Here is a 144,179-nt window from a genome sequence, read left to right as displayed (position 1 = left end):
CATTTGTTAAAGAGGCTGTCTTTTTTCCATTGGATGTTCTTTCCTGCTTTGTCAAAGATGAGTTGGCCATACGTTTGTGGGTCTAGTTCTGGGGTTTCTATTCTATTCCATTGGTCTATGTGTCTGTTTTGGTGCCAATACCATGCTGTCTTGATGATGACAGCTTTGTAGTAGAGGCTAAAGTCTGGGATTGTGATGCCTCCTGCTTTGGTCTTCTTCTTCAAAATTCCTTTGGCTATTCGGGGCCTTTTGTGGTTCCATATGAATTTTAGGATTGCTTGCTCTAGTTTCGAGAAGAATGCTGGTGCAATTTTGATTGGGATTGCATTGAATGTGTAGATAGCTTTGGGTAGTATTGACATTTTGACAATATTTATTTTTCCAATCCATGAGCAGGGAATGTCTTTCCATTTCTTTAAATCTTCTTCAATTTCCTTCATAAACTTTCTATAGTTTTCAGCATACAGATCCTTTACATCTTTGGTTAGATTTATTCCTAGGTATTTTATGCTTCTTGGTGCAATTGTGAATGGGATCAGTTTCTTTATTTGTCTTTCTGTTGCTTCATTGTTAGTGTATAAGAATGCAACTGATTTCTGTACATTGATTTTGTATCCTGCAACTTTGCTGAATTCATGTATCAGTTCTAGCAGACTTTTGGTGGAGTCTATCGGATTTTCCATGTATAATATCTTGTCGTCTGCAAAAAGCAAAAGCTTGACTTCATCTTTGCCAATTTTGATGCCTTTGATTTCCTTTTGTTGTCTGATTGCTGATGCTAGAACTTCCAGCACTATGTTAAACAGCAGCGGTGAGAGTGGGCATCCCTGTCGTGTTCCTGATCTCAGGGAAAAAGCTCTCAGTTTTTCCCCGTTGAGGATGATGTTAGCTGTGGGCTTTTCATAAATGGCTTTTATGATCTTTAAGTATGTTCCTTCTATCCCGACTTTCTCAAGGGTTTTTATTAAGAAAGGGTGCTGGATTTTGTCGAAGGCCTTTTCTGCATCGATTGACAGGATCATTTGGTTCTTCTCTTTTTTTCTGTTAATGTGATGTATCACGTTGATTGATTTGCGAATGTTGAACCAGCCCTGCATCCCAGGAATGAATCCCACTTGATCGTGGTGAATAATTCTTTTTATATGCCGTTGAATTCGATTTGCTAGTATCTTATTGAGAATTTTTGCATCCATATTCATCAGGGATATTGGCCTGTAGTTCTCTTTTTTTACTGGGTCTCTGTCTGGTTTAGGAATCAAAGTAATACTGGCTTCATAGAATGAGTCTGGGAGTTTTCCTTCCCTTTCTATTTCTTGGAATAGCTTGAGAAGGATAGGTATTATCTCTGCTTTAAACGTCTGGTAGAACTCCCCTGGGAAGCCATCTGGTCCTGGACTCTTATTTGTTGGGAGATTTTTGATAACCGATTCAATTTCTTCGCTGGTTATGGGTCTGTTCAAGCTTTCTATTTCCTCCTGATTGAGTTTTGGAAGAGTGTGGGTGTTCAGGAATTTGTCCTCAAGCTAATTTTTAAATGTTGTTCCTTAATATGATTTTTCTACTAGATGAAAAGAACAATTAACACAACAGCAGCTAATACTAATCTGATCCCCTCTTCTTCCTCTGCTTCAAAAGTTTATTATAATCTGACCGTTTGATTATAAAACCAGAAAACTAGAAAAAAAAATCTTGAAAGGGGAGTGGAGTATATAACATGGTAATATTTAGAAAGAGGATCATATTTATTTTTTGTAAAATAAAAAATCTTTTTATGGGGTCTCTTGTTAACAACACTGACTTCCATTTAAGCACACAGCTATATTGCTATGTACCATTCCAAATTTAGACTTCGTGATCTGTTTAAAACAAAACAAAAAATCAAACTAAATAGCACAAAGGCTTGTTGTCATAACCAATTAGCCTAATGAGGTCTAGAATATATCTAGTAAATGAAAGATGCTAGCTAGCATATCAAAAATAATCTATACATTCCTTTACCAGGTTCAAATATTCAGACTAATGCAAACAACAAACTAACTCATGAAATAAAGATATACTTAAAAAAACAGGAAGTAGGGGTACCTGGGTGGCTCAGTCAGCTGAGCATCTGACTCTTAATTTTGGCTCAGGTCATGATCTCATGCTTCATGAGATCAAGCCCTGCGTTGGGCTCTGCACTGGCAGTGTGGAGCCTGCTTGGGATTCTCTCTCTCTCTCCCTCTCTCTCAAGATAAATAAACATTGAAAGAAAGAAAGAAAGAAAGAAAGAAAGAAAGAAAGAAAGAAAGAGAAAGAAAGGGAAAGGAAGAAAGAAAACAGATAGTAAAAAGTTCCTCATCATTATTATGCAGAGTTTAAATATATCTTGACATTTACAAAATGGACAAGAATATTACCAACTGACAATGTTCACTTTTATTCTAAATTATTTTACATTTATTAATGGCTCAAGAGTGTCTGAGGTATTTGATATACACACTTTTATTCTAAATTATTTTACATTTATTTTACATTTATTATGGCTCAAGAGTATCTGAGGTATTTGATATACACTCAATTAAAGAGTACTGCTAATCGTAATATTAATTATAATCATATCAAACTCAGGGATCAACAACTAAACAAATACATATTTAAATTCATGTCAATGGTTTCCTATCTTGAGTCAAGGACCACCTAAAGTAAAACTGACACCTCCTTAAGTTATTTTCAAGGTTTAAAAATTGCCTAATAGTCTCATATACTACCTGAAATACAGCTCTCTATGCTAACTGAAAAAAAAAAATTTCTATTTGTAATGCTGGAATTAAAACTCAATGTGGTAACACCAATTATCTCATAATGATCAGAAGCCCTGCTTATAGTCTTCAGTAATAAAAATAGAAAACCCAATGAATTATTTTGTAATACATGCATTTCACTTTGTGGGAAAACTTTTTTGGACTCTAACATCTGAAAACTAATGGAAATAAGGGTATTTTAAGGTTTGTTTGATTTTTTTTTTCTGTTCTAGAAAAGCAAAATGCAAACTAAAAATACATATCAGACTCTAAATATTGACAAACATTTATCAGCAAAAGGCTTATGTGTTCTTGGAGAGGACAGAAAGACACCCATGAATTACAAGAAAATATCTTCTTCTTTAAATCCTAATAGCTCAATTGATATTTCATGAAATAACAAGTAATGACATGGATAAAGATGACTGATCAGATCCCAAATTATGAAGGAAATTTAACAGAAGGGAGAGAAAAGTTTATGTCTGTGTTCTCTACTCCACTTTTCCCTTTTACAGTGTTTAATTTCACGATTACCTCAGCTGTTACAACGCAAGATCTTAGCCATATTTCTCAAATATACACATCCAATATCAGAATGTATATATTAAATAAAACAAATATTATAAGCCTAATTTTCACCTGGGAATGCACTCTCGTTTTTTACATAGTACAAAAGAAATACTAAAGTGCAACGTGAAACTAGGACCCAAGAAGTAGAATAATTGTAAAACCATGACCCCCAAGCATGACCTGAAGACCACCCAAGACTACTCATTGAACTGGGTAAACCAGATGACCTGCAAGGCATCTAGCGCCTGCACAATTAAGAGGACACTCTATATTTGAATCTATACAGACTCCAGGTACAAGTCCTGGGCTCTACCACTTATTATTTGCCTGACCTTGGGAATGTTACTCAACTCTCTGAGGCCTCAGCTTTCTCATCTATAAAATGGAAATAAGAATGCTAATTCAGGGGGCGTCTGGGTGGCTCAGTCGGTTAAGCGTCCGACTTCAGCTCAGGTCATGATCTCACAGTCCGTGAGTTCAAGCCCTGCGTCGGGCTCTGTGTTGACAGTTCAGACCCTGGGGCCTGCTTCGGATTCTGTGTCTCCCTCTCTCTCTCTCTGCCCCTCCCCTGCTCATGCTCTGTCTCTCTCTGTCTCAAAAATAAATAAAAACATTAAAAAATAATAATAAAAAAATTAAAAAAAAAAAAGAGGGGCGCCTGGGTGGCGCAGTCGGTTAAGCGTCCGACTTCAGCCAGGTCACGATCTCGCGGTCGGTGAGTTCGAGCCCCGCGTCAGGCTCTGGGCTGATGGCGCAGAGCCTGGAGCCTGTTTCCGATTCTGTGTCTCCCTCTCTCTCTGCCCCTCCCCCGTTCATGCTCTGTCTCTCTCTGTCCCAAAAATAAATAAACGCTGAAAAAAAAAAAAAAAAAGAATGCTCATTCAGGAGAAACTCTTTCAATAGGCCTTTACCTTATCATAATTTACAGAAATAAAGCCCTCCAAGCCCTCTATAAACCACTCCCTGATGTCCACCACAGGCTGACCACCTGCACCTGGTAGAGTCTTCCAAGTAGACCACTTTCTTGGCATGTCCCCACCCTTCTGCTCTCAAATGAGCTGGACGCTTAACAAGAGCCAGCTGTTTCTGACAGATTATGAGTGCAAAAGGGGTGGTTTTCTCTGAAAATTATGTTGAAAAGTTCAAAAAGATTCAAAGGCTAATTGTTTTCTTAAAAGTTATTATGGAATTAGGTGTATATAAAACAGCTTTAAAAGAATAGGGAAAAAAGCATAAAACCACAGAAAGTGCCTTAAATTCTCTCTTCTATAGGAAATGGATACTGTTATGATATCTAATAGATTATGCCTCCTAGGTGTGGATTATGTTAAAAAGACAATCTAGAATTCCTTTTTTTTTTTTTTAATGTTTATTTTTGAGAGAGAGAGACAGACAGACAGAATGCAAGCAGGGGAGGGGCAGGGAGAGACAGAGCGAGACACAGAATCCGAAGTAGGCTCCAGGCTCTGAGCTGTCAGTGCAGAGACTGACATGGGGCTTAACCTCAAGAACTGCGATATCATGATCTGAGCAAAAGTCGGACACTTACTGACTGAGCCACCCAGGTGCCCTGACAATCCAGAATTTTAATCAAAGGATCTACCCATAAAGAAAAACACTGACACTGTTAAAATTATAAACAGTGTATCAGTTTGCTAACCAACTTTTTCAATTACCTATTCCATATCACATATGTGATCTTCCTATCTAGATACCCCCAAAATTTATGGGAAAATTGTGAAGACTAAATAAACTACTTGCACAGTGCATAGCACTTAGTAACATTCAACTAAAAACTTTTGTTTTAAGGGTTTTATTACTATCCTGATGGTCTACTATTCTAAGAATACTGCTATCTTCCAAAACATACAGAAAAGTAAAAGGTGTACAATTTCCTTGTATTCTGTTACTTTTGTGTTCATGTACCTTATATACACTCCATACATTATTAGCCATATAACTTCTGTGGTGGCCACCAGAGTGTCCCAGGATTATACTTAGCCATAAGGATAACATCACAGTAATGCATTAACATAGCAGCATGACCTTGCACTTGAAGCTGACAAGAACATGGGAGAAATGAATGAAGTGCTGGTGTGGTACCAGTGGAGGGAGCAGCCACTCTCTGATGAGGAACAGGGGAAAAGGTCAAGAATCCAGACTGAGGATAGTAACTAAGAGAGAACGGTAGAGACCAGAGAGAAGCAATGCAGAAACTGGCATCGCAGGTAACACCTGCAAACTAAGGAGGTACAGGTAATGTAAAGAAGAAGGATCTGGTGATTCAACCTCCTGCTCAGAACTGCTGAACACTAACAGAGATGTTAACATGCTTTTCTAAATTACTTAAAAGCAAAATCACATTTTTAAAAGTTCATGTCATTCTGACATTACAATCAATTTTCCTCTTCAAAGAAAAAAAATGTTACATAAAGAAATGCACTCTAAAATTAGAACAGTGAAGTACCTTTTTCACCTTAAGTCGGGGGGGGGGGGGGGGGGGTGTAACACTAATATCCAATCTAACAAGGATACAGTGAAACAGTACTAGTAATACTATGTAATACTATCCTCTTGGGGAACAATTTGACCAAATGTTTCAAGACTAATAAACCTTCATATCCTTTGTCTTAATATCACACATTTGGGATCTGCCCTAAGGAAATAACTAAAAATATGATGAAATCTATATGCTCAAAGGTGTTTTCTGCAATATTTCCTATAATAGTAAAAATTAAGTATGATGGTAACAGAAAATATTTAATGTAATATTAAGTTAAAAAAAGCAAAGTTGAGCATTTGCTAAAAATATGATATAAAACATCATATGAAAAAGGCTGTAAAAAACTCCAAAATGATAACTATGAGAGGGTGGTTTCAAATTATGTTTTTTCCACTGTCTAACCTTTCTGAAATGTTATTTTACTTCTGGAATTAAAACAAATTATAGTTTTAAAATATACATCTCAAAAGGCTACATACTATATTATTTCATTCACACAATATTCTCAAAATGGTAAAACTAGTGTTGGGTGGGGTTGTGAATATATACAGGTAACACGGGAGTTCTGTGGTGATGGAACAGTTCTGAATTTTGATCATGGTAGTGGTTACACAAAACTATACATAGGATAAAACTGTATAGAGGGGCGCCTGGGTGGCGCAGTCGGTTAAGCGTCCGACTTCAGCCAGGTCACGATCTCGCGGTCCGGGAGTTCGAGCCCCGCGTCAGGCTCTGGGCTGATGGCACGGAGCCTGGAGCCTGTTTCCGATTCCGTGTCTCCCTCTCTCTCTGCCCCTCCCCCGTTCATGCTCTGTCTCTCTCTGTCCCAAAAATAAATAAACGTTGAAAAAAAAAATTTAAAAAAAAAATTAAAAAAAAAAAAACTGTATAGAACTACACACATACACACACAGAGATGCAAGGTTTAAAAAATGATGAAATCTGTACATGGTCTGTAGTGTAGGTAACAGTAATGTACCAATATCAACTTCCCGATTTTCATATGTATGACAGCTATATAAAACGTCACCATTGGGGAAACTGAGGTAAGAGTATATAGGACACGACTATTTTTGCAACTTCCTATGAGTCTCTACCTCATAATAAAAGTTGTTGGTTTTTTTTTAATGCCTATGCCTACTTACATATATATTAGGCACTTTTTTTTTGAGGGGGTGGGAGATAAAGTAATGTAAAATGAGCCATGAAATATATATCTTTCAAGACACTACTGCCTACTAACTACTCACAAAACCACATGAGGCAAATAGCAGACTTTAGATTGAACCATAACTTACTTAAGTCAGGCTTTAATAAAAGGCTTCAATTTAAATGAAAGTATCAGTCAATTTTCAGAATATGCTTAAGTGAATAGTTCTGAATCTCAAACCCTATACTTACATATTCCATTAAGCAATAGTCCTCAGAATTCTCTCCCTTGCCAGAAAAGTTTCAACAGATATAAATAAGATTTTCTTACATATATTCAATTTAAATATATTAAGTGACTAACACAGACAATGGATATAATAGTTCATGACCTCTAAATTGTGCTACATGATAGCAATCACATCCACCTTGATTCTCCATTTTAACCTCAATGCCAAGCATGGTCTTGATACCTACTAGTCTCCCAATAACTATTTACTGACTCAGTCATTCATTGAATGAATTCATGTTTTAGCCAAGATTCAATAATTCCTAAGTCCTTCCAGCTTTAACTGAGATAGAAGGTAGGAAGTAAGCGAAAAAAGGACCCAGATTCTACCAATTCACCAGGTCAAAAGATTACCTTAACCAACATGACATCTTAGTTTATCAATGCAAAAAGTGACCTTAGGAAAACCTTGAGTCATTTCCTCTGATGACCAAATCTTAAAGAATTGTTTAACAACTAGAAAAAGAACTGAACTAGTATAAGAAATCTGCCTCACCAACCTTCACCACCTAATGTTTTTTCCTAATATTTTATTTATTTATTTATTTTGAGAGAGAGCGAGCGAGTGCGCGCAGCGGAGGGGCAGAGAGAGAGAGGGAGAGAGTCTCAAACAGGCTCTGTGCTGTGGGCTTGAACTCACCAACTGTGAGATCATGACCTGAGCCGACATCTACAGTTGGACACTTAACTGACTGAGCCACCCACACACCCCTTCAACATCTAGTATTTTCAAGTAAACCAAATCTTTGCTATATGCAAATCCATCAACTTTTTGATCTGAAAATCTTAGCTGGAGTTATGCAAAGCATCAAAAACCTCTCCCACACAAGCTCTAAGCTCTCAACAATCACATGTATATAATTATATGGTAATTATACATTATATCTATCTATATGCATATATAAACATAAACTACATAAGAACATGATTATAACAATACTACCTTATAAGACCCTCGTCAGAGAGCAACTCATGTCTACGTTATTTATTCATTCAAAAGTTCAAGGTACTGACAGTGTAACAGTGTACAAGACACACACAGACCATGCCCTAAGTTTACAGTCTATCTAATAACTTAAAAAGCAAGTGTAGCTAGTAAAAAGAATATTAAGTAAACCAGGGTTTAAATTCCAATGCTACCTCTTATTAGCTATGTCTGTCTTAGTTTCCAGAATTATAAAATAAAATCATAAAATATAAAAATCCTTGGCAAACTAGAAAGCACTATACAAAGATAAGTTATATTACTGTACTTAGTTTTTCATTAAGAAAAAATAAAACACTAGGATACCTCCCTGCAGGTTGCTTATTAGTTGCAAAGGAAAAAAAGTAACTACACCATAAATAAACCAAACAACATTTTGACCAAAATTTAAGAAAACAAGATACTAACCACCAGGGGTTTACTTATAAGCTCTAAACTACACAATTTTATTTATTTTATCTTACTTTTTAATGTTTATTTATTTTTGAGAGACAGAGAGAGACAGAGTGGGGGAGGGACAGAGAGAGCCAAAAACACAGAATCCAAAGCAGGTTCCAGGCTCCGAGCTGTCAGCACAAAGCCCATCGAGGGGCACGAACCCACAAACCACGAGATCACGACATGAGCTGGAGTCGGACATAACCAACTGAGCCACCCAGGCGCCCCTAACCTACGATTTTAAAGTAGTATTAAAAATCACTCTGTAAAATTAATACACCAAAACAAACAGCAGAATCATATGCAAAGATTTCAGATATAGAAATTATCAGACAAATATAAAAGAAATATATTTAATAGGTTTTTTTAAAAATAAATTTTGAGGGGCGCCTGGGTGGCGCAGTCGGTTGGGCGTCCGACTTCAGCCAGGTCACGATCTCGCGGTCCGTGAGTTCGAGCCCCGCGTCAGGCTCTGGGCTGATGGCTCGGAGCCTGGAGCCTGTTTCCCATTCTGTGTCTCCCTCTCTCTCTGCCCCTCCCCCGTTCATGCTCTGTCTCTCTCTGTCCCAAAAATAAATAAACGTTGAAAAAAAAAAAGTTTTAAAAAAAAATAAATAAATAAATTTTGAGAACATGGCCAAGAAAAAGCAGACTACCAAAAAATAATAAGGATAAAGCAGTCTTAAAAAGGAACTTAATGAAAAAATGGAGTAGGTAAAAATTTTTAAAACTCAATGAACATACTACACAACATGGATGAACCTTGAAGACATTATGTTAAGTGAATAAGCCAGACACAAATGGACAAATATTATATGATCCATTTATATGAGGTACTAGAATAGCCAAATTCATAGAAACAGTAAGTATAACAGTTCCTGCCAGGGGCTAGTAAAGGGAGGGAAATGGGAAATTATTGTTTAATGGGCACAGGTTTCAGTTTGTGATGATAAAAAAAGGTCTGGAGATGGACAGTGGTGTTAGTGAATGTACTTAACATCACGGAACTAACACTTTAAAATAGTTTAGGAGCACCTGGGTGGCTTAGTCGGTTAAACATCTGATGCTTGTTTTCAGCTCAGGTCATGATCTCACAGTTTCATGAGTTCAAGCCCTGGCTCAGGCTCCACAACGTCAATGTGGAGCCTGCTTGGGATTCTGTCTCTCCCTCACTGTCTGCCCCTCTGCAACTTGTGCTGTCTCTCTCAAAATAAATAAAAGTACTTTAAGAAAATAAAATAAAAGTTTAAAGTGGTAAGTATATTTTACTATAAAAATATCATAGTTAAAACAAAGTGAAAAAAAATTTTTTTAATTCAATAAACTGGTTAAACACAGCTGAAGCAAGAATTAGCCAAATGGAAGAAAGGATCTAACTGTCTAGAACACAACACAGAAAGATACAGAAATGGAAAATATGAAATATAAAAAATGAAATATGACAGGTTAAGAGGCATAGAGGGTAGAGTAAGAAGACTGAGTATACTTCCATACAAGTTCCAGATAAAAAAAAATACAGAAGATAAAATTTGAGGAGAAAATGGCCAAAAGTTCTCCAAAATTTTTGCAAGAGACCACTCCTCAGATTCTATGGCCTGGTGAATTCCAAGCATGATAAATAAAAAGAAATCAACTTCTAGACATACCCAAATACGGTGTGCAAAACAGATTCTAAATATTCTAAATATAGCTATAATAAAACAACAGGTATCTGTAAAAGAATGGCAATTAGATGGATTACAGATTTTTCAAAGCAACAGAAGCCAGAAGAGAATGGAATAAGAGCTATATGAACAAAGAATGCTAACTGCTAACACAGAATGCATACTCAGAAAAACCCATCTTCGGGAATGAGACTTAGATATATTTTCAAACAAATGAAACATTTTCCAACAACAGACCCTCACTAAAGAAAATTGTAAAGGATATGTTTCAGGCAGAGACAAAATGGTCTTAGATCCCAGACAAGAGGTCTGAGATGCAAATGGGAATGATGAGCAAAGACATTTGTAAATACGGAGGCAAATTAAAGCAAGTGTTTAAAACAATATCTAATTTGTTGGGATTAAGGAAAAACTAAAATAAAGGAAAACTACATAAAATTTAACCTCCAAACTGGAATAAAGGGAAATGAATTTTTTTAATTCATTAAAATAAAAAGGAAAAGGGAACGATTAACACAAAATTTAGATGGTGGTGACTTAGAACACATGTCAGAGAACACAAATGGTGAGGAGTATAAAGGGACTCCAAAGATACTAGCAACGTTCTACTTTTCCAGCTAGTTAGTGGTAGTTCATTGTTTATCTATCTATCTATCTATCTATCTATCTATCTATTTATTTATTTTTAATGTTTATATATTTTTAAGAGAGAGAGTGAGACAGAGTGTGAGCAGGGGAGGGCCAGAGAGGGAGACACAGAATCAGAAGCAGGCTCCAAGCTCTGAGCTGTCAGCACAGGGCCCAACGTGGGGCTTGAACTCACGGGGGCTCAAACTCACAGACTGCCAGATCATGACCTGAGCTGAAGTCGGATGCCCAACCAACTGAGCCACCCAGGTGCCCCAACTGTATAATTATTTAAATTGTACATTCAGTACACTGTATACTCTTGTAATAAAAGTAAAATTTAAAAATTAACACAGAAGAAAATAATCAAGACTAGTGATCACTCTCTAAAAATAATAGATTATTTCACAAACTTTGGTCTTAAAAATTGAAACAACGGGGGCCCATCGATGGCTCGGTCAGTTGAGCCTCAGACTCCTGATTCTGGCTCAGGTCACAATACCAAGGTTGTAGGACCGAGCCCGCTTATGATTCTCTTTCCCTCTCCCTTTGCCCTTCTCCCCAACTCACTCGCACCCTCTCTCTCTCTCTCTCTCTCTCTCTCAAATTAAAAAAAAAAAAAATTGAAACAATAAAAATTTTATTTCATTTAAGAAACACTTACCAAGTGCCTAATCTTGGCTTATAACTGAGCTGAGGAGTGGCAGAAAGATTTCTAACCTCCCTTCTCCTGGGCTTCCTAACCCTTGAGAGCGGCACTAACACAGTAGTCACTAGCCACAAGTGAGGCTATTCGCAATTAAACTAATTAAAATTAAATAAAATTTAAAAGTTCTTCTATAAAACTAGACACACTTTAAGTGCTTGGTAGGAATATGAGGGTCACTATATTGAATAGCAGACTTAGAACATTTCCACCATTACAGAAAGTTCAATTAGACACTGCTGCGATATTTTTTATAACACTAGAAATATGTTGATAATTGAATAATCTTAAAATATAAAAGAACATCTTAAAATTGATTAAATCTCCTTTTAAAGTCATTTTATTTCTATGAAACTACAGCTTCTTAGTAGTATTCAAAACCGTCTGATGTTTGTTAAAAACCTATAAAGTGTCAATAATTGCCCACAATCCCATGTCCCACCAAAAAGCATTCAACACAGCATTTTCTTTTATGAGCCAAAAATAAATGGTTAAGCACAGTTGCTACTAAACAAACCATGTCATAGGGATATGAAACTCCCCAGGATGAACACATCGCTCCTTTTGGGGGGCACCAATTTTAGCCGACAGTGCTTTAAAATACTGTTTACATCTACATAAAATAGCAAAATGTGAAATTCATGTGAATTTTTATAGGAATCATGAAGTTTTCTACCTCGAGCAGGACTCTTTGGGCTACCTCTCCAGACTTCTGAGCATACCATTCATTTCTGCCATCAGGAGTATTTCCGAGGAAAAATGTAAACATTTTTAAAATAAATGAATTCTATACGAGTCTTTTACTTACCAGAAACAATGATATACAACAAAACTCTATAAAACAATAACATCCTTAATATCTAAAGCAACAAACCTCCAGTTTCCTTTAACATTAAAAGACAGAGGGCCTAAGCTATTTCAACTTAACCTGAACATTTTCCTTTAGGTATTCTAACACATATTCAGTATTTCTATAGCACTCGCAATTCTTAAAATTACCTATCCAAAAACACTAAAAGGAAACCAATGTTAAGCCTTAATTTAACAGTCATTTAGGCTTCTGCACCTTAAGTTTTCGGCCCCCCAGTGCTAAGTGAACGAGGGAGTAAAAACACTTCCCATCTAGACAACTGAATGTAATTTCAATAGTGCTTATGCTAATAATTGGTTTGTGTCCCCAGGAGGACTTCTGTGGCTCCACTTACATAACCCATTATGCAAAGTGCTGAACTATTCTTTCTCTAGAAAGCATTTTGAATACTGATATTTGTACAAGGTTTACTTGCTATATTAAAAAAGCTTTTCGCACTCTAGCTTCAAAGATCTTCCCTGCAGAAGAGGTGAAAAGGAAAGCCAATTTCCACTACTTCACTATGTCAAAGGCTAGTTATTTATCTTGTTGGCTAATCAACAGAGTAATGTCTTAGAGCAGCACCCCCAGACAGCCCCCATAGTTTACCAGTTTCCTCTCGAGACTCTGGTTAGGAAATACAGCTTTAAATAATTTGAAGCAACCTGTCTGAATTGAAAATAATCTGAACTGCTCCTTGAAGGTCTTCATATAAAACTTCACAACATTAAATTCAGCGGTGGTGAGAATCAAAATACAGCCCCTATTGGGTAATGGAAGGGTAGAATGTACCCCAAACCTAACGTGACTATGTATAATATATTGGATAAGTAATCTCCCCCAATTCCCTGGTTCTGTTTAAGCCAAGATTTTCAAATCTCACAGAACCATAATCTTAAAAACAATAACATCTGGGGGGACACGCATAATCTTAAAAACAATAAAACTGGGGGACATGCATAGAGTTGCCAACTATTATTTTGACAAGAACATTTAAAAAGAAAATAACTGTCAATTACCACCGGCATTATTTCATAAAAGAACTAATATGCTTACATCAGAAATGGTAAAAGATACTTTTAGAAAAAAAATACTGTCTTTTAAATTCAACAGATCTAGTTTTATGAAAAGCTAACTCATTCTCATTTCAGACAAGTGAGAACTCTCACGGACTACACTTCATAGTCCAGCACTAGGGAACCACAGGTCTAAGCAGCTAACTCTCACTTGGAAAAAGAAAACAACGGTAGGACATGCCCAAACCAAATATTAACCTATTCAATAATGAGGAAATAGAGGCTTGGAGAGGTTTAGGGACTCTCCCAACGTCACAGACCAAGAATTTTGACACAGATCTGTCTAATTCCAGAGTCAGAGTTACTAACCATTATGCTAAGTTTCCGCTAATATCCTTTCAGTGGTATAAAGATCCATCCTAATCCAGTCACCTTTGTGACCAATGACAACTGAGGAATTTCCAAGACAGCTGGCTAGAGGTGTACTTTCCTGGCCATCACTCAGACTAAAGCTAAATGGAACTCCTGACCTTTGCCTCAATAACACCAGGCTCACTGCAACTAAGCCAACCAGCCCAGACAAAGCACACACAGACCCCCCTGCCTCCAACAACACTGACGCAGGACTCTTAGGACATTCCCAAGTGCCTGATATAGTAAAAAAACATATTCCTCAAAAACAAAAGGGATATATTAATCCTCAAGAAGGAAATAAGCACTTCCATGGTTACTCAGTCTAAAAATAATAAACTTGCCCTCATAAAGTTACAACTCTAAGCCTCATTCCTTAAACTATTACAATTTTCTACACATTAATACACAGGTTCCCCATATTTAAGGATCTAAACAGAAAACTACAGGAAATTCTAAAAATCTATAGTACTTAAATAGTTCCCAAATAAAATTACATAGTTTTTATATATGTATCATTATGTGATGGATAAAAGTATCTTACAATTCTATCCCTCTAGAATAATCAGAACATTAAAGACAAAACTGCTTATGTTAATCAAAAGTACTTATAAAAGAGAGCTGGAAAAAAAATACATAATTAGGGGTGCCTGGGTGGCTCAGTCAGTTGAGCCTCCAACTTCGGCTCAGGTCACGATCTCACGTTCATGGATTCAAGCCCTGTGTCGGGCTCTGTGCTGACGGCTCAGAGCCTGGAGCCTGCTTCAGATTCTGTGTCTCCCTCTCTCTCTCTGCCCCTCCCCTGCTCACGCTCTGTCTCTCCCTCTCAAAAAATAAAACGTCAAAAATTAAAAAAAAAAAAAGTATGTAATTAAATACCATTTTCTATAAAAGGCACTATTAGCAGCCAGTAGGAAAGGAAGGCACAAAAATATATTTGAATATTCAGAGACTCTTGATATCGAAATCAAAATTAAAAGTCACACACATAAATAAACAGAATACTTATCAGAAATTTGCTTCCAAATCCTCACATATCACTTGCCAGCAAATGCCCAAAAGAAAAGACCAAACAGCTCTTAAGTAATCAAAGCCTAACACTCTGGAACAAATGACTCTGAAATAACCCATCCTCTATGAAATGGGGTAACAGTAGCATAATATTCTTGCTAGCAATGGCAAAAAAATTGTATTTCCCGACTGGATTTTCAATGATCAGATTCTTTGTACTCCTGAATCTGCAATGAGAGGGACCAGAATACAATACAGACTATATTTATTTTCCTCCTGTTTTAAACAGATGCCATCTCAAATAAAGGTTCACTTTTTTTTTCTTCCCTCATAAACTCTCCCCTGGCTCTTTCATCTCCTTATACAGATTCAACAAGTGCATCTATTTGTATTGTCCTCTACACCCATATTTAATATATGCCTAGCACTGACCTCTCTCATGAACTACAAACCCACATTTCCAAAAGCCTCTGGGCATTTCCAGTGTTTTGCAAGTACATAAAAAACTCAACATATTCAAAACTGATCACACTATGCACCTCCTTGCCTACATTTCTAATAACAGTACCACCATCACCATCACCCATACTTAAAATGAGTATAATTTTCAACTTCCAGTTCCCCCCAACCTTCCCCCAACAATTGCTCCTCCCCCCGCCCCATCTCAATGCCACTGCCCTTGCCCAATATGTATATTGAAAGTTGGCTTTCTACAACCATTTTACATATGACACTATTAGACCTCGTTGTTTCTCATTAACTCCTAAATACAGCATTTAAATATGTTCCTCAATCCAGCCCCAGTTAAAATTTCAAACCGCATCTCTCATTTCCAAAAATCAACCCTATATTCTAAGTAATCTGTCCACTAACTTTTCTCTGTGTATACGATGGCCTTTCCCACCTCCACACTTGTGCTTACCTCATTCCCTTTATTTGAAAAGCCTTCTTCATCCACCTACTACCAACCCCTAAATTTTTGTCTTAGCAAAGTCTTACCCTCTGCAATGGTAAAATCAGGTTACCAGTTTATTGAGAGGCAGCATGATATAGTGGAAATGCACGGGCTTTGGTGCCAGGCAGACCTGGATTCAAACGGAGACTCAGCAACTTAAGATATTTGAGTATTGCCCTCATGATTAAGAAAGATGCTTATATGTTGTTGTGAAACTTAGAAAATGTACGTGAGTCCAAGAGCATAAAGCATAGTGCTAAGCGTTCAACAGCTTCAGAGCTACCTTCATAAATATTATGAACCTCCACTTTTTAGCTGATTACTCCAGTTAAAAATGAACCAATTTTCCTTTCATAGAATTCCAAACTTTGGGTCAAACCACTCACACAGTAAGCATTTACATATTTTTATACAGATATCTTACATCCCCGTCTAGACTTCAAATTCATAAAGACCAAAAACTTAATCTTTGTATACTATAATGCCTAACAGTGCTTTTCATGAAACACACAACACCCACCTCCCATTAGAAAAAATGTAATATGCCTAACAATTCAATTCACCTCTTCATGCTTTCTGACACATCCTAGGAAATTACTGCCAAAACATGAATTTTAATGCTTTTGGCCATATCTTTATTTGTTCCTACATGGTTGCCTGACATAGCTTGATGCCTAACAGCAAAAGTTCAGTATCCAATGAATTGACTTGAATAATACAATAAAATTTACAATGTAAATGTTTAATATCTATTGAATGAACTTGAACATAATAAAATTTACAGTGCCTAAGGGCACCTGAAATTCCCCAATTACCTTCTTCTGCTCTTACAATTCTTTTTTTTTTTTTTTTTTTTTTTTCAACGTTTATTTATGTTTGGGACAGAGAGAGAGCATGAACGGGGGAGGGGCAGAGAGAGAGGGAGACACAGAATCGGAAACAGGCTCCAGGCTCTGAGCCATCAGCCCAGAGCCCGACGCGGGGCTCGAACTCACGGACCGCGAGATCGTGACCTGGCTGAAGTCGGACGCTTAACCGACTGCGCCACCCAGGCGCCCCTGCTCTTACAATTCTTTACATACTTCCCTTCTAAACACATTAGCTAGGGGCGCCTGGGTGGCTCAGTCGGTTAAGCGTCTGACTTCGGCTCAGGTCATGATTTCTCAGTCTGTGAGTTCGAGCCTTGCGTTGGGCTCTGTGCTGACCGCTCAGAGCCTGGAGCCTGTTTCAGATTCTGTGTCTCCCTCTCTCTGACCCTCCCCCGTTCATGCTCTGTCTCTCTCTGTCTCAAAAATAAATAAAGGTTAAAAAAAAAATTAAAAAAAAAAATAAATAAACACACTAGCTATCATACTCTCAGTATGGATTCAGAATCATGTCTAACTTGACTCCTTTTGCAGATTTTCTTTATTCCAATATTCCAACCAGAAGCTCTAAACAATTAAGTACTTCAAATGACTAAGAATCTAGAGTTCCTATCTAAAACACGGGCAACTAATCTTCCCTCCACAATTTTTTCCAGGGACTTTAAAAACCATCCACCCTTTGACCAATCAATAAAGGAATAAAAGAAACCATTTTAAAAAAAATCATCCACCCTATGCCTGTTGAAAATCAACAACACTAAAATAAATGTTCTTGTCCCCAGGAGAGCTCACTGAAACTTATCACTTCAGTCTACTTTCCCTAATTCATGATATTACCTTCCCTTCCAGTAGTGGGAGGAGAATGAGGTAAGTCCCAAAAAAACTACAGTGTATGTCCTAATATAAGCACAAGATGAGAAATGCAGCAAAGTGTCACTGGTTTCACAAAGCTGGTTTTGTGTATACTTGCATTGCAAAATCATTGGTCATCTGCAGACAGCCACAACCTGCAGTAACCACATTTTCTTGTGATAATTTAAAAATCACTATTAAGTGTGGAAAACCCTTATCTCCTACAAACCTTCCAGCGGTTTATTATATAAAATCTGTTCACTAAAAAAAACAAAAACAAAAACAAAAAAAAACCTACCTACATCACTTTCTCCTCCTCTAGGAAACTCTCAATTTGTCGGAGGTAAACACTTCAAAATATAGGTTAAAAACACACACCCAGGAAACCCCTCTGCCCACCTGTGTGCACCCTCTGCAATGCAGCACAATTGCAACAGTATACGGAACCCCGATGGAGTTACTGAGAAAAAAATTTTTTTCTTTAAAGGTTAAGGAAAATGACAGTTCCAAATATGAAGGCATACAAACTTCGGGAAAGAGGGGATACAAGACTTCGCCAACCCTCTGCAATTAATTCATGCAATAACCGCAGACTGAACTCATCGTTCAACTGTGACTTCAGATGGCCACAAGAATTAGGAGTGCATATTAGAGAACAGCATCCTTAAGCCTGCAAGAAAAAAGGGAACTCATCTCAACTACTGACTTTGCTCGAGCAAGTTGTTTTTCTAAGTGACTTCAACACAGCTTGAGCAAGCTTTCCAGTGAGTAAAGATCGTGGGAGACACGCTGGTGCCACACTGACCTACGTATCCAGAACGGGTCCCGAGAGCAGTCCAATTCGATCCCGGGAAACCCCTAGGCGGGTCTGAACGAAAAGCTTTGCAAAGGATCCCCCGCATCTACACAGGCATCGCCCAGCTCTGGGACCGAGGAGACGACACCCCTGGGACCCAGGCTAATTACTGACCCGAGGACAGAGCCAAAGGATGCAAAAGTCGGGAACTGTAACCATGACAGAGTCTGGTGTCCAGGTTCCCAGCCCCATGTCGACACAGAAAACCAAATCTGAAATGCAGCGCGAAGATTTGGGGGAGCAGAAATGAGGAGGTCGGATGGACGGGGAGGCCCAGCCCATCCCCACTCTGAAGTCCCAACGGCTACAACAGCTCCAGGAACCCCCTCCTCGGCTCCGCCCCGCCTACCCCAAGGCCCGGCCGCCCGCTTCTTCCCGCCCGGCGGACTGTGCGAGAACGTCGGCGGTCGTCAAGCCCCTTCCCCGAACCCCGACAGCCGAGCCCGCAACGTAGAGCGGGCAGCGGGGGCCCGAGAGCACAAGCCCTGACGCGGCCGGCGGCAGTCCGGGTGTGCTCCCCCGGCCACTCACCGTCGGCCTGGACGTTGGGAGGGAGCAGGCGCGGGTCGGCGGCCGCGGACCTCCGGGCTCCGACCAGGGCAGGAGCCCTTACGCGGAGCCGATCGAGCCACAGCAGCTGTGCCTACCAGGCCTCTCTCCGGCCCGAACCTTGGAAAAGCACTTCCGGGGGAGCGGGGGAGGGAAGGGTTTTGGCACCGGAACTGCTAGCGGGCCGGAGCTGCCAGGGCCTCCCGGGCGGGGTGGGGCGGGGTGGGGCGTGGCCTCTCCCGCCTAGCGCCGTAAAACCGCCCCCAGACTCGTCACTAACCCTTTCTGCCCCGAGGCCCTTTGGATCTTCAGGCTATGGTTGCGTCCCTTACTGCTCTTCCAGTTATTCCACTCCAGCCACCTAATTTTCCAGACCATGAAACCGAGGATCAGGGAATTTGGGTGCAGGGGTCTAGCGTACACAACCGGCCTTCCGACTCCAGTATTTTCTCCACTCCAGTCCGCCTCCTTTAAAAATAATGGTAGTTAACATTTTTTTGAACGCTAACTCCACACAGGCACTGTATGTACTACGCGCTTCGGATGCTTAACTCAGTTAATCATCCCCAAGCCCCTTGAGGTTGCTGTTATTATCTACATGTTGCAGGGGAGGAAGCCGGTCAAACCCAATACCATAAACAGTGGCTCTTGATTTTAATTTGTGTTGTGTGTATAAATCTCGTCTACCCCTAACAAGATTTTTAAGTTCTTTAAGGACAGGAGGCAAATTATATTCCTATATTTCAGCATTACTTGGTATTTGAACAGAAGCCAAGAGCTGGGAGACTCAAATCTTGGCTGGATCCTGTTATTTACTCTTACTCTTTTACCTTGAGCAAGTTGCTTGACCTCTCTAAGCCTCAGGTTCTTCATTTGCCGTGTGTGTGTGTGTGTGTGTGTGTGTGTGTGTGTGTGTGTGTGTGCGCGCGCGCACACACGTATATGTGTAATCACCTCCGAATTGTTGTAGGAATTCAAAATGAAAATGCATGATAAACGCTTCAGTGTACCTAGTAACAAGACTGGGTAAACGTTAACAATTTTCATACTCCATCATCAATAGGAACAATTTCTCCCCGGATCAGGATCACTCTAGCAGGGGGTAATTTGGAAACTGGGGGTTAGCAGTAAGCGATAGAAAAGGTTAGTTAAGGAAATAAAGAGTAGAGGATTTTGCAATCGTAAAAATGAAGGTAGGTAAGCCAAAGAATGTCCTGGGGCCAGCCTGGATTCTTGTGACACTGTGAGCTGGGACAGTATGAGGACCTACAGAGCCAGATGCCAAGCAAAGAAAGAAGGGAAAGAAAAAGAAAAAAAAAATTCCTGAGTCACAAAATTCAGGAAGGCACTGAACATTTGAGGCAGATTCTGTATCTGAGGCCAGACATGGGAGGGAGGGTGCGGGAAACTCTTAGCATGCATACTATCTGCAAAACAAATTTACAAGCATCTCTTAAAACTGTGGGGGAGGAAGATTTCTTAAATTTTCTACTAAGAAAGGCAGGGAAATGGACATGGTTCAGAACCCGTTATTATGAATTTAAGTTGTAAACAATGCCTTTGCCACTGGCTTTATTTACACGGCCGTCTTGTTTATTTTATTTTTGTGATTGCAGAGTGTTTGTAAATACTTCCCTAATACCCAAAGTTAAGCAACTTTTGTGCCTCGAAGTGTGAAGAAGTGAAAAACAGAGCCCAGGTTGGCAGGAGTCACTAACTTCTCTTTCCACCAAGGAGCTTATAGGGACAGTGAGAGGAAACCTGAATCGCAGACTTTGTTTGTCAGGCTCTCACAGGACGCTAGAGGTCTGTCGCCCAACCTAGTTTATCTAACTAGTAAGTGGTGCAGTCAGGATTTGAATGTGGGTCTGTCTCCTCAGATACTTTTCACTACTTTGCCACTGGTTCTCAAACTGATAAGTGCATCAAAATTACCCAGAGATCTTGATAAAGCACAGATTGCTGGGCCCCACCCCTAGAATTTCACTTAACCACACACAGCTAGTACTTCTCCAGAGATGTAGCCCCTGGACTAGCTACATCAACATCAACATTGTCTGTAAACTTGTTACAAATGCAAATTATTAGGCCCCACTCCAGACCTTGTGAATCAGAAACTCTGGGGTGGGTTCCAGCAATTTGTGTTACAACAGGCCTTGCAGGTTACTCTGATACATTCTCAAGTTATAGAAACACTGCACTCCACTCTCGTCTTCCACATTCTCTCTCTCTCTCTCTCTCTCTCTCTCTCTCTCTCTCTCTCTCTCTCTTTTTCTAATTATCCACAACAGGAATAACTCTAGTGAAGCAAAAGTTCTCCCATTGGATTAAATGATGTGTTGAAACACTTTTATTTATGTATGCTCTCAAAGGGAGATGAGGCTAGAAAAAAATTAGTATTCATGGAGGATTCTTTTTTGATTACTTTAAATCTGTGCTGAAATTTAACCAGATAATACTGGGTTAGGGGAGGAACTAATCTTATTTGGGAACTACTCTGTGGCAGGGCTTTACACGCATTTTCTAAATCAGTCTTCACTCTACTAATACGAGGTTTTATGGTCTTCAATTTTACAGAAGAGAAAAACTGAAACCTAGGTGAAATGATTGACTTAAGGCCACATTGTTATTAAGGGGCAGAAATCTGGATTGTTCCAACAAAGATTTCTCTAATTGCAAAACTCCTGCTCTCTCCACTCCGTGGCAGGAGCTTGGAGAACCAAATTCCAGTGTGGGCTCCGCCACCCAAACTATGCAACATTGAGTAAGCGATTTAATCTCTATTTCAATTTCTCCATCTATAAATAATGTTATCATAAATCTTCCCCTCCCACACTGGAATGTTAGAACAAATGAGGAAATAAAAGTATAAGCACTTTGAGCTTTTTGAAGAAAAAGAGTAAAAAGGCAAGTTGTTATAGTATTGTATATTTAGCCAAGTGTTGCTATGTGAGCCTGAGCATTGAAACTTTCCTGGTTATCTGCTGATTCACACATAAGAGGTTCAAAGGCTATATTTGATGCCAAAGAAAAAGTTGTTTGACTTCATTTGTCAATGTCTCCTAGAAGGTAAAGAAGATGACAGGATTTTGTGTGTCCCTTTCAAACATTACAGGGAATCTCTCACCAGGTGTAGGTTCCAGGTTGTTGCCAAATTGCTGGCCCACCCTCATTTTAGAGATCTTTCTTCCAAACCCCTTTCTTCTCCCCATCATAGGAATCCCTCCACCCTCCTGCCTCCACCCACCAGGCAAAGATTTAAAATTCCTTTGTATTATGTAGAAGGATTTAGCTCTCAGTCCTCCTCTCGGGCCAGACTCCAGGCCTATCTTTGTTGACAGAATCACCAGGTTGCACAAACCGGGGGGTACCATTCATAAAGAATACAACCTGAATGGTGCTCAAGGGGGTGCCAGCTGCCCAAGCCACAGTAGGAATGGTCCCCCTGGAACCGTGCAAGGCTTGGCTCTGGCTTTGTATAGCTCCCACCCCCAAAATGCATTAAGGTGTTTTGTGAAACAATAGAGCCATCTACTTGGGTGTCCACTGGTTGCCAAGCCTTCAAATAATGGGGTTCTTTGTTTTTTGTTTATTTTAATGTAGACCTGATCAAGTACTTAACTCACCCGGCTTCAGTCCTGGGTTCCACACTCCGCTACGCATTTGTCACTCTCTTCTGTGAGGTTTGTAAAGACTGTCACATTTTGTCTTCCTCGCCTTTTATTCATGCCTTAGCACAAGTGCTTGGAAAGCATTTGCTGATTTGAATAAAAGCACAATGTACTTGTATATATGTGCTAGTATAATTGGCAGATATTTGACAGAGGGCCCTTAAAGGTGTTGTTTGACCCACAGACTTTTGTACTAAGAAATAAATTGGGTCAAATTTTTTAAAATAAGAACTACCATGTAAAATAAAAATCCCAATTGCTGGTGTCTCTTGACAATGTAGATACTCTGGCAGACCGGATGTGCATCCCACAAAGTGTCAGTGTCTTTAGCTCAGACACAGCTCCTTATTCAGGTGGTACATGAGTTGGCCTCACACACGTGAAATCGTCATGGAAGGCACTGAGCTTGAGCCACTGGTGTGTGGGGTCATATGGATGTTTTGGAAAAACATGTATGGAGTTTTGCCTTGTAGATTTTACATGCGCTCATAACTATTTATTGCAATGTATTTGGGGGCAATTTTAAATTGTTTTTCTGGGATAGAAAATTGTGGGGTACCATGTTGTACCATTTCGAAACAAGCCAGGCAAATGGAGACATCAAATTGTAGATATCATTACCACCAACATTTTAATGGCGTTGTGGCTAATGTTACTTGTCATAAGCTTTGGAAATTGAAAACAAAAATAATATCAAATACTTAAATAAGCTTCACGATAACTAACTTAATGGAGTGTGATCATCTTCCCCCCCCCAACCCCCACCCAGCTGGAGAGACACAAGAATAGCTAGTTCTAGCAAGTAATGGCGCCAGGATTAGAACCCAGGCAGTCTAACTTCACAGACATGGTCTTAACCACTAAATTAATATTTATTGAGCCTTTCCCGTGTGCTACAGCCATGACTGCCTCCCAACTGAAAGAGACTACCAGATTTATGGAAGAGCGCCTGGTATCTTCCTGGTTTTTAATAGGCACTATAATAAATGTACACAGAACCTTCTCATCTCTCTCTGCCTTCCATCCCAAGTCATGTTGATATGTTTATTATCTTCAGTTTGAAGTGTATAAACTGTCAGAAATCTAAAACTTCTTTTAATTCCAATATAATTCTTGCACAAACCCTTTGTTTTTATTGCAAGTTATCACGAACAAAAGATATCTTTTAAAAACAATGGAAGCAATTTGAAGCAATATAATATGGACACTGGAAACCCGTATCTGTAGTTAAATTGTGCTCGTATGGAGAAATGGGAGACAGCAAGGTTGAATTTGAGCAAAAATGTCACATTGACACAAATGCAGTCAAAGTCCAAAAATGAAAAAGAAAATATTCAAAAATCGAGGGCCTAAAAGGGAATGGTCATCAAATTTTAGCATATTTTACATTTAATTTTTGTTGTCGTTACATTGAATTTTTAATTAAACATCAAAAACAAATATTGGAACCGACACCTCCCTTTAAACGGTTTCAAGCATTAAGCTTCTGTTGTTGTCCAAATCGGGCCATTCAGTGAGTCTGTGGAATTTAAGAGGTTGCATTCTACCTTCACTCTTTCTCATGCAGATGTGGCCCGGTTGACTCTACCTCAATTTCTCTTTCTGCAAAATATGCACAGTAAGTGCATCTTGTACCATAGAGATGTGGTGAGACATAGCTAATAAATGATTATAAAGCACAGTTCTTTGAAGTATAAAGCACTGCATAATTACTAAATACTATAATAATGATCCTCATAATAATAGTAATTTTCAACCAACACATCAACCAGACCCAGATGCTTTTAGTCACCTCCCAATTAGGCAAAAGTGTATGTGCCACCTATGAAATAAAGTAAAAATTGTACACTACAGACTAGCTCCACCCCCTTCTTCTTTCCTATGCAGAATGTGAAGTCAGGCTGCCAGAGACCTGTCTCAGTGGCAGTGCCTGCTAGCTGTATGACCCAGCTTGCACAAGACAGTGAAATCTCTCCAGTCTCTACTCCTTCAACTGTAAAATGACAGTGACAACAGTGCCCACCTCACAAGATCATTGTGAGAGTTCAAGCAGTGAATACACGGACAGCTGTGCACCAGTGCCCGGCAACTGAAAAAGTGCAATGAATGGCCGTGGTGGTAGTGGCTGAGAAGGACTAATAGTGGGTAGCTGTCCAACCACGTTGCCAAATGGAAGAAAGAAAAGTCAACAGGGGCGCCTGGGTGGCTCAGTGGGTTAAGTGTCTGACTTTGGCTCAGGTCATGATCTCGAGGTTGGTGAGCTCAAGCCCCGCCTTGGGCTCCTCACTCTCTCTCTCCCTGCCTCTCTCTCTCTCTCTCTCTCTCTCTCTCTCTCTCTCTCTCGGCCCCTCATGGGATTCTCTCTCCCTCTCTCTCCCTCCCTTGTTCACTCGCACTCTCTCTCTCAAAAATAAATAAATAAATACATCCATACATACAATATAATACAATTCAATACACTCAGTTTGGAAGATGATTTGAGGTTCCCTCCAGATTTCCAGATTATGAGAACACATATGAAATATAAGCACTTAAAAAAATTTTTTTAATGCTTTATTTATTTTTGAGACAAAAAGAGAGAGTGTGTGTATGAGCAGGAGAGGGGCAGAGAGAAAGACTCAGAATCCAAAGCAGGCTTCAGGCTCTGAGCTGTCAGCACAGAGCCGCACGGGGGGCTTGAACCCACGAACTGTAAGATCGTGACCTAAGCCGAAGTCAGACTGAGTGAACCGACTGAGCCACCCAGGCGCCCCTGAAATATAAGCATTTCAATATTAAAATTTGGTAGCAAAATAAAAGTTGAGAGGAAGATGTGGTAGAATATATATATATATATGTACTATAATATATATCATACATATATAATGGGATATTACACAGACATAAAAACGCATAAAAGAATGAGATTGTGCCAATTATAACAACATGGATGGAACCAGAAGGTATTAAGCTAAGTGAAATAAGTCAGACTGAGAAAGACAAATACCATACGATTTCACTTGTATGTGGCATCTAAACAAAACAAATGTATAAACAAACCAAAAAAAGCAGAACCAGACCTGTAAATATAGAGAACCAATTGATGGTTGGCAGGTTGGCAAAGGGGAGGGGCTTGGGGAGACGGGCAAAATGGGTGAAGGGGAAAGGGAGATACAGGCTCCCAGTTATGGAATGAAGAAGTCATGGGAATAAAAGGCAAAACAGAAGAAATGTAGTCAATGATATTATAATAGCACTGTATGGTGACACAAGGTAGCTGCATTTTTTGTGAGTATAGCAGTGTAACGTATAGATTTATCAAATCACTATTTTGTATGCCTCAAACCAATATAACATTGTGAGTCAGCTACACTCAAATTTTAAAAATTTAAAAAGTAAGAGGTGAGGCGTTTTGCTTTTCCAATGTGTTTATTTTAATAATTGTACATGAAATAAATGACTACATTTTGTGTATAAATGATGAGAGGAAAAAAGAGTAAAATGGAAAAAGCACAATGCTCTGCGTTCCCCAGCCCACTCCTCTCCACAGGTGGAACCACTGTTAATGATTTGGTATTCTTTCCAGACCTTTCTCTGTGCCTTTACATTCATGCAAACAAAACAGAATTGCCCGATAGGCAGATGAAGCACATAACAAACCAGGACCAAAAAAAAAAAAAAAAAGGTGAAAAGACTTTGACATTTTTACAAATGCATCGATTTTAAAAATCAGAATTTGTTGGGACTTCCTTACACTTAATTAATTTTTAGCATGGTTTTAATCTTAAGGTAAATAATAGGGATGTTATTTCATATGTACCAGAAGCTTCTTTAGTGCTCAGGACCTTTCTTAAGATCTTAATCCAAGCTTGCTTTATAAGTATATACACACCTACATTTTATAGAACATAAATATAATCGTATTGTTTTGCAACTTGTTTTAGTTGTGTGTGTGATTTTAAACACTGTGACATTTACTTACTGGCAACCCAAATAAGAAGGAACTTTTTCCACATCTGTCATTTTACTCCCCCAAGAACTATCCCTGTATAAGGGCTTTATGGAACAATTCGAGTTTCAAAAGCTTTCCTACTTGGTAAAGCAAATTTTATTTTCCATCACATTTTCAAGCCAATGTAATACAATCCTTTTTTAATCTCCTCAGAGTGTATGATGGAGAGAAATCCTGCCGACCAGGAGTTTTCTAAATGGTGACTGTGGAGAGATGCCAAGGAAATCAAAGGGTGCCAAGGGCAGAATCCTCAAGTTGCTCTCTAAACCAACAGAAATTCGTTTAGAAGCTGGATTTTACTGAGGTAGGAAGCATTTCACCTACAAAGATAGAGCACATGTGGAGACTGTATTTGGGACCTGAGAATAAAGAAGAAAAATAAAGCTACATTGTACTTCAGGAGACCTTAAGAGGAGAACATTCCTGAAGAGAAGACTAATGACCTTTTGTGAAGGAAGAAAGAATGCTGAAGCAACAGTTTATAACTACATGTATTTAAAATGTTTCCCTTATAGTAAATTAACTGCTGAAATTTTATTCCTTCAATAAGCTCAAAGCACTTAGAAGTTACAAACTTCTCTGTAAAGAGAGAGATTAGATATAGATATAGATATAGATACAGATATAGATATATAGGTATACTTGAAATAACCCTGGCTCTAAACAAACATTTATTACACACTTACTGTGAACAAGAAAGACATAGGGGGTCTGGCAAGACTAAGAACTCTAGTCACAGAACCTGTCCTCTAAGAATCAAAATGCCAGTTGGAGACATGTTATAGACTCATACAGGAGGAACGACAACGGTGCAAAACATCCTGTGGTAAGTGCTAAATGAATAATAGAACCACGAATCTTTGAAGACCTCTTTCTTCATTTGTGGTCTTAGGACCAAGTAAGAGGTGGAGCTTAAATAGTATCTTAAAGCATTTGTAGAAATTATAGGAAAAAGAGGGAAATGAAAAGGATCCCGAGCTTTCAAGAAGAAGTAGAAAAGCACAGAGCACATTCAGAAGACTGTGAACAGCTCCTTCTACAGTTAAAAACAAAAACTTTGGGTAAGCAGGTTGGGCCTGTAGTCTGAAGGGTGCTGACTACTAAATTAAGATATGTTGGGGCGCCTGGGTGGCTCAGTCGGTTAAGCGTCCGACTTCGGCTCAGGCCATGATCTCACGGTTTGTGAGTTCGAACCCCGTGTCAGGCTCTGTGCTGGCAGCTTGGAGCCTGGAGCCTGCTTAGATTCTGTGTCTCCTTCTCTCTCTGCCCCTCCCCAACTTGTGCTCTGTCTATGTCTCTCAAAAAATAAATAAATGTAAAAAACAAAAAGATATGTGGACATTACCTTTTTTAGTCAAAGAACTTAGGTAAAGAAGATTCTCTCAGGTAAGAATCAAAGCTGGTTTCTCCACTGTAAAGTGGTATAATTAAAGTACACTTAAAAAATAAATTAAAAAATAAAAATAAAATAAAATAAAATAAAATAAAATAGAGGCGCCTAGGTGGCTTAGTCAACTGAGCAAACGACTCTTGATTTTGGCTCAGGTCATGACCCCAGGGTCGTGGGATCAAGCATCATGTCAAACTCCATGCTGAGCATGGAGCCTAGTTGGGATTCTTTCTCTCTCTCCCTCTGCCCCTCCCTGCTCCTGTTCTCTCTCTCTCTCTCTCTCTCTCTCTCTCTCAAAAATTTTTTTTGATTAATTAAATCAAATTAAATTAAATTAACAGCACAGGAAACAACAAACGTTGGCTAGGATGCAGAGATAGGGGAACCCTCTTACACTGTTAATGGGAATGCAAACTGGTACAGCCACTCTAGAAAACAGTATGGAGGTTCCTCAAAAAGTTAAAAGTAGGACTACCCTACCACCCAGCAATTGCACTACTAGATATTTACCCAAAGTATACAAAAATACTGATTTGACGGGGTACATCTACCTCAATGTTTATAGCAGCATTATCAACAGCAGCCAAACTATGGAAAGAGCCCAAATGTCCACTGACTGAGGAATGAATAAATAAAATGTCACACACACACACACACACACACACACACACACACACGAATATTACTCAGCCATCAAAAAGAATGAAATCTTGCCATTTGCAACAAAGTGGATAGAGCTAGAATGTGTTATGCTAAGCGAAATAAGTCAATCAAAGAAAGAAAAATACCATATGATTTCACTCATAAGTGAAATTTAAGAAACAAAACAGATGAATATTTGAGAAGAGAAAAAAAGAGAGAGAGAGAGAGAGAAAAGAGGGAAACCCACCACAACAGACTCTTAATGATAGAGAATAAACTGTGGGTTGATGGAGGGAAGTAGGTAGGGATGGGCCAGATGGGTGATGGGAATTAAGGAGGGCACTTGATGTGATGAACACTCGGGTTATCTGTAAGTGATGAATCACTGAATTGTGCTCCTAAAACCAATACTGCTCTGTATTTAACTAAAACTTAAATTAAAAAAAATTTTTTTTAAGTGAGAGATATTTGCAAAGCAGAGAAAAGCGTAAAAAATAAAATAAAAGTCACCTGGAAACCCACCATCCAGAAATATGTTACACTTTTATGTTACATTATAGCTTTTTTTTCTGGTCACATATTTGTGTGTATACGTATGCACGTTTGTGTGTAAATTGGGGTTATTCTTTATTAACTCAACATGATTTCGTAAGTATTTTCTTATTAAAAATCATAGCTGCACTGTATGTCATCATATAAATGGAATATATTCTACCTACCCAATTTTCCACGTTTCATCTGGGCACAAAAATCTAAAACTCATCCAAGGCTGATTGGAGTAAGGATAAACTGAGAGCGGGAAGAACAGCTACCTCTGCCCAGTAGAGGGCAACTTATATAAATTAAGGCATAGTCACACTCTAAAAGAGTTTCTTATATTACTATTATTTCAAAACTACTGTATAACTATTATTTTCAAAGAATGATGCCACTCCTTGTGTCCTATCCTAGAGTGGTCTCTCGGATATATTTTCTCTTCTCCCCAAGCCCCTTAATTTGGAGTGTCCCAGAACTCAGTTCTCTCTTCTCCCCCATCTACATTTATTTCCTCCCTTGGCGATCTCATCCTGACCCGAAGGATTTAAATGTTGTCTATGTGCTAACCACCTGTGGAAAGGAAGGGTATTCTATGTTCAGGGGTGGATACAAGTTTTCTGAAAAAGAATTCGAAATTGTAAATAAAATATGCCTGCTCCACTCCAATGTTATCCAATAGGAGACATTACAAATATAAAATGTGGTGCCCTGCTCTGGGAGGGGTCCCAGAGATGAGGGACCTTGAAGCTGGGCGTATGCTGTAGCCTGAGCAAGGGCCTGGAGTCAGGAGCGGAATGATATGAGGAAGGAATCGGTAAGGGGAGAATACTATCTCAAAGTCAGGGGATGGGGTAGGTGGGAAAAAAGTCACCCATCAATTTGGGCAATTTGTTCTCTGACCTCTATTCATTCGGATGTCTACAGAACAATAATCTGAAATACTCATTCGATTCGGCTTCCTGAAAAATGGTACGTTACTCATTGTAAAAGGGGGAAGGGAAAGAGAGAGTTTCTGTGGGCTAATTAACAAAATAAAGGCTCCTGAGATAGCAAGCAAATGTCTGTGATTCTTTATTTCCAATATCATCTCTACATCAAATTTTCTCTCGCTGTTTCTCCTGCAAGCTCTGCTTTTCGGCACAGAACACGCTCTGCTAAAATTTGCAAAGAATTCTTTCTTTCCACATTGAAAAGGCCTGGCTACTTTGATATGACTGTAGTTTGCCCCCCGTTATACACGAGTACAAACATGTAAAAATATTTCTGCCTCTCTCCAATCTATAGAAAACCATTTTGGGGTCTTGAAAACAGTCTCTTTACAGATGGGAGAGAATGTGAGAGAAATGCCCTCAGTGTGCTGGCTAAAAACTGCAGTGTCTGCCCAGCACTGTGCTGCCTCTCATAACAGGGGATGCTCTGCTGAATGAGCCCTTGTATGTCCAAATTCAAAAAGGTCTTGTTTGCTCCAGTTGAACAAAGCTCTCACAGACAGTGGGATCTGCAGGGTAGCCACCAAGTGTGTTAAACCAATGTTCCCTCCACCACACTGCCGAATAGTTTATCGTAATGGCAGTTCTCACCTTCATGTATAGAGCCCGGTGTTCGCGTTGCCGTCCTGCACAGAGCTCCCACTGACTTCAAAGGAAATGACATAGAACAGAACCTCATGGTGTAAGGAGAAACAGGCAGCATCTGATCAGAATCAGGCCATATTTTTTTTTTTCATTCTCTCTGTATAAATGGCTAAATTTATATACAGAATATTTAAAGGCCACCTTTCACTTCAGCAGTTTATGAATTGTCAGACGTACATACACTTATTAGGGAGCTCAACACTGAACTGCTTATGTGGGAGGGATAGGGAGGGGGTGTTATAGAGAAATCCATCCCAATCCCACATTCTTCTTGGTCTACAAGACAGTCCCACCCCCTCAGAGACCAAAGTGATTGGGTCTAGCTTAGTGGCTTGTTTAACTTAAAGCTGGCCTTAAGGCAAACCTTAATGAAAAAGAAGGCTTAAGAGGCAGAAGAGAAAAAGAAGAGAGGGAGATGGAGGAGGAAGGAGAAAAAGAGGTGAGACAAAAAAGGATGTTTACTGAATCCCTGGATAGGGGAGTCTTTTTCTAAACTTAAAACTAAGGGGAGGACGGGGCACCTGGGTGGCTCAGTCGGTTAAGCATCTGACTTCGGCTCAGGTCATGATCTCATGAGTTCAAGCCCTGCATTGGGCTCTGTTCAGACAGTTCAGAGCCTGGAGCCTGCTTCGGATTCTGTGTCTCCCTCTCTCTCTGCCCCTCTCCCACTCGCACTCTGTCTGTTTCTCTCTTCCTCAAAAATAAATAAACAAAAAAAAATTTTTTTAAACTAAGGGGAGGAGGAGTCACTAAAGAATAATAAATTTAACTATAAAAATAGAAAATTTCCACATGTCAAATATCAAAATAAGATAGATTTAAATGGCAAATAAAAAACTAGGTAAAATATTGGTGACAACTTAAATAGGTAAAGGATTAATATTCTCCTGAATTTATAAAGAACTCAGGAAAGCTGATTCAAAAAAAGAAAAGCACTCCCACAGCTAATAACACATTTAATGGGAAAAACCTGAAAGCTTTTTCTCTAAGATCAGGAACAAGAGAAAGACGTCCACTCTTACCACTTTTATTCAACACAGTACTGGAAGTCCTAGCCAGAGCAATCAGACAAGAAAAATAAATAAAAGGCTTCCAAATTGGTAGAGAAGAAGTAAAACTGTCACAATTTGCAGATGACATGATACTATATAGAAAACCCCAAACATTCCACCAAAAAACTAGTAGAACTAATAAATGAATTAAGTAAAGTTGCAGGAGGGGCGCCTGGGTGGCGCAGTCGGTTAAGCGTCCGACTTCAGCCAGGTCACGATCTCGCGGTCCGTGAGTTCGAGCCCCGCGTCAGGCTCTGGGCTGATGGCCAGATTCTGTGTCTCCCTCTCTCTGCCCCCTCCCCCGTTCATGCTCTGTCTCTCTCTGTCCCAAAAATAAATAAACGTTGAAAAAAAAAAAAAAAAAGTAAAGTTGCAGGATACAACTAATATACAGAAATCTGTTGTGTGTCTATACACTAATAATGAAGTAACAGAAAAAGAAATTAAGAAAACAATTCATTTACAATTGCATCAAAAAGAATAAAATATTTGGGACAAATTTAACCAAAACAACAACAACAACAACAACAACAACAACAACACTAAAATTCACATCGAATAAACAAAAGGTTCATACAGTTCACAGAAACATAAATTAAAATGACTAATAAACATTTGAAAAATGTTCAGGGTTACTAATAATCAATAAAAGCAATGAAATAAAAAATACTTTCCCTTCAAATTGGTAAATATGAAAAATGAAACTATATACTGCAGTCTTCTCAGATTTAAACAATAATCAGAAAACGTGGCTCTTCAAAAATGCCTTTTCAAAACAGCAACAACAAATAAAATACCAAAGACTATACATATTAAGATGTGCAGAACCTAAATTAAAAAACTCAACTCCCTTCCTGGGCAGAAGAGCCTCATGAGAGACAGGGCCTGCTCAAGGAGGGTATCCTAGCCTAAAAAATGTCAGGAAATTAGCTACCCACCAGGAGATCAAGCAAATCAGTAGAATACTGAGGATAATAATAGGCAAGTTTCTCACTGTGAGAGAAGAGTAGTATAAATAGAGATGGGAGAAGGCTAGAATGAGCCCAGTGGTACTGGACTGGGAGTGGACCATGTCAATGCAAACACATGGTTTTCAATATAGGTAGATAGATACAGAAATAAATAGCGATGTAAATGTGTGTGTTTATATATGTATACAAGAGTATGTATGTAAATACATATTTCTGTGCATAGGTATATGCATACATGTATTTCCTAGCTCAGTGCAATGAGAAGGGCGGGGAGAAGGGGCACTCTGGTAACTGATTAACTGATCTAGTGCCTAGATCCTGGTTTCTAAATTGTACCATCTCTTCTCCACATAGGCTTTGTTCTTTGGAGAGCGCATCCATTTCCTAAGGCTTCATTGTGAAGCCTATACTTATATGTCAAGATGAGACCTTTCACCTAATATCCAGATATTCAATATTTTCAACATATTCCAACTGCTAACGTGACTTCTCTACTTTGTTGTCTCATAAACATTTCAAACAACGTAGTCAAAATAGAATGTTTAATTTCCCTGTGTCCTCCCTAAGGGATTCCTCCCCGTTGTCCCAATCTCTGTAAATAATAACACTATTCACTCAGTCACTGAAGTTGGAGGCCTGGGAGTCATCCTAATCTCCTCCCTTTCCCTCACCCTTCACAGTCTACCCATCAGCAAGTTCAAATTTTCTACTTCCAAATTATACCTTGAATTAATTCCTTTGTCCTCATCTCTACTTATCACTCTGCTAGTTTAAGCTACCATTCTCCCCCTCCTAGATTTCTGCAATAGCTTTCTAACTAGTCCCTCTACATCCATGGGAACCTTCTTACATTCCACTATCAACATAGCCAGAATGAACTCTTGAAATATCATTGAAGCATGCCTTTCTTCTCCTCAAAACCCTTAAAAGCCTTCTATGATTTTCCAGCCCATTAGAACAAATCCAAGTGCCTAGCTATGGCCAAAAAGACCCTGCATGATCTGGGTACCTTCATACCATTTACCTTATCTCATCAATTACAACTCTGCAGTCAAAGTTCCTAGAACACACCAAGTTCTTTTCTGTTTTGGGAGTTTTGCATTCGCTCTTCCTTCTGCTTGCCATGTTCTTCTTACAGCTTTTCACATGATTGGTTCTTTCTCAATCTTTTTTTTTAATGTTTATTTATTTATTTTAAGAGAGAGCATGAGAGGGAGAGGGGCAGAGAAAGAGGGAGAGAGAATCCAAAGCAGGTTCCAAGCTGTCAGTGGAGAGCCCAACACAGGGCTTGATCCCATAACTGTGAGACCATGACCTGAGCTAAGATTAAGAGTTGGACGCCTAACCAACTAGGCTACCCAGGCATCTTGGCTCCTTATGATTCTTTAGTTCTTAGCTTAAATATGAGTTACTCAATGCAGAATTTCTTGGCCATCCTATCTAAGTAGGACCCTCTATTATTCCTTATCACAGCCAACTATTTCTATTCTTCCTAACACAGGCTGCAATTGTTTTATTTATTTATGTATTTATTTAGTTATTTAGTTAGTTAGTTTTATTGCCTATCACTAGAGTATAAGCTGTGTGAAGGGAGTGATCTTGTCATTCCTGTTTTCTCTTTTATTCCCATTTCCCAGCATGGTGTCTGCTATATATCACATAATTGAAAATATTCTATCAAACTGAAAAAGAACTGTAAAAATTTACTACATGTTAGATGAAAAAGAATTCAGAATTAGAACACAAAATTCCCTCAACTGGCTTATAGCCTAGAAGGGAAGTAAATAAGCATTTGCAATTCTACCTGATTAGTACTATCATAGGGAAAGTTTCATATAGCAGAGGTCCCTAATCTGAGCTCAAGGCCGATCACAAAAGGCTTGCTGGAGGTTGTGACATTGTAGTGAAACCTGCTGGATAGATGAGTTAGTCATCAAAGATGTAGTGAGGTTGGACAGAGGCAAAGAATAGCATGTGCCTGGAAATAAGCCAGACCTTGGCATATTCAGGAAGCTAAATGCCTTAGGGCTGGAGAGCAGAGATGAGAGTGAAGAGAACGAGTGGCAAGAGACGAAGCTACAGAAATAAACCTCATTAAACAGTTTTTACTTCATCTTGAGGGAGTGGGATGGTTACTGGAAGGTTCTATGCAGGGAGTGACGTGACAGATTTTGTGTAAAACGAAGGCCATTTTGACCACAGAATACATAATGGAATTCAAGACCAGCAAGAGCTAGGGGGCTATGGCAGCAACCTAGGTGAAAGTTGCAGGATGATAGTGACCGAAACTAGGGCAGTAGTCATGGGAAAATAAAAAATAAGACCAAAAAAAAAAAAAAAAGACAGACTTGGAGGCTATTTAAAAGATGGCAGTGGAAGAAATTGGTAATTCAATAAGTAATTTGATAAATGATGTGGGGACAAATGGTTAGATAGTTGGAGGAAGACTTAGAGCTCTACTTCAAAACTGCATCAAAATACACTCCAGATCGATGAAATATTTACATGGTTTTTAAAAATGAAATTATGAAACTGTCAGATTTCTGGTCAAAATGACACTTTGATACACCCCATCTCTTCCAAACTCACCCACCAATTCCATGATCAACCATTATGTACCTTCCCTTATATACATCTTAAACTACCTTGTCCCTTTTTTTAAGTTTATTTATTTATTTTGATAGAGAGAAAGAGAAACAGAGAGAGAAGCAGAGGGAGAGGAAGAGAGAGAATCCCAAGCAGGCTCTGGGCTGTCAGCATGGAGCCTGATGCGGGGCTCGATCCCACAAACCGTGAGATCATGACCTGAGCCAAAACCAAGAATCAAACGCTTAACCGACTGAGCCACCCTTGTCCTTTCTTTAACATGATAAATTCTAGTTAAATCTAACCTTCTGCCTGTTTGTCATCTGGATAAATCCAATTCTCCACTTAACTCACATCTCTGCTGCTGACTGCGGGTGGAGAAAACACACACACACACACACACACACACACACACACACACAACTATCACCAACTATCACCAATCTCAAGTAGGCCCTTGATGTTACTTACCAACAATCATTATTGTTCCCGAGTGCATTCAGTCTCCCATTCTTCTAGACACTCATACTTTCTTCTAATTTTCAAACTCTGATAACTTCTTTCTATCCTCACTCTCAACTGATGATTTGCATCTCATTTAGCTGAAAAACAGAAGAAGCAATCAGAAAAGAATTACCATATGTTCCTCCCATAATATCTACTCACCTATCTGCACTTGTGTCCATATGCTCTGCCTTGTCAGGTGTTGATATGAACAGACTGTCTGTGGTCCAAATGAAAACCAGTTCTCTATTGTCCACTAGACCTCACCTCCTCCAGCCTATTTAGGGACCTCAGTACAGCAATTGTCTACTTTCTCTCTGGTATTAGTTTTTTCCTCTCTACTGGATCTTTCTTACCATTATGAAACTATGGCTTTATTTACCCCATCTTAATTTTTTTTAATATTTATTTATTTATTTGAAGGAAAGAGAGACAGAGTGTGAGTGGGGGAGGGGCGGAGAGAGAGGGAGAGACAGAATCCGAAGCAGGCTCCAGGCTCTGAGCTGTCAGCACAAAGCCCGACGTGGGGCTGGAGCTCATGAGCTGTGAGATCATGACCTGAGCTGAAGTCGGAGGCTTAAATGACTGAACCACCCAGGCACCCTTATTTATCCCATCTTAAAAAAAAAAAAATTACTACTAACCTTATTTTTCCTTCCAGTTATCCTTCATTTCCTTTCTTCTCCTTTCAGCAAAAGTCCTTGAAAGAGTAGCCTGCCTGTACTGGCTATTTCTAACTTCTCTCCTCCCACTCTCTCTTGAATCCACATTGATCAAGTTTTTGCCCCTCACCATGTCACCAGTTCTCTTGTCAAGATTACCAAAGATTTCCACGTGGCTAAATCGAATGGTCAATATCAGCCCTCGCCTTGCTTGACCTATTAGCAATGTATGACCCAGCTGCTCCCTCCCTCTTTCTTCAGACCCTTTCTTTACTTGACTTCCAACCTGGTTTTCTCCCCGCCTTAGTATTTGCTTCTGCTCAGTCTCTTGTGTTGTTTTTTACTTATCTCCCTGACCTCTGAACATTGAAATATCTCAGTCTTTAGATTTCTTCTCTTCAATGTCTACACTCACTTTGTGGTAGATTGAATTATGGTTTACAACAATTTGCTCCCTCCCTTCTATGAAGATTGTACATTCACACTGTTGGATTTTCCTTGAAATTCCTCTTCAGTACACAGTATACATCTTTGTCTCATCGTAGGACAGGGCTATGAGTGGAATGGAATGGAAGCATATGGTCTATGCCACATACAAAGTGAAGCTTTAAATTTAATTGCATTGTTTAGTTTGGCCCCTCTTGCTTCTGCCCTTTGCCACAAGTATGGCATGTGCCAGATAGTGGCTGTTTCTTCAGCTTAGGGCTCAAATTAGATTACTCTTGAATCAGACATAGCTGGCTTGCAGCCTAGAGTGGAGCTGTAATCAATCTGTCACCCATATTTAACAAGAGCAAGAAGTAAGTGTTACTGTAATCCACTGAGATTTAGAGGTTGTTTGTTACAACAACGATGTTGACGAATAAAACTCCCTTTAAATTCTGCTGAATGCCTGGCTCATATGTTCAGTGGCCAACTGGGCATCTCCATTTGAATGTCTGTCTTATAGGGCAACTCAAACTCAACAGGTCCAAAAATGAGCTTCTGATTTTTTCTACCAAATCTGGTCTTCTTGAACTTTTTTCATTATTAACTATTAAAAACTCAAACCTTCTAGGATAAAAAACCCCCTAAATTCATCCTTGATTTTTCACTTTTGCCCAATTTATCTACAAATCCTGTTAATGCTACTTTCAAAATAAATCCAGATTTAGGGCACCTGGATGGCTCAGTGATTCAGCTCAGGTCATGATCTCACGGTTTGTGAGTTCCAGTCTCACACTGGGTTCTGTGCTGACAGTGCAGAGCCTGCTTGGGATTCTTTCTCTCTCCCTCTCTCTCTGCCCCTCCCCTGTTCACTTTCTATATGTCTCTCTCAAAATAAATAAATAAACATTAGAAAAAAATCTAGATTCTGAAACCTTCTCACCACCTTTACCATTATCACCTTAGCCTGCGCTATTATAATTTTTGCTTGTTTAATGCTATCGCCATACCAATCCCACCAGTGGGTTGCCACCCTTGCTTTCTCCATCCACAGTCTCAGGTCCTAAGTATCTCTAGAGAAAGTTCTTCTAGAGTAGAAAAACAAAAATTAATCAGTAACTACCCGACAAATACTACCCAACCTCAGCTGGGTCACAATTACTCATAAGATGTCTTTTAATTTTTCTTATTACTTTTTACCGCCTCAGTATCACCTCGGTGCAAGCCACCATGATTTTTCACCTAGATTACTTTGGAAGCCACTCAGTTTATTCCTGCTCTTGTCCTCCATAGTGGGCCTCTTAAAACAGGGCACCTGGCTGGCTCAGTTGGTAGAGCATGCAACTCTTGATCTCAGGGTTGTGGGTTCGAGTCCCACATTGGGTGTACAGATTACTTAAAAGAAATAAAATCTATAGATAAATAAGTAATAAAATAAATAAAACTGTAATTATGTCAAATTGTGCCCCTTCTTTGCTCAAATCTTTCCTTTCTTCAAATGGATTACCATCTTACCGAGATTAAAAGTCAAGTGCTTGTAATGGTCTACAATACCTTTTTTTAAAATTAATTACTTAATTTTTGAAGGGGAGAGAGAGAGAGAGAGCACAAGTGAGCGACGAGAAGAGAAAAAAGAGAGAGAGAGAAACGGGGCCCACCCGAAGTGGGGCTTGTGCTCACTCAAAGCAGGGCTCCTGCTCACCAGATGTGGGACTCGAACTCACGAACCACGAGATCATGACCTGAGCTGAAGTCAGATGATTAACCGACCGAGCCACCCAGGTGCCCGGTCTACAACATCTTTTACATTCTGCACACACACCTTCCTTACCTTACTGCTCAAATATCCTCTTTTATGACTCATTTTTCTCGTTCATCTTTGGCCACACTGGCCTCCTTGCTTTTCCCTGCATAAACCATTTATGCTCAAACTGCAGGGCCCTTGCATTTGTTGTTCTCTTGATCTAAGATGCTCTTCCACCAAATATCTCTATGGTCTGTTTCCTCACCTTTTTCAGGTTTTACTCAAATGTCAGTCTCTCAGTGAAGTCTTCCTTGACCATCCTATTTTAAGTTGTAGCCTTCCCCAGAATCCCCTAGACCCCTTCGCTGCTTTATTTCTGCCTGTAACATTTATCAAGGGGTATGTAAAAATCTAATAAATACACCATAAACTTTGCTTATTTATTATTTTTTTAATTAAAAAAATTTTTAACGTTTATTTTTGAGAGACAGTGACAGAGCATGAACAGGGGAGGGGCACAGAGAGAGGGAGACACAGAATCTGAGCTGTCAGCACAGAGCCAGGTATGGGGCTCAAATTCACAAACCGCAAGATCATGACCTGAGCTGAAGTCGGACGCTTATCCGACTGAGCCACCCGGGCACCCCAAACTTTGCTTATATATTGTGTTTATTGTTTGTCTCCCTATTCTAGAATGGATGCCTGATGAACTAAGAGTTTTTTTGGTCTGCCTTGTTGAGAGCTATATCCTCTGAGCACACTAAGTGCTCAGTAAATATTTGTTGAGAGAATCAGTGTAACTAACAAGTGTAATACCCAGATTATATAAAGTGCTCTTACATGTCAAAGAAAACACAAAACAACCAACTGAAACATTAACCAAGGGTACGAATAATGACCTCACAGAAGAAACACATTAATCCACAAACATAAGAAAAGGGACTCAATCTCAAGTGATCAGTGAATTAAGCAGGATGAGATATCTTTTCATAGCCACCAGGTTGTCAAAAACTTTAAAAGCCTCACAATGCTAAGCACTGGCAAGGATGGGAGCATCAGTCACTCTCACACACCTGCTGGTACAACTTTGGAGATTTGAAGTATCCAGTAAAGACTGGAAATATATATACCCTTTACCCAGCAATTCCAGTCCTAGATATAAACTCAAGAAGTGCTAACAAGTCTTTTTATGAGCGACATGTAAGAGACTGTGTATGTCAGCAATGTTAATAATGGCCCTAAACTAGAAACTCAAAAGTCCATTAAGAGAAGAATAAAAACATAAATTTGACACATGAAAACAATGGAGCATTTTATAGCAATAAAAACGAGTGAACTATAGCCAAATATGAACATGAAGACTAGATTCCTGACCTACAGAAACTGTGAGATAATAATCGTTTGTGAGATAATGTTTATCGTGACCAGCCATGAAGTTTGAGAGTAATGTGATATACAGAAATAAATAAGTAATACAAAAATGGTGGTATTGGAAGGGTTTATTAGAATTATGTAGGAGAGTTTGTAAAATTATTGATACCTGCACTCGTATGCTGGTATGTCTCACAAATCATCCACGGGACATGGGAGAATATCCTATCACTCAGATGTGTCTATGGAACAGTTTGAAAATCATCTAGGAGATCTGAAAAGGTTGCTGTTTCTTTGTCCTCCCAAAACGCTAATAAAAATGAGAATTAAAAAATTGCAACCATTAGGGGGTCTGGGTGGCTCGGTTGGTTGAGCATCCGACTCTTGATCTCGGCTCAGGTCATGATCTTATTGGGTTCAAGCCCCTCATCGAGCTCTGTGATGACAGCGCGGAGCCTCACTGAATTTCTCTCTCTCTGTCCCTCCCCGACTCCCATGTGCACGCACTCTCTCTCTCTCTCTCAAAAATAAATAAACATTTAAAAAATTATAACCATTAAGTACAACAGAATGTAAAATGAGGCAATAGTAGATGAGAGATAGCAACAACATCTTCAGATGAAAGGCATGTGGAGAAGTAGTAACTGTTGGGTTTTACCTTCTCCATCCTGCAATGTGCCTGCAGAGTGGGGAGCCCAGGAGAAACATTCTGATTCCTGTCACAGAACCTTAGAGGTCTCAGGTGTGTTTCCCTTTACTGCCCTTGCCATAGTGTGGTAGAATCCATGGATTGTCTTGATCAACAACTATTCTAATGCTTCTTGTGTGCAGAGGCTGGCCGGAAAGTTAAAAAAAAAAATGCAAACTCCTTTACATCTAGTTTTCAAGATATGAATTAAGGTCCAAAAATGAAATGCACTTGCATTAGATCTGGAAAGTAGAAATTAGGTGGAGGCCATCTTCTTGTTCCTTTGACTGTTGCTTCTGGCCAGCATGGATACGGAGTCAATGAGTTTTTCTGCCCAATTCTTGGTCCTAGATTTGAGAATATGGAGAGACAACTTCAATGGTGGCTTCATAAGCCTTGGAACACAGATACCAAATTTAGTCTGTTTCATAACTCAGCCCCCTGAAGGCCTAGCCTAGCTTTCTCCCCAAGCTCTTCCAATGAATTTGGAAGCTCCTTATTAGTTGAATTAAATCTCTCTCTGATGAAAAAAAATTTCGATTGGCTTCTGTTTCCTTTAATGAACCATGACTGACATATTCATTCTGATAGAATAAAGGATGTTTACAATCTGGAGAGGTGCCAAAAATGGTACTAAAATATCTCTCCATGGATTATTTGCTGATTGCAAGTGAAAAAAAAAAGTAATTTAACAGCGGGGAGATCTGGCTGTTGCCTCCTTAACCCAGTAATAAATGTTAGTGTCACTAAAAGTGGGACAATCAAAAGTATGTGCCTAAAATGTGATGCAATATAAAATACATAGCACTAGTTAAGAATATTCCCGACAAAAATGTTTAACTTGAATTGAAAGCAGCCTTTATATCTCATCTCCAGTTCACAGGAAATATAGGGTAGATGAACATGTTAAATGACACTAAAAAAGAAACAATCAGGCAAGTCCAAACAGTGAGACAAAGCTTAGGACAATGGACTCAATTCCGCAATTCAATGACATAAAAAAGAGGGTGGGGACAACATGGGGCTCGAACTTAAAACCCCAAGATCAAGAGTTTCGTGCTCTACCGACTGAGCCAGCCAGGTGCCCCCTCTACTTTTCATTATATTAGAAAATTATTGGAAAACTAAAAATAAATTTAGTGGTAGAAGAAAAGACAGTGATGAGCAGTAGCTTGAGGCAGTAACTGAGTCAAGGTTGCTTTTATGATGGACATGTTTGTAAGCTGAGGGTGAAGGAGAAAATACAGACAGAGAGGGAGGAACTGATGGAGCAAAGTCAAGAAGTGGGACAGAATGGATTATAAGGACATGTGAAGAGTTTAGACCCAGAAAGGATGATCACACCCATTTCTCTCAGGACGAAAAATAATGAGTGAGAGATGAGAGTGTTCTAGAGTGGAGACAGCCAAACAAAAATAGCCTTCCACTGGAGGAAGGCTAAGGATAGACCAAGGATAATGATGGTGGGTTTGGGGACTTCAGGAGAACAAGAAAGTTCTGGAAATGATGCTGGGTAAATTCTGTAGGGATGCATTTCTGAAGAGAGGTGTTACTCAGATGAAGTTAGAGAGCATCCATTTATAGTGAAACAAATCAGCATGATTTTATGATTTCCCTCAGGCATGCTCATCAACCTGGGAATGGAAGAAAAAGCAGAGAAGACTAGATTTGCCCTAAAGTGGAGGAAGTGAAAGTGTGACAGTCCCCAAAATCAAATAGGTGAATGTGGGTGTCTCTAGGTTTTTAGTAAGGCCATATATAACTAGCTGCTTACAGGAAACTCCCTGTATGGAACTTTGAGAAACACTAGAAGAGTATTAACACACTAGGACAAGAAAGGCTGAAAGGGACAGGAAGTCATGTTTGCTGTGAAGGAAGGTGCAATCGGAGTGAAGACGTGGGACAAGTAGAGGGAATGAAAAGTTGTAGTCAAGACAGGAAGCACAGAGGGTGAAAGTTTGGAGAATATAAAGTTCCAAGTGGTGTTGAGGTCCCAGATAAGGCCACAGAGATGTGTAACTGCAGTAGAAACTAGTCGGCGAAGTTATTAGATGAAAATGAACATGGATGGGTGGGTGCTTGGGTGGCTCAGTCAGTTGAGCATCTGACTCTCGGTTTTGGCTCAGGTCATGATCTCGCAAGTCATGGGATCGAGCTCTGAGTCAGGCTTGGAGCCTGCTTGGGACTCTCTCGCTGTCTCTCTGCTTCTCCTCCACTTGCACGTGCACGCATATGTGCACACACACGTGCTCTCTCTCTATCTCTTTCTCGTTCAAAATAAATAGGTGAACTTTAAAAAAAAAAAAGAAGGAAAATGAACATGGATGTGGTACACAACTTCTAAGAGCCCCTGAATATCCCCACTTCTGTTACTCACACCCTTGTAGAATTCTCTCCCTTTGACTGGACCTATTGACTTACTTTTAACAAATAAAATAAGGCAAAAATAATGGGCTGCCACTTCTCAGATTAGGTTACAAACGACTCTGGCTTCCATCTTACCTGCCCTCTCTTGCTTTTTCACTCATTTGTTCCATATGAAGCCAGCTGCCATCTTGTAAGCTGTGCAGTGGAGAGACCAACCAGGCAAGGAACTCAGGAAGGCCTCTTTCCAACAGCCCATGAAGACATGAGTCCCAACAACAACCACATGAGTGAGTCTCGAGTGACTCCTCCCCAGCCAAGCTTTAGATGACTGAAGCCCAGCTTCACTGCAGCCTATGAGAGACCCTGAGCAGAGGATCCAGATAAGTCTTGCCCAGATTCCTGACGCACAGAAACCATAAGATAATAAGTGAGGTTTTAGGCCAGTAAGTTGGGGTGGTTTTATACGCAGCCATAGATAACTAATACAATGGATGTGGATGTCTTGAGAATGACAGGAGAGAAGATGGAAAGGAAAAGCACGCAGCCAGGGGCAGTCATCATAAAGATTTAAAGTAGCATCTGGCCAGTTAGCTCAGTCGGTTAGAGCATGGTGCTAACAAAGTAGAGCTTCTCCAACATTAATGAGCATACATATCACTTGTGGGTCATGTTAGAATCCAGACTCTGCTTTGGTATTTCTGTAGCCTGATGTGGGTGAAAGGGGGAGTTAGGAGAATCCAAATCAATATGCTTGTGGAAGGGGTCAAACTGTTTACTAAAATAAGCATGCAGGTTGAGGCACACATAAGCCAGGGCCTAAGGTGAGGCCAGGGAATAATGTAAGAAGGATCAGATAAACAGATCAGTCTGGGTGAAAACATAAAGCACTGAGTATTGCCTAAGACTGGCTTTTACGGGTTCCCTGCGGTATAATGTTTGGACAGGTCTCTCATGGTTAGGGAATAGGATTCTCTTCTCTCTCTCTGTCTCTCTCTGTCTCTCTTTCTCCCCCCTCCTTTCTGTCGCTTAATATCTATCTACATCTATTTAGATGTAGACAGGCCATTAGGGTAAATGGAAAAATAATTCATGTATTCATTTCATTTAGCAACCCTGAACTGAGCACTTATTATGTGCTAGGCTTTGAGGAAACAAAGTAGATGAGAGAGTCCCTGTCCCAGTGATGAAAACAGAAGGGGAGACAGACACATCAAGGATTACCAGAATATGAGGTAATTGGTGCTATAATAAAGGTATGAAAGTTATGGTAGACTGACATGGTAAGTGATTCATTTTTCCCAAGAACCCAGAGGTAGAAGAAGCTTCAAAGAATAGGTGAGGGGTGGGCGAGCGGGGCAATTAGAGGAGTACACACTGAAGGGAAATCAGAGAATTCTAAGTAGATCATTTTGTAGATAAGTCTCTCTCAGAACCCTTCCTTGTACCAGTAGCTTATGCTCACACAGCAACAGACTTCTAATCTTTGCTTGGTTTCATTTGTGGGAAGAGAGCTTGCAAAGCGGCCAACATAAATATTGCCCCGCTTGGCTGCTAGATTTCTCATTGTAAATGATTAAATTGATTTTCAGATACAAACTAGACTGCCATCAGTTTGGGATGCAAGAACCTGTTTTTCTTAGGGCCTGAGCAAGTCAGGATAAGCCAAGATTGAGTGATCCAGATGTACAAGGACAGAAAACCCCGAGAATCTTGGAGGGCACTATCTTTTCTGACCTACCAGTCACTCCTCTTCTGTGCACAGTGAATGATAAACCTAAAGAGGACTCAAGTGATGCTACCATTGTTTACTTAAAGTTACAAAAGGCAAATACCGTAAGATTTAGGGTTGGGGTAAGAGCCTTGAAAGAGAGCCAGCGAGAGATGTGATGAACACATTTGAACGGAGACTAAATTTGGGGTACTGCAGCCATCTGTGTGCATCAACAGCAAGCCTCCAGCGCCATGCTTTTATGCATTCAGCCCCAGCAAATACCATTAAAGAGAAGAGAGCTCGGTGAACTGTTTCTGGAGCCTCTTTGAAACCGTACATAAGGTCAGTTTGACATCACATGCTAATGTTCTGCTTGATCAAGTCGGACCAGTTTTTCTCTCAGTTAATAGGGCAGTTCTGTCCCTGCTCTGTGATTTCCCACTGGCCTTGAACTGCTTCAGCAGCAGCGAATGACGTAACCACAAGCCAAGTGTGCATATGCGTGTATGAGCACACTCAGTCACGCCACTGGAGGTGGCCATGCCCCGCCCCCGTTCTGGCTGGAACTGACTCAAACACTGACATCCCAACATAAAACTGTCACCGTGTCCTTAGTCCACCCTCTTGCGTTGAAGTCTTAAGGTTTTAAGTTCCATGTCTCGTTTACTCTTCACAATACACAATTCTATGTGAGAGTCCTCGGAAGAAAATTCCAAAGGCATTATTTTCCCCATTGCGGTTTTTTATGCCACACTTAAATAGGAGATCTGATTCACATACGGTGTCAAACATTTTGTTGCTTTTTTGTTACTGCCTAGTCCTTGTCAGTACACACATGCATGTTTTTTCAGAGTTGAAATCAGGGTGTTCATTATCCTGTTTATTCAGTGGATTTCCCATCTGCCACCTTTAGACACAGACACTTAGATACACACTCTGTGCCTCAGGGTAGACCAGATTCTTATCATTTGAAGTAGGTACAGAGAATTCCAGTGTATTGAGAGGGCAGGATTGGCTTAGCCCTGCCCTTTATTATTGGGTTTTGTTTTGTTACCAGTTTTTAATGTTGTGAATAAAGCTGTTACATACATCCTTGTACAAATTACCCATTTTTTCTTTAGGTTGTTCACTTGGAATGTATTCCCCCAAGGAAGGAGCCAATGGGTAAACAGTGAAGAATCACTGAAGGATTATAAGCAGAAGGAGGGCGTGTCATATTTTCATCTTTTTTTTTTTAATGTTTATTTGTTTTTGAGAGAGAGGGAGAGAAGACAAGAGTGGTAGGGGCAGAGAGAGAGGGAAACAGAGCATCCATGGCAGGCTCTGTGCTGACAGCAGAGAGCCCGATGTGGGGCTCGAACTCACCAACCCTGAGATCGTGACCTGAGCCAAAGTTGGACACTTAACCCACTGAGTCACCCAGGCGCCCCAGATTTTCATTTTTAAAATATCTGTCCAGTGAGGGTAACACCTACTACAGGGTTACGTGAACACCGAATGAGGTCACGAAGGTGAAAGAAGAGTGAAGAAATTATGCAGACAGATAATGAGGCTCAGAGTTTTCTCAGGAAGTATACCTACCCAAGCCTGAAGATCATCAGTGAATTTAATCACACAATCACACACTCAAAGTGTTTTTCTTGGGTTCTTATTATACCTTTGTAGGCTGAGGACAATGCAGTGCCACTGCAGAAGCAGTGGACCCCCACAAATAACCACTAAAAACAGATCCGCTCTTTGTCTCATGGGTAAGTCCCTGTTTCAGGAACCCAAACTGACCTGAGAGGCAGGAAAGTGGCCTCCTCTGAAACATGACAGCTTCTGTGACCTGATAAAGAAATAGGAGACATCATCTAGTGTAGACATTGGTTTAGGGGACAGCTCCTCACATTTGTCTTCTCTCTTTTCATTTCATCCATTGGCATGCTCTTATATTGAAGTCCTGGGTTTGCTTCTCTTTCTGCTCTGAAGCGCTCAGAATGCCCTGGCTTCAACCATCTCTGGGCTCTGTTTTCTATCTTGATGGTCTCTTCCGGCCCTTGTGGCTCTGAGGTCAGGGGTTCTGTGGTTCTGTCTACTCTCTGGATGGCAAGGCCTGGTCTGGCTCCAACCTAAGTGTCTTGTTGCCTCAGTAATTCTCACACCACGAATCCCCGGCTCTCTAGGGAAATCTGTCAAAAGGTGGCATCAGAATCACCTGAAAGTGTGCTAAAATGCAGGTTCCTGGCTACAGGCCTGCAGAATCAGAATCTCAGAGGTGAAGCCCAAAGAAGCTGGGTTGTCATCATTGGTGTAATAAAAGGCAAACATGTTTCCAATATATATGGTCACTGCCTTAGAGGAGCACCTCTCCCTGCAAATGCCTTCACTCTTTACCTTTCCAGTCATTACCTCTTATTCGTCAAGGTTGTGCTTTCTAGAACAGGTCAAACTGGTCACATCAGAGTCACATCAAAGACAACAGGTTCAAATGATAGGATTGGCATCGGAGAGATGCGCAAGAAAGACTTTTTCAGCCCCACTGATTCTCAAGTTGCCTGATCTGCAGTTGCCTAATCTATGCCATGAAGGCTGACGCAAAATGTGACATTAAAAGACCGTCATAGGTTGAACTGCGCCTCTCCTCCCCAACCCCAAGTTCACATGCTGAAGTCCTAACAGCCAGTATCTCAGAATGTGACCTTATTTAGAAATAGGGTGCTTACAGAGGTGACTGGGTAAGATGAGGTAACACTGGAGTCAGGTGAGCCTCTAATCCAATAGGACTGGTGTCTATAAAAAGGGGAAATTTAGACACAAACAGATAAAGCACACAGGGAGAACACCATGTGAACATGAAGGTAAAGACTGAGGTGATGCCTCCATGAGGTAAGAATGCCCAAGGCTGCCAAAAAATTGCCAGAAACCAGAAGTGAAGCATGGGACAGAAGCTCTCTCCCAGCCTTGGGAGGAACCCACACTGCCAACATCTTGATTTCTCTCTTGTAGCTTCCAGAACTGTAAGACAATAAACTTGTGCAGTTAAGCCACTCGGTTTGTGGGACTTTATCATGGGAGCCCTTCGCAAACGAACAGAGACCTTGGTTCCATTCCTGGCGTGGCCATGGCGACCTCACCACTCTAGCTCCTCTGAGCTGTGCCACGTCATCAGAAAGACAGAAACCACGTTGTGTTCAGCAATGAGATCTGCGTGACAGCTCCTGTGAAGTACTGACTGTCCATGAGATTAGTATTCACCGAACGGCCCATGGGGAAACGCTGTGGGAAGACCATAAAAGAATTCCTTGACTACCAAGAATTATCTTTACTACGTAAAGAGAGCACCAGATATGTAGATGCCTTCAGTTATTCAAAATGTGCAGTTGTTCTCCTCCAAAATGTGCTCCTGTCCAGAGCCCATCCCTCCGCTTGTATACCGGATCTCATCCCTTCTCACCTGGTCAATAACATCACTCAAGCCTTCTCCCCTTTCCTAATTACTCTTTCTTTACCTCCTTACTGAATCCTCTTTTTCTCCCAACTCATTAATGTTGGCATGCTTGAAGGCTCAGTCCCTGGACTCTGCTCTATCCACACTCAGTTCCTTAGTGATCTCATTCAGCCTTTGGCTTTAAATACCATCTGTATGTCAACAACTCCCACAGTTCAAACTCCAGCCCAGACTTTTCCCCTGACCTCCAGATCTGTATATCCAACAACTTGCTCCACCTGCAGCCTTCTCCATCATAATGGTCATAGGTATCTAACTCATCTTTTTTTTTTTTCTTTCTTACACATCATATCCAACCCATAGCAACTCCAACAGGCTCTAGACTCAAGTGTTACCCCAAATCGGACTTCTCACCACCTCCACTATTACAACCTAGTCTATGCCACCATTGTCTCTCTTCTTGATGAGTGAAATTGTGTCCTAATTTCTCCCTTTTCACTCTTGTTCTTATACAGTCAGCTTACAACACAACAGTCAAAGCGATCTGGTTATAAGAGATAACATGTCCTTCTTTTGCTCTAAATCCTCTAATAGACTCCCATCTCATTCAGAATAAAAATCCTGTAATGTAGAAGTAGCAGTCCCAGGGCACCCGGGTGGCTCAGTCGGCTTAGCGTTTGATTTCAGCTCAGGTCGTGATCTCACAGTTCATGGGTTCGAGCCCTGTGTTGGGCTCTGTGCTGATAGCTCAGAGCTGGGAGCCTGCTTCAGATTCTGTGTCTCCCTCTCTCTCTGCCCCTCCCCTGATCGCACTCTGACTCTCTCTCTCAAAAGTGAATAAACGTTAAAAATTTTAAAAATAAATAAATAAATAAATAAATAAATAAATAAATAAATAAAAGTAGCAGTCCCTACAGTGGCCTACAGGCTTGCACATGATCAGGTCCTTGTTACTCTCCCCATCTTCCGTGGTCTGCCCCACCCTCCACTTCTCCAGCCACCGTGGCTTCCTGACATTCTCCAAACATACCAAGCACACTCCTGTGCTGCCATTTCCTTCGTCTGGTGTGATCTTTCCCCACATGCTCACTTGGCCAATCCTTTCAACTCCTTCAAGTCTTTGCTCAAATGTTACCTTCTCAATAAGGCCTACCCTGACTATTTAAAATCACAACCAGCCCCCAATAGTTTCAGTTCCTCTTATTTTGCTCTTCTTTCTTTTTCCATGACACCAATAGCCTCCTAGCATACATTAGATAACTTATTTATTCATTATGTCTATTTCCAACTATCTATCTTTCTGCACCAGAATGCAAGTTCCCAGGAGGGCACGAATCTGTGTTTTGCTCATTGATTTATTTCAATCTCCAAGAACAGTGCCTATCATAGAGTAGGCACTCAATAAATATTTGTTGAATGAATGAGTGAAAGATTAAGAAAATAGGAATTTATATTTCTCTTTAACAAGGGCTCGTCTTATTTTTTGGTGCAAATTCTCACCCTGAATTGAAAGCTAAAGGACTCATCTGTCAAGTTCCCAGTGAGCGGTTTGGCAATTATATCAACTACAGGCAGGTCCTCTTAGGTCGATAGACACCTGAGGCTATTTATTTTATTGGTAAAAGCTTGGTGTGAGAGCATTTTGGTCCAGTTCACGAAAACAGCAGTGTTCTAACCAGCAGCTCCAATAAATCTTACACATTCTTGAGCCCATAAGTCCTGGCCTCTTGCCTCTCTACACATCTTTTCATCCAACTAAGAAGAACCTCTTGTTGGAGCACACAGGAGCACTTGATTAGGAAGCGCGATGGGAAGGAACATGATCTTCTTCCTTTTCTACCCCAGGGACAAAACTTTGGAGCAACCAGGTCTTTGCTCAGTATATACAGACTGTGATGAGAAATATTTTGCATCTCTTTCCACACATACTGGATGACTTGCCCAATGTCCAGAGATAGATAAGGTTAATACCTGGAGCCATACACTGATACAGTCTTATTCCAAGGCAAGTTGTGTTTACCTCTGGGATTGTCAGTTACTGCATGACCATCAGAGTCCACAGATATAGTAGACTGAGAGATGATTCATCCGAAAGAGTGTGTTTTCCATAATTTTCCAATTCCAGTCTTCCTATATATACCTCTTGCTTGTCCTTTGCTCCAATCACTACACTAGCAGCTTCTCATAACTGGAACTACGGCTTATGAATTCATGAACTCTGAAGCCAGATTGTATGGGTTGAGTCCCAGGATTAGCACATACCAGCTGTATGAGCTTGGACAAGTTATTTAACCTCTCTGTACCTTGATTTTCTAGACTGTTAAATAAGCATAATAATACTACCTGCCTCATCAGATTGTTGTAAGGTTGAAATGAATTTATATCAATATATATCAATATATATCAATCACTTAGCTATATATATATCACTTAGCTATATATATATATATATATATATATATATATATATATATATATCACTTAGCCCAACATCTGGCACATAGAAAGTTATGAATATATATAATATCTATATATTCATGTGTGTGTGTATGTATATGTGTATGTATGTCCTCCTTTATGTGTGTTATGTATATTTGTGTGTATGTCCTCCTTTATGTAATTAGAAGCACTTTGCATCTTGGTGAGGGGACAGAAATTATCCAAGATTATCTTTCAGTGCAATCCCTGCATTATAATGATGAATGAGCCAGCTGTTTGCTGAAAAGATTCTAACAATATGTTAGGGAGAAGGATTGAAGACTAATCCCCAGTGTGATTATATTTGGAGATAGGGCTTTTAGGAGTTAGTAAGATAAAATGAGGTCATCAGGTTGGGGTCCTGTATGAAGAGCAAGAGAGGGGAGCCTGGGTGGCTCAGTTGGTTGAGCATCCAACTCTTGATTTCAGCTCAGGTAGTGATCTCAGGATCATGAGATCAAGCTGTGCATCTGGCTCTGTGCTGGCAGCATGGAACCTGCTTGGGACTCTCTCTCTTTCTCTCTGTCCCTCTCCCCTGCTCACACTCTTTTTCTCTCTAAAATAAAAATTAAAAAAAAAAGAGAGAGAGAGAGAGAAATTTCTGTGTGTGTGTGTGTCTGTGTGTGTGTCTGTGTGTGTGTGCGCGCGCACCCACTGAGGAAAGACCATATGAGGACACAGCAAGAAGGCAGCCATCTGCAAGCAAGGAAGAGAGCTCTCATCAAGAATTGAATTGGCCAGCACCTTGATCTTAGATTTTACAACCTACAGAAGTGAAAGAAATAAATTTTTGCTGTTTAAGCTATTCAGTCTATAGTATTTTATCATGGTATCCTGAGCAGACTAAAACAAGGACGCATGCCCAGATGATCCCTGATAAAGGGGGTTTGTTGCTGGGATTTGTGGGGCACCATGGGATGTCCTCTGTTTCATGGCAGCCATTCTTGGTCACAGAGTTTCCCAGACAGGTTTATCTATAGGCTCATGGAGAAATGAAGCAAGGGCTCAGCATGGATTGGGATATTGCCTACTCTTTGTTTAGTTAGTAGTTGTATTTCCTGGTTGAGGTGATTTGTCATCATCCAATACAGACTGAGCCCTATTGGGCAGTTTGACACATGAAGCTCTTCTTGGCTTCCTTCTAACTCTCTCATTTCCATGAAACTTGGTTCCAACTGAGTGTGGCTGGAATAGTAGCAGCAGTGGTTTCATATGGTAAGAAATATAAAAACCGTATACAGAACAAACCACTAGAGACCTATTTCCCAGAAAGCGGCTGTGGGACGAGAAGGTACTTGAAAGCTTCAAGGGTCTCCCCTTGTGTAGAGTCTAGCTCTTTCCATGACAACAAAGCTTGAGAACAGCAATTTTGAGGTAAATTGTCCTATACTACTCCTTGTATTAGTTTTCTAGGGCTGCTGTAATGAAGTACCACAAACTGGGTGGCTTAAAACAACATAATTTATTCTCTCAGCTCCCTGGAAGCCGGATGCCCAAAATGAAGGTGTCATTAGAGCCATGCTCTCTTTGAAGGATCTAAGGAAGAATTCTTCCTTGGCTTTCCAAACTTCTGGTGGCCCCCAGCGTTCCTTGGCCTGTGTCAGCATAACTCCAATTTCTTCCTACCTTCATCTTCTTACGGCCTTCTCTGTGTGCACTTCTTGTATCCCCTTCTATTCTTTTTTTTTAATGTTTATTGATTTTTAAGAGAGAAAGAGACACAGTGAGAGCAGAGGAGGGACAGAGAGAGAGGGAGACACAATCAGAAGCAGGCTTCAAGCTCCAAGCTGTCAGCACAGAACCCTATGTGGGGCTCGAACTCATGAACCGTGAGATAATGACCTGAGCCAAAGTCAGACGCTTAACCAACTGAGCCACCCAAGGCACCTCTATCCCCTCTATCCCCTCTATTCTTATAAGAACACCAGTCACTGGATTCAAATCCATTTGAATCTCGTATAGCCTCATCTTACCCACATTCTGCAAAAATCCTATTTCCAAATAAGGTTACACTCTAAAGTTCTGAGTAGACATGAATTTTGGGTGGTGGTGGTGGGGACACTATTGAACTCACTATATTGCTTTAGTTAAGATTCTTTAGTTGAAAATTACAGAGAAACACATGAGCCACATTATGCAAGAAAGAAAGAAAGAAAGAAAGAAAGAGAGAGAGAGAGAGAAAGAAAGAAAGAAAGAAAGAGAGAGAGAGAGAGAAAGAAAGAAAGAAAGAAAGAAAGAAAGAAAGAAAGAAAGAAAGGAGGATTTTATTTATAGGACACAGGGGTATCTTACAGAATCCCAGGCCAATAAAGCAGTCAGGACTCAAGAGGAAGAGTCCAGAACTGTGCAGTTATCCAAAGTATTAGTCCTCTCTCTTTCTTACTCTTATCTCAGTTTCCCCTTGCCTCTCAGCTTTGTTCTCTTTCTAGACTGGCTTTTCTGCACCTTCATGCCCTCAGCAGACAGCAGACGACCAACTCATTACTTCAGAATTTACATTTCTGTTCAAATAATCAGTGCAAATTGGATACACTTGGTCCCAATTCTAAATTCTCAGGAGAGTCTGATTGGCCCATCTAGGATTAGTTGTACAATCCTGGTCCAATCAATTGTGGGTAGATGGGTGGAGTGATGTAGTAAATCCAACTGGGGAATGGGAAGGCAACTCTCAGAGAAAGATGAATCACTGTGAGCTGGGTGGGTAACCCAGAAAAGATCTACATGTGTCTTGTGTTTTATAGCACCAAACAGAGAACAAAATGTTTTTGTGTATAATCTCATTTGATTTGTGCAAATTCATCCAGAGTAGGCATAAGTGGCCTTTTTGCCTATTTTACAGATGTAGAAACAGACTCAGAGAGATGAGATAACTAACCCATAAAGATGGTCACTGTTTGCGACCAGACCCAACATTATGTCTTCTGACTCCTGACCTGACCCTTTCATCTCAATCCGAAACACAGAAATGTAACAGCTTTGTAGTTTGTGTTGCAACAGAATGTTACTTATGCATAGTTTTATTACCCAAGTTTACAAATGTACTTTCAAAAATAAAACTAGCGACCTGAAGATGATAGCCATTCTACCCCGTCCAACTCTTCCAGTGCTTCCCGCCTCTCATTTCCCTTCTTTCCCTTTCCACCACCCTCAACACTATTCTCCCAGGAAGTCTTCACCAGGATTTAATACACAAAAAGAAAAAGAGAAATCATTTTCCTTTTCACGTTTTAACCCAAACCCTCCTTCTTTGCATTTTATTATTTCCCTCTTACTAAATCTGATGTCCAGTCTATCCACAGTGTTTGGGGAAATGGGAGTTGTTTTGTGTTTCACGGTCCTTTTATTCGTTTCTTACATTTTCTCCAATTCAGTCTCCTTCTCATTTTTTTCACTCGCTGGATTCCCCCAGTCCTGGGGCCTCATAGTAAATGATTTTGCCTTCTGTTTACTGAAACTCCATTAATTACCCGGGCCTTGTTCAATTCCCTTGAACTTTCTGTCTCTATATTCAGCTTCTTTCCATTATCTCGGGGAAAAATCAATCCCCTTTCTTTAGAGATAAAAGTTTTCTCTCCTAAAGCTGCCTAGAACCATTAACCTCATATAAATCCTTCTTTCTAACACTTCTCTTTAGCTTTCATTTTTAGCTTATCACTTTTTTCCCTAGGGAACAACAACAATCCAAACCTTTGATAGGCCTTGCTGCCCCTTTCTGTCTTTGCAGCCATACTTCTTGAATAAACAGTCTCCGGCCACTCCCTTCAGGTTGTGTTCCTTATTCCTTCCCTTTTTTCAGTCTGGGGTCCCTGTTCCTCTCCATCACCCTGTTGAAACTGCACTTTTAAAAAACGTCTTCCATTTCTCCCCTCACTTTGTTCATGCTTTCATTTAAATAGTCAAACACAGTTTTAACAGTTGCTTTAACATTCTTGTCTGCTAATTCCATCCATCTTTATCATTTCATGGTCCTTTTGGGGTGATTATTCTTCTGGTTATAGGTTACATGTTCCTGCTTCTTGGCACACTTAGTAAATTTTTGTTGGATGCTGAACATTGTGAGTTTTACATTGTTGAGTATCTGGATTTTGTTGTCTTCCTTTAAAGACTGTTGTGTTTTGTTATGGTAGGAATAAAGGTACTTGATCCTTTGGGGGCTTGTTTTTAAGCCTATTTAGGGTGGACATAAAGTAAACTTTATTTATTTTTTTAATGTTTATTTATTTTTGAGAGAGAGAGAGAGCGCGAGAAGCTGACAGGAAGAGAGAGGAGACACAGAATCTGAGGCAGGCTCCAGGCTCCAGCTGTCAGCATACAGCCCAACACAGGGCTTGAACCCACGAACTGTGAGATCATAACCTGAGCAAAGTGGGATGCTTAACTGACTGAGCCACCCAGGCACCCCTGTAGCCTTTATTCTAGGAATAGTTTAGTAACATTACTAAAGCAGGGCCTTTCTAGGGTTACTGTAGAACACTCCTAGTGAGTGATCAGTGAGGCCACTCTTCTCTGCCTAGTCAGAACTTGAGCAGTCCCACTCCTGTGTATGCTCAGGAACAGTTCAGCCCACAGCTCTCCAACCTCTCTTTACCCAAACTGTTGAGTTTCACTGTATTCAGCAGACTCAAAATAAGCCCATACAGACTTCCAGAGCTCTTTTTCTAAGTAGCTTCCTCCTCTCTGCAACCCTGCCCTACAAACTTCCAGCAGCCTCACCTCTCCTGAACTCTGATCTTTGTCTCCTCAACTCAAATAAAATTATTGTGTTTTACATGGAACCCACTTTCCTAATCCATGGCCAGGTAGGTGCCCCAAGGCAGAAAGCCATGGACATCTGAGGGCTACCTTCTCCAAGGGATCACATTCCCACACTACCTATTGTCCAAAGTCTGAAAACAGTTGTTTCCTATATTTTGTCCAGTGTCCTAGTTGTTTAAGGTTAATCCCATTTCCAATTATTCAATCATGGCCAGAAGTCGGAGTGTCTGACACTGCTCTTTTGAAGAACACCAGTGATTGCTTCTAAGTAATTCCAAAGGCACTTCCTTATTCTTTTTGTTCTAGTGGCAACATTTGGGTCACTGCCTTCTTAAAATTCTACTCCCTTAGATCATCCTACCTCCCTTAACATTCCTTCCCTATTTGCTATTATCTTCTCTTCTTCAGAGGGCCTGGTGATTAGGTAAGCACAATTATAAAGCAGGTCACAGTTGATGCTAGCAATTTCCAGTTTGATCAGGGAACATAGTTGCAAGTATCTAGGCACTGGTCTCTAGACTAAATCACCACAGTTAGCATATAACAAACATTTGCTGATTGATTTGGGGACCTCTTTACCCTCATTCATTAGTGGGACAGTTAAGAATAAAGCAGGAAAGAATATCCAATGGAATAAAGACAGTCTCTTCAGCAAGTGGTGCTGGGAAAACTGGACAGCAACATGCAGAAAAGTGAACCTGGACCACCTTCTTACACCATACACAAAAATAAACTCAAAATGGATGAAAGACCTAAACGTAAGACAGGAAGCCATCAAAATCCTAGAGGAGAAAACAGGCAAAAAGCTCTTTGACCTCAGCCACAGCAACTTCTTACTCAACACGTCCCTGGAGGCAAGGGAAACCAAAGCAAAAATGAACTACTGGGACCTCATCAAGATAAAAAGCTTCTGCACAGGGAAGGAAACAATCAGAAAAACTAAAAGGTGACCAAGGGAATGGGAGAAGATATGTGCAAACGGCATATCAGATAAAGGGTTAGTATCCAAAATCTACAAAGAACTTATCAAACTCAACCCCCAAAAAACAAATAATCCAGTGAAGAAATGGACAAAAGATATGAACAGACACTTCTCCAAAGAAGACTGACACATGAAAAAATGCTCAACATCGCTCATCATCAGGGAAATACAAATCAAAACCACAATGAGATACCACCTCACACCTGTCAGAATGGCTAACATTAACAACTCGGAGAACAACAGATGTTGGTGAAGATGCTCAGAAAGCAGGTCTCTTTTTGCACTGCTGGTGGAAATGTAAACTGGTGCAGCCACTCTGGAAAACAGTATGGAGGTTCCTCAAAAAATTAAAAATAGAACTATCCTACAACCCAGCAATTGCACTACTAGGTATTTACCCAAGGGATACAGGTAGGCTGTTTCAAAGGGACACATGCACCCCAATGCTTATAGGAGCACTATCAACAATAGCCAAAGAATGGAAAGAGCCCAATGTCCATCGATGGATGAATGAATAAAGAAGATGTGGTGTGTATATATATATATATATATATATATATATATACACACACACACACACACACACACACACACACACACACACACAATGGAGTATTACTCGGCAATCAAAAAGAATGAAATCTTGCCATTTGCAACTACATGGATGGGACTAGAGGGCATTTTGCTAAGTGAAATTAGTCAGTTAGAGAAAGACAAATATCATATAACTTCACTCATATGAAGACTTTAAGATACAAAACAGATGAACATAAGGGAAGGGAAGCAAAAAGAATATAAAACCAGGGAGGGGGACAAAACATAAGAGACTCTTAAATATAGAGAACAAAAAGAGGGTTGTTGGAGGGATTGTGGGAGGGGGGGATGGGCTAAATGGGTAAGGGGCTTAAGGAATCTACTCCTGAAATCATTGTTGCACTATATGCTAACTAACTTGGATGTAAATTATAAAAAATAAATAAAGTATAGGGAAAAAAAAGTGACTGTGTTAAATATGTACATATTTCGGTATTAATGCTATTACTTTCCAATCGCAATTGGGAAACATATGCTTGAATAATTTGAGATTCAAATTATCAAGAGGGTAATCTTTGCTAGATTTATTGTTTGTTTTGTTTTTGATATGTCCCTTTCAACTTGTACAATTCCTCTTTTGGTTCTTCCCCAACCAGACCCCAAACTTTTTCTTTTTTCCTTTGTATATGTGTTTTTGTCTTGGGTAGCTTAGCAGTATGCTAAAATTTTCAGATTTTGTTTCTTATTTCAGATAAAATTATGTAGGTTAATATCTTTATTGTAAATTGTGGTTTTCATTAACCTTGGCTAATGATTCCAGACCCCTACAGTTAGAGTCATGCATAAATTCAACATGATTATGTTGCCACAGAGACTGAAGCCTCATTTTTCTCCTGAGGACATTTTCATTAATTATATATGACTCCTACATGTATTCGGTATAAAACAAATTAAACTGCATCAAAAAGATGTCTGTGATAAACAGAATAATGATTAAAAAATAATATAGTATTCCACATCTGTCAAAAGAAATTAACTCAGATACTCTGATCACTTGCTGTAGCTTTTACTAATATTAGATGACATTACGATAACCAAACATTAAGCAAAAGTTAATTATGTATCTTTCAATTATTCTTCCAACTGTCTTTCAAGAAACTTGTCAACACAAGCTTGATGCCTTGGGAAATAATGTGACTTTAAAGGAGTCATTATCAAGCTCAGTCTGACAAGTCTGTGTTTAAAATCAAGGACAATTAAATATTTGCTTATCACGGGCATTTAATTTGCTGCCCTTTAGACCTCATTGCACCTTGTTTAAGAATGTTTCAAAAATAGACTGATTTTTAAGAACTACTCCTCATGGATAATGGTTTACTTAAAAAGAGTTTTTACAAATACTGTGCTGTTTGGCATCCCTGGCTACCTATGTTTGAAAGAATTTAAACTGAGGTGGCATCCGTGAATGCACAATAGATTTCAAAAACGCAACAAGAAAACCAATACTGAATAATAGAATCTTTGTCTTAGCCTAAAAAACAATGGTTGAGGCAAGGTATATGCTAATATAACTGGAAAGAAGATACAATCCCAGAGCATCAAGGGTGAGTAAAAAGGATGTCAATCAGGGATGGAGAAATAGTAAATACAAAGTAGCTCATTAGGGCATTGGCTATGGCTTCATGAGAAAACCCGGCGAGTTACTTGGTCAGGCCATATGGAATAATGGTGCCCAGAGTGGTCCATCAAGGAGGAAGGGAGCTAGTTAATGTGCAAGCTCCTCTTCACCTCCTGTCTTTCTTTGGTCAACGTAGACCTCCCAGGGTGATAAGTCCCTTGCACTCCTGGGCTGTGTAACACAAGACCCCTCCAGGCAGTCACCGGGAAAGCCACAGCCTGAGTGAGGCACGGTGCTGCCTCTGAGTCTGGAAGCGGTGGGAGGAGCCAGAGGCTCCATGAGTCAGGTTGAGCTGGCTTGAGACTCCTGGTTCCACTGCAGCTCTTATTGTGTGGGTGTGATGGGGGCCATGCCTGAGATGTTCCTCACACCAGGGGAGGTAAACACCATCAGGACTCTCTATTAGTGAGCAGCTTGAAGGTCAGTGAGGCAAATCTGGAGAAACATACAAAATAGGTCCAATATTTTCTTTATTATTATTCAGGCCCTCTATCTCAAAATTCCACTTAAAACACTTTTTTTTTGAGCATCTGCTATTTGCCAGCCTTTGTGCCAGGGGCACACAGATAAAGAAAACAAGACCCTTGGCCTCATAATTAACTATGGTTTATTTTATTTTTAATTTTTTTAATGTTTGTTTATTTTTGAGAGACAGAGACAGAGTGTGAGCGGGGGAGGGCAGAGAGAGTGAGAGAAAGAGAGAGAGAGAGAGAGAGAGAGAGAGAGAGAGACAGAATCCAAAGCAGGCTCCAGGCTTTGAGCTGTTGGCACAGAGCCCAATGTAGGGTTCAAACCGGGGGACTGTGAGATTATCATCTGAGCCAAAGTCAGATGCTTAACTGACTGAGCCACCTAGGCACCCCTAATTGTAGTTTAAATACCAAGACATTGGGACTTCATTTATTTAAGTTTATTTATTTGTTAAGTAATCTCTGCACCCAATGTGGGGCTCAAACTCACCACCCCGAGATCAAGAGTTGCACGCTCTTTTGACTGAGCCAGCCATGTACCCTAAGACACTGGGACTTTTTTTTTTTAATTTTTTTTTTTAATTTTTAAAAATTCTTTTAATGTTTATTTTTGAGAGAGAGAGACAGAGAGACAGAGAGACAGAGCATGAGCAGGGGAGGAGCAGAGAGAGAGGGAGACACAGAATCCAAACAGGCTTCAGGCTCTGAGCTGTCAGCACAGAGCCCGACACGGGGCTCGAACTCACAAACCATGAGATCATGACCTGAGCTGAAGCTGGATGCTCAACTGACTGAGCCACCCAGGCGCCCCAAGACACTGGGACTTTAAATGAAAGAAATGAATTCTGTTTAGGAGGGACCAAGTAAAGCTACAATGATGAAAACATGGATGAATGAGGCAGCCTTGTCTAAGTCGGTTGTGACATGTGGAAAGGAAGGGTAAAGACTGGTAAGAGATATACAATACTAACCAACAGTATGCAACATACCTCTTGAACCCAGAAGTAGAACTATACATGAGTGAAGACCTCTAGCAGTTTAGGATCTCTTGCTTCTTAAACTTTCTACTGTGATGGCCACATATAAGGCAATGTGGCAATTAACAAAAAACCCAACTAATCATGACTTAAACCACGAGTGTACCAATTACTGGCTTGTTAAGTTCAAGGCAGGTCATCCCAGAGTGGTTTTGGAAACAAAACGGTGTCACCATAGTTGGTTTGCAACCCCGGGAGTTCCCTAGCTGAAATCTGAAACTGGCCCCTGTACACGGGGGCAAGGAGAGACCAAAGAAAGAGGAGGGCCACTCCAGATTGGTAGGTGGCAATTTTATTTTATTTTATTTTATTTTATTTTATTTTATTTTATTTTATTTTATTTTATTTTATTTTATTTTATTTTATTTTATTTTACTTTATTTTATTTTATTACAGAGAGAGAGAGAGAGAGAGAGAGAGAGAGAGAAAGTGCGAGCAGGGGAGAGGGGCAGAGGGAGAGAGAGAGAATCCCAAGTAGGCTCCATGCTCAGCATGAAGCCCAATTCGGGGCTCAATCTCATGATGCTGGGATCACGACCTGAGCTGAAATGAATACTCGGACACTCAACCAACTGAGCCACCCAGGCGCTCCGGTAGGTGGAAACTTTAGTAAGTGAGGGGGCTTACATATGAGGTTTGTCTTGGACAGTCACAAGATGAATGTATCTCCATGTCCACCTACCAGAATCTTAAAGGTTTGTATACAGAGGCCTATAGAGGTTCAGGCACATACATAGTTCAGATGGTCTCAACAACACATTACTTTCTCAAGGTTCTGTCCTTGAAACGGCTCCAGCTATGGGAACAGTGGACAGAAATCTACACTCCAAGGACAGGGAAGAAGATGGGGAACCTCTGATTGCCCAAGTCCAGTTTGTGGGTCAACCAGTGGTCGCATCCTCTTAATGGCCTCCTCTAACACCAAGAACCCAAGGTCTGTCTTCTGCTCTGCCATCTTCAATTTGTTGCTTTCATCCTTACCTCATACCATTACCTCATAACCTCAAAATAATTGCTGCAGCTCCAAACGTTACATCTTCATAGAACAACATCCAGAAAGAGAGGAACAAAGGGGAAAACTGAAGCTTTCTTCTCAAGCATTTCTTACTTATCAAATAACTCTTTCCCAGAGGCTCCTTGTAGACATCCTTTTATGCCCTATTAACCTAAAGTGGGTTGCTTGTTCCAGCCCTAGATCAGAGGAGAAAGAGATTAAGCCTGCCATCATTAACTTAAATCCATGGAGATATATCCTCTGTGGCTGAGTACATAACTGCAGATCAAAATTGACCTCCTTCCTGATCTTCATTCTAGTCAGTGTGTTCTTTCTAACAGGCTGATAATGTCACTGTCGTAGAAATCTTTCTGTGGGTTTTCCTTGTCTATAGGGCAGGTCCAAGTTCCATGACCATTCATGTTTCTTTTCAATAACTCTTCAGTTTCATCCTCTTCCACTCTGCCACCGGCAGTCTGTTTCAGACACATGGAAGTAGCTGAAATTCCCAGAATGCGCCATGCCTGCTATTACCGCTAGTGTTTTGTATATATTGTCTCTTCTGACTTTCACCATTGCCTTCATAGCAACTACAATTTCTTTTTCTTTTCTTTTTTATTATTTTAATTCCAATGTAGTTAACATACACTGTTACACTAGTTTCAGGTGTGCAACATAGTGATTCAACGCTTCCATACATCACCCAGTGCTCATCACAATTGCACTCCTTAACCCCCATCACCTATTTCACTCAACCTCCCCACTCCTCCCCTCTCGTGACCATCAGTTTATTCTCTATTACAACTTATTTTTCAAACATAGACTTAAATCCCCTCTCCTCAGAAAGCCTTCCAGGATGTGTCTCCTCTTTTCGCAAAAGCACCCTGTTTGTACCCCTCTGTGACATTGATAGCCTGTGGCAATTATTTATTTCTTCATCTAATTCCTCAACTTGACTGGAAATCCCCAGGGCTTAGCCTAGTGCCCAGAATGCAGAGCCATTTAAAAAGTGCTGGTTAAATGGAAAATCCCTCTAGATGTATGCTATCAACCTCCACTGGGTCTTTATTTGTTTGACTTGTCACCATTGAACCCTAACCCTGTGACTACTGCAAACATTTCCCACCCTCCGATGGCCCAAGAGCAGTCCTTGCCTCCCTTTTCCTCCACAGGTAATCTCAAGGTCTACTTCTTAGAGTTCACTGATGACATTAAATTCAAGGTCCTTAATCTTCCCTTATTTACCTTAAATCTCATTCTCAATATTTAACACTTCTCTCTTACTCTCTTCATCCCTCTCATCTGAAAAGAAAAGGTATTTCTTCTTCTTATTGATCTCATGACTTCCACCTACGCTTTGGACCTCTCTTTCCAGAAAATTCCATCTTCTCTTTGATACCTGCTAGCACTCCAGTCTCTAAAACACCCAGCAGACTGGTTATATCTCAGAAGATTCCTGTCCTCTCATCAATGCCTTCAAACCTAGCAAAGGCTGCTAGTACAGGAGGCTCAAATACGAGCTCAAATACACCCATACAGTGTATAGAAGTGTTTCATTAGACTCACAATATTTTTTAAATTGGAAAATTTCACTTAAAAATAAGAATTTCAGGGGCACCTGGGCGGCGCAGTCGGTTGGGCGTCCGACTTCGGCCAGGTCACGATCTCGCGGTCCATGAGTTCGAGCCCGGCGTCGGGCTCTGGGCAGATGGCTCAGAGCCTGGAGCCTGTTTCCGAATCTGTGTCTCCCTCTCTCTCTGCCCCTCGCCCGTTCATGCTCTGTCTCTCTGTCCCAAAAATAAATAAACGTTGAAAAAAAAAAAGTTTAAAAAAAAATAAAAAATAAAATAAGAATTTCAGTCTTCTCAAGGAGCCTGTGTGGCTCAGTCAGTTGAGTGTCTGACTTCACTTCAGGTCATGATCTCATGATTCATGAGTTCAGGCCCCACATCGGGCTCTCGGCTGGCAGCACGGAGCCCACATCAGATCCTCTGTCCCCCTCTCTCTCAGCCCCTCTCCTGCTCACTCTCTTTCTCTCAAAACTAAACATTAAAAAAAAAATTCAGTCTTCTCTGTGAAGGTCAGATAGCTGGCTGTCTTGGGTCATGCTTTCCATGAGGCAACAATGGCCTGGGCATGGGTGTGTGGTGGGGCCTATGATCACCATATCATCATGGTCTCTTTGCTCACTTCTGTTACCTCTCTAGTCCTTATAAGCATTTGACTTTGCAATCCCCCGCTAGACTTTTGGTTTTGTTCCTCTCTTTCAATTGGAGGTGCCTTCTTGAAAGTTGCCAGTGATTTTCCAGTTATGAGATATACGGGTGTTTCCTCCATTCTCATTATCCTTGAACTTTCTGCATCGATCACCTTTCTAGAAACCACACCCAGTCTGGCTTCCTTAGCCCCTCATTTTCCTATTCTCTTAGGTCCCTAATGCTGAAGGATTTTTCTGGCTGTTTTCCTTCTGCCCCCTAAATGAAAGCTTTTCCTAAGATGTCTTCCTGTAATTTTCTATCTAAGACACCACTCACCTCCATGGACTCAGTGAATCATGTGGCTTTTGCCACCCATCCCTTTATGTGAAGAGCTTCCAAATTTCTTTCCCTCTAGTGTCTCTTCCTCATGTTCTTTTCACATATTCCCAAAGGTCTGCTGGAAATATCCTTCTGAATGTGCTTCCAGCACCTTAGACTTAATACAACTGAAATGTAATTCATCATCTTGCCTCTCGCCCCCTCCCCCTTGACCAAAACAGGTCCCTCCTGACTAGTTAACTATTGATGGAGTTCTCACAGTGACCCAGGCTGCAAATCACTTTAGTCCTTTCCTTTGACCTCCATCCAAGGTATTTTTCCAGGCCCTAAAAACTCCTTTGCCCTGATGGGGTTCTCATTTGAATAGGCGAGGACAACACATAAACACGTGACTATCAAGTATGATGAGCAGTAGAGGAATGTGCAAAGTAAGGGAGGATTTAATTCATGGAGGGGAGACTGAGAATAGAAAAGTGGGCCTCAGAGGGTGTGACATTTGAATAGGGCACTAAAGGAAGAAGGGTCGGAGAGGAGGGCAGGAGAAATGACTGATGTGGAACTTAAGTCAACTATACTTACAACTTACTGGCGATTCTGATGGTGGTCAAGCAGCCAGGTAGAAGGATTCTCCCACATGTATTTAGATTTGTGTAGGTTTTAGTTTGGTATGAAACAAATAAACGAGAGTTAATTACCACACAAGGATGGATTCTGCCAAGGGAAATAAGTGGGGGGAAACCAACTGAAGTCACTTCAATTCTTGCTTGTTGACTCTCTCCAAAACATACATCACTTTGTTGACAGGTGAATGTTTTAGACTAGCAGTTATTTACTATTGACAGTTAACAAAGAGAGAGAGAGAGAGAGAGTTGGCAATTAAGACTTGGTGAAGATCAGAAAACTAGTAAAAAGTGCCCTACCCAAGTTGCAAGCGCAATGTCTGCGGTCCAAATCAGACTTAGATTTTGGAACCCTACCGTCCTCTGACCATGACTTGAACAGCATTACCACCTGCCAAGGCTGAAGTCACTGCTAAAAAGGCTTCCCTAATGCAAGACCTCACCAGAATCTTTGTCCTTTGACCTTTGACCTTCAGTTTCTTCACTAGAACACACAGCTTTATTTGACCGAGATAAACAAAAAAGCCAGCAACTTTAAATATAACTGATTTTATTTGATCACCTTAACTGAAGTCTCTACATGAGAAAAGTTTCCCCATCAGCAGTTTTGTAAAGAGACATCTGGCTTCAAAAGCTTTTATTGCCTTTTTTTTTCTATTGTAAAAATATTAACTCAAGCATTTCTGGGGAGGCATGTAACAAAAATGCCCACATCAGGCTAAGTCCTGCTGGTTTCCACTGAGACTGTTTCCACAACACGTGGCTGCTGTTGTTTTTACAGAAACACCAATAAATAGGCAGTCCTAGAAACACAGCACATGGGTAGTGATCAATAAAATTAAATACTTCTTCATTTTATTTTTTATTTTTTTTAATGTTTATTTTTATTTTTGAGACAGAGAGAGACAGAGCATGAACAGGGGAGGGGCAGAGAAAGAGGGAGACACAGAATCGGAAGCAGGCTCCAGGCTCCGAGCCATCAGCCCAGAGCCTGACGCGGGGCTCGAACCCACGGACCGTGAGATCGTGACCTGAGCTGAAGTCGGACGCTTAACCGACTGAGCCACCCAGGCACCCCTAAATACTTCTTCATTTTAAAGCGAGTCCTAAAACATCACAGAGTGACTAGTGGAGAACACCGATAAACAGACTTGAAAAGGATTTACAATCACAGGAGTGTGAGCCTCCTGCCCACTCAGCCTTTATGCATCGGTAAGTAGTTGATCATCCTTTCTCATCTGCTCAGAAGCTTCGAAGGCATTCAGTTGAGATCTTGAAAACTGAAGCCCCGACCCAGTTGGGTACTGATCATCCATCTACCAAATGCATTCTTGAAATCAGAATTAAGCGTTGGAGGTTGGTCATCACACAGCGACCTGAGAGGAAAGTAGACTGTCACAGACGCCTTGTGATTTCAAACCCAGACCCTGGTGAAGCCAGCCTGGGTCACCCAGGGGTGGTGGGAGGATTGCACGGAGGTGGGCAGGGAATGTGATTCACTGAGTGTCTTGGGCTGCCCTTTGAACCAAATCAATGGAAGTCTTTCCTTACTTGTGATAAGTGCCTTCGTACACTGATAAGCACCATTTGGAAATCTTCACCATTCTGATAAACATCACTAGGCCAACAGGACTGTTACAGAATTCTGGGTCTTTCCCTGGGGCCAGACACTCACTTTGCAATATGCCTCCTGGGCAAACTCCAGTTCCCTAGCGAGAGGACTGTAAATATTATAAAACTCCGGAGAATTTCTTTTTCTCTTTATTGCTTGCTAGATAACAAATTAAACACATCAGAGGATTGAAAAGCCTCTAAGTTGTTTCTTGCTGTGTTGTTTTGCAGGCAAGAGAACAACTGATTAACCAGGCCGAATTCTTTGTACCTGTTTGCTCTTTGAAGCACAGAGTACAGGTGAGAGTGGGGGCGGCAGAAGCCGAGATGGGACGCAATGGTGTTTTCTACTCTTTTGCCACTTGAGGAGGTGGGACCGTGGGCCCGGGAGATGCCAGGCCTGGAGGATCCAGCTGCCTCTGGCTTCCAAGGCTGGTGTAATGGCTCTGTTCTCACAGAAGTGCTGACAGAACATGACAAATAGGAAACAGATGTGCACTGACCTCCCAAAAAAGTATTTCAAGGCTTCTTAATCTTCATAGGAATCCTTCAGAGTGAGAGATGCCACCTTCAGGCAGTGACGCACATGACAGTTAAAGAAGGGCTGCTGACCCCTCCTACGTTCTCTGTCCCCCACCATTCCCCCCCTCGGCCGAGGCCCTCAGCTGCCCCCATCCCCCTCAGACCCCATCCCCCTCAGAGTCCACTTCACATGCGGTCACCTCCCTGCCCACATGCTTTTCCCCACCTGTCTCCACACACAGACAGTCTAGGCGTTTATAGATGTACCACCTCTGACCAAGCATTAAGGGCATTTCTCTCCCATTTCTGGATCCGTACTTACTTTGAAATGGTCCCTGTCACTGGGTCCATTACCAGCTCCAAATACTTCTGTGAGACTAAATACTGATTTGGAACCACTGAGTACACCGACTTTTGCCCATTTAACAACTTAAGTTAGAAATACTAGAATAGAGGGGTACAAAGGCCAACTGGGGAAACAAGTTTCAGGGTACCTGGCTTTGAGGACAAAGTACTGATCCTTCTGCATGTGGGCTCACGCCTTGCACGATACTATGGCTTTTGAGCTGCGCTGCTTATGTTCTTTGCAGATGTCTAGCTGCATCCCGCAAGAATGCGGGTGGACTTCCCTGAGTTTTGCCCTCCCAATGGCTAGAATATTTTGTGGAAGACTTTCTTCCTTGCCAAGTTGTTGCTGTCTCACAAAACAATTTATGGCAACATTTCTCCCGAGAAGGAAAGCCAAGTAAGCGCAAGGCAGTGCAAGCTCATTTCCATTGTTGCCGATGAGCAATCAACTACGTCCCTCCAGTTAATCCCAAATTAGTCTGGTTTCGATGTCTGGGCACTTCTCAGTGGGCCAGACCAGCTCTTACTCTCGAAGTCCAGGGGATCCTCTGCTTGAAAAGTCAATGCATTCCCTTACTTCTAGACATCATAAGCCAAGAATTTCCCATCTTATTTGGAAGTAAATAGAAACTTCTGGACTAAAGTGGATGGAGTTTGTGGAGCTTAAACATTTATTCTTGTATCATATAAGACTAAACCATTTATCCAATTTTGGGAATAATCAAAATGCACTTTTTATTGGAATGTGGAATTGTTATTTAGATACGTGAGTTTTGTAAATGAATAGAAAATGTCAAATATGCAGTTTGTATGCATTAGCTCAGTTAGAGTGATAATAATCCTGAGATGGGTAACATTATGTTAATTTTATAGAATGGATAAATTAAGTTTATAGATGTGAAATAATTCGTGTTAAAGCTAAGAAATGGCAGAGCAGGATTCAGTTAAGTTTGTCTGTAACAGAGGCTCCAAAAGGATTAGATGGAAATGGGGCAGAGGACTTTTCTTGAAGCTGTGTTTGCATAGCTAGCTCATGGCTTTACTTAGTATACTTATTTGGGTTGGATGGAGGGGGTGGTGGAGATCTGGGGTCTTTAGCCTTTCTACAGCAAGCTGCTCCTTGGGCTGTCATTGTTTCTCTGACTCCAAGATCCACTGTCTTTCAATTGATATATTTGCAGCAGGAGATCCCAGGAAGGAAATATTAAAGACAAATGTGCAATTAGTAGACTATTGATCCACAGATGTATTAATCCAAAGTTGTATTCGCTGCCTGTTTTTCTGGTTCATCCTCTATCACTCCCCCCTATACACTTGGAGATCCAACAACACGGTGGGAGTTTTTTCAGTCTTTCCAAGGTCCTGCTTTCTCACTTCTAGGTCTGTCTTTGTACATGATCTTCCCTGTACCTGGGACATTCCCCTCCTCACTCCTGCTTTCTCCTCTCCCTACACCCACCCGTCTCCTGGCAAACAGTTAAATCTCAGCTTCGATGTCATCCCCTCCTTCCCATGTCATACTATTATAACCCCCATCACGGCTGCCATTTTTAAGGGAGGCATTCTGGAACACAACCCTATGTGCTTGAATTCTGACTTTGGCCTGATTGTGCAAGTTTGGGCTACTCACTAACCCTCTCGGGATTTGACTTCCCTCACCTTGAATGGGGACAAACAACAGTGGCACCTGAGTTTTAGAAGCTGATTTGGGTTCACTGAGAAAATACCTTTCAACCTTTTAAAGACAACCTGACTTGTAGCAAGCCGTCTATCCATGTTAACTATTACCATTGTTTACAGTAATTAGGGAAGGACTGCCACTAGGCTGGTCACCACAGCATCCCAGCGCACATCACAGTGCCTATGAATATTTGCAGGACAAATGAATCTCCAGTTGCACAAACATAGCATGTCCACTGTTCCCAACCTCAACCACCGTCATCTCTTATCTGGATTCTGAAATAGGCTCCTAACCCATGTTCTGCTTCTATCTTTGTTCCCCTCCAATCCATCCAGGGGGATCTTTTCCAAACTTAAGTCCACTTACACTGTTCTTCTGGTTTCCCATCTCACTTGGAGTAACAACTGAAGCCCTTGCAAAAAGTCCTCACCTCTGCCGCTCTTCCCTTGCTCACTCAGTTCCAGCCATGGTGGCCTCTTGGGTGCTCCTTGGAATTGCTTTTGCTTTAGAGAGCATACTCTGGCTGTTCCTTCTGCCTGGATCACTTTTCCACAGATAATTGCGAGCTAACTCCATCCTCTCCTTTCTGTCTTGTTCTAATGACACCTTCTCAACAAGGTGAAAATAAATCACCCCATTTGAGACTGCAACTTTATGACATAAAAGAATAATAAATAGAGGGCAGGAGGAAACTTTTGGAAGTGATGGCTCTGTTGAAAGCATACAGTGGTGATAGTTTCACTGATACATATGTCTCTTCAAACTTAGCAAGTTAACACATTAAATATGTACAGCTTTATGTCAATCACACACCAGTAAAGTGGTTTTAAAAAAAAATAAAGTTGCAACCTTGTCCCTGCCCAACCCCAGGCACTCCCAACCCCTTTGCCTTGCTTTAATTTTCTAACTTAACACCTTTTGACTTCACACTTTAGTTAACTTCTTTATTATTACTATGTTTAGTGTTTATGTGCTGACTTTCTCTCTAGAATGCCAGCACCACAAGCACAGGGACCTTTGTTTATTCACTGATATATTCCCAAGTGCTTAGAAAGGTACCTGGCACACAGAAGGCACTTAATAAATATTCTTGAATAAATGTTTACATGTGTATGCATATGCATACCGATCCAGAGTTTCAGTTTATGGTTACTAAGGGTTGGTAAACTCAACAGAGGCGCTGACTCTTCCAGGTGAGAAAAGCAAAGACTTCTCCATTTGCAGTTTTGACATAATGCCCCAGATAGATTTCATCTAAATGGGTCTTTTCAACAAAAGGGGCATTGCACAAAGCCCAGTCTTTGTGCAGCCTCCACACTGTCTTTGGCAGCGTAGATGCTCCGCCCTCTAGGCGTGGCCCCGAACATGTGGCCTTGATGGAATGTCCCGATTAGTTACCAGATGTGCCTGAGCAGCTCTGGGGAGCAACTTGTCCGTTCAGATCTCAGCGCAGAAGCGGTTTTCTTGAGCAGTTCAGCTGCTACCTTCTAGGGCTGTCTCTACCCTGCTGCACCTCTACAGAAACTCTCCCTCAAAGTCTTCAGTGTTTTTTCCCTAGTGACTGCGAAGAACAAGCAATAATTTCTTTTTTTTTTAATTTTAAACTTTTATTTATTTTTGAGAGACACAGACAACGTGAGAATGGAGGAAGGGCAGAGAGAGAAAGGGAGAAACAGAATCTGAGGCAGGCTCCAGGCTCTGAGATGTCAGCAGCACAGAGCCCTAGGCGGGCTCAAACCCACCAGCAGCGAGATTATCATCTGAGCCCAAGTCGGATGCTTAACTGAGCCACCCAGGCGCCCCAGCAATAATTTCTTATTTATAATTACAATGGTCATTTTGACTGAATATTTCAGTCCCAATATGACTATTCTGCAGTACATATAATATTTTTTGTCTTATTTATGTGGATTCAATATAAGACATTGTAACAAATAGAAAATCAGGATATAGAATGTGCTGACTCTTGACATGTAAAATTTCCTGATCATTGGAGATGATTTATATGAAATGTCCAGAAAAGGCAAATCTATGCACACAGAAAATGAGTGGCCGTCTGGGGCTGAAGGTGGGAATTGGGGAGTGAATGCAAATGGAGGCAAGGTTTCTTTTGGGAGTGAAGAAAATATTCTAGTATTAGATTGAATGACTCTGTTAATTTACTAAAAATCATTGAATTATACACAAAAGTAGGTGAATCTTATGGTGTGTGTATTGGTTTGCTAGGGGTGCTGTAACAAATACCACAGATTGGGTGGCTTTAAACAACACAAATTTATTTTCTCTTCGTTCTGAGGCCTGGAGTCCCAGATCAAAGTGTGGGCAGGGTCAGGTCCTTCTGAGGGCTATGAGGGAGGGATCTATTCCAGGCCTCTCTCTTTTTTTTTTTTTCAACGTTTATTTATTTTTGGGACAGAGAGAGACAGAGCATGAACGGGGGAGGGGCAGAGAGAGAGGGAGACACAGAATCGGAAACAGGCTCCAGGCTCTGAGCCATCAGCCCAGAGCCTGACGCGGGGCTCGAACTCACGGACCGCGAGATCGTGACCTGGCTGAAGTCGACGCTTAACCGACTGTGCCACCCAGGTACCCCCAGGCCTCTCTCTTTAGCCTGCAGATGGTCTTCTCATTTTATCTTCATATCATCTTCCCTCTATACATGTCTGTGTCCAAATGTCCTCTTCTTTTAAGGACACCAGCCATATTGGATTAGAGTCCACCCTAATGATCTCCTTTTAATTTAATTACATCTTGAGAGATCTAATCTTGAAATACAGTTCTATTTGGAGATACTGGGGGTTGGAGCTTTGACAGAGGAATTTGGGAGGGTACACAATTCAGCCCATGACAATACAGGTGTACCTTGCAGACACTGCACATTTGGTTCCAGACCACCAAAACATAGCAAGTCAAATGAATTTTTTGGTTTCCCAGTGCATATCAAAGTTATGTTTACGCTATGCTATAGGCTATTCAGTGTGCACTAGCATTATGTCCCAAAAAAGCCAAGGCACATACCTTATTTTAAAAATATTGCTTAAAAAATGCTAACCATCATCTAAGCTTCCAATGAGTTGTAATCTTTTTGCTTGCGCAGGGTCTTACCTCGATGTTCACGGCTGCTGACTGATGAGGTTGGGGTGGCTGCGGCCATTTCTTAAAGTAAGACCACAAAGGGGGCACCTGGCTGGCTTGGTGGAACGTACGACTCTTGATCTCAGGGCTGTGAGTTTGAGCTCCATGTTGGTTGTAGCAATTACTTAAAAATAATAAAGAAATCTTTAAAAAAAAAAAAAAAGACCACAATGAAGTCTGCCGCATCAATCAACTCTTCTTTCACAAATGATTTCTCTGTAGCACGTGATGCTGTTTGACAGCATCAACTAAGTTTATATAATATTCCAAATCCTTTGCTGTCATTTCAACAATCTTCACAGCATCTTCACCAGGAGTAGATTCCACCACTTTCAGGGTGCCTGGGTGGTTCAGTCGGTTAGGCGTCCGACTTTGGCTCAGGTCAAAATCTCGCAGTTTGTAGGTTCGAGCCCTGTGTTGGGCTCTGTGCTGACAGCTCAGAGCCTGGAGCCTGCTTCGGATTCTGTGTTTTCCTCTCTCTCTGCTCCTCCCCAGCTTATGCTCTGTCTCTCTCTCTCTTTCTCAAAAATAAATAAACATTAAAAAAAAAAAACTAAAAAAAAAAAAAAAGAGCACTTTCTTTGCTCATCTGTAAGAAGCAACTCCTCATGTGTTCAAGTTTTATCATAAGATTGCAACAACTCAGTCCCATCTTCAGGCTCCACTTCTCACTCTAGTTCTCTTAACTGTTTCTACCACATCTGCACTTTCTTCCTCCACTGAAGTCTTAAACTTTCAATTTATAACAAACACAGTATCTGTGAAGTACAATAAACTAAAGCACAATAAAATGAAATATGTCTGTATGTACATTATACTTCAATAAAGCTGTTTAAAAAATAACATTGAGTACTTAGTAGGTCTAGGTACTATCTAAGTACTTCACATGTATCATCTCATTTGATCTTCTCAATGACAGTATGAGGTAAGTATGTTTCTGCCCACTTTAAATTGAGGAAGGAAGGCACAGAGGTTGAAAATTTGCCTGAGGTCACAAAGCCAGTCAGCAATGGAGCCAAGATTCAAACCATGTAGCCCAACTCCAGAGCCCACATTTTTACTCCCTATGCAAATACCTACATGTTGTGCCAGGCACTCAGGCCTTTTAACACCATCCTCTGATCAGTTTCATGATGTCAACTGTATGCAAAAGAAAACTGAAGTTTGGAGAAGTTAAGCACCCTGCCCAAGTTCCACAAGTCTGTGATGGGCTTTCTCCAACACCCAAGCATTTTCTCAATACTATGATATTTTTAGTTATGTGTAACTGTGGCTCACCCTTTTTGATGGGAGACCTCCAGGTCAAGAAAAAAGCCTCCCAGCACAATAGATGTTCAATAAATTGTTGTGGGATGAATGAGAACATATTGAAAAGGACTGGTCTGTAGTTTTAACTTCACAGTGATGGATAAAGGAATCTGCTCATGCTGGAGCCTCAAACCTGCAATTCTGGAGACTGACCACTTGGGCTGCAGATCATTTTGCATGGGCAGTTCATGACACAAACTCCAGAAATTACCTCTTGGCTGAATACTTTTGTATGGGGAAATGGGCACACTCACAGTCTGCTTGGTGGGAATGCAAACTGGGATGGGCTTTCCATCGGGCAATTGGCAATTGGCAAAAGCCTTAAACACACACACACACACACACACACACACACACACACACACCCTTATGTCCTCATAACTCCTTATCCAAGAACTTATAAATGTTATGAAAAAAATTGGGGACAATCTAAATATCTAATAATAAAAGAATAATTATGGTATAATCAGAATGAAATAATATGCAGTCTTTATTGATGGTGTCGGTTTTATTATTGTTTCAGATAAAGTTCATGCTATATAATATTTAGTAAAACAGCAAAAAATAAAACCTGTTACATGGCAGTTCACAGAAAAAGAAATACAAAGAGCCAGTAAGCGTATGAAAAGATACTTATTTTCATTCAGAATGCAGAGAAAAGCAAATCGAAACAATGGAATATTTTTTACCTGTGAGATTGACAAAAAGTTGGCCAGGAGTGTAAACAGGCACTCTAATGTACAACTGTCAATAGTATAAATTGGTGCAAACTTTTGGGAGAAATTTGGGAATAATATTAAAATTAAAAAATGCATATCCCCCTTTTTGACCTAGAAATATTACTTCTAGCAATTTTACTTTGCCCTATAAAAATACATATATATGCAAAGATGTTCATTACAGAACTAACTGTAGTAGCAAAAAACTTGGAAACAAGTTTTCATCAATCGCCAAATGATGAAGTAAATGGTGGAGATTTGTACAGTGAAACATAAATAGCTCTTAAAGTAAATGCTGTCAACATTCTGTGCTTATTTGCGAAGATATTTACATTAGTCAGGGTCCAGACAGGGATGCAAAATTCATGTTAGGTAATTCAAAAGAGAAAATTTAATATAGTAATTAAGTACAAGAGGTTAGAAGCAAGCTATTTTATACCAGAGGGTGGTGACTCAAGGACAGAGGCAGCCCTACAGGCAAGGCACAGGCAAGTGGGAAGTTGGGATGGCAGGGCCAAGATAATTCTATCTGAGGCCATTTCTTCTTCTCTTCTTTTCTTTGTGCATCAATTTCAATCTCTCTCTATAGACCAATTCTCTATTCTCCAGGCATACAGCTGCATCATCTGTAGTTCAAGTACCAATAATGGCTGAGAATAATCCCAGGAGATAATCTGATTCATCCAGATTGGGTTAAGCATCCACCCAAATATAATCATGTCTGGCCAGGGGGAAGGGCCACAGAATTCACCTCTGTGAATGGTGATTGTAGTTCTCAACCAGAGGAGCCTAGGTTGGGGAGATCCTATCTACTACTGACAATATGGCAAGATGGATCGGTACTGATGCCATTTACCAAGGTAGGGAATTTGTGATGGTGAGAAGATCAGAATAGAGGACAATAACTTAAGTTTTGGACATGTTCAACTGAGATGCTCATAGAACATCTAAACCTATTGTCAAGGAGATAGATGAATGTACAGTCCAGAGTTTAGCATGGGAATTTGGGCTGGATATCCTGGCTTGGGACAATTAACATACAAACAGTATTTGCAGCCAGGGGTAAGTAAGAAAAAAAAAATATGCTGGTTCAAGATAGAACCATAGAAAATAGAAAATATTTATAGGATTAACAAAGGGAAAGAAGGAACACTAAAGGAAACAGAAAAATTGGCCAAAAGGACCGGTGAAAAAACAAACAGAAAAAAATCACAGAGAGAGGAGGGCAGAGAAGAAAGAGAGAGGAAGTTTCTAGGAAAAGAAAGTGGTCAATTCAGTTAGGTAAGATAAACCCTGAAAATGCCCAGTTGGATATGGCCTCAAGGTCTCTGATGATGAGGGCATCAGAGTGAAGGAAGAAACCGAACTGCAGTCAGTTTAGGAGGTTAGGAAATGAATTCCTCAGACTGAATGCCTTTGCAGCTACTCATGAAGCAGGGAGGTGACAAGCCTTGGTAAGATTAAACAGAAGAAATGAGTCATTGTGCTTAAGCTTCACGGTTCTTTTGCAAATCTCTTTTGTATGGGGTAACTTGGGCTAACCTAAGTGGGCTCAGAACATTGACAAAGGCCCAAACTCGGGTTTTTACTTTGAATTCACAGAGCAAATCCTAGAGCTCCCTCTTGGGGTTGGCGATTCTTGTACATTCCTAGTCTTGGAAACCCAAGAATAAGCAGACTGTGGCTCTGGGGCTGTATGTGGCCCTCAGCCTGCTTTCCCATGGCCTGGGAACTAAGGATGGTTTTGTTTGTTTGTTTGTTTGTTAATGTTCTCAGTGCTTGGAAAAAAAAATCAAACAAAGGAAAATATTTTATGATGTGGAAATTTTACGAAATTCAAATCTCCATGTCATTAAATGCATTTTCATTGGAACACAGTGCTCATTTGTTTAGGGACGGCTGATTTCATGTTACAATAGCAGAACTGAGCAGCAGTGACAGAGAATGTATAGCCCCACAAGGCCTAAAATACTATCTGGCCCTTTTGGATAATGTTTGCAGACCTCTACTATAGAAGACTGGACAGGGCGGTCCTAACACTTTAGATTGCTCTTAGAGAGATAAAAATAGCTTAGTTCTGGTCATCAAACTCAATAAAAACACACTATAAATTTTGTCTAATTTCCCAAAGTCTTAAGTACAGAAACAACCTCGGCATAAGTAGACCCACATGAATGGTACATTCCAGGCCAAAGTCAGTTTTCACCTTTGGCTTATTTGTGCTTGTGATATCTTGGGACACAGCTGGGCAAGACTCTGTGCCTAGCACTGGGACAGGCTAGAGTAGATGAAGAAAAAGCCAAGATCTGCAACTAGAATTGTGCCCTAGTGTGGAATAGACCCCGGGCAGGTCCTAAAAGTTAAGTGACAGAGAACACTAAAAGGCCAGTGATCGTTTATTGAGCACTTCCTCTATGCTAGGCATGTCAAGTGCTTTATATACAATTATCAAGATAAACAAAACCAACTCGCCCTCTTTTGCCCAGAGTGAAAAAAAGTGTGAAGGACGGTAATAGAAGTATATCATACTTTCACAGCAGGATGAATAACAACACAAAAGAGAGGCAAACAAGATACTATGATGGGTCAGAGGAAGTGAGCTTAGTTGGGAGGAGGGAGAGGGAACTTTGGGCCTGGAAGAAAGGAAATATTTTAACAAAGGAAGAAGATGGAAGGTGTAATAGCAGGAGAGTGCAGGGTAGTACATTTGAGGAATAGCATGAAGGTTCTACTGGTTGAAATGGAGGATGTGTGTAAACTAATTTTTTAACTTACAAATTTATTTTCAGTTTGCCATGAAAGCCTTTCTGACTCTGCCCAACAGGGGAGATCTTAGGTTCAGTTACACCATGACTCACAACTTGACTATAGACCGCATTTGGGCACTCCAAAGGCTACAGCCTGGGAACCACAGACGGCCATCAGGACATGGGCATGTGTTCCCAGGAGTCATTGCAGCAGTCCGTTGAGCATGCGCTGCAGATTCAAGGAAGCAAGGTGCCCATCAGGCAAACATAGAAGCTGCCTTGGCTTACAGGCCCTACTCCCTGCAGGAGCCAGTATCTCTTATAACCACTTCCTAGGTATAGTTTCTAGAGTTCCTGTGAGAGACACACCAATTACTTAGAGTCACAGCACTCAGGGAAGTCCAAGGATGTGACTTCCTGCCTGGACTGATTGTTCTCTCACTCCAGACATTGTTTACCAAACAGAGATCGCCTTCCCCATGCACAGTGTTGCCTGGCGGCATGATTGACATACTGTCTTTATCACATTGCCTGAGAAACCAAATTCTGAAGCAGAGTCAAATTCTGAAGCAGAGTCAAATTCTCAAGCAGAAAGGGAAAAAGGTTTTGTTAGCCCTTTACTCATCCTCCCCAACATCTACTCCAATGTCACTGCTATCCTCAAAAGTAACTTCTGTTAATTACTTTTCTAAGAATTTACATAAAGTTGTATACACATCGGTAGGCATTTAGTTTATATCCAATTTTTCACTATTACAAACAAGCAATTAACATCCTTCTGTACATATGAGAGTGTTTCCTAGTAGTGAAATCATTTGATTAAATGATAAATATACAATCCTAATAGATAATATTACACTGCTATTAATACTCTTAATGCACACCAGCAGTGTATGAATGCCAACCCCCCTATTCACTCTTCTGTGACACTGTTTATTAGAAATCTTTAAATATTGTCTCTACAGTGAATGAGAAATGGTCTTGCATTCATTTACATTCCCCCAATAACAAGCGAGTTTACAGATATTTTCAAATGTTTATTGACCATTTGTATTTTTCATTTGAATTACTTGGTCATATTCTTTGCACATTTTTCTATTGAGTTGACTTTACTGATTTGTGGATAATATACATACACACCCATATCTATATTATTATATATGTATTATATTCTACATATGTGTACTATGTTAGGCAGTGTATATAATATTACATATATTATATATAATGTTATATGTTATATATATTACTACATATGGCATATATATTGAAATGTTGTTTATATACACATACAAATATTTGGGCATTTTCAGATATATAATGGGAATTATTAATGATTTTTGATCAGGACAGCTTGGTGCTGGGAGGAGTGATTAGGCATTGGGGTTTTGGAGTTAGACCTGAGTCTGCCCAGTTCAAATGCTTTCTAATATGTGTCCTTGGGTAAAACACTTAATCTCCTTGAATCTCACTTTTCTAATTTGTAAAATGGGATAATCATATGCATTCATTGAGTTGTCTTTTTAAATTTTTAAAAAATGTTTACTTATTTTTTGAGAGAGAGAGAGAGAGAGAGAGAGAGAGAGAGACAAAGTGTGAGTGGGGGAGGGGTAGAGAGAGAGAGGGAGACACAGAATGTGAAGCAGGCTCCAGGCTCTGAGCTGTCAGCACAGAGCCTGATGTGTGGCTTGAATTCACAAACCACGAGATCATGACCTAGCTGAAGTCGGACGCTCAACTGACTGAGCCACCCAGGCACTTCGTTGGATTGTCTTTAGCTCAGTTTGGGGCCATAAAGTATTCAGTCAATGGTAACACTTAGCATTATTTTTAAAAATTGAAGTGTAATTCACAAACCATAAAGTGTACAAGTCAGTGGCTTTTTAGTATATTCACAAGGTTGTGCAACCATCACCACTATCCAGTGCCAGATACATTTTCATCACTCCCAAAAGAAATCCTGTATCCAGTTACTCCCTACCCTCAACCCCCATCCCCTGGCAAACCCTAATCACTCTTCTTTTTTTTTTTTTTTCATTTTGATTTTTTTTAAAAGTAAGCTCTACACCCAATGTGGGACTTGAACCCATGACCCCAAGATGAAGTCACGTGCTCTAAGCAAGCCAGATGTCCCTAAGCCCTAATCACTTTCTATCTCTGTTTTTGCCTATTACATATATTTCATATAAATGGAATGATATAATATATGGTCTTTGTGTCTGGCATCTTTCATTCAGCATAATGTCTATATGGTCTATCCATATTGTAACATAACACTTCACTTTTACTGCTGAATAATCCATTGTATTGATATGCCAAATTTGATTTATCCATGCATCAGCTGATGGACATTTGGATTGTTTCTATTTGGGGCTATAATGAATAATACTCATACAAATATTCATGTACAAGTTTTTCCATGGACATATGTTTCCAATTGTTTTAGCTATATACCTAGAGGTAGAATTGCTAGGTCACATAGTAACTCTATGTGTAACTTTTTTTTTTTTAAGTTTATTTATTTAAGCAATCTGTACACCCAATGCAGGGCTCGAACTCACAACTCCGAAATCAGGAGCCTCACGTTCCACCAACTGAGCCAGTCAGGCACACTTATGTTTAACTTTTTTTGTTTTAAACGCATATTCATTTTTGAAAATTAGAGAAACAGAGCATGAGTGGGGGATAGAGGAAGACACAGAATCCGAGCAGGCTCCAGGCTCTGAGCTGCCAGCACAGAGCCCAACGCAGGGCTCAAACTCATGAACCATGAGATCATGACCTGAGCCAAAGTCGGTTGCTTTCCTGACCAAGCCACCCAGGCACCCTAATGTTAACTTTTTAAGGAACTCCCAAACTATTTCCATCAGAACCCATGCTGATTTACATTCTCATCAGCAATGTGTGAGTTTCAATTTCTCCACATCCTTGTAAACACTTGCTATTGTCTGTCTCTTCTATGATAGTCATCTTAGTGAAGTAATACCTCATGATGGTTCTGATTTGCATTTCTCTAATAACAAATGATGTTGAGCATCTTTTCATGTGCTTATTGGCCATTTATATTTCTTTAGAGAAATGTCTATAGGAATCTTTTGCCCAATTTTTTATTGGTTGTCTTTTTATTACTGAGTTGTAGGAGTTCTTCATATGTTCTGGATACTAGCCTCTTTTCAGATATATGATTTGCAAATATTTTCTCACATCCTGTGGATTGTTTTTTCACTTTCTTGGTAATGTCCTTTGAAGCATAAAGTTTTTTGTTTTTGTTTTTTAGTTTATTTATTTATTTTTTTTGAGAGAGAGAGCATGAGTGGGGGAGGGACAGAGAGAGAGAAAGAGAGAGAATCCCAAGTAGGCTCCGCCAGTGTGGAGCTAGACACGGGGCTCGAAACTATGAACCATGAGATCATGACCTGAGCTGAAACCAAGAGTCGGATGCTTAACCAACTGAGCCACTCAGATGTCCTGAAGCAAAAAGTTTTTAATTATGAAGTCCAACTTATCTATTTTCTCTTTGGTTGCTTGAACTTTAGGTGTTATATTCGCATTTTATTCTTTTTTATTCAATTATAAATAAAATTGTTTTCTTAATTTTATTTTCAGTTCATTGCTAGTGTATAGAAATATAACCAACTTTTGTATATTGATCCTGTATCCTGCAACCCTGATGGATGCATTTATTAGCTCTACTAGTTTGTGTGTGTGTTTATTTCCTGGGATTTTTCTAAGTACAACATCATGTTGTCTGCAAATAGAGATAATTTTACGTCTTCCTTTCTGATCTGGATGCTTTTTATTTCTTTTTCTTGCCTGGTTGCCCTGGCTAGAATCTCCAGCACAATGTTGAATAGATGTGGTCAAAACAAACATCCTTGTCTTGTTCCTGATGTTAGGGGGGAAAAGCATATAGTCCTTCACAATTATTTATAATGTTCACTATGAGTTTTTCTTAAATGCCCTTTATCAAGTTGAGGAAGTTCCTTTATAGTCCTAGTTTGTTGTGTATTTCTATCATAAGAGGGTGTTGGATTTTGGTCAAATGCTTTTTCTGCATTTATTAAGATGACCATGTAGCTTTTATCCTTTATTCTTTTAATTTGGCCAATTTATTAGTTGGCTGGGGTTGCCATGACAAAGTCCCACAGGTTAGGTGGCATAAACAACAGAAAGTTTAATGTGTCATCAGGGTTGGTTTCTTCTGAGGCCTCTCTCCACGGCTTGTACCTTCTCCCTATGTCTCCACATGGTCTTCCTAAGCTTTTTACAAGGATCCAGCCATACTGAATTAAGATCCACCCTAATGACCTCATTTTGACTTAATTACCCCATTAAAGGCCCTATCTCCAAATACAGTCATATTCTGAAGTACTGGGCATTAGGACTTCAACTTACAACTTTTCAAGAGACACCATTCCACCCCTAACAGCCTGTAATGCAGATTGTTTTTTACATGTTGAACCAACCTTGTATTCCTGGGATAAATCCCACTTGATCATGAGATCACTTACTCCTTTCTATATGTTGCTGGATTCAGTTGGCAAATATTTTGTTGAAAATTTTTACAAACAGCTAGTGTTATTATTCTTTATTCCTACCAAAGTACTTTTACATATGCTATTTCACTTTCCCTTAAACAGAATTCTATGAGGTGGGTAGGATATTCACATTCACTAATGCAAAATGAAGCTCAAGAAAAGTGAAGTGATTTTCTTCCAATTATAAATTTGTAGTAGTAGATAGTATAGACTGGAATCAAAACTATAGATGGGAAGTACATTAGCGAGATGAAAGAAAGCAGGATTTGGTAAGAACAAAGAGAAACTTTGTATGGCTGGAAGTTAACAGGGTCAATTTGAATGGCATCAGTGATTTCAATGATGTAAGAACTGAGGTCATCTGCTGATGTGCACAATAAGAGTAAATAGACTTGTGGTTTCAATTCATGCATGTAATTAAACCAAGTAGAGATGACAATTCTCATTAATTTTGAGATCATGATTTGACCAGATTAGCTGACGGAGAATAAGCCAAAGTTTTGATGGTAGGGATTTGACTATGTCAGTAACAGTACACCATTCCTTCATTCTTGGAAAGTTAGTTTCCAAGGTGACTGCCAATTCATACAATCTTCTCTAATCCTTGATGGAGTTAGTACCATGACTGTTCAGTCAGAGAATGCTGAATTCAAATTCTATTTCCGGCCCCAACAGACTGTGTGACTTTGAGTCATTTAATTTCTGCAAGACTGTATTCCCTCATCAAATGGAGGAATTGAATTAGATGTTCTCTAAACTCCCTTCCAGTTCTATGACTCTTATTTAGTGAAGAAGGGGCGTGGTGATTCAGTTCACTGGAAATTTTTAAACAGCAATGATGAATTCGCTAAGGGTAGACTAAGGAATTACTAAAGAGCAATGAAGCCTAGAGGGTAGAGAGCAGGTAAGCCAGGCTGGGTGGCCAGCGAAAGTGGGAACGTAGACAGACTGGGGTGGGTGGGGGGAAGGCTACCCGGAGTTAGGAATATCATGGGGCATATTACACAAAGCTACAGGAATCTAGGTGGTCAATTAATTACAAATAACTACAAATAATTAAAAAGCCAGACGAGAGTCCAGGCTGGGACAAAACACAAATAAAACCCCTATCATTAGCCACCTATTTTTACATCAGGATCATGATGTTATTGATCTCAGTTCACTGAATGATGCACTGAAGAGCAAGAACTGAACCTGAGTCTCTCCAGTAGTTTCTGAAGTCCTGGCCCATCAGCTTCTCTAATCATTCACAAGTCATGTTTCATGTTTCTGAACTGTCACATGACACTTCATAATGAACAGGAGGCAATGTTCTGATAATCAAGACATCTGTTTTTCCTTTTCACTTAATTTTATTTATTTTTTTAACTTTATTTATTTTTAGAGAGAGAAAGCCTGGGAGGGGCAAAAAGAGAGGATGAGAGAATCCCAAGCAGACTCCATGCTGTCAGCACAGAGCAAACATGGGGCTGGAACTCACAAACTGTGAGATCATGACCTGAGCTGAAATCAAGACTCGGACACTTAACCAACTGAGCCACCCAGGCACCGCCAACCCCCTCTCCCCCCCCCCCGTCTTGTAGAATATTTTCAAAGTTTGTATAATTCTAAAAAAACTTTGCCACTTAAAATGTTTAAACATTTTAAGATGAAATTTCTAATGTCCATTTAAACCATTTTTAAAATGTACAAATCATTGTTTTTGTATACGCACAAGATTGTGCAATCATCACTACTAATTCCAGAACATTTTATCACCCTAAATAGAAATATCCTTCTCCCCATCCCCTGGCAGCAAGTAATCAACTTTCTGTTTTTGCAGATTTGCCTATTTTAGCAATTTCATATAAATGGAATCATACAATATGTGGCTTTTGTGTCCGACTTCTTTCACTTAGCATGTTTTTAAGGTTCCTTCATGATGCAGCAGAATCAGTACTTACTTCCTTCTGGCTGAATAATGTTTCACTGTGTGGATACCATATTTTATTTACTCCTTCATTAGTTGATGGATATTTGGGTTGTTTCCTTTTTGGCTATTATGCATAATTCTGCCATGAACATTAATGTACGAGTTTCTATATGAACATGTTTTCATTTCTCTTGGTTATACACCTAGCACAATTACCGGGTCATTATTGTAACTAAGCTTAACTTTTTGAGGAATGGCCAAACTATTTTCCTAAGTGGCTACATTTTTTTACATTCCCACTGGCAACATGTATGAGGGTTCGTTTCTTCATATTCTCAACAACTTTTTTGTTCTGTTTTGTTTACAATTATAGCCAGTGTGGTGGGTATAAAAGTGGTATCTCATCATGACTGATGGTTCTGATTTGCATTTTTCTAATGATTAATATTGAGCATCTCCTTATGTGCCTAGTGGCTATTTATATTTCCTTGGAGAAATGTCTATTCAATCCTTTGTCCATTTTAAAATTGGGTTGTCTTTTTGAGTTATAAGAGTTTTCTATATACTCTGGAGAGATCCTACTTGGATTAAAAGCCAACACAGAAATAAGAACTGACAGAGGGCAAAGCTGAGCCATGATGACGTATTTTGCATTCTTGTATTCATCCATGCATAAAGTCAGACTTACCTCCATGAAGCTTAGTTTTTTGAACCAACACATTCTTGGGGCTAATCTGACTAGAATAATGGAGGGGTGATCTTCCATGCCAGGATCACTCAAGTAGAATGGGACTTTTCCTCCATTAGTTTTTCTGGTCAATCCCCAGGCCCTACCCTATACTGTGGGCATTGGGTAGGAAGCAGGGGAAAGATGACTGATGTCTGGCACAATTAGAAGTACCACCTCCAACCCCATAGGGCCTCTGGTGAAAATTTTAAGACTACAGAGACCTTTGCAAAATTTCCATAATGCTTATAAATTCCACAACTTAAAAATAGAGCAACAAAGTAAAAAGTAAGGCAGATAAATACAAAGTGTCTAAAAATGCTAAAGTGGGTAAATACAGAAAATACAGAATCCTTGCATTAGGCATAGACATGGTTGCTATTTTTAAGAGTTCTGTAACTAATGTTAATGTTATATGTTTTCCAAGATACTTTCCTACCTACTATTGTCCCTACGGTGCCTACACAGATCAGCTGACATGGCCTTAAGTACTACTGAATGTTCAAATTACATGAGTCCAAAACTAGAGGGTTTGCCATGTGGATCTGAACAGGACAGGCTAAGGAGAAGTGGAGAAATTAGGGGTCATATGTGAAGCTGATGCATAGCTGCTTCCTATGTATCTTTGGAAAATGTAGGAGGGATGAAATATTTTTCTATGTGAAAATGAATGACACTGTGGTAGTTAGGCAGAGTAATACTTAAAATATGATCTTTGCCATCTCCATGCAAAAATGAGTGCCAATAAGAGATGTGTGATCACAGTACTATGGAGATACATTATTGTAGGAAGAGAGCTACAGGTGCTTCATCAAAGAGGAAGAAACACATCAAGAGGCAGACACAAGATCTGTAAACTACATTTATTGAGTACTTACTGGGCAGTGGGCACAACAGATACAAAAGAGTTATTAGGATGGGGACAGGTATGAACTTAAAAAATTAAATATACATGTTAATTTACCACTAATTCTACCAGGAAAGTACAAAATTTTTACAACTTACACTTTATAATGAAATTGTGATGCTTGTCAAAAGGATAAGCTATACATACAAAGCGAAAAAATTTTTTAAATTGTGCTTAACATCATTAGAATTACCCTAAAATGGGTTGATAAAATGCCTATTCAGCATTCATTCTCATTACACACATATATTTCACTTCCTTAAACACTGCTTGAAAAGTACAAATACTTTGACTTAATTGCTGAGAAATCTGTGGTCAACAACTACATGTGCCGTTTCTCTAAGAAACATCATGGCATGTGCGGTCCATTTCTCCTTTAAAGTCCATCTTATTTTCAGCTTAGCTTACTATCAAGTTCTCTTAGAACTGTTTATATCTCTTTTGTCTGATCATCTTCTTCAAGTTTCCTGATTTCATTTTTTAAACAATTTATAGTTTCACGACTTGCCTTTAATCTCTCCTTAAGCTCTGCGATTTCAAAGCTTGTTTTTTTTTTTGCAGCTTCTAATTTTTCTCTGGTTTTCACTTCAAGTTCTGCAACTAAGGAAAACATTTTTATCAAACTATTTCATTTTTCTCAGATGTCTAAGGTATGTTATAGAGTAATAAATATGGCATTTCCTTAGGTCAGTTTCCATGATAAAAAATATAAACAACCTAAGATATATTACATTAAACATAAGGAGGTGGGTAGAAAGTCTGAACTCTCAAGAGAGAAGCTAAGACATTTTCTACAACTAAGACTGAAATTTGGCCACTCACAGTTTAAAATTTACAATTAAGATGTTAAGACATAATGTCCTTGTTTTCTTTTGCATACACAAATTTGGAAATAAGGGGGCATACAATCCAAGAGACATCCAACTAATAAGAAGAGCTAACTAAATACAGTGTTCTGAGGGCACCTGGGTGGCTTAGTCGGTTAAGTGCCTGGCTCCTGATTTCTGCTCAGGTCATGATCTCACAGTCCTGAGATGGAGCCCTACATAGGGCCCTAAGCTCAACGTGGAGGCTGCTTAAGATTCTCCCTCTCCCTCCGCCTCTCCCCCACTTGTGCACATGATCTCTCTCTCCAAAAATAAAAATAAATGTTAAAAAATTAAAAGCAAATAAAAAGGGGTGCCTAGGTGGATCAGTCCACTAAGTTTCCAATTCTTGGTTTCATCTCAGGACATGATCTCATGGTTCCTGAGACTGAGTTCTGTGTTGGGCTCTGTGCTGGCAGCGTGGAGTCTGCTTGGGAGTTTCTCTCTACCCCTGCACCCCCTCTTGTGTGCGATCTCTCTCTCTCTCAAAATAAACATTTAAGAATAAATAAACAGGGGCACCTGGTGGCTCAGTCAGTTAAGCATCCTACTTTGGCTCCGATCATGATCTCCTGGTTTGTGAGTTTGAGCCTCACATCGGGTTCTCCGCTGTCAGCACAGAGACTGCTTCAGATCCTCTGTCCCCCTCACTCTGTCCTTCCCTCACTGGTTCTCTCTCTCTCAAAATAAATAAACTTAAAAAAAAAAAAACACATACATACATACAGTGTTCTTAATGTACAGGTGAAACATATAAACAAAATCACACTGGTAAAACAAACCTTTATTTTTTTTCTCAAAAAAGACAGCAATAATTCTTAGGTCTAAATTCCAGCTGTACCATTTATTAGCTGTGCCACTCTTAAGTTATTTATTATTTTTATGCTCTTTTCCTCACTATATTATGACGTATATTATAATAAGACTATAATACCTCATATTATTAAAAAAATATTTTAAGTGTAGTTTTTTAAAAGTTTATTTATTTATTTATTTATTTATTTATTTATTTATTTAGAAAGTGTGCACTCGCATGCCAGTGGGGGAGGGCAGACAGACAGGGAGAGAGAGAATCCCAAGCAGGCTCTGTGCTGATAGCCCAGAGCCTGACACAGAGCTCAATCTCATGAACTACTTGCCAGATCATGACCAGGGCCCAAAATCGAAGAGTCAGACACTTAACTGACTGAGCCACCCAGACACCCTTAACTTCTAGTTTTAATTGCTTCATTTATTTTGCGACCTATTTCTTTCTCCCAAACTAGTCTTCGTGGTTTTACAGAAATTCTGGTAGATAATGTGCTCTTAGTTGAGCTTTTCTATTTTCTTGGTGCTTGTGGAATGACTCCTACTGGTATTAATGACCAGCTAGTCAAAGAGGACCTAGCATCTTATGAAGTAGGGTAAGCAGAGCTGTGAACTTCCATTTTTAGTTGATATGTAAACTTTATTTAAACATTTTAAATGAATTAATGTATATAAAGTATCTGGAATACTGCCAGGTACATAAAAAGCCATCCTAACTACCAATATGACAAAGAAACACTAAATGATATCTAAAACATTCTAGCTGACTACATAACAAATTACTAAAGAAAATATCATTACTGTAAAATAGAATACACCTATTTATTATTTTTAATGTTTATTTAATTTTGAAAGAGAGAGAGACAGAGCACAAGTGGGGGAGGGGCAGAGAGGGAGACACAGAATCCGAAGCAGGCTCCAGGCTCTGAGCTGTCAGCAGAGCCCAATATGTGGCTCGAACCCATGAAGAGACCATGACCTGAGCTGAAGTTAGCCGCTTAACTGACAGAGTCACCCAGGTGAATACATCCATTTAAATATTCCATTTGGATAGTGTAGTATTATGCTTTACAAAGAAAAATGCCTACTTTCATCCAACATTTCCATCTTGTGGGCATTTCAGGTAATTGCTGCTGATGGCTATTAAAGCGTAGCTGTACTTTTGATAAGATATCACTGACTGGAAGCAGCACGGTTTGGAAAACCAGGGGAAAAAAGCCCTGTGAAATCAGAAAGACTTCGGTTCGAATATAACCTTGGCCCCTTATTGGTTAAATGCTGATATCACGTAAGTCTCCCTCAATCTGTTTTCTATTTGGTACAGTTAAAACTGTATTTCTCAGAGGATTTCTGAAAATTAAGTAATAAATGTAAATCACCTAGCACATTAAAAGCATGCAGTAATATTTCTTTATTTTACTCCTGGCTGGGGACTTTCTTTTTGTGATACATTTTGTAATACACATAAAATTTTATATTGGCAAAACAATCCTTACTTTCTTTGTGATTTCTTTCATTGCTTTTATTTTTAAAATTGATTTTGAAAATAGTAGTACCTACACATGATACAAAATAAAAAGGCTGAAAAATGTAGATGATGAAAAAAGGTCTCCTTTCACTCCCTCCCACACCAATCCCACACTGATTATTCCCGGAGAAAATCAGTTGTAGGTTTCTTTGGTATATTTCCAGAAATAATTTGTTCATAGACAAGCACACACCTAAGTGATTTCTTCTCCTCACTACCAAACAAGTAGTATCAGACTATATATGCACTGCTCTGCACCTTGCTGTTTCACTTAATATTACATCTGAAAGCCTATTCTATATCTTAGAGCTGTCTTATTCTCTGAAAGGCTGTAGACGACCTCACTAAATGGACATAATTTATCTGTCCCCTTTGATATGCAGGGTATTTCCATTTTTTCTTTTACAATGGTAAAATGTATGCTGTGCATAATCATTTCAGTATACTTGTGATATAACCAGTACACCTGCAGGATAAATTCCTGTTAAGTATCATTGTTGGGGCAAAGGATACACGTACTTGTAACTTTGAAGGAATGCCAAGTGACTCTTTTCTATTAATTTATGGGGTGCCTGGGTGGCTCACTTGAGAGTCCGACTTTGGCTCAAGTCATGATCTCACAGTTCGTGAGTTCGAGCCTTGCATCAGACTCTGTGCTGACAGTCTGGAGCCTGCTTCAGATTCTGTGTCTCTCTCTCTGTCCCTCCCCCACTCACACTCTGTCTGTCTCAAAACCAAATAAACATTTAAAAAAAAGGTTCTATCAATTTACAATCCCACTAGCATTGTATGTCTGTTTCCCTACTGTTTCAACTTTTTGGTCTCAGTTACTCTGAAAGGTTAAAAATGGTATTTCAGAGTAATTTTAATTTGTATTTCTCTTTTACCACTAAGGCTGACCACTAATCTCCCTCTTCCTTTTTATGAATTATGTTTTACCTTTGCTAATTTTTCTATCACATTACTGGCCTTTTTAAAAAATTGAGGTATAACTGACATGTTAGTATCAGGTGTAGAACATAATGATTTCACATTTGTATACGCCGCAAAATGATCATCACAGTAAATCTGGTTAACATCTGTCACCATAGTTACAAAAATTTTCTTTCCTGTGATAACTTTTAAGATCTCTTAGCAACTGTCAAATATGCAATACAATATTGCTAACTACAGTTTCCGTGCTGTACATTACATCCCCATGACTTTATTTTGTAACTGGAAGTTTGTGCCTTTTCACCCATGCAGCCATTTCACCAACCTCCTACTCTTGACTCCAACAACCACCAATTCATTCTCCACATCTATGAGCTTAGTTTTTGTTTTTTAATTCCATATATGAGATCATTTGGCATTTGTCTTTCTCTAACTTATTTCACTTAGCATAATGTCCTCAAGGTCCTTCCATGTTGTCACAAAAATGGCAAGATTTCCTTTTTTTTTTTTTACGGTTGAATAATATTCCACTGTATATATATTCCGCTGTGTATACGTTTGCTTTATCTACTCATTCATCAATAGACACTTCAGTTGTTTATTGTAAACAATATCTTGGCTACTGTAAATAATGCTGCAAAGAACATGGGGCTGTTTCTGTTTTTGTCATATAAATATCCAGACATGGAATTGTTGGATCATATAATAGCTCTATTTTTAATTTTTTGATGGATTTCCATACTGTTTTCTGGAGTGGCTGCACCAATTTACATTCCCACCAACAGTGCATCGGGGTTCCCTTTTCTCCACGTCCTCACCAACACTTGTTATTTCTTGTCTTTTTGATTCTAGCCATTCTAGCAGATGTGAGGTGGTATCTTATCGTAATTTTAAGTTGCATTTCCCGGATGAGTGATATTGAGCACCTTTTCATGTGCCTGTTGGCCATCTGTATGTCTTCTTTGGAAAACTATTCAGATCTTCTGCTCATTTTTAAATTGGATTGTTTGCTTTTTTTTTGCTATCAAGTTGCAGGAGTTCTTTATGTTTTTGGATATGAACCCCTTATCAGATACATCATTTGTAAATACCTTCTCCCGTTCATTATGTTGCCTTTTCATTTTGTTAATGCTTCCCTTTGCTGTGCAGAAGCTTTTTAGTTATTGGCCTTTCTTACTGATGTGCAGGAGTTTGTTATACTTTAAAGAAACTAGTCATTTGTGATACGAATACAGTATTTTTCATGGCTTGTCTGTCTTTAGACTTAGAGTGTTTTACTATGCAAAAATTTTTCTCTCCTTGCTCCCTCTCTCTCCACATCAATTATCAAATGTATACTGAGTGAAAGGCACTTTGTTAGATGCTGAGGTAGAGGAAGAAAATAGACCAGAAAGAAAAATGAATTACAGTGTCATAGGGAGCTATGAGAGCAGACTGGATTCATACCAACATGAAAGGGTGTGTGTGTGTGTGTGTGTGTGTGTGTGTGTGTGTGTGTGTGTCAAGGAAGGCTTCTTGGCAGCAGTAAAATCTGAACTGAGTTTTAAAGAATGAGAAACGAATCAGATGGAAGAAGCGGACACTGCAGGCCCTGGAAACAGCACATATAGATTTGGGAAGCAATAAGAAGTCCTGTACAAACGGCAACAGATAGTTTTAAATGTAGTCAGGAAGACCTGATCCGACTCCTTTGTCAAAAGGACAGCATTCACTGTAATATAGATTCTTGTTGTTTGGCTTAGTCTTTACACTTTATTTTTTGACAAATCGTAAGACTGCAAAGGGCATGATATATTTGGAAGAAGACCTGGGCTAATTAACAATGAGATCATAAAGGAAAAAATTCAAAAACTGCTTTTAGCTTGTTTCAGTTTTCTGCTTCCTATATATTAAATGATCATATAAAAAAAATGTTTGTTTTGGGGCACCAGGTGGCTCAGTCAAACGTCCGACTCTTGGTTTCAGCTCAGGTCATGATCTCACAGTTTATGAATTCGAGCCCCACATTGGGTTCTGTGCTGACAGTGCAGAGCCTGCTTGGCATTCTCATTCTCTCTCTCTCTCTCTCTCTCTCTCTCTCTCTCTCTCTCTCTGTCCCTCCTCTGCTTGCGCACTCTCTCTCAAAACAAAGAAATAAAACAATTTTTAAAAACTTATTTTAAATTGCCAAATTAAGCCTCAATTTGGAGGAAATCAATCCAAAGAGGAATTATTTTTGCCAAGTCATATAACTTACTAGTTAGTAGAAGCACAAACTATGAGGCTTTTACACAGAGACAGAACAGTTTATCAACAGAAAAGAAAGACAGCATGGACACGGGTTAAATCCTGGCTTCACTGGGTGATTTGGGACAAGTCATCAAGTCTCTCTATGATCTAGGGCCTTAACTCACAAAATGGGGCTAATAGTACCTTCCTCCTAGGGTTGTTAGAGGTATTCAAGAAGTTCAGAAATGTAAAGCACTTATCTAGTACACAGTAAGCTCTTATCACATGCGCACTATCGTTTTAATGATTCCTTATAGAAGTGATTAATAGCCAGATCACTGGACTTAAGCAATTTTCTATATATTTATTGATGTAAATAGGTTCATAAACTTTTAATATGCAGGGCGTCTGGGTGGCTCAGTAAGTTGAGGGTCCGACTTTGGCTCAGGTCATGATCTCACAGTTCGTGAGTTCGAACCTTGCATCGGGGTCTGTGCTGACAGCTCAGAGCCTGGAGCCTGCTTCAGATTCTGTGTCCCCCCCTTCTCTCTGTCCCTTCCCCACTCACGCTCTCTCTCTGCCTCTCAAAAATAAAGAAATGTGATAAAAAGAAAATTATAAACTTTTAATATGCTACATAACATGCAACCTCTACTCTGAGTATTACTCTATCTAAATATATTGCTAAGTTTTTTGAACCTAAGTTGTGAAGACTGCCTAGGATGAAGTTCAGGCTCCACCACTAACTAGCCGTGTAAACTTGGGCAAGTTTCTTAAACTCCCTGTGCCTCCCTCTTCCAAGTGGATTACCTAAAAAGTTATTGTAGATTTAAATGAGTTTATACATTTACAGATTTAGATGAGTAAAAACAGTAAGCGTTTAATAGCTCTGATTATTTTATTATAACCAAATATTGGGTGTTATGCCCTCAAATTGGTAAAAGTGTACATATCTTTTTTATGTCTTTGATTAAGATTCCAAAATTGCTTTCCTAAAAAGGCTAAACAATTCATGAGAATGCAAGGTTCACCAAATCCTTAACATGTACTACTATTAAAGATTCCTTTTGCTAATTTGATACAAATATGGCAACCCACTAATGTTTGGCTTGCATTTTTAAAATTACTAGCAGGGCCAATATTTTCCCACTCTATTCTCTAGCCATCTCTTCTTTCATCTGTCTGCCCATGGCTTTTGTCTATTTGTCAATTGAAGTTCAAAAATTTTTTCTACGTTATTGAGTTCAGGGTTTTAAAGCTATGAATCCCTTGCCATATTTTCCACAAATTTATTTTTTTTCATCCTTCTGAAATGTAGAAGTTAAATATATTTTACAAAGCCAAGTCTGCCTTTCTTTTCATGTAATTTCTTCTATTGTGATTTCTTCTCATACCACAAATTTAGCAAGTCTTCCTAACCAGGACAGAAAGTCACTTCTCTAATTTTTTAAATGACAGGTTGCATGACTTAAAAAAAAAAAAAAAATTTACTACATTTAATTAAACTGGAATTTGTTTTGTAAATGCTACGAGCAATGATCTAAATTAAGTTTTCCTTCCAAAAGCTTAACAGTTGTGCCAATATCATTTATGGAATTAGATACTATTAAGAAAATAAACTGAATACAAAACATGTAATTTACTGATAAAAACTTCCCAAGGTTATACAACTCCATACCATAAACTTTAACACATCAAAGTCCTTTTTATAAAACACGTTATCAGTACTACCTACTATACACACCTGAATTAATATTAGTTTGTTGAAAATACAAAAATGTGGGCACTTGGGTCATTATTTTTTTAGTTTATTTATTTATTTTGAGAGAGAGTGAGCTGGGGAGAGGCAGAGAGACAGGGAGGGAGAGACAGGGAGGGAGAGACAGAGGGAGAGAGAGAGAACCCCAAGGCGGCTCCATGCTGTCAGTGCAGAGCCCGATGTGGGGCTCGAACCCACGAACTGCGAGACCATGACCTAAGCCCAAATCAAGAGTCAGGCACTCAACTAACTGAGCCACCCACGTGCCCCTATGGGCATTTGAATTTTAAAAGAGCAGTTTTCTCTTATGAATTGGGCACATTTCCATAGTATAGGAGAAAGATCTATAATGAAGAGGAAATGACCAATACAAAATAGCCTATCAGTAGTGCTTTTTACCTTCTAAAAGTGATCATATACGTATGTTCTATGTTTATAACAAAGTAGTCCAGGTAAATGTTCTTGCAGATGTAAAAAATAAAGCATAAAATTTTTTAAATCAGTGTGATTTAAAATTTTAAGTGACTACCGAGTTGGAAAATTGTAATTAGTATTCAGCTCTTGTAACTCCTAGTCACAGGTTTCATGAAAATACAAACAAAACACCATTACACCCATTAGCAGTTAAACCGCAACCCCTTCTCTCCTGCATTCTCATCCCCCACTCCCTCTTTTATTGCGTTCACCTCTTGTGGCCTACAATATACTGGCTTATTTCCCCCCTGATATTGCACCCCCTCCCCACCTCCTGACCCCATATCCTGCTTCTGCTACCACTTCCAAGGCTACTACTTCCCTTTATAGCCAAGCTCCAAGACAGTTGCCCCAGCGCCTGTCTCCATCTCCATTTCTCTCATTCTCTTTTGATCCATTTCAGTTGATCTTCTGTCCTTACCATTCTCCTTCCATTGCTCCTCCTAAGGTCATCAAGAACTTCTACTAGCCCGTTTCTCGGCTCTTAACTTACTTGATCTATCAGCATTGGACCACTATCAGTATCGGTTCTAGCAGTATTGGACAGAGCTAATGACTATTTCCTGATACACTGTCTTCACCTGACTTCACATTATATGCACCCTGTTTTTCTCCATACTCACTGCTATTTCTTAATTTCATTTGCTGGTCATCTCCTTAATCTCTAAATGTTGGTGCCCATGGCTCAGTCCTTAGACCTCTTTTTTTTATCTTCACTCACTCCTTTGATGATACTAGTTGGTCTTAAAATTTATAAATCCATCCATATACTAACTTCCAAATGTGTATCTTTAGCTTAGACCTCTCCTTAAATACTAGACTTGTGGGTGCAATTCCCTTACCAGCATTTCCACTTTGATGTCTTACAGGCATCCCACATTCAACATGTCCACAACAGCACTTCTAATCTTTCTGCCAAAGCCTGCCCCTCCCAGACTTCCCACCTCTATGAAAAGCAACGATGGTTTTTTTTGGCTCCTTGGGCCCAAAACCTTAAGAGTTATTCTGTCTGTCTACTTCTCTCACATCTTATTCTTAAAACCATCAAAAAATCCTATTGTATCTATCTTCAAAATAAATCAAAACCTGACATCCTCTCAGCACTTCCACTGCTATTACTCTGGTACCACCTACCACTCTATCATATCTGGAATACTGGAACAGCCTCCTAACTATTCTCTCTGCCACTATACTTTTTGCTTTATGTGTGTTTTCAACTCAGCAGCCAGGGTGATTGATCTTTTAAAATGTTTTATAATGTCACTTCTGTTAAAAAACCCACAAACAACTTCACATTTCCTTCTGTTTAATTAAAACTGTAAAGTACTTGCGGCTACCCTCAAGTCCCTAAATGACTTGGTCCCTTATTAACTTTTCTGGTCTCACCTCCCCCTTCTTGTCCCTTTATTCACTCTACTCCAGTCACACTGGCCTACTCAGATATGCCAGGCATGCTCTTACCTTAGGGTTTTTGCCCTTCTTGCTCCCCTGACACTTAACATTCTTCCCTCAGATAAGAATGGTTCACTTCTGGGACACCTGGGTGGCTCAGTCAGTTAAGTGTCCAACTTCGGCTCAGGTCATGACCTCATGGTTCGTGGGTTGAAGCCCTGTGTAAGGCTCTGTGCTAACCTCTCTGAGCCTGGAGCCTGCTTCGGATTCTGTGTCTCCCTCTCTCTCTCTGCCCCTCCCCTGCTTGCTCTCTGTCTCTCTCTCGGGAAAAAAAAAAAAAAAAAAAATCATTTAAAAATAAAAAGAATGGTTCACTTCCTTACTCCTTTAGGTATCTGTTCAAATGCCACAAACTCAGGGAGCATTCTCTGACCTGATATTTAAAACTTCAACTATCTCCTCCTACCAAAGGTGTTCCCTCCCCTACTTTATTTTTATCCATATCACCTAATCACTATCTTACACTTTGTTGTTCTATTTATTTAATATCTGCCTTTCTTTTACTAGAATGTAAGCTTCATGAGAGCAAGGATTTTGTCTGGTTTGGATACTGCTCTATCTTCAGAACCGAAGACAATGCCTGGCATATAACTGGGGCTCAATATATACTAGAAGCAAATGAATGGAAGATCAAAGGAACAACTGAATGAATGGTGACATAAATGTTAACACAAGGATGGCAAATAGGTTTCACGTTGAGTGCCAAGTGCAAATGCTTGGCAGTAGCTGCACTAAGCGATGTGTAAGGGATTCTAAGGCCATGTTAGCTTAGAGGGAAAATACAACATGACTGATTATCAGTATGTCATTCTGGTACCTACCACCCCAGCATTAATTCAGATTAATAGGGCTTGATCTCACAAACCATGAGACCATGACCTGAGCCAAAATCAAGATTTGGAGACTCAACCAACTGAGCTACCCAGGCACCCCACAGTATACTTTACTTTATTACATGGAATAAAATACATATAAATATACAAAATATGTGTGGACTGTTTACCTACCCATAAAGCTTCCCGTCAACAGCAGGCTATTGGTAGTTAAGTGTTTGGTAAGTGAAAAGTTGTACACAGATTTCTGACCATTGGGAGGTGGGGATGGGAGGGTGGTTGGCAATCCTAACCCCCGCGTTGTTCAAGAGTCAACTCTAATTGTGTTCTGCAAGGTTCTTCACACAGATTTTATTAGCAAAGACTAATAAACAGGAAATGACTGAGTAACAGATTAAGCAAAATTAGTGAAAAGCTATGCTTAAAAGTAATTAGAGAATAAAAGACAGTATTTCAAAGAATGTGAGAGGCTGTTTTTTACCTTTCTGAAAGTAAGCCTACTTTGGAAACAATTTTTTGTTTTGTTTTGTTTTTTGAGAAAGAGAGAGAGTGCACAAGCAGGGGAGGGAGCAGAGGGAGAGACAGGGAGAACCTCAAGCAGGCTACTCAGTGTGGAGCCCGATGCAGGGTTCTATCCCACAACCCAGGAATCATGACCTGAGCTGAAATCAAGAGTCGAATGCTCAACCAACTGAGCTACCCAGGCAGCCTTACTCTGAGAACAATTTAAAACATCCTTCTTAGATAGATGTTCTATAGTAATACATTTTTTTTTAACTCCTAAAAATTTTACCTTTATATATCATTAGAAAAAAATGTAATACTTACTAATCATAATTTTTTTACCATTATAGAATACATTACTTTTCAGAATAATTATGAACTCATGGCACTTACATTCTGTTTCATGCTTATAGGCTCCTAACGTTAGCTGGCGAGATGTTGTTAATAATTGTTGCATCATTGCTGTTGGGTCTTGAAATATCTAACGGGATAGAATGAAAAAAGACCAATAACTTCAAAGTTCTACAACTTAAAATGCTTTTAAAATTCTCATTATAAAATCCTCTTACCATTTCATCATAGAACTCTGAAACCACTGTCTTTTTTCCCAGCATTGCATTGGTGTCTGACTGAAACAGCTTTAATAAATGATAGAGGGTCACCTGTGAAATAAAAATAGATGTCACACCTGTGCAATGATTTTCATCATCGTGAGACATCATGATTTCTGTAACTGAATTAGAGACTGGAATTAGCTAACATGTCAAATTCAGGATCGTATCTCAACTACAACTTACTGTGTGGCAAATCACTCAAACTCTGTATCTTATTTTCCTATTAGGTATCATTATCCATCCACATCGACTAAACATGAATGCTTTGAGGAGAGTAAGTATGGATGTTACAAAGCGTCTCTACAAAATGACTACATAGAAAAACAATATAAAATACAGCTATAGAAATTAAACTGGAAAATCACTAAGATATGAATTCTTTTATTTACACAGGTAAAACTAGATCAATTTTGACAGCTATTCTGTGAAGATTAAAGTCTACAAATTTACAGGGAGAGGGAAGATTTTATACTTTCAAAATAAATAACCAATACTAAAATGCTCAGTGAATGCAAAATATTTCTTCGGTGATCTATTATTACATAAATAACATAATAAATAAAAGTCAATGATAATTTACTTCTGTAGGAGCAACAGGTCTTCAAAATACCTAAGAACAGGTACAATAGGACATCAAAGGAAAAGCTTTGCAGCATAATGTGTGATTACTTGAACAAAATAAAACCTAGGTAGCAAAACAGCAGAATTGATGTTATAGAAACCAATTCAGAGGCCTCAAAGAATTTTCTGAAAGGTTAGCTAAAATCATTATAAGGAACATGTATGATATACCATACTTAATTTTTTTTTTTTTTTTCCATTTGAAAGAAAGAGAGGGTGACAGCAGGGGAGAGGAGCAGAAGTGAGGAGGGAGAGATAAAATCTCAAGCAGACTCCACAGGAGTCCAATGCGAGGCTCAGTCCCACGACCCTGGGACAAAATCAAGAGTCAAATTCAACTGACTAAGCCAGCCAGGGGCTCCTATACACCATATTTAAAGCAGATAACTTAACAATTTCTGGAGTAGACAGAAGGGAGAGGAGACTACGTGAGTGGATTAACCAGAACAGAAAAACTCACAACATGAAAACTTACGGCAGAAAAAAGCAGCAGAGGTCAGAGCCAGCACTCCCAGTGTAACCCCAGGGAGGCTCCAAGCCCAAAGTCGGCAGCTATAGAAATCAAGAATGCTGTGTGGTGGCAAGGCCTGTTACCCTTCCTTTCTCCCATCACTCAAAGACAAGAGAGCATATCCTCCTGTGAAACTTACAATTTTTCACCCAAACAATCAAATATGAAACAAAAATAAAGATATTTTCAGGCAGCAATGGTTCAAAGGTTCATTACTCAGGCATCCTTTCTGAAATAATTCCTCCAGCAAAACAAAAAAAGAAGCCTGGAATGATGAAGAAAAAGAACCATCTGTCATCACATGAGGAGGTGACAGTATTACCTAAAACTGAAAAATCAGGAGCACCTGGGTGGCTCAGTCAGTTAAGTGTCCAACTCTTGATTCAGCTCAGGTGGTGATCTCCCAGTTTGTGAGATCAAGCCCTGCATCAGGCTCCACTGACAACATGGGGCCTACTTGGGATTCTCTCTCCCTCTCTCTGCCCTTCCCCCACTCACCTGCACATGCTCTCTCTCAAAATAAAACAAAAAAATAAAATTGAAAAATCAAACAGATTGAAATATAGGAGATGCATGGAGTAATTTCTAGAGAACTGAAAAGAATCACTGTGGTTCTTCTTGGGAAGGGGCCAGAGAAGGGAGAAAGAAAATGTTATGAGTTAAATTGTGACCCTGCCAAAAGATATGCTGAAGTCCTAACCCTTAGTACTAGTAAATGTGACCTTACTTGGAAATAGGGTCTTTGCAGGTGTAATCAAGTTAAGATAGAGTGGTTAGGCTCTAATCCAGTATGACTGGTGTCCTCGTAAGAAGAGAAGACACACAGAGACAAGGAGAGATAGGGGCCAGGTGACAATGGAGGCACAGATTAGAGTTATACTGCCAAAACCAAGAAACACCTGGGGCTACCTGGAACTAGAAGAGGTAAGAAAGGATCCTCCTTCTCTTGAGGTTTTGGAGAGAGCATGGCCAACACCTTTATTTTGGACTTCTAGCCTCCAGAACCGTGAGAATAAACATCTGCTGTTTTCGGCCACTCAGTTTGTAGTCCTTAAATTTTTTTTTTTAATGTTTTATTTATTTTTGAGACAGAGACAGAGCATGAGTAGGGGAGAGGCAGAGAGAGAGGGAGACACAGAATCCGAAGCAGCCTCCAGGCTCTGAGCTGTCAGCACGGAGACCAATGCAGGGCTCAAACTCACAAACCGTGAGATCATGCCCTGAGCCAAAGTCGGATGCCCAACTGACTGAGCCACCCAGGCGCCCCAGTTTGTGGTCCTTTATTATGGCAATCCTAAGAAACTGATACAGGAGACTTGTATTTTTTTAGAGTATTTTTTAAGACCGTGTGCACGTTTTACTCTTATAATTTAAGAGAAATTTAAAACTGCATCATAAAACTGTCCTTCCTTAAATTTATTATTCAGATTCCCAAAAGCATTCATGCAGATATAGGCAACGAAAAACATAAAGATAGATGTCTCTAATTTTGAAGGATGTTTGAAGATTCTTAGAGCAATGGAAATGCCTATACTAGCTATGAAGATAATTCTAGGAATAAAAACCCAATTTTAGCATTCTGCTTTTAGGAATAACCATTCCTTTTATAATGGCTTAATCTATTAATAGGTTATTGGGTAACAGGAATTAGTCACAAGTTACTTAGGTCTTTCTTCTATATTTTAAATAAACCTTCATGACTTATTTTAAAGAGCCAACAATTAAAAAAGTATAAAGGCTTCATTGTACTAAAAGAAAACGATGGGCACCTAGTTGGCTCAGTCAGTTAAGCATCCGACTTCAGCTTGGGTGATGATCTCACAGTTTGTGAGTTCGAGACCCACGTTGGGCTCTGTGCTGACAGCTCAGAGCCTGGAGCCTGCTTCAGATTCTGTGTCTTCCTCTTTCTCTGTCCTTCCCCCACTCATGCTCGGTCTCTCTCAAAAATAAATAAACATTAAAAAAAAAAAAAAGATGACAATAGTTTTTGGGTAATAAAATTCAGGCCTATGTAGATCTATATGGAAATTTATTCAATAAGTTCATCACTGCAGAAGTGTCATAACCACTCTTTCCAAGACTGGACTTTGAATGTTGTCTCATACTGAAGTTATATGATACCATGATTTCTTTCAGAGATGTATTTTCCAATTGAGAGTGGTGGGTGAGACAGTTGAAGAACAGACAAGGCAGCACATTCTCAAAGTAAAAATGAATTCAAAGCAATCTTACAAAGTTAAAAAGAGTTTCTGCTATAGTAGCATTACTGATTTCTTCTCCTCTCTCAATATCTGCTGCATTTCTGTGCTCTATTCTCCCTAATAGACTATTTTCATTAAGGACAAGAACAGTATCTCATCTTTGTATCCGACCCCTAGAACAATATCTTGACAAATAATGGATATTTAATAATTTCTTGCCAAGTAGAATATAATGTCTTTTGAAAGTATTCTATTCTAAGAAGGACAAAAGAATGATAGGAGATCTGGAAACCTTAACACATGGAAAGTATTTAAATAAGCTATAGATGTTATTCAGGAGAAAAGAAAACAAATGTATGAACAGTTATCAGTAAAAAGTTCAAGGAAGCTTACCATAAACTGGAGCTTTCTTACATTTAGAACTACCTAGATCTGAATAGGATGTTTCACTTAATGACAAAAGTCAAGAGTCTGTCTACTGGAGACAACAAGCCCAAACAAGACTCTCATTTGACAGACTGCCTAAAGAAATTCCTACGCAGGAAGAGTATGGCCTATATTATGGGTCCTAAATCTTACTGTGCACCAAGATCACCTGGGTACTGGCCCCCTCTCCAAACCTACTAAATCAGACTTTCCAGGAGATGGGGCCTAGGAGTCCAAATTTTTAACAAACAACTCCAGTATCTCTGGTGCAGTCCATTAGGAACTAATTCTCTGAACTACAGGCCCAGGTCATAGCTCCTTTAGAAGCACATACACTTCTAAAAATGTAATCTGATAATTAAAGTGCAAATGTTTGGTGCTAAAGGAATGCACTGAATCTAACAAGATGAAAATTAACGGTGATGACCTGAAACTAGAGTTAAGCACCAGTCATGCACATGTGGAATGAGGGAGCCATAACTGAGTTGTGACCCTATAGGTTTAGGTTTACAAACAAAACAAGCTGAGTGGACTTAGTCAAAAAAAAAAAAAAAAAAAAAAAAAAAGGGGGGGGGGGTCATGGAAAGAATATGAGGTTTGAGTGCATATAACTTGGGTTCAAAAACTAGCTCTGCCACAGTAACTGTGCTTTTGAGCAATATGGCTTGATCTCTGAACCTCAGTATCCTCATCTCTAAAATGACGGTATCACCAACCTCACAAAATTGCTGAGGAATCAAAGTGAAAGCTTTGAGGGACATTTTACATTATCAAGCAACAATGTGATAAGAAGAGATCAAAAGATGAAAAAGTCAGTGGTTATAAATAAAAATTCATGAATAAAATATAAAGTAAAGCTGCTAGTATGGACAGCAACTTGAAAAAACAAAAAGACTATTGCTAGGGCTTTTAACTATAAAAAGTGGGTATTCTCATTCTTGACAGCAGTTGGACTCATCTTGTTTATTGCTAATAACCAAATAATATTAATGAATTTTAAATTTTTTGTTCTAGTAATCACACAATCCCATGACTTCTTTCTGAGAAATGTTCACATTATATCCCATCTTTCTATACTTGAAAAATTAAAGTTTTGAAAGGCACTTCCCATGAAAAATCTTAACTCAAGGCAAAATATACTATGCGATAAGCTTACATAAAGTGTATCTGAATAAAAATGTCAATATATAACAAACTATTCAAGTATTGTCACATTTTCACAATTAGAAAAACCTATTTTATGGTTGCAAAGATTATCATTACTCACAGGTCTTTCATTAGGATCAATGAAAAATATTTTGATGATTATTTCAAATTCACCCCATCCTGTTTCAGTAATTTCATATGGAGGCTTAGTAACAACTGAAAGAAGAGAAAAAAATAATTATAAAATATTTTTAAATTTGTATATTATGAATAAAAAATCTTTTTAAATGTGTACATTATGAATAAAAAAACTGTACTGTACCTCTTAAAGGATTGCCATAGCTTTCATGTAATTTAAATTGGATTTTCTTCACATATGCTGACATATCCTAAAATACAGAGGAATTAATTAGTTCTGCCATCTATATATAAAAACTGAGAGAATATGTACGTAGTCATTGAAGGTTTTTTTTTTAATAACAGCTTTATCAAGATATTCACATACCACGTAATTCACCCACTTAAAGTAACTATTCAATGGCTTTTAGAATATTCAGAGTTGTGCAGCCATCCCCATAATCGATTTTAGAATATTTTTATCACACAAAAAAGAAACCTCATACCCATTAGCACAAACTCCTAACTCCCTCTTCCTCTCATTCACTGGCAACCACCAATCTATTTCTGTGTCTATGGATTTGCCTCTTCCGGACATTTTATAAAATGGTATCATCCAGTATGTGGCTTTTGGTCTGGCGTCTTTCACTTACCATAACATTTCTAAATTTATTCCATGTGGTAGTAGCATGTATCAGTACTTTATTTCTTTTTGCTGCCTAGTAATATTCCATTGTGTGGATATCCTACATTTTATTCACCCATTCATCGGATGAAAGATATTTGGGTTGTTTCTATTTTTTTTTTGGCTATTAAGAATAACACTGCTAAAAACATTCATATGAAAGTTTTTGTGATTTAAAGGGTTTTAAATGGAGAAATATTTGTTCAATTAACATCTACTGAATACCTACTATGTACTGACTGCATTCCAGACATTAGATTCAGCAGCAAAACAAAATTACCAGCAGCCAGATTATACAGCAGTTTTGCCATTCATCCTTTCTGATGGTCTTTTACCAATTGTTAAAGAATTAAAAAGTATGAACTACTATTCCTGAAACACCTGATTAAATACTAGGCTAACTTAAGATGTGATGATTGGAAGATGTGCTGTGTTTGCAGCATAGTTCTTGTTATCATAACTTAATTTTAGTTACAAAGTTTTGCAAAATTGATTTCTGCTAACAGTTATATGATGACAACTCTCACTTTATTCTTTCAACTTTTTTGGGTTGACATTTCTACAAGGGGCCAATTTTATAATCAGGAAGTTACTATAAAATAATATTATAATTTACCTTCAATCAAAAACAAACCATGGCTTCAAAACAGTGATAGGAGAAACAAGTGCCTACCTCATTTCTATACGGTTTGACATACACTGTCCACTGATGGGTGTGCCCATCCTCTTCTCTCTTCTTCCCGAAATATCGAGCAACATTACCATAAACTATTGGTTTAACGATAGTAACCCCCTAAAAGAAAAATAATTTCAACATCAATTAATATTGTATTATTACCCAAATGTACAGAATAAGGGCTATGAAAACCTGTTTTAAGGAATGGCAGGTGATCTAAAAACGTAGAGTTTGCTTATAATGTGGATTTCTCTCAAAAAATCAATTTCAGACGATTATTCTCATTTCATATTAACACAAGTAACTAAACACCAGATTAATTATAACGTTCCCGCTTTGAAAATGTCTATTTAAGTCATGTCAAGTACTTGGAGAGGTTTTTCTTTGTTTTTGTTTTGAAGAAAGGCAAAAGGCTATTTACAAACTTGAAAGTGAGCCTCAGGAATGAAGACCACCAGTTTTGACTGCCATCACCTGATGGTCATAATGTCCTGATTTATCAGCTTATAGCAGTGTTTCCCAAAATACAGTACAAATATTAAAGGCAGTTTGGGAGAGGATTTTAGGTAGAATTAGGGCAAACACTGTTCATTATATTACTTATGTGTTAAGTTCTGAGATGTAAGTACATGTTTCTCAGCACATCTGGTAAGTGTACAAGTGGTGCGTGTTGACAGATTATCACGGAAAGGAGAAACAAAAAATTTCAAGTCAGGAGAAAATACCGAATGACATGAAACTTCACATGAAACTTGAGACTAGTTGTTCAACAGTAAGAATGTAACTGACTGTGCAAGTGCAAAATACACCACATGTGAAAAGTGCTATGCCAATGTACTCAACAATTACTAAGAAATGAGGAAGAGCAGCGAACAAATGAAAAAAAACTTTCCATTTTGGCGGGTAATTAACAAAAAAATCCAATCCCTACAAGCCTCAAGTTAGTTCAGAAGAAGGCAAGCAAGCTGTATGAGAATTTAAATAGTCACAGGAAGTGCTACTGACACTTGTGGCACAGGTTTGAGGCCTGAACAAATGAGCGTAAGGTGAATAGACAATAGATCCTGCAGCTGTTACCCTGTTACTGGAAACTTGCAAATTTCCTCAGTGACGCAGAGGGGGTTCATTTATCAAGAGCCTTTCTATATGAATGAAATTTATCTAAATTTGAAAAAGATGCCTACAAGACCACATAACAATCATCAAGAATGAGAAATAAATCCTTAATTTTAAGACTCTACGTGACTAACTCACACTCATTTTTGACAGAAAAGCATTTGAGGACTACAAGCCTCAGCTCCACACCGAGCGCAGAGCCTGCCCCAGGGCTCACACCCACCGCGGTGAGATCATGACCTGAGCCGAAATCAAGAGGTGGACGCTCCATCAACTGAGCCGCCCTGGTGCCCCCAAACTTTTTTTTTTTCTTTCAACGTTTATTTTTATTTTTGGGACAGAGAGAGAGACAGAGCATGAATGGGGGAGGGGCAGAGAGAGAGGGAGACACAGAATCAGAAACAGGCTCCAGGCTCCGAGCCATCAGCCCAGAGCCCGACGCGGGGCTCGAACTCACAGACCGCGAGATCGTGACCTGGCTGAAGTCCGACGCTTAACCGACTGCGCCACCCAGGCGCCCCACAAACTTTTTGAACCTTACATGACCACAAGTAGAGAAAGTTTTTTTAAGTTCTCCAAAAGCCAATGTTTTAAACTTCTGGTAGTACTTTCCTAGCAACCCAAAATCTTGTGCAAAAAGCTTGGCTAAGTATATATTTATGAAATTTCTGGTACTATGAGTTTTACCTGACCCCCTTCCAATACATTTTGGCAGTTTTTGAAATTTTCCAAGAACTCCTACTTTGCATGTGATATGAAAGCACTGTGTGTAATAGTTGTATGCGCATATAGTTAAAATTATGTGAAAGCAGTAGGACACAGAAAGGGACTCGAAGAAAAGCTAGAGGGACTCGAAGAAAAGCTAGAGTAACTAAATTGGGGCAAACGTGGGTGATTGGTTTTTTAAAGAAGAATCTCCTTTATGCAATAAACCTGAAATCAGAAGGGGAAAAACACAGGCGTTCTATCAAGAACCAGTTAGTCCTGCCTTAAAAACTAACGTGCCAGGAGATGCAGGAAGTGGGAGGGAAACGTTTAAGTGTCAAACATCACGTTAGGCTCTACAACAATTTAAAAAAAAAAAAAAAGCGAACATTTACTGAATGCTCTCTCCGTGCCAGCCAGTGTTACGTTCTTTGCATGCCTTGATTCATATCTTGGCGGAAGCTGGGGGGCTCTGTGAACACCACGAACTCTGGAAAGCGGCCTCAACTATCCTACCCTGGGGATAGGGCTCTTCGGCGATCACACTTGCATGTGCCCTGTGGGGTAAGCCTCCGTAAGGCTGCTGGAGGGACTGACTGCATCAGAGAACCGAGGAAAGCGGTTAGCTACAGAGCTTGGCACGGGAAGCGCGTAATCCAGTCTCTGCCACTGTTACTATCCTCACACTCAGGTGGACGGCACCCCGGTTTACCGGTGCCCGGGGCTGGCAGAAGATGACACCAAGCCCTCCAACTGGCCACTTGCCTCGGCAACAATGTCCAGTTCTCCCCAAACCACTACCGGTTGATTTCTGGAGGGAAGGCGGCCAAATGGTAGTCAAAAGAAACACTTATTTTCCCGCGGCAGCTGTGACTCCCCGACTGGAAACCGCGGTTCAAACCCGAGCGGAGAAGGCGCGAGAGGGAAAGCAAACGGGCCCTCCTCACGCTGCGCAGGGAGGAGCCAAGACGGGAGAACCGCTCCCGGAGCGGAGGCGTGGGCCGGGGACTGACCTTCACTCTCCCGCCGGAGTCAGGCCCAAATTCGGCCATTCTCTTGAACATATTGTCCTACAGAAGAAGCCGCCGCCGCCAGGGAAAGAGACCGGGGCCGGCGGGGTAGCCGCTCCCCTCAGAGGCCCCGCTCCTCCCGCGCGGGCTGAGGCGGAAGGTTTCTGGGTAGAGCGAGGGCGAGTCACCGGGGCTCGCGGCGCTGGGGCACAGCAAACTCCTCGCGGCGGGCGGCGTCCCGGAAGGCCGTTTAGCCCCGCGCGGTGTAGCGCCCGATGGAAGGAGGAGCGGCGGCGGCGCCGTGCGCAGGCGCGACGAGCTCGCCCGCGCAGTGCGCACGCGCTGGGCCGCAGCCCTCTTGCTGGGCGTGCGGAGGTGGCGGGAAACCGCTGGAGCCGACCCAGACCACCTGGCTACAGAGTAACCGAGACGTTGGCATTTGGAGCCAATACCTTGTCATCGCTGAACAGTTCCGATTCTGAAATCAAGTTCATTAAATCTACTCGCCAACCCCAGCTTTTCGTGGTCTTCATCCAGACCTCCACACTTGAACCGCTCATTTCTTATTTACCTCCTTCTCTCCTCCCTTACTTTCTTTTCTACTCACAGTTTAGATTCCAAGGTCCATAACTTGATGGCAAACCTATCTCTATTGCTCGTAAGTGGCACTGATAACTGCAAAGCTTAGTGCAGCACTAAACTAGTGGTTTCCAATTGAAGTTTTAGATGGTAGCCAGTTCTCTCTCCTTTTTCTCCACTAGTTATTTTAAGCTTTTCCTGAGTCTCAAACCTCCGACTCCAACATCAACCCTCTCACTCTTAGCGGATGACTTTGCATGCGTGTTATTTCACAGAGAAAAAGACCTCCATGCCAGCAGACCCAAACATAAGCTTTGGTTTGCCCAATATCCTTCATCCCTTCTCTTCTGTTCAAGAGGGAATCTTCTTCCAGTTTAAAATCAGTTCTTCAGTCTGTGTTCTTGATCTCATTCTTTTTTTGCTTCCTCAAGGATTTTGCCCCATCAGTCATCCTCACCCTGCCCTGTATCATCAGCCTTTCTTCTACTTTGGCTTTTCCCCATAAGAAAAGGTAAGTTTAAATCTTTCTTATTAAAAGCAATATGGAGGTTCCTCAAAAAGTTAAAAATAGAACTACCGTACATCCAGTAATTGCGCTACTAGGTATTACCCAAAGGAAACAAAATTACTGATTGGAACAGGCACATGCACCTTGATGTTTATAGCAGCATTATCAACAATAGCCAAATTGTGGAAAGAGCCCAAATGCCCATTGACTGATGAATGGATAAAGAAGATGTAAATACACACATATAATGGAATATTACTCAACCATAAAGAAGAATGAAATCTTGCCATTTGCCATGATATGGATGGACCTAGAGTGTATTATGCTAAGCGAAATAAATCAGGGAAAGACAAATATGTATGATTTCACTTATATGTGGAATTTAAGAAATAAAACACATGGGCATGGGGGAAAAGAGGCAAATCAGGAAATAGATTCTTAACTGTAAAGAACAAACTGAGGGTTACTGGAGGGGAGGTGGGCAGGGGGATGGGTTAAATGGATGATGGGTAGTAAATCCAATTACTACTTTCCCTTAACTGATTTGACTTCTTGACCAGGATTTGATGCTGTTATCCACTGCCTCTTTTGTGGTGCCCATTCTCTTGGTTTTTCTGTTATTTCTCTGGCATCTGATTACTAGGTAGTTAGTCACTGTCTCCTCTATGTTCCCAAAGTGCCCAAGGGATTGTAACTCTTATCATGTTCTATATTAATTATTTGTGAATTCCATTAAGGCAATAACTATCTTATTCACCTTAGTATTCTTAGACCTTAGTCAACATTTCTTGTGCCCAATAATGTTTGTTGAACAGTGAGTAAATGAAAACTGGAAAAGTCAAGAAGACTTGAGGGCATTTTTCCAAAGGTAATTGAAACCAATGAGATCTGTTAAAGACACTGTCATACAAAATGCTTCACATCATAATATGGAACTTTTTTTTTGTCCCCTGTACCCTCATCTGAAGTTCACCTTTTCCAGATTATGGCTTTCAAAATGTGATCTCTGGAACCCAAATATGCCCTTTATAATTATTTTTCCAGCTCTCCTTTTTCTTATTTTCTCCTGTTTCTCAGGGGGTTTTTTATTCTTTGCTTAAAATCTTACCCTAAGGGGGCGCCTGGGTGGCGCAGTCGGTTAAGCGTCCGACTTCAGCCAGGTCACGATCTTGCGGTCCGTGAGTTCGAGCCCCACGTCGGCCTCTGGGCTGATGGCTCAGAGCCTGGAGCCTGTTTCTGATTCTGTGTCTCCCTCTCTCTCTGCCCCTCCCCCGTTCATGCTCTGTCTCTCTCTGTCCCAAAAATAAATAAACGTTGAAAAAAAATTTTTTAAAAATCTTACCCTAAGTATTTTTAAAGTAAAATAACATTTAATAAAATAAAATTAAACAAATACATAAAACATATTGGAAACTTTGGGGGAAAGATAATGAATTGAATATATATCTTTTGCTTCCCCCCAAAACTCCTTTAAAGCAAGTAAAGAGATTTTCAAAAAGGCATAAACCTTTAAGGTAAGAAGAATAGGAAAGAAGGTGAAACAAAATATTGAAATCTGGAATACAAATGGCAAGTGGTATAGAGCAGTCCTGAGAGCTGAGCAGTCAGAACTAATAAGCTGCTCAATTTGCACTACAGAAACTTCCCAAGTTTCAAGAATCTGTAGTTGTGGGGATATCTGGAAGTAAGGGTGGGGGAAGATGGAGAAAAGGAGCTAACAAAGACTGTTTGAGAGGCTGTTTAAGAAATATTAATACAATTAAACAATTACATGCTATTTACTGCCAAGGAATAAACAGAGGAAAAACATGGTCTCTATATTGAAGAACAACAGGTAGAGTTAAGGAAGGAATACCATACAGAAAATAGGTAGATTAATGAAATTATGGCTGCCAGGGGCTAAGACCTCTGTCCCTCACTTAACTCTTAAAATGCTGGCAACCAGGCCTTTGTTTTCTAGCAGCCAATAGGGAGAGGCTTCTCTGGGGAATCTGACCAGCCTAAGGGAAGAGATCTCAGGATCCCCGATGAATCTCACTCAACCTATCTTGATCATCCTTCAGCAAAGTACATATGGTCAAATCCACATAAGCCCTTGGAACTCCAAATTAAACTTTTATTTTTCAACTCCTAAATTTAAGCAGATAACCAAGGCTTACCAAATAACTGAGAAATGCCTCTAATATGAAACATACAATTCAAAATAAACAAAATGACAGATTAGAGGAAACATAGGGAAGTAAAGGTCAAAACAAAACAAAAGAACAGTGATGATATTCAGATAAAACAAAAAATAGTAAACATGACACTAAACAAAGAAAAAAAGGAACATTTATAAAGGAAAAAAGAGCTGTAGGAAATTTGAAATACGATAGTAGAAACGCAAAAACTCAATTAGGGGCACCTAGGTGGCTCAGTTGGCTGAACATCCGACTCTTGATTTTGTCTCAGGTCATGATCTCATGGTTTGTGGGATCAAGCCCTGGGTTGGGTTCCGGGCTGACATCACAGAGCCTGCTTGGGATTCTCTCTCCCCCTCTCTCTGCCCCTACCCTGCTTGTGCTGTTTCTCTCTTTCTCTCAAAATAAATAAATACACATGTAAAAAACTCAATTAAAAGGTCAAATGATAATATCAAAGAAATCTCCCAGAAAGTAGAGCAAAAGACAAAGAAATGGAAGAGAGGACAGAAAACATGACAACAGGGGCACCTGGGTGACTCAGTCGGTTGAGTGTCCGACTCTTAATTTTGGCTCAAATCATGATCTCAGGGTCATGGGATCAAGCTCTGTGTCAGGCTCCTTGATGACATCTTGGACCCTGCTTGGGATTCTCTCCCTCTCTCTCTGTCCCTCTCCTTCTACCCCCACCCCCCCAAAAAATTCTGTATTCGGTTGCTAGGGCTACCATAACAGAATACCACAGGCTGGGTGCCTTAAACAATAGAAATTTATTTTCTCACAGTTGTGGCGGGTAGAAATCCAAGATCAAGGTGTTATCACCTTTGGTTTCTCCTGTGGCCTTTCTCCTTGGCTTGCAGATGGTGGCCTTTTCACCATGTCCTCACGTGGCCTTTTAAATGTGCATACACATTCCTGGGGTCTCCTCCTCTTCTTATAAAGACACAAGTCCTGTTGGATTAGGACCCTACCCTTATGACTTCATTTAATTACCTTAATTACCTATTTAAAGGCCTTACCCTCATATACAGTCACATTGGAGGTTAGGGCTTCAACATATGAATTTTAGAGGGACCCAATTCACTCTATAACTATATCAGAGGACTAGTCTAGGAGTTCCAAAGAGAATGAAGAAAATGGAAGGAAGGAAATAATTAATAAATGATTCAACAAAGCTTTCTAGTACTTAAGGTTATGAGTTTCTAAGCTGAAGATCCTACCAAGTACCCAGAACAAATATGAAAACAGATCCACATCAAGGTACATCATTGCAAACTTTCACAACCCTGAAGATAAAGAGAAGATCCCACGTACTTCTGGGTTACAAATTCATAATGGCTTAAGACTCCTTAGTAGCAACATTGTAATCTAGGGCACAATGGACTTCCCTGGGTTTGGTTCCCCAGGCGGTCCCAGTTCAATAGACCATCTCCAAATTTCTGAAGAACATTAATTCCAACTTAATATTCCATACCCAGCCAATTATCAACCAAGTGTGAAATAGAAAAAAGACAATTTCAGACATGCTAAGTCTCGAAAAAAGTACCTTTCATGTACCCTTTCTCAGGAAGATTCTGGAGATGTAATCCACCAAAATAAACCAAGAAAGAGGAAATTATGAAATACAGGAAACACAATAAATATAAAATATGGAGATAAAAGAAGAGGATCCCAAAATGATGTTGAAAGAGCAAACCCAGGGTGATAAGCTATGTATTAGACACAGACAGAAACAAGTCCCAGTTAGATTTGGTGGGAAATCTTTGGGAATTACTGCTTTAAAAAGATGAAATTGGGGTGCCTGGCTGGCTCAATTGGAAAAGAATGAGACTCTTGATTTCGGATTTATGAGTTTGAGCCCGTCATTGGTTATGGAGATTACTTAAATAAATTAATTTTTTTAAAAAAGATGAAATTGACAAAATTCTAGCTGGGTCTGAAGCCTTGAGAGATTATTTAAATACTTTTAATGTGTAAATATTAGACCTAGAGTTTGGGAGGTAAACTAATGAGATACACAGAAAACTAAGCAAATTTAAGAATCATACAGTTATTAGCTCTAGAGAAAATAAAATACTGCATAAAAGAAGAAAATAATTGTATTTATGGCTACAGAAATACCGGGTATTGGTCTAACAAAAAAATATATAATTACATTGGAAGGATGGGCATTGGGCGCCCTTTTGTGATAGGAGGAGGAGGAGGAGGAAATAGAGCCTAATCCTGAACCCTGATAGTGGGAAGTCAATATCCTAACATGAAAAAATCAAGAAAAATCAATACAAGTCTAATACTTTAAAGCACGGAGGCAAATATAAAAAATTACTATTAAACTAATAGAGTAGAAAGTGATCATGTAAAGGGGGAGAAATGAGGAGGTACATCTTTCATAATAAACCTTGTGGAACTTACCTGACTCTGTAAACATTGAGAATTTATAACCTGATTAAAATTAAAAAATAACTTTTAAAATACGATTGCATAATAGACATGCATTTAATTGAAAAACATTGTATCTATGAATGACATTGGTCACTTCTGATTATAATTTTTATTAATTCCCTTTAGCAACTTCTAAGTAAATATTTTAAAAATGAGTCCACTAAATACTAGAAATGTGCTCAGGGCTTAGTTATAATTAGTGCCACATAAAGAGCTAAATTATCATTTGGAATATCATTCCACATTTCAAATAATATCCTAGGGTAAAACTAAGCAATATGAAAATTGAGTTTCTCTCAAAAATGATCAACCATTGATACTGATTTTTATTCCATTCCTGAATAAGAGAAATTTAGTTTGGGAAATTAATTGTATGAAAATAACAGGTAAAGGTAAAAAATGATATTTATCAAAAACATTAAGCAAAATCTCCAACAAACATTGCTTTCGCTCTACAGACAACTTTTGCTAATCTCTCATTGTTTCTTTAGTCAGCCTGTGTTGTATGGTGCTTCCTGGATATAGCCCATCTCTGCATTTAGGCAGTCACTCTTCAAGTCTCTCTCCCCTACTTTGATCCATTCTTTATACACCTCTAGGTAACCTGATATGAATAAACCCATATTTTTTCTGGGTTTATTCATACTAGAATGGTCCCAAAATCTTGAAGCCCAAGGCTGCACCTGTGTTGAAGTCCTCTGCTGCCCTCCCATGGCTAGTCTACACACTACATTCACATAGTCTTGAGACCTGACCTGTGGATGAATTTGTTTCTTTAAGTTTTATTTATTTAACTAATCTCTACACCCCACATGGGGCTCAAACTCACAACCCTGAGATTAAGGGTCGCACAGCCTTCCGACTGAGCCAGCCAGGCACCCTGAGACCTGACCCTTGGAATCCCAGGAGCTGTTGTACTGGAATCATGTGGACCTGAGGAGTAAGAAAAATCCTAGAATGGTAAACATGGAGGAATATACTAAATAATAAGAAAGAGATTCATTCAATCAACTGTTTATTGAGCATATATCATGTTCCAGGCACTGTTTTAGGTGTTTGGAATATAGGTGTAAACAAGAGTAAAAAACTCTGCCCCCCTTCCTATTAGGACAGTGACCCAGCATAGCGTGTTAGAGATATAACATAGTTAAGAGGGTGTGCAGATGTGGAAGAAGGAGGAGCCAACGAAGGGTATCAGAGCCTGAGTGGAGGCCGTCTCTTCCATGCTGTGGCAGTGTTAGGAGATCGGTTACATACAGACAAATTGATCAAATACATACATGTACTAAGGATACATTTTAAGGTTATTAAGGACAATGGATGCCAGCTTTCTCACCATCAGAGAAGGGAGTTCTCTGGGAACAACATGGGAAAAGAGAAAACTAGAATAAACCCTGTGGTGTGGGATTGGAGTTGGAGATACTGATGTGAATTTAATATAAATGGATAGATAGAGTGACGAGTATTGTGCATATCCTCCTTCTCTGGCCATTGACAGGGCCTGGCAACAGTGACACCCTAGTGCCTAGATCTTGTGTTTTAAATACCATTGTCCACTGTGAAGGATCAGTGTTCTTTGGAGAAATGGGTGATTTCAGGGCTGGAGCAGGGAAAGAACAAGGTGAGTCTTAGAACATCCTGGGCCAGAAAACAAGAAGGTGCTCAAAGAATGATGAGAACATGTCAAAATAATGCAGAAGCGAGCTTGCAGGAGCTCCACTAGCCAAATCATGGACAGCGTGAGCATCAAAAATAAACGATAGTAATAGATTATAATTCATTATAACTTGAATAAAACAGGGAGCCATGAGTCCATACTGATACAATAAATAAATGCATAAGTTGAAAATTTGATAAGGAACAATCTCAAAGTACATTACTCTTCGCAAATACTTCACAGGGGAGGTGACTTGCAGACATCACCTTCATCAAATGACTGAAATGAACGTCACCAGTAATAGAACATTTCAAAACCGCATGCCACCTAAGAGGGCACAATGAGAACGGCACAGCCTCACTTCCGTGGTACTCCTGCCAAAGAGGCACAGCCTAATCTAATCAGTAGAACCTCAAAACAACCTTAGGACATTTTACAACATAACTGATTCGTGGTCTTCAAAATTGTTAGTTGTAGAAGTCAAGGGAAAAAAAACCGAAGAGATGATCCAGATTGAAGAAAACTAATAAAGACCACCAAATACAATACATAATTCTGAATTAGATATTTTTACTGTAAAGAACTTGGACAATTGATGAAATTGAATGGGATATGATGATTAGGTGGTAATTATGTAGCACGGTTAACTTCCTGATTTGGGTGATGTTTTGAGGTTATGTAGGAATCACATACTGAACAATTCAGGGCCACATGTGGCACCAATTTACTCTCAAACTATTTAGAAAAATAAAAGGCCTTTGTATTGTACTTGTACATTTGGGGGAAATTGAGTTATTTCAATATGTTTAAAAAGTGAGAAAAATCTGGGTTTTTTAAAAGATTTTTTTAAAGTAATCTCTACATCCAATGTGGGGCTTGAATTCACAACCCCGAGATCCAGAGTAGCATGCTCTACCCACTGAGTCAGCCAGGTGCCCCGAAAATCTGTTATTTTAGAAGTTATATTTCAGCAAGAAAAGACAAAATAATAAATAAATAAATAAATAAATAAATAAATAAATAAATAAATAAGATATGTGGTCTATCCAGTGGCTATAGGCATGAGTCCTGGGACCTCCCACAGTTAGAAACTAAATAGCAGAGAAAAGGCCAGCCAAGGACTGAGAAGGAGCAATCCGTGAGGCCAGATGTGAATGAGGAGAAGCAGAGGGAGAAAGAGTTTTCTAGAAGTATGAAGTGGTTTACTTCGTCAAGTACTGCTGGGAGATCATGTAAGTTGAACAGAGAATGGGTGATTACTAGAATTGGCCTCAAGGAGTCACAGAAGGAGCCATGAAGGAGAGGTTTCAGCTAACAACTAAGGATAGCAGCCAGGTGAAGAAGGTTTGAAAAGAGGGGCACCTAGGTGGCTCAGTCGGTTGAGCTTCTGACTTTTTAAAAAATTTATTTATTTATTTTGAGAGAAAGAGCATGCGTGAGTGAGGAAGGGGGGAGAGAGAGAGAGAGAGAGAGAGAGAGAGAGAGAGAATGAGAATCCCAAGCAGGCTCTATGCTGTCAGCACAGAGCCCAATGCAGGGTTGGATTTCACTAACCTCAAGGTCATGACCTGAGCCAAAATCAAGAGCAGGAAGCATAACCAACTGAGCCACCCAGGCGCCCCTGAGCTTCTGACTCTTGATCCAGGCTCTGGTCATCATCTCACAGTTTGTGGGATAGAGACCAGTGTTGAGATTGGCGCTAACAGCCTGGAGTCTGCTTGGCTCTCTCCCTTTTTCTCTCTCTCAAAATAAATAAAAATTAAAAAAAAAAAAGGTTTGAAAAGAGAAGGTGAGGGAGAAAAGGCAGGTGAGGACATGGAGTTGGTGTATACAGATCTCTCATCCCAGAAGTCAGAATGATGTAGTTAGAGACTTGTGTTGGTTAATGGAGGTCTTTGTAAGATGGAAGGTTACCAGGACATTTTGTACAATGGCAGGGGTGATCCAGCAAGGAGGGGGAAACTCAGGATGCAGGAAACACTCAGTTAACTTGGAGTAGTGAGAGGGATTCAATCTGAGATTGCATGTGCAGACAGTTATTGGTGGGAGCAGAGGAAGAGAGGTAAGGTGTGACCACTGTCATGGTGGCAAGGAGGAGAGAATTTCGTATGAGGTTGCTTCTTTTTTCTCAGTGTCATGTGAGGGCAGGTGATATACTGACGAGAGAGAGTGGAAGATGGGTGGTTGGGTGTGTATGCTGGGTCTTTGAAGGGAGAGGAAGAGAAGTAAAATAGTCATTTTGGAGAGTGGGAACACCACCATAGGAGTGCAGAGAAGTTGGTAAGATGGTCATGCAGACTGAGGGCCCATGTCAGATTTGTGGTTATGATAGTGAGATCTATCAGAATGCTTGTGGGTTTTTCTCCAGCAATATCTAGCTATTTGGGTACAGCTGAAGACATAGGATATATTAAGAGTGCCAAATATATATATTTTTAATACATATATTTTTTCTTCAGAGACACTAGATGGGTCTAAACAAAGACAGATAAAGCCTTTAATGATAATGTTTGTATTTTTTTTACAGCATGCATAATTTCACATTTGTGGTTAATCAGCAATTATTTCAGGATTTATTCATTCTGCATGAATATAAGTTAATAAAATTAAGGAACAGCAACAATTCATCTAGTCCTTTATATTCCTTCATAATCAGAAAAGTGCACAGAAGAATTCTTCAAAGGGCTAAAATAGATTGACACATAAATTGTTAATTTATTTTTAAAGGAGTATGAAAGCAACATTTCTGCGAAAACATTTAAACCAAGGTCACACTTTAGAAAAGCAAAATCCTTAATTCAGGCTGTTTTCATTTTTGTCATTTAGCATTTTTACTTGATATTGTCCAACAGAGTGTTTTGGTTTGGTTTGTTTTTGTTATTTTTCTGTGTGTGCGTGTGTGTGTGTGTGTGTGTGTGTGTGTATTTTGTTTTTGTTTTTACTGTTTTTGGAGATGCCTGAACAGATGAAGGCATCAGATGCCTATGAAGCTAGAATTTTGCCTATGATCAATTTGTTGTAAGACAGTCTTCTGTTACATTTTTATAAACTACTGGGGAGTAATAAAGATTAAGTCTGGGTTATTTCTTTAAGGACTGAATGTACTGGAGATGTATTTGATAGGCAAGATTTTAGATAAGCTTTCACCAGCATTATTTCTATTAGCAAACTGAAAAATGTTACAGGATGACTATCAAATAATAAACACATTTGTAAACAAGCCTTTTAGAATAAAGACCATATTTTGCTCCTGCATCTGTAAAAATGTTATTGTTTGAAAGAATGGTAGTGTGACCTTTCACTCAATCACTACTCCCTTAAAGAAAAAAGACCTAGAATGAGCTGAAGAAGGAAAACTCCAACAGTTACACTCCACAGTTCCGAACATACTGAGAGACATCTTTGTTTCGACAGTGTGTTTTCCACGCCACCCTGTAGAGAATGGTGAAATAAATGGTGATAAGGTTAAAACACATCTTCATTGTAATACACATACTTCAAATCCTCTGGGAGAACAGAATGTTTTACCACTAAATGGACAATAGGCTACAGACAGATATTGCTATTTATTAAATGGAGAGATGTACACCAAGTATATCACCTCCCCCGAAGCCCTCACTAGAACACAGAATGCTGAACATAAACATTGATAAATGCATTCTGCAATAGCACCTGCAAAGTGCTTTCCACATTCACTTAACTCCAAAAGTAGTTTCAAGATATGACAAGGAACTGATAGAGTGTTGACAATCATAAAAACTCTAGAAATCCTCTAAAATAAATTGAAGAGTAAAAGAGTAAGATTCTATATTTGTAAGTTTTTATTTAAATTCTAGATAGTTAACATATAGTGTAATACTGGTTTCAGGAGTAGAATTTAGCGATTCCTGAGTAAGATTCTAAATCAGAGGAAGTAGATTGTTTGTAGGTAACTCCTTGTTTAGCGTAAGTCTAGAGCTGCAATGTTCACTTCTCAGTAGCATACTTTGGTCTTTGAAAATCCTCTCTCATTTCTCTTTTTTTTAATTTTAATTTTAATCTTTATTTTTTTACATTTATTTATTTTTGAGAGACAGAGTGAGACAAAGTGAGAGTGGGGGAGGGGTGGAGAGAGAGGGAGACACAGGATCGGAGGCAGGCTCCAGGCTCTGAGCTGTCAGCACAGAGCCTGACTCGGGGCTCCAACCCACAGACTGTGAGGTCATGACCTGAGCCGAAGTCAGACGCTCAACTGAGCCACCAGGTGCCCCCTTTTTTAAAAAAATTTTTTAAATGTTTATTTATTTTGAGAGAGAGAGAGACAGAGTGCAAATGGGAGAGGGGCAGAGAGAGAGGGAGACAGAATCCACAGCAGGCTCCAGGCTCTGAGCTGCCAGCACAGAGACCAATGGGGGCGCTTGAACTCACAGACTGCGAGATCGTGACCTGAGCGGAAGTCGGACGCTTAACCCAATGAGCCACCCCTCTCTCACTTTTCTCTTAACCCTAGGGCAAAGTAGCTTTCCCCACTAATGCTTAAACGTACCATGCTTTAATGCCTTGTGGATCACTGACAACCCTCTTTGCACATTTTACAGCTTGACTGATGTTATCTTGCAGCAACTCTGAAAAAGAGATGGTGAGGAATGAGAACAACTTCCAGAGAAATTTCATTGTAAGCTTAGATATAGCCAGCATTATTCTCTTAGGCTGAGGAAAGAACATTAAAGTAATATTCCAAGAGTCCATTTATCTGTGAATGTTGGGGGAAATTTTTGTTTCATTCCATCCCATTTGGCATGAGATAAAGCATTCTGTTTCTCATATACCAAAGTCATTGGAAGCTCTGGAATTAACTAATGCAATAGAAGGTTGTCTTTTTAAGTAGGGACTGTAAAAAACACAACAAATAAAAAAACCAAACAGAGACTAGCAACTTTTTAATCAGCAGTTCTACTACCAGAAATCTATCCTAAAGAAATAATAAAAATGCACCTGGAGATATAGGCACAAGATGTTCATGGCATTTAATAAAGGGGAAAAAGCAGAGGAACCAAAGGGCTTTCCAGTAAGAGTTGGACCAATAAGGTATGGAACATTAATTTGTGGAATTCTTTTCATCCTTGAAAAAGAATACAGCTTTGTATTTGTTGACATAATTTTGTGTGATAAAGAGCAAGTCGTAGGCAGTATATGTAGTACAACTTCATTTTTCGTAATACACACATTGTTTACATGTTTGTGTGTAGGTTCATTTGTGAATGATATAGCTTTGTAATTCATATACATGATTGATACATTTTGTGGAAGAATATATACTAGAAGTTACCAGTGGTCATAAATCTCTGGGTAGTAAAAATTTTTATTCAATGAGCACATATGTTATATAATATATTTTTTTAAATAAATCAAAAATAAATTATCTGGATAAAAAATATATTCTGAGATGAATCTTGTCTATTAGGAATTTTAACATTTAAAATTAACAGCATCAATTTTACTATATTTCTCCAATATTTTTGTGCACTAGAGATTCCACATTTATTTCTATTTTTTATATGAGTTCAAAACTTTTTTTTTTTTCAACGTTTATTTATTTTTGTGACAGAGAGAGACAGAGCATGAACGGGGGAGGGGCAGAGAGAGAGGGAGACACAGAATCGGAAACAGGCTCCAGGCTCTGAGCCATCAGCCCAGAGCCTGACGCGGGGCTCGAACTCACGGACCGTGAGATCGTGACCTGGTTGAAGTCGGACGCTTAACCGACTGCGCCACCCAGGCGCCCCATATATGAGTTCAATAGAATATTTGTTTCACCCTAATTAAACAAATCCATTAATCAACTTGTTAGGTATAACAATAATTATATAGGAACTGTATTTTCTGAAGGTGCAAGTTATATGTTATATGTAAGTGATGAGTCACTAAATTCTATTCCTGAAAACATTATTACACTAAAAATAAGTGTAAAATTAAAAATAAATAAAATTTAAACAATGTCAAAAAATAAATAAAAGGCACCAACAATAAAATAAAATAAAATCATTCAGCAAAAAGGAACATATACATGAAAAGAGTAAATGGCTGTTTATTATACTAACGTCTCTAAATTTCTATGTATTTAGGACATTTCAAAATAAAAAGTAAAAACAATTTTTAAAAAAGGGCCACACAACCAAATTATCCCTAAACCTCCCCAAAGAGAGTGGGAGAAATGACATTCTTTTTGACAAGTATTAATAAATCCATTTATAATAAGTTAATAGATCATTTCAGAAACTTGCATATATTAGAAAACATCAACTTTTTATGATATAATGAGCTCTTTAATTTCTTAAGGATTTATGAGGAAGATAATAAAGCATTTCTAGACATTGAAATAGAGTTTTTCTAGGTCGCTGATGAATCTTTCAAGATTTTTCATTTGTATTGAATCTCTGTTCTTGTAAATATAGCCAGATGAGTCCTGTGCCATCAATCAAATATCATCGTGTCTTACCGCTGCAGGATACATGACAGGCATTTTCTGCATGGGGGGTTTTGCCATCATTACACCAGTAACGGCTATTAATCTGAAATATCCCATAATCAGTGCTTCGGCTTCCAGGATTGTAGTTTGTAGCCCTTGTGTTATAATCACTTTCCCATTTGGCCACACACATCCCTGAAAAAAACTTATTTTTAGTTATAAATATCAATACCACCTGATTTGTCATACCATAATCAGTTCTAATTTGCTATTCTATTGTTAATGACTTACTTTATAAGTATAAAGGTGTGTTTTACTTGTAAATATATATATACATCTATATTTAAGATTTTATTTTATTATTAAAATTTTTTTTTAACATTTATTTATTTTTGAGAAACAGAGAAGACAGAGCACAAGTGGGGGAGGAGAAGAGAGAGAGACACACACAGAATTTGAAGCAGGCTCCAGGCTCTGAGCTGTCAGCACAGAGCCTGACATGGGGCTTGAACACGCGAACCATGAGATCATGACCTGAGCTGAAGTCGGCCACTTAACCAATCCAGGTGCCCCTAAGATTTTATTTTTTAAAGTAATCTCTACATCCAAAATGGGGCTTGAACTTAAAACCCTGAGATCAAGAGCTGCATGTTCCACTGACTGAACCAGCCAGGCATCCCCAAAAATATTTCAACACTTGAGTGAGAATCCTTTTGTTAGCAAATCATTTTGTAATGCTAATGAACAAGATAGCATACTTTCAAAATATTAAAATAGCTGTTTCTTCCATTGCTATTACCCTTCCCCTGCTCCCATCTTGCAGGCAAGATTTAGCCTAGAATAGGAAAATCAACAGAGTTGTTAAGTGAATTTTAAAATTAATAGCAGATATGTACGCTGATGGAAAAACGCTTTTTATCAGAAAAACTAAGAATTTTCTGGGAGAAATAAATTTTCTTCAGATACCTAAAGGTGAATTTGGTTATCAAATTAGAATCTGGTAAACAAGAGATATAGGGGCGCCTGGGTGGCTCAGTCAAATCATCCGACTTCGGCCCAGGTCATGATCTCACCATTCATGAGTTAGAGCCCCTCATCAAGCTCTGTGTTGACAGCTGGGAGCCTGCAGCCTGCTTTGGACTCTGTCTCCCTCTCTCTCTCTTCCCCTCCCCCGCTCATCTTCTCTCTCTCTCTCTCTCTCTCTCTCTCTCTCTCCCTCTCTCTCAAAAATGAATAAACATTAAAAAAAAAAACCCAAGAAATATAAATAGGAAAGACTTTTTCATCTATCCATCCACTCATTCATTCAAAAATAGTTATCGGAGCGCCTTGGTGGCTCGGTCAGTTGAGCGTCCAACTTCTGCTCAGGTGAGTTTGAGCCCCAGGTCAGGCTTGCTGCTGTCAGTGCAGGGTCCACTTCCGATCCTCTCTCCACCTCTCTGCCCCTCCCCTGCTTGCACTCTCTCTCTCAAAAAAATAAACATTAAAAAATTTTTAAACAGTTATTGAGAGGAAATGTTTGAATTCAACCTGAAAGATATAGTGATCACATTGACAAATATGGACTCAAATATAAAATAACTTTTACTTGGACATATCTTGAATTATGTGGAAGAAAATGAAAAATAGTTAATCGACTATAGTGAGAACAGTAAAACGGGATTTCAAGCTGCATTTCAGGGATCCTTACACACACCGTAATTGAGGGGAACTGCACTGAGAGTTCAACATAGGTTTTTAAAACTTTGCTGTTAAAAATCCCATGTCATGGCAGGGAAATTTAAAAAGCAGAAAATACTCATTACTCTAGGCTCATTTTTTTTGGAACCAAGTTCCAAACAGGAAATACCTGGAGTCAAGTAGAAAGGACTTGATACATATTCCAGGCACTCAAATGTATCTTTTAGTCAGACTTCATCTGCCACTAAACCTGAGGCAACTGGCAAATTGAGCCGCACTCGAAGAGTGCAGTGGGTCCTGGTGTACTTAGAATGGCATAGAATTTTGCTCTCCCATGCCCTCATTCCTTCTTCTGGCATATCTGATTCAAAAGACACGAGTTGATATTTGTAACAATTGTAAGCACACAGACCCTCAAAGAAATAAAAGAAGTCCATTCATTCAAAGCCTCTTTCTTATTACTCATCCTCTGGCTATTCCACACTCGGCTAAGTACTTGCACGTATGGAGAGTTAACTTACAGGTCGCCAGGCTGACACCTTTAAAGCCATCCATCCCAAGTCTTTTCAGAGTTTTGGCCAGCTCACATCTTTGAAAGATCTTGCCCTGGACGGTGACGGACAGGAGGAGAAGCCCCAGAAAAAGGAGAGCCTTCATGTTGACTAGGAAGCCAGATCTCCAGGCTGACGAGGGCAAGCTGGCCTCGGTATTTAACACCTTTTAACTTCCTTCTTCTCCTAGTCCTTTGGGGGCTCCACCCTTTGAGAGATGGGAAAAACAGGAACTGTTTATTGGTTCACTGAATTTAAAAGTTCTTTTTTGATATTTGAAAAGAGATATTCTGATGTCCTAAGAATTAACCTACAGGAAAATGATGAAATGGCATTAAAGACTTGGCTCAGGAAGCATGGGGAAGTAGGGCTGTTTCCAAAGCAGGAATCGTCTCCTATTTTATTATGAATTTGAGCAACTATAAAGAAAAATAACCTGAACGGCCATGTTACACAACTGAAAATGGGGTCCAATTTTTTATTTTGCCTTCACTATGTTGTCTTCATCTTTTTCACTTATAATTATTTTATACACACTTTCCCCCAAAGCACACGGTACATTACCGATCGTTTTTAATGGGTATGCAGCATGATACCATATTGCTCAGCCATATTCCCACTCTACATTTTTTGTTGCTGTGATACATTTTTTTGCTTATAAATCTATGTCTTCCTATTACAAATAAGCCTCATGTGAACAATTTTCTAACTTTTTGACAATGCCTTATCTCACATTTTGATGTTAGAACATAAGGGGTCATTATATAGCAAGGGGACTTTATAATCAAACCTAAAGACAGGGAGCAGACTATGCCACCTAAAAACCTTCCCCTTTGGCATAAAGATTATTATTTTTTTTTTCAACGTTTATTTATTTTTGGGACAGAGAGAGACAGAGCATGAACAGGGGAGGGGCAGAGAGAAAGGGAGACACAGACTCGGAAACAGGCTCCAGGCTCCGAGCCATCAGCCCAGAGCCCGACGCGGGGCTCAAACTCACGGACCGCGAAATCATGACCTGGCTGAAGTTGGACGCTTAACCGACTGCGCCACCCAGGCGCCCCTGGCATAAAGATTATTTTGAACTGAAGGCAATTGAGAAGCAGATCCAAGAAAGCTCTCTGCCCTCCGACTATATGCCTGAAAACAGAAACTAAATTTGTACAGAAGTTAATCACTGACAACCCTACAAGACAGCCCCAGAGGACTCCACAGAACAAATTTTACCGACTAGCTATTATCTTCCAGTGGCCACTAAATATTTATCTTCCCACAGTTTGCTGCCCTCGGAAGCCTAAACCTCTTTTCCTCTGTTTTGTCACTCTTCTAAAAATGTATTGTTCTTTGGTGAAGACACTATGTAAGCCCAAATTCTAGCCACCTCCTTGTGTTAGCATCATCCGTGCATTTCTCCCAAATACACATGAGATACACATGTTAATAAACTTATTTGTTTTTCTCTTGCTAATCTGTCTTTTGTTACAGAGCCCCAGCTGAAACCCTAAAAGAGTAAGAGGAAAATGATTTTTCTCCTCTGGTACAGCTTCTGCTGATGAGGATGGCACAGTAGAAAGCTGGATCATTCTACTATCCCTAGAGACTGCAGTGCAGCTATGAGGGAACAAACAACAGACCAACAGAAGGTAAGAATCCTTACCACGTCAGTCTCCCAGATCTCTGACTCTAGTACCCAGTAAAGAGAGGAATACAAACATTTCTCTTTGTCCTTTCCTTTCTAAGCTCATAATGGCAGGAGAGTAACTTTGGTAAAATAGATCTTGAATCATGAATTTGGTTTGGGGTTCCTAGAGGTTATGGATTCTTAGCCTCCCAGAAGTTTTCATGTTTGCATTGTCTGACTTTTGTGTTATTTGTCATGATGAAAACCATGAGAGTCTTCATTTGTCTTGTTTTATTACTAAGAACTTGGATCTGTAACTAGTGAGAATATTCTCTCTGGTCTCTGGCACTTGGGGAGGTGGGGTTGTGCAGGCTGTTGGGCTTGCATCAGGCAGCCAGCCAGCAGGCTAGGGTGCTATTACCATCTCTGTTTTCATTCCCTTGTTTGTGCTGGGAAAATTCCCATTCTTGTACCACCTTTCAGGAAACATAGATTAGTGGATCTGTGAATTAAAGTGTCTCACTTTGTGGGAAACAGAACTTTCTTTACCACCTGTGACAATGAAGGTCTTTGCTTTCTTATACTATCTTTGGAGTGGTTCTGCATCTTGAGAGAGCTATATCCTTGGCATTCTCTTTGAGGACACCCCTGTGTCCATGGTTTGCCATAAAAGGCTTATTGATTTTAAGCCATAAAAAGGCTTATTGGTTTGGAATCATAGTTGAAGTAGGTATACCTTTGAAAATTTGGACTTTTACATCTAAAGGATTTTTAAGAGAGCTCTCATCCTAAACACATGCCCTGTTGGTACTTATAGGAAGATCAGATAAGAAAGAGAGGAAGGAAGGAAGGAAGGAAGGAAGTAGAGAAAAGAAAGAACAGTTATAGAAGATACATGGCTAGTGTGAGGGAAAAAAACTTCACAAACTTCCTTAACTAGATTAGGAAGTAGAGATCAGACTCAGAACAAATGCTAAGAACTGCAAAGGACACTCAAGCAGGTGTGAAAGATGAAAATACTGATAGCCGGGAACTAGCTTTGACAAAAGCACAGAAAAGGCACAAGAAGGCTTGACTTATTGTCCCTTACTCTGTAAGCAAATCCCACGAAGTCTAGGCCTTCCCATATTTTTGGCTTCTGCTGCAGGCAAAAAAATTCATCAGACTGTCCCTACCCTTAAAAACAAAAACAAAAACAAAAAGCTTCGTAGTAATTGTTAGGATGTCCTTGGAACCACAGTAGAGGGGACAGCCATCTTGCCAGCGCAACCCAACGAAAAGTTGCCAGAACGAATCGGAGGTCAACCAATCACCGAGCGGCAGCACGACCTGCCACGAAAAAGGCCCACCTGGACCTAAACCCAGAACCGCTGCAGCTTAAAAACCCCACCCCACCACACCTGGGCGCAACTTCCCTGACTCCTCTCTCTCCCTGAGTCACGGAACCTCGTCCGAGACCTTAGTTCCCGATAAAGCCTTTGACTGCTAACATTTTTTAGCCTCTCTTATCTTTACCCTGCTTTATGCCTGACCCTAACATTTGGTGCCGAAACCCGGGGGGAGATAGTAGCTCGCCTCCCTTGGCTGAGCTCCCTCCTCGCCAAGCCAGACGTCAACCACCCTACTCACAAGCACCTACAGGAGCCGGTAAGTAGGACAGACCCCTCCTTCCCTCCTCCAACTATGGCTGACACCCACGAGAGATGTCTCGCAAGTCAGTCTCCTTTCCTCCGCTCGCAGCGAGGCCCACACGCCAATAGGCCCCTTATTGCAGCGTGAGGGGCACCTCGCCCTGCAACGCCAATGGGGAGTAACGAGTCTAAACTGCCTTGATCTCTTAGCCCCCTCCAATGTCTGTTAAAAAACTTCCAGCTCCTGGGCTTACAAGGAGAACTTTGTCCTAACCGACTCATCCGCCTTTGCACCGTAGTCTGGCCTCAGTACAAATTAGATAATGATTCTCAATGGCCACCCGAGGGGTCTTTACAATACCAAATCTTAACCGATCTGGACAATATCTGCCATCGGTGGGGAAAATGGGGAGAAATACCCCACGTCATGGCCTTTTGGGACCTCAGGTCTCGCCCCAACCTATGTTCCTCCTGCCCCTCTGCATGCATGCTCCTTGCCCACCCACAACCCCACCCCTGACAACCCCACCTCACCAACTTCCCCGATCTCCAACCCATTAGAGGATCTAGCCACACTGCCCACCTGTCCTCGCTCCCTTCCGTACTCCCAACCCCCAGCCGTCCCGCCCTCGCCTCCCATATCATCCCGAACTCGTGCTCAGGCCCCTCCCAGCGAACAGACCCCAGCGGCCATCTTACCTCTCCGTGAGGTGGCAGGACCTGAAGGCCTGGTTCGCGTTCACGTCCCCTTCTCCCTCCAAGACTTATCCGCCATCGAAAAGCAGCTAGGGTCATTCTCGGCTGACCCCACCCAATACATTAAGGAATTCCAATACCTTGCCCAAGCCTACAGTCTCACATGGCATGACATCCATGTAATCCTCACCTCTAGCCTCACCCCTGAGGAGAGGGAGCGCATCCAGGCCACAGCCAGAGAACATGCAGACCAAACCCACATGACTGACCCCACTATGCCTGTAGGGGCCAATGCTGTCCCCGTGGCCAACCCCGATTGGAATTACCAACATGCAGGCAATGGTCACCAGCACCGGCACCAGATGATCCAGTGCCTACTAGCAGGCATGAGGGCAACCTCAAACAAATCAGTTCAAGAAATAATACAGGACCCCAATGAAAACCCCGCAGCCTTCCTTAGCCAGCTCACAGAGGCACTTACCCAGTATACCAGACTAGACCCTACCACCCCTGCCGGGGCCACAGTATTGGCCACCTATTTTATTTCCCAATCAGCCCCTGATATTCTAAAAAAACTAAAAAAGGCCGAAGATGGTCCTCAAACCCTTATGGCCGACCTGGTAAACATGGCTTTTAAAGTTTTTAATGGCCGAGAGGAAGCTCAAGAACAATGGCGATAGGCCCGTCTCCAACAAAAGGTACAATTACAGACCCAAGCCTTGGTAGCTGCCTTGAGGCCAGCCACAATAAAGCCCTCCAGACCACGGCTCCCTCCGGGGCCATGCTTTAAATGTGGCCAAGAAGGCCATCGGTCTTGTCAGTGTCCCCATCCCAAAAAGCCTACCAGTCCATGCCCATTGTGCCAGCAAATGGGCCACTGGGAATCCGATTGTCCTAACCCAGGGGAAGACAGACTCGCTACACCCCCACGTGGTGAGGCTTCACCCTGATTGGACTCTGCCTTCCAACTGCTGGAGATGGAGGATGATGACTGACGAGGCCCAGACTCAGTAACTCCGGTGACCCACACCGAGCCCAGGGTAAAACTCCAGGTAGCGGGTAAGTCCATCTCCTTTCTGTTGGACACGGGGGCTACCTATTCCATCCTGCCGAGCTATTCAGGCCCCACCACACCGTCCTCCATTTCGGTCATGGGCATAAATGACACCCCCTCCATTCCCCCATGCACACCGGTACTCACCTGCTGCCTGGATGGCTTCCACTTCTCCCACTCCTTCCTAGTCATCCCCTCCTGCCCTGTCCCCCTGTTGGGCTGAGACATCCTCAATAAATTAGAAGCCTCAGCAACCTCCCTATCCGCCTTACAAAGGCAGATCAACTCCCTAGCACAGGTCACTCTACAAAACCGACAAGCCCTAGATCTCCTGACAGCAGAAAAAGGGGGAACATGCCTGTTCCTGAGGGAGGAATGTTGCTACTACCTTATCGAATCAGGCTTAGTTGAAACCAATATAGAACACCTAAAGGAAATCCAAAAAACTCTATCTGCCCGCCCAGGATCCTCAGACTCCCTAACCTCCTGGTGGCAATCACCCCTCCTAACTTGGCTCCTCCCCATAGTCACCCCACTAGTTGCTATCTGTATAATACTTATGCTCTTACCTTGTTTTCTCCGTTTCGTATGAAAATGAATTCATGAAGTTTCCCAGGTTGCATTTCACCAGATGGTGGTTCGGCCATATTCCTGCATTCCAACTCAGACCCCACATACCATGACGTCGCCCTTTCACCCGCAGGAAGCAGCCAGATCAGATCCGTCGCCCATTATCACCAATAAGAGATTGGAATGTTAGGATGTCCTTGGAACCACAGTAGAGGGGACGGCCACCTTGCCAGCGCAACCCAACGAAAAGCCCCTAGTAGCGTGCCAGAACGAATCGGAGGTCAACCAATCACCAAGCGACAGCACGACTTGACGCGAAAAAGGCCCAACCCGACCTAAACTGGGAACCCCTGCAGCTTAAAAACCCCACCCCACCACACCTGGGCACCACTTCCCTGACTCCTCTCTCTCTCTCTCTCTCTCTCTTTCTCTCTCTCTCTCTCTCTCTCTCTCTCTCTCTCCCTCCCTCCCTCCCTCCCTCCCTGAGTCACGGAACCTCGCCCAAGACCTTAGTTCCCAAATAAAGCCTTTGACTGCTAAAATTTTTTAGCCTCTGACTCCTATCTTTACCCTGCCTTACGCCTGACCCTAACAGTAATTACCCTTGATTTTTTTTTTCTTTTTTGCTTAGCTAAACTATAAACTATTCAAATACATCAGTTTCCCTATTATTGTCCCTTCTCTGTTCCAGGTTCTTTTAGGATCCCACACTACATTTAATCTTTATTTTCTATGCCCCCTCCACTTTAAAAAATTGGGTTTTCTTTTTATTATTGAGTTCTAGATGTACTTCATATATTCTGGATGCAAGTCCTTTGTTAGACATAAGCTCTGAAATGATCTTTGTCCAGTCTGTGGCCTGCCTGTTTGTCTTTGATTTTTGATAACAAGCAAATATGCCCTTGAGTTCCTTCTTAGATAAACCCTCTATCCTTTCTCAGTCCCTTGGAAATATTAATCTTACCATGTCTTAGAACTGTAAGTATCCAAGGAGAAAACTGTTGGCTAAAGTAACTCACAAAACTGGAAAAAACAGGTTTTTAAAAAACAAACTGCTACTGGGGCGCCTGGGTGGCGCAGTCGGTTAAGCGTCCGCCTTCAGCCAGGTCACGATCTCGCGCTCCGTGAGTTCGAGCCCCGCGTCAGGCTCTGGGCGGATGGCTCGGAGCCTGGAGCCTGTTTCCGATTCTGTGTCTCCCTCTCTCTCTGCCCCTCCCCCGTTCATGCTCTGTCTCTCTCTGTCCCCCCAAAAATAAATAAACGTTGAAAAAAAAAAAAAACACAAAAAACAAACTGCTACTTGATATTTCACAGGCTCCCTTGCCCAAAATTTAGTCTGCAGCGTCCACAGGATTATCTATTAAAGACAAACAAAAACCTTCAAAGTTTTCTCCACAAATATTGGTAAAAGCTGTAGCTATCTAAATGGGTAAGCTTAACTTGTCCCATCTGCCAGAATCACCATTTAGATCTAACTGTTCTTTTAGAAGTTTGTAATACAAGTTTTGTATTATTGTACTTGATATAAAATTTAAAAATTTCATAAAATATTTAAATAAAAGCCATAAGACTTCTGTTTTATCTGTCTGGATGTTTATGTGTAGCAATGTATGTATGTTATATAGATGCGGTATTTTTTCCCATCTGGATGGTATACCTAAAAACTGACTTGTAGAAAAGCTCTATTAATTGGCTTGAAGAAAATGTAAGCACTTACATAAATTAAGACTAGTGAAATTAGCTTCTGTTATCTCTACTAGATATTTGAGATTATAAAATTGTAAATTCAACCTAAGAACAAAAGGTACAATAAAAATGATTTGCTTAATGTATGTCAACATGGCAGAAAAAGCTACGTGTGTAAGTTTTTGTAACTTTTTAGTTTCTTTGAGGAACTAAAGATATTTGGATCTGTTAACATGTTCTTTTTGCCACATCAACAAGTTATACTATGAAAATGCATGTGTAGAAATTACAAAATGATATAATCATAAATATGCTAATCTCACAATGTTAGTATGTAACAGTTCACAATTGCTTACTTCTTGGCTTTCATTGGAAATTGTTTTCTAAAGGTTAAGAATTCTAATGAATATATGTAAATGAAACCTACATGTAGAAATAATAAGGGTAAAGAAAAAAAAGTTTAGGCAAAGCATGCAGGGACAGTAAAATGTGTTTTTGGTAGGGAAAGGTATGAGGTATGAGAATGCATTTTTGTTAAGGGGAAAGTAGAGTAATTTGTCCTAATTCAGAGGTTATTTAAATGTTATTTTAGACTAGAAAAAAAAAGACAAAACCTAAATGGACATAGAAAGTTAGGAAAAGAGAGAGAAGCACTAGGAAAGGGAGGAAAGGAAGAAAGGAGGAATTGTTATCTTGTGTGGTCAAGCTGCTCCTGAAATTGAATGAATTTATTTTAAGGGCTTTAAAAGTGAGCTTTAATAGCAATAGTGTGCCTATGCAAAACTGGAATTTAATTTTCTCTCTATTGAAAGGAGAAATATTTCTTGGATTATTGTAAAAGATTTTTCTTTACCAGATAAATAACTTGCCTGGAAAATAAGGACTCAGTATCTTATTAAGATAACTGCCTGTGCTTCATGTTCTTTATCAGGTCTTTGATTACATAAAGATGGAGACTTAGGGCACCTGGGTGGCTCAGTCAGTTAGCGTCTGGTTCATGATTTCAGCTCAGGTCATAATCTCACGGATGGTAAGATTGAGCCCTGCATTGGGCTCTGTGGTGACAGTGCAGAACCTTCTAGGGATTCTCTCTCCTCCTTTCTCTGCCCCTCCCCCGCTCACACTCACTCTCTCTCTCAAAAAATAAAAAAAGAAATAATAAACACTTGGAGAAGAGGAACTCAGAGGAAACAGAGGCAAAACAAAATAAAATATAAATTACAATGAATATATCTGAGAAGTAAAAAAATCACATCTATGTAATAAGGAAGTATACTATAATAAATAATCAGAATTTAAAAAGGAGCTCTTGAGATTTAAAAATATGAAAATATGACCACATTAGTAAAACACTTTATAGAAGAATCAAGAGATAAATTTGAGAAACAGTCCCAAAAATAGATAAAAAGACAGAGATGAAAAACGGGAGAGAAACAATGAGAATCAGAGAACAAAGAAATCAAACATCCAATAAATGGAAATTCTTAAAAGGAATTACATAAGAAAAAATTCAAAATACACGTGCAAAACTGAAGGACACAGATTTCCAGATCAAAAGGCAACCAAGTGCCTGGCATAATGGTGTGGAATAAAATGTATATCAGTGCACATCATCATGAAATTTCAGAACAACGGGGAAAAAACAAAATCTTAAAACTTACGGATAGTAATCTTCAACCCACAGTCCTATATACCGTCTAACTATCTAGTGTGAGAGGAGGAAAAAAAACCGTTCTCAGATGTGTAAGGACAATAAAATTTCACTTCCCTGCACCCTTTATCAGGAAGTCTCTGAAGGACATGTTCTATTTTAAAAGCAAATAAGGGTGCCTGGCTGGCTTAGTTGGTGGAGCATGTGACTCTGGATCTCAGGGTTGTGAGTCGAAGCCCCATGTTGGGTGTAGAGAGTACTCAAAATCTTGAAACAAACAAGCAAAAAAAGATGGTGTAGGATCTAGGAAACAGGGATCTAATACAGGAGAGAAGTGAAAAAGATCACCAAGACAAAAGAAGAAGTATTGTACAACATTGACAGCTTTCCCACAGGTTAAAGAGAAGCCAATTCAGATTATAGCAAGAGGGTAAAGGGCTCCAGGAGTGTGGACTCCAGGGGGAAAAAACCAAACTTAGAGATGGCTTGGAATGTCTGAACCTATTGAAGGGAGTTTGACAACCCTGGCGGAGACTTTGGGTAATGAAATAATACATGAATAAGTACAGGAAAAAATAAGCAACCAGAAAAATAAGGTAATTATTAATACCAATAAAACCAAAAACGTAAGCATGGTAACTCACGTATTATGGTCATCTGTGAGTGTTTGTGCATGCTTGTACAGAAGAACAGCAAGGGCAGGAGGAGTTGAGGGAGACCTAAATCCTTACCTTCCTTGGTGGAAAAATAGAAAATGTCTATGATTGAAAATCAAGCAATAGTAGAATAAACATACTGTTGAGATATATGGCAGTAAATACTAGAAGAAATAGCTAAAGAAGTTAAAAAGAGATTACCTCTAGTGTTGGGTATTAAATGAGAAAGATTAGGGCAATTTTTCATTAAATTTGATTAATTAAATTTCATTTCATTCAAATGTCATTAAATTGATAACATTTTATTTTACTTTAAAAATATACACATATGTGGCACAAAACAGACACTCAGATCAATGGAACAGAATACAGAACCCAGAAATGGACCCACAAACATATGGCCAACTAATCTTTGACAAAGCAGGAAAGAATATCCAATGGAATAAAGACAGTGTCTTCAGCAAGTGGTACTAGGAAAACTGGACAGCAACATGCAGACGAATGAACCTGGACCACTTCCTTACACCATACACAAAAATAAACTCAAAATGGATGAAAGACTTAAATGTAAGACAGGAAGCCATCAAAATCCTCAAGAAGAAAGCAGGCAAAAACCTCTTTGATTTTGGCTGCAGCAACTTCTTACTCAACACATCTCTAGAGGCAAGGGAAACAAAAGCAAAAGTGAACTACTGGGACCTCATCAAAATAAAAAGCTTCTGCACAGTGAAGGAAACAATCAGCAAAACTAAAAGGCAACAGACAGAATGTGAGAAGATGTTTGCAAACGACATATCAGAAAAAGGGTTAGTGTCCAAAATCTATAAAGAACTTACCAAACTCAGCACACAAAAAACAAATAATCCAGGGAAGAAATGGGCAAAAGACGTGAATAGACACTTCTCCAAGGAAGACACCCAGATGGCCAAGCGACACACGAAAAATGCTCAACATCACTCATCATCAGGGAAGTACAAATCAAAACCACAAAAAGATAACACCTCACACCTGTTAGAATGGTTAACATTAACAACTCAGGCAACAACAGATGTTGGTGAGGATACTCAGAAAGCGGATCTCTTTTGCATTGTTGGTGGGAATGTAAACTGGTGCAGCCACTCTGGAAAACAGTATGGAGGTTCCTCAAAAAATTAAAAATAGAACTACCCTACGTCCCAGGAATTGCACTACTAGGTATCTATCCAAAGGATACAGGTGTGCTGTTTCAAAGGACACATGCACCCCAATGTTTATAGCGGCACTATCAACAATAGCCAAAGTATGGAAAGAGCCCAAATGTCCATCAATGAATGAATGGATAAAGAAGATGCGGTATATATACACAATGGAGAATTACTTGGCAATCAAAAAGAATGAAATCTTGCTATTTGTAACTACATGGATGGAACTAGAGGGTATTCTAAGCAAAATTAGTCAGAGAAAGAAAATATATGACTTCATTCATATGAGGACTTTAAGACACAGAACAGATGATCACAAGGGAAGGGAAGCAAAAATAATATAAAAAACAGGGAAGGGGACGAAACATAAGAAACTCTTAAATATGGAGAACAAACAGAGGGTTACTGGAGGGTTTGTGGGAGGGGGGATGGGCTAAATGGGTAAGGGGCATTAAGGAATCTACTCCTGAAATCATTGTTGCACTATATGCTAACTAACTTGGAGGTAAATAAAAAGGGGAAAAAAAAAGTGCACCTATCTGATGAGCCCTGAGTAATGTACAGAATTGTTGAATCACTGTATTGTATACCTGAAACTAATATAACACTGTACATTAATTATACTGGCATTAAAAAAAATTTAAAAAAATTAAAAAGAAAAAATATACACATATGTTTTGTGATGAAAAAATGAAGTAAATAAGCATTTTGGTTAAGCATCCGACTCTTGATTTTGGCTCAGGTCATGATCTTGTGTTTCATGGGATGGAGACCCATGTTGGGCTCCACACTGTCAGTTTGGGATTCTCTCCCTCTCTCCCTTTACCCCTACCCCACTCACCTCTCTCTCTCTCTTAAAGTAAATAAAATAAACTTTTAAAAAAGTTTTTAAAAAACTCGTATTAATGGAGGGAGGCATTGGCATAGGTTTTGTCAGGGAGTGTTAAATAATCACTAGCCAATGAAGCAGTGCCATTTTCCCGAAGCTGTTAAGGACCTTGGGGGAGTAGCTGTACTCTCCTCTTTACTCTGCTGCTGCTGTCTCTGTGGAGTTTGGCCCAGGGGTGCAGAGGACCTAGTCTCATCTCTGCTGTAGCGGATGGCTCCTAGGACAATATGCAGGGGTGGAAGAGATGGGAGAGTAGGGGTAGGAAGGTAAAGGGGGAACAACACCATCAGGCTGTCCAGGGGCAGGTGATGAAATGTTAAGGTGAAGTGATTTCGCACTCAGCTAATAGAGCTTCATCTGGCTGTGTAACAGCCTGTGCAACAGACCCATCGTCCCTGGCATCTGCTTCTTGCAAGCCCAGCAGCCTGGCCACAGGTCAGTGTGGCTTCCTGTGGGAATATTACCTGCCTCAGGAGCAAGGCTTGACCCTAATCCAAAGATAGCATTTTGCTGGCCCCTGAATTCATGGGTCACTGGCATATGGTAAGTGAATTGGGTTTGCCTAATCTATACCCTTGTATTTATTCCTCCACAACTTGGTGGTCACTTTCCATTCTTTTAGCTCTCGATACCCCTGTAATTTAAGCTCCTGTTCTTTGCAAAAAAGATGAAAAAAACCAGATCATTTCTTTTGTGGGTCTCCTGCCACCACTCAAATCATTTAACTTTTGCACTTAATTTAGTCTACGGCCTTGCTGTTGCTGTGCTTTGAGTGAGGTAATGGATTCATACTGAGAAGAAATAAGATTTAACATACACCAGAGGAATTATTTCTACTGTAATGCCAATGCTGTGCTACAGTAGTCTCTAGTTCCTGGGCTCTATCACAGAGGCATGAATGACTTACTGAGTATGGAACCATTGCGAAGTCTGATCCATAGGACTAGCCTAGTAGGATCTGCCATATACTCTACCCCCGATTACAGAGGAGATTGTGCCATCGCTGATATGTGCTCTGCAGGCACTCTCTTCTCTGCCTCCACACCTGTTGTTTCTGCAATCGCTCTGCAGACACCGAAAGGAGTGCCAGGATGTCTGGTGAAATATGGCCTAGAGAAATGAGGCTGGAGGGGTGAGCAGGACCAGATCTAGGTGCTAATCCCAAAGACAGTGAGATTTAGGACGTAATCCCAAAGACCAGGGGAGACTATTTGTGAGTATTAAACTGGAGAGTAACAGGATCAAAATCTTAAAAAAAAAAATCACTCTAGATTGGACTCAGAGGCTGTTGCTAGAGAACTGACAGGTAATCCTGATGGCAGACAATGGGGTATGGAGACAACTGAGGGTTCAAGAGGTATTTAGGAGGTTTGAATAATCAAGATTACTGATCACCCAGACTATTTGGAGATAAAGGACAAAAGATAGATCAATAAGACCAGCTTTTGTTTATAAGATGTTTATGAAGTGTTAGTCACTTTAAATAAACATTACCTGTAATTTTTACAGGGATCTTAGAGGGAGGTATTATTTCCAATTTAGAGATGAAAAAAATAAGTGTCCTGGGGGGCACCTGAGTGGCTTGGTCGGTTAAGTGCCCGACTTCAGCTCAGGCCATGATTTTGTGGCTCAGGGGTTCAGGTCCCTCATCAGGCTCTGCGCTGATAGCTCAGAGCCTGGAGCCTGCTTAAGGTTCTATGTCTCCCTCTCTCTCTGCCCCTCCCCCACTCATTCTCTGTCTCTGTCTCTCTCTTTAAAAAAATAAACATTAAAAAAAATTTTTTTTTAAAATGTGTCCCAGATAAGTAAAGTCATTCACTCAAAGAAATACAGCTGGTCAATGACAGAGCTGGGAGTTAGACTCAGCCTGTTTCCATGGTCTTTTCAATGTACAATAATACTACCTTGTAGAAACTGAAGTGGAAAGAGAAGAAACTGAATATTGATACCCAATTCTCACCCCTTGACAATTATAAATTCTTTGTCTATTCCTTGTCTAATTTTAGGTCCTGACATAGTTTTGCAAGCCCATTTTATATACTTATTTTTAAAGTATGAGTTATCTCGAAGAGGCTAGTCTAACACCTCTTAGATGCCATGGAACAATTAGAGGCTATTTTAAAATGCATATTTCAATATGCTTGGTGTGTGAACAACTAATAAAATAATTCTGGATGGCTTTTTATCCATTGTGAATACTTTCTAAATACACTATTCTTTCTGCTGTCTTTAAGCTACCACCGCAAATACAGTTAGAACTTTGGCTGGGGGGCGCCTGGGTGGCTCAGTCGGTTAAGTGTCTGACTTCGGCTCAGGTCACGATCTCGCGGTCCGTGAGTTCCAGCTCCGCCTCGGGCTCTGGGCTGATGGCTCAGAGCCTGGAGCCTGTTTCCGATTCTGTGTCTCCCTCTCTCTCTGCCCCTCCCCCGTTCATGCTCTGTCTCTCTCTCAAAAATAAATAAACATTAAAAAAATTAAAAAAAAAAAGAAGAACTTTGGCTGGATCTCACTTCCCTGTTTCACATTATAAACATACATTTTCCTTCCCACTTTGGTCATATTATAAAAATCTTTTCTCAATTTACACAATAATTTGGCATTGAACATTGAGAAATTCTGATGAAATACCTAACTGACTTTTCAAATGTGTGATAAAATGCAGTCTTATTTGCAAAGACATGAACATGTTCCCATTTTGATTTCTTCATTCCAGAAGAGCATTCTGATTTCATTTCTTTACTGAGTATGGTCTTTGGGTTTAAGATTCTGTATGATCTTTTCATTTGTTCCAATGCCAATAAATCTCCTTTCATTGAACTAGAAACCAGTGATTTCAGTCTGCAAATTAGCTCTGTAAAATCACAAAACATTGGAGAAAAAATTGTTGCAAATAGGAGAACAAGATCATATACTCGAGTGGTACTCCTCCTCCACCTTGACAAACATTTTATTGCTACCCTTAACAAGCAAATAAGACAATATGCTTAGCAAATTATTGGTAATAATTTATATGCATACATGTAACGGAAGATAATGCTATCCTCCCTTCTGCATCACTCTAAGTCATTTTGGATGCAGCCATACTATCTTCTCATCCCTCCACCCCCAACCCCAGGTCAGCCGCTGGTTGCTGGCATAGGAATAGTCTACTTCCAACTCAGTCAAGTAGGAATTCAACTCACAAACATCGTGCCATTTGCACATGAGTCTCACAATGACCTGACCCAAAGATGATGAGGGTTCTATTAGTGTCTTACGTATTGAGTTTGGAAAGTAGTTTCCTTGATTGTTGATTCAGAATGATTTTCAATTAAAGAGTAACTTAGTAAATTTAGAAATGTTATAAAAATATAGAATGGTAAACTGTAACCTGCTCTTAAAAATGAGTAGATGTTTGGGGCGCCTGGGTGGCTCAGTGGATTAAGCATCCAACTTCCATTCAGGTCATGATCTCATGGTTTGTGGGTTCAGGCCCCACATCGGGCTCTGTGCTGACAGCTGGGAGCCTGGAGCCTGCTTCGGATTTTGTGTCTCCCTCTCTCACTGCTCCTCCCCCACTCATGCTCTGTCTCTCAAAAATAAATAAACGTTAAAAAAATTTTTTTAAGCGAGTAGATGTCTTAAAATCTAGCAACTTAAGATATTTTTAAGTTTCCTCATAGACATATACTACCTTTTAAAACAGAAAAGTTGACACGCACACACACACACATGACTACTAATTTTTGTGAAAAAATAGTAGAAATGGAATAAATCTAGGATACATCTAGAAAAATTACACTTAAAATATCTTCCTTATGTAAGAAATGCAGTCACTGCACACTACATATCTCTGTGCACTGTGGTATATGAGATCTGGTGTAGACCTGAATTTCATGATGGAACTACTGACAAGGCTTTCTAAGTAGTCTCCTTACCTCTGGATTCTCTCCCCTCTCACCCACTCTGCACCCAGAGCATGTCAGCCTTGAACTCAGAAAACTCAGTGTTTGTATCACGCACATATCAACCACATGTTATCTATAACCTTATTGTCTGTTATTGAGGTTTACTGACATATTGTCCATACATTCATCATCATGAGCTCTTCAAGGGCTTACTCTCCTTTTAGGCCACTCCCTCCACCTTTTCATTTGGAAGAATACTTATGTGTACAATATAGACATTCAACACAACTGATAAATTCACTGTGGAAAAAATGCATTCGACCTACAATTAAGGTGTTACTCTCCTCTCTTGACCACATGTTAAAGTAGGTTTCTGACATTACAAACCATGCAAGAAAGTAATACAAACCTACAAATAAAAACCAATCACAAACCATGAAAGGATGTGCTTCTCGAATCTTAGAGAACAATTAGAAAGACTGGAATTTTAAAACCAGGGAGAATTTTTTTAAAATAAAAAGTTAACTCAGGTCTCTGGAATAAAGTAGAAATATGACCAGATGTTTGAGACACAGGATTCCTCATGCTAATGTAGGTAAAATATTTTTGAAGGTATGATTCAACACTTCATTTAAAGGTAGTAAAGGGAAAAAAATCTCCACTTCAATTGCCAACAAATTATCTATGAGTAATTGTATTACATATGAAGTTCCTGTGTATCATTTTATTATAAATTTTTTATTATAAAATCCACCAATTAATTCAATAATTAATAGAGGTTTATTGGATATCTTCTATGTAAGAGGCACTGTATTAATGCTAAGGATAGCAGGTTGACTGTTTTCTTCTACAGGACATGCAAACTAACAATTACAATCCAATATAATAGTTGCTTTAATGTTGCTCTGTACAAAGTCCTGATGGAGTGTGAAGGGGACCTGAAGTCTGTCAGGAAGAGACCGTGAAGGCTTCACAGCATTTCAGCTGAATGAGATTTTGAGGAAGAATAGGATTTTATTTGGTGGGCAGGTGGGTTAGGAGGCTCATGGTAGAAACTTTTAGTGCTCGCCCCTGTCTGGTTCTCTCTCCTTCCAGGCACAGAGAAGGATTATACTTTCCCACTCTTTTGTAGTTAGGCAGAGCTATGTAACTAATTCTGTCAGTGAGCTAGGGATAGAAGTGACATGTGACACTTCTAAGCTGAAGCATTTGATTGCTAGTGCAAAACATTCCAGGACCTTTTATTTGCTTTAGCAACTAGTGAAGTTGTAAGTTATCAGAAGTTGTAGTTACCCGATGATGGAAACTGTCAGCCTGGGTGCCTGAGTGACTTTGTGGAGCAGAACCACGATGACATTATGACATGGACAAGAAATAAATTGTGTGCTAAGACATTAAAATTTGGGGACTGTTTTGTTATTTCAGCATTGCAGACAGGGGTCAAGCATTTAAAAATAAAAGAAAGGAAGAATGAACCAGTTTCCCATGCAAAAGAATTTGTGCCTTCCAGGAAGTGGAATACAGCTCCACATTCCTGAAGTGTGGGCTGTGCACAGTGACTTCCTTCCAAAGAATACAGCATAGAAAGGAGTGGGGAGGAGAGATTAATTTTGCAGTGGAGAAACCTAACAAATTCTACTTTGGCCAGTGGATCGAGATTAATATTAACAGCGATAGGTTATGCTGATAGCATGCACCCTAGATATGATGTGAAAATTGTACATTCCCTCTGTGGTCTTCCTCTCCAAAATACATAACCCTAAGCCTAATAATGAGGAAAACGTCCCAATTAAGTCCCAATTAATGGATATTCTATAAAATATCTGACCAATACTCATCAAAATTGTCTAGGTCACCAAAAACAACGAAAGTTTGAGAAATTATTACAGCCAAAAGGAACTAAAAGAGATATTACATGTAACATATATGTAACATAGTACCCTGGATAGGATCCGGGAAAAGAAGAAGGGTATTTGGTAAAAATAAAGAAATCTGAATAAAGTAGGAACTTTATTTAATAATAACATATCAACATTGGCTCATTAATTGTCACAAGTGTACCATATTGATGTAAGATGTTAATAATGGGGTTGAGTGGGTATGGGGTATACTGAAACTGTCTGTACTATCTTGCAATTTTTATATAAATCTCATACTATTCCAAAATAAAGTTGATTGTTTTAATAAGGAATAAGATAGAACATGGTGTGTTCTGTAAATTCCTTTTATTTTTTTAAGTTTATTTTGTGTGTGCGTGAGAGAGAGAGAGAGAGAGCACGACCACAAGTGAGGGAGGGGCAGAGAGAGAAGGAGAGACAGAATCCCAAGCAGGCTCAGCACCATCAGTGCAGAGCCGGATGTGGGGCTCTAACTCACGAACCGTGAGATCATGACCGGAGCTGAGATCAAGAGTTGGATGCTTAACCAACCCAGACGCCTCTGGAAATTTATTTATTTATTTTAAATTGTTTTAATGTTTATTTATTTTCAAGAAAGAGAGACAGAGAGACAGAGCACAAGTGGGGGAGGGGCACAAAGAGAGGGAGACACAGAATCCAAAGTAGGCTCCAGGCTCTGAGCTGTCAGCACAAAGCCCAATGTAGGGCCCAAACTCACGAATCGTGAGATCATGTTCTGAGCCTAAGGTGGATGCTTAACTGACTGAGACACTCAGGATCCCCTGGAAATTTCTTTAAATTGAGGAGTGAAGTGAAGGGTTTCGGTAGGTAAGCAAAAGATCTTTTATGCTATTCAAAGGCCAGGTGAGAAATCTCTAGTAAATCTATGGATAGGCTTCAGGGGTATTGCAAAATCTATGAAATTTTATGAAATTATATTGTGTATATGTATGTTGTTCTCAGAAGAAAGTCAAAAACTTTATTATTCATTTGTTCTTAAAGGGAAAAGGACCTAAAATATGTTAATAATCCTCACTGAAGACAGTGTAGAAACTCTGAAATATTCTGAGCAAGAAAACTGACACAATTATATTTTTTGCATAAATCACTTTTTGGTAGTACAGACTAAGGTGATAGTGTGTGCATGTATTTGAAGAAGAAAGGCAGGAATAAAGGCAAGATGATAATAAAGACAGTGACCTTCAAACGTTTTGATTGTGGTCCACTTCGCATGAGGGAGAAATGATCCTATAACTTACCTTACCATACCACTGTCACTTTCCTGAGGAAGAAGAACTGAGTCATTAGGATGAAATGTCATGTTTTCAAAAACCAAAACTTGATGGAATGATCTATATCTATCTATCTACCTATCTATCCATCCAGATATAGATATATATCTACTTTAGCATTCAGGTTGTAAGTGTGCATCGTTAGTTCATAAAAATGAAAAAAAAAGTTCAAGTTCAGTTTTGATCAATTCATACTCTTAGGAGGACTGTGGACTGCAAATCATTCTTTGAGAGACTGCTGTTACAATCTACAAGAGAAATAATGAGACCAAGAGAGAAGAAGGTAGGAGGTACAGAGTAGAAGGGACACATAAGACATACCAAGGGATCAAAATCAGCAGTTTTTTGATTGCTTGGATGAGGAGATATAAGGCAGAGGGGAAAAGCTAACTTGATTTTTTGGTTCCTGGTGAACCATTTATGGGGAATGCAGGGTGGCAGATAAACCTGGAGGAGGATAGAGTGGGTAGGAGATGAGTCTATTTTGAATGTTTGAGATCCCAAGTGGATACACCTGGTAGGCAACTGGATCCTGGGATCTTCCAGTTCAGCAAAGGGGGTCTGGGCTGGAGCTCTAAGTTCCTAACTTAGGGAAGTGAAACATTCATATCGTAGTTTGATTTCTCTATCATTTACAATAATAAATAGGAATTCCAGTTTTTGAAAGAAATTTGATAATACATCTTAAAATAAAATAGACAATGAGGATGAGGGAGGGAAGAAGTAGAGCCAATCAAGAATCCCTGAGATATGGCAAGAGCATCTACATATTTATGATTAGAAATTCTTGCTGAATGAAGTTTCCATTGCCTAATTTCTTGAAATTCTGTTCCATGCATCTTTGTATTTCCTTACCAATCTTTCCCTCTTTACATCATGGAATTTAAGTGTTCATTATTTGTTGCTGCTACTGTTGGGACTGTTCTACTTTTCATTGATATATAATCTACATCTAGCAAAGTTCACAAATTTTAAGTGTACAGCTGAAGGAATTTTTACATATTTCTGTGTAAATGAACACAACCCAGAAGGTTCACTTATGCCTCCTTCCAATCAACACTTCTCCAAAGATAGCCACCATTTTGATCTGTATTACCATTAGTTTTTCCTGTTCTGAGCTTCATAAAAATGGAATCACAGAGTATGTTTTCTTCATGTGTGGCTCACCTCATTCCACAGTATGTCTCTGAGGCTTGATAATCTGTTGCCACTCTGTTGCAGTAGTTCATTTTTTCTGTGTAATATTATACCACAATTTGTATAAATATACCACAATTTGGCCCTCTCTCTGCTGCCACTGCTGGTGCCTGCCACCCCTCCTTGCCTCTCCTCTCCAGGCCAAAGGCTGGGGGACCAGAGCAAGACACAGGGATCATGTTTCAACGCGAGCTGACAGTTCTTGACAACAACAATCCTGCTGGCTTCATTCAACTGTAAAGATGAAACAGAAGTTAGAAACTTTAGGGGGACCTGGGTGGCTCAGTCGGTTAAGCGTCTGACTTTGGCTCAGGTCATGATCTCATGGTTCATGGGTTTGAGCCCCGCATCGGGCTCTCTGCTGTCAGCACACAGCCCGCTTCAGAAACTCTGCCCTGCCTTCCGCCCTCTCCGCCTCTCCCCTGCTTGCTCTCTCTCTCAAAAATAAATAAACATTAAAAAAAATAATTTAGAAACTTTATTGTTTGGCTTTAAGACCAGAAAACCAGACACTATTAGATTGAAAACATGTAATTTAAGAAACATCCACAGCAGTGATTGGCCCAAGTTCTTTGAAAAGTATCTCAGAGATGTTAACTGTCCTTTCAAGATTCAAGATGACGAGAAGTAATTGACAGGCTTCTTGGCTTAGCTATTAGACTTGAATATGGAGATAATGCTGAAAAGTACAAGGATTTGGTAGCTGATGATAGAAAAAAATGCTGACAATGCAGCTAAAAATGCAGAGCCACTGATCAATTTGGATGTAAATAATCCCAATTTCAAGCCTGGTGTAATGACTTTGGCTGACCTTCAGATTCAGTGTCATGATGATTACCTGATAATCCTAAAGCAATTCAAATTTTGGTCCAGGATGCAGTTGTTAAAGCAAATCAAACAAAAGAGGACTTGCCTGTTGCTTTAGACAAACATATTCTTGGTTTTGACACAGGAGATGCAGTTCTTTTTTTTTTTTTTTAATTTTTTTTTTTTCAACGTTTATTTATTTTTGGGACAGAGAGAGACAGAGCATGAACGGGGGAGGGGCAGAGAGAGAGGGAGACACAGAATCGGAAACAGGCTCCAGGCTCTGAGCCATCAGCCCAGAGCCCGACGCGGGGCTCGAACTCATGGACCACGAGATCGTGACCTGGCTGAAGTCGGACGCTTAACCGACTGCGCCACCCAGGCGCCCCAGGAGATGCAGTTCTTAATGGAGCTGCTCAAATTCTGTGATTGCTACATATACAATTGCTCAGAGACCTGCGGACAAAAATTAATGAAGCCATAGCAGCTGTTCAGACAATTATTGCTGATCCAAAGACAGACCGCAGACCGGGGAAAGTTGGAAGGTGAACATTTTAGGATTTCAGCTTCTCACCTACTTAGCACAATTGGGAACCATCTATGCTCTGGCATGTGTTTGGAAATCAAATGTCACGTTTTTGAGGGAAGAATCCTAAAAAATTGATTATGTTCTCGAGATTTACCATCATCGCTCTTTCTTTAATAAAGTTCAGGAAACTGGGGGAAAATATACCACAATTTATCTATTCTACTATTGGTGGATTATTTTTTCTTTTTCTTTTTGGTAAATACGAGTAAAGTTGCTATGCACATTCCTGCACATATTTTTGGTAGGCATATGCATGCATCCTCTTGAGTATCATCCAATAAACAGAACTGTTGGGTCTACCACAGGTGTTTGTTTGGCTTTAGTAAATTCTGCCAGTATTCCCAAAGAGTTGTGCATCTTTTCCCTTCCACCAGCAGTGATTAAAGTTCCCATTTCTCCACACCCTTGGTATTACCAGAACTTTTCACTGTAGTCCATCTGGTGGGTAGTATCTCATTTTTTTCATGTTAAATAACAGCTTTTTTTTTGAAGTATAGCATACATAAAGTAAACTTCACATATTAAGTGTCCAAATTGATGTTCTGACATATACATCCATGAAACAATCATCACTAAGACAGTAAACATGTCCATCATCTTCAAACGTTTTCTGTGCCCCTTTGTAATGTCTCTTTCCCCTCATCCTCACCTTCCTATTTCTAAGCAACCACTGACTTGCTTTTTGTCACTATAAATTCACATTTTCTGGAGTTGTAGACAAATGAAATCACACTGTAGGTACTCTTTGTTGTCTGGCTTCTTTGAATCAACAATTATTTTGAGATTCATCCATATCATTGCATGTATCAATAGTCCATGATTTTGATTGCTAAGCAGTGTTCCATTGTATGGCTATATCACAATTTGGTATTCCATTCAGCTGTGGATGGACATTTTGGGCTGTTTCCAATTTGTGTTTATTGCAAAAAAAAAAAAAGCTGTT

The 144,179-nt window shown here is 39.8% G+C and overlaps 3 protein-coding genes and 1 pseudogene across 10 annotated transcripts in view; 1 reads left to right on the top strand and 3 right to left on the bottom strand.

The window, feature by feature from the left end:
- The window catches only part of FRS2 (fibroblast growth factor receptor substrate 2), a 114,333-nt gene extending 95,124 nt beyond the window's left edge, over positions 1 to 19,209 (bottom strand). For both annotated transcript variants that reach the window (XM_047866931.1, XM_047866930.1), the window contains exon 1: positions 19,060 to 19,209. The gene's annotated coding sequence lies outside the window, so the exon portion shown is untranslated. The remainder of the gene's footprint in view (positions 1 to 19,059) is intronic.
- Positions 19,210 to 48,265: 29,056 nt separating this feature from the next.
- On the bottom strand, positions 48,266 to 106,185 carry YEATS4 (YEATS domain containing 4). Of its 5 annotated transcripts, none has more exons than XM_047865972.1 (8): positions 105,890 to 106,185; positions 103,053 to 103,172; positions 101,900 to 101,966; positions 101,699 to 101,793; positions 96,628 to 96,720; positions 96,452 to 96,539; positions 71,807 to 71,960; positions 48,266 to 48,282 (listed from the first exon to the last, which is right to left on the bottom strand). In XM_047865972.1, the coding sequence occupies exons 1-7, from the start codon at positions 105,938 to 105,940 to the stop codon at positions 71,815 to 71,817; spliced, it is 660 nt and encodes a 219-aa protein (XP_047721928.1). In that variant the 5' UTR covers positions 105,941 to 106,185; the 3' UTR covers positions 48,266 to 48,282; positions 71,807 to 71,814. The 5 variants fall into 5 exon arrangements, with proteins under 5 accessions (XP_047721928.1, XP_047721927.1, XP_047721929.1 ...); XM_047865971.1 differs by lacking the exon at positions 48,266 to 48,282 and adding an exon at positions 65,551 to 65,915; XM_047865973.1 differs by lacking the exons at positions 48,266 to 48,282; positions 71,807 to 71,960 and adding an exon at positions 65,555 to 65,915 and having other exon boundaries at positions 105,890 to 106,183.
- A 9,758-nt stretch (positions 106,186 to 115,943) lies between these two features.
- LYZ (lysozyme) lies at positions 115,944 to 130,882 on the bottom strand. 3 transcript variants are annotated; one of them, XM_047864794.1, is made up of 5 exons: positions 130,851 to 130,882; positions 121,902 to 122,139; positions 119,731 to 119,895; positions 117,778 to 117,856; positions 115,944 to 116,684 (listed from the first exon to the last, which is right to left on the bottom strand). In XM_047864794.1, exons 2-5 carry the CDS (start codon positions 122,035 to 122,037, stop codon positions 116,618 to 116,620), a joined length of 447 nt encoding a protein of 148 aa, XP_047720750.1. In that variant the 5' UTR covers positions 122,038 to 122,139; positions 130,851 to 130,882; the 3' UTR covers positions 115,944 to 116,617. The 3 variants fall into 3 exon arrangements, with proteins under 3 accessions (XP_047720750.1, XP_047720749.1, XP_047720748.1); XM_047864793.1 differs by lacking the exon at positions 130,851 to 130,882 and adding an exon at positions 128,468 to 128,547; XM_047864792.1 differs by lacking the exon at positions 130,851 to 130,882 and adding an exon at positions 127,503 to 127,697.
- An 11,135-nt stretch (positions 130,883 to 142,017) lies between these two features.
- Positions 142,018 to 143,196, top strand: LOC125171079 (RNA transcription, translation and transport factor protein-like; annotated as a pseudogene).
- Positions 143,197 to 144,179: the final 983 nt, after the last annotated feature.

Source organism: Prionailurus viverrinus, chromosome B4 (assembly GCF_022837055.1).
Source record: "Prionailurus viverrinus isolate Anna chromosome B4, UM_Priviv_1.0, whole genome shotgun sequence".
Lineage (NCBI taxonomy): Eukaryota > Metazoa > Chordata > Mammalia > Carnivora > Felidae > Prionailurus > Prionailurus viverrinus.
The sequence above is the reverse complement of the archived record's forward strand: the minus strand, read 5'-3'. Positions and strand labels throughout refer to the sequence as shown.

Coding starts and splice junctions, on each gene's coding strand:
- YEATS4 (XM_047865970.1), bottom strand. CDS start 105,940: ATGTTCAAGAGAATGGCCGAATTTGGGCCTGACTCCGGCGGGAGAGTG. Junction 101,967..103,052: donor TCAAACCGTATAGAAATGAG/GTAGGCACTTGT, acceptor TCTGTATTTTAG/GATATGTCAGCATATGTGAA. Junction 85,295..96,451: donor CTATAAGCATGAAACAGAAT/GTAAGTGCCATG, acceptor TGTTTTCCTTAG/TTGCAGAACTTGAAGTGAAA.
- LYZ (XM_047864794.1), bottom strand. CDS start 122,037: ATGAAGGCTCTCCTTTTTCTGGGGCTTCTCCTCCTGTCCGTCACCGTC. Junction 119,896..121,901: donor AGGTGTCAGCCTGGCGACCT/GTAAGTTAACTC, acceptor AGTTTTTTTCAG/GGATGTGTGTGGCCAAATGG. Junction 116,685..117,777: donor CCACAAGGCATTAAAGCATG/GTACGTTTAAGC, acceptor CATTCTCTACAG/GGTGGCGTGGAAAACACACT.